General features: G+C 41.9%; 3 protein-coding genes across 6 annotated transcripts; 1 reads left to right on the top strand and 2 right to left on the bottom strand.

The window, feature by feature from the left end:
• Positions 1–27576: 27576 nt before the first annotated feature.
• IL20RA (interleukin 20 receptor subunit alpha) lies at positions 27577–51948 on the top strand. 2 transcript variants are annotated; one of them, XM_086744284.1, is made up of 7 exons: positions 27577–27706; positions 41906–42032; positions 43888–44066; positions 44718–44893; positions 46497–46641; positions 47206–47345; positions 49842–51948. In XM_086744284.1, exons 1-7 carry the CDS (start codon positions 27622–27624, stop codon positions 50778–50780), a joined length of 1791 nt encoding a protein of 596 aa, XP_086600410.1. In that variant the 5' UTR covers positions 27577–27621; the 3' UTR covers positions 50781–51948. The 2 variants fall into 2 exon arrangements, with proteins under 2 accessions (XP_086600410.1, XP_086600409.1); XM_086744283.1 differs by having other exon boundaries at positions 27589–27706; positions 41903–42032.
• A 35030-nt stretch (positions 51949–86978) lies between these two features.
• On the bottom strand, positions 86979–89401 carry SLC35D3 (solute carrier family 35 member D3). The gene is made up of 2 exons (XM_086745532.1): positions 88966–89401; positions 86979–87808 (listed from the first exon to the last, which is right to left on the bottom strand). The coding sequence occupies exons 1-2, from the start codon at positions 89399–89401 to the stop codon at positions 86979–86981; spliced, it is 1266 nt and encodes a 421-aa protein (XP_086601658.1).
• Positions 89402–97049: 7648 nt separating this feature from the next.
• PEX7 (peroxisomal biogenesis factor 7) lies at positions 97050–143299 on the bottom strand. Of its 3 annotated transcripts, XR_015258138.1 has the most exons (11): positions 143109–143299; positions 141665–141722; positions 139656–139806; positions 135381–135458; positions 134961–135069; positions 125156–125262; positions 124642–124755; positions 120917–120972; positions 111032–111131; positions 109023–109340; positions 107777–107830 (listed from the first exon to the last, which is right to left on the bottom strand). XR_015258138.1 is itself a non-coding variant. In XM_086744743.1 (10 exons), exons 1-10 carry the CDS (start codon positions 143233–143235, stop codon positions 97593–97595), a joined length of 969 nt encoding a protein of 322 aa, XP_086600869.1. In that variant the 5' UTR covers positions 143236–143298; the 3' UTR covers positions 97050–97592. The 3 variants fall into 3 exon arrangements, 2 of the variants coding, with proteins under 2 accessions (XP_086600869.1, XP_086600868.1); XM_086744743.1 differs by lacking the exons at positions 107777–107830; positions 109023–109340 and adding an exon at positions 97050–97661 and having other exon boundaries at positions 143109–143298; XM_086744742.1 differs by having other exon boundaries at positions 107814–109340.
• Between the last annotated feature and the right edge of the window lie 880 nt (positions 143300–144179).

Genomic DNA, 144179 nt, shown 5'->3' with positions numbered 1-144179 from the left:
CAAGTTCCGATTTGGATCCTTTCTAGGGGTAACGGTGGAAACCTACAAAGTTTGAACCTGGGCTTCTGCTCTCAGCTTGGTACCCTAACCATAAAAGATTTTCTTTCTTCTGCTTCATAATGCAATGCATAAGGTTGGTCTCTCCTGAGACTTGGCCAGTAGGTCTAGACTAAGGAGGGAGCCGGTTTCTAGGTGATTTTCCTGCCCTTTCCCAGTACTGTAAAAGGCTGGAAGCTCAGGTTAGAGCTGGACTGCTGAACAACCTGCAGAGGTACAGGAGAGATGCAAGCAAATGGCAGAATTTCAGTTAAATTGAATACCATCCAGCTTAAATGCTCACTCCGGTGGTAATTCTCTTTCTCTTCCCAGTTCCAAGAATAGTGGTGGAAGATGCCTCCCATCACAGATCCAGCTGTAAATCAACATCTGTGGTCTATGTCTGGAATACCTACTTGGATCCTTTTTAAATTAACCTTTGCTACATTCAGTGATTTGATTCATCATGATCATTTTATGCTACACAAAGGCCAAACATACTTTGTATGCCCTATATTACAATTCAGTGGTATATATTTGCATTTAGAAAGCAAAAAGCACTTGTGAAAATATCCTTAAGGTTGTGTCTAGGGGTTTTCTATTTTAAGCCCTGGAATTAAAATACAAGTTGTAAAATTGAAGTTTTGGGTATTTTATTTCTTGTACAACAAAGGTTGGAACAGAAGATGTAAAAAGCTTCCTTTCTTTAAAATAAGAACCATATAGTCCAGGAGCATACCCCACACTTAGAATGTCTTCATAATGCCCTGAGCATAGCATTTCTGATAGCGAAACCAGTATGTGATTAGGCAGAAGCTCATTTAAACTGAAACAGAAAAGATGTTTGCTTTCAGTCAGTGACAGATGGTTAAATGGAAAAGACCTCTATTTCAACCATTTCACAGTAAATGATGAATGGATGCTGATCATCACCTATGATTTCTAATGATTTTACTCCTACAAGACTTCCTCTCGTAAGTGAAAATATTTCCCAGGCAAGGTCTGGGCAGATATCCACTAAGCCACCCCAGGATGGAGAGATTAAGTGGCTTTTCCACATCTGCAAGGTCTACAGCTAATGAGAATCTTCATATTTAACTGCATTCTGTTATCACAAATTAAATGAGAGGAGGTAAGAGTGGGTCAGGCACAAGAGGGCACAGAAAGCCCTGGGGAAAATGGAGCTCCCTGCTACTTAATCGCTATCCAACTTTCCCTTAATTCACATACAGAAAGCTGGATTGGTTCAGTTTAAGTAACAGACCTTGAGCTCACTTAAGCCACATCCGAAGCATTTTTCATGGTCTGTCACTCACACCTTACCTGGAGGCAGCACTGCTGAGAGCTGCATCAGGATGCCGCCAGCTGCCGTTTGGGAGGAGGCTGTGCTTCAGTAAGTGAACACTGGTCACTCTCCCCTTCACCAAAATGAAAAAGAGCATTACCTGTTAAATATTTCCACTGTCTGATTCTAACATGTGATATATTTGAATGACTAGATTTGCAGGCATCTAGCTGTGTCCCCATATCTAGTCCATAAAATCTGCTTTCCTTCACCACGCTTCCCTTTTTGCTCTTCTCCCATTCCTTCCAATTGTTTTACCCCACCCATATCACACAGTTTCTTAATTTAGGTAAGTTTCTTTGGGAAATGAGACTTACTAAATCTCTGTATAGTACCTAGCGCCATGACAAGTCTCAGATCCAGCATTGCCCCACCACCCCTCTTGCATTGAGCAGAACCAATAAAACCATTCAGGCAAACTGTTAAGAAATAGCCTGTCTTCTGTTTCAGCAGTGGTGACTTCATCCACTCATGAGTTATGACAGCCTGAAATAGTATCTGCAGTAATTCAAGTTCTTTCTCAAATTTACTTCTTCCCTTAGGTCCACTCATGTTGCCATTATTACACAAAGATAAAGCTTTAGTAAAGTAACATCTGCTAACCCTAGGCAGGGTCCCTATCCAATGATACTGGATACTGTACCTATGTCAGATGCAGAGGACGGAACTGTTCAGGGTTCTCAAATCTTAAAGACATTTAAAAAAAAAAAGAAGCAGCAGAGCCATAGGGGTGCCTGAAGCCTGACCTGGCTAGGAACACAGCAGCTGCCATGCTACAGATCTATGGAAACGTTGGAAACATGAAAGTTTTTCAATTTGATAAAAATCTGCAAAATGTATAGCACTTATACAGGGAAAAACAATAAAAGGTCTGAAGAGGTCTTGCACTGTTATGTTTGCTGACCAGATTTCACTTCCTCAGCCACAACACAGGCTTACAGAAAGCAGTGCAAGAATTGCAGGAACAACCCACTTCCATTCTGGTGGTACCAGGATCTATTACTGTCAACCCCATGATGTTCTGCAAAAGCCAATTTTCTCTTTCTACTTCAAATGAAAATTTCCTTCCAGCTCTACTCCAACATGTCATTTTACTGGAGAAGGGTTTGGTAACATGTCTGGTGCTGTATTGCTTCTCTGACATCAGTGGCAGTGCCATGTTCCCAAGACACGCTCCACTGAGCTCAAAGAATGGGGCTCCTGCAGGGAGAGGTACTTTGCCATAGCATATACCAGCTGGGTGATCTGCACCCACCGCTTCTAGATAGCATTGGTAATGTTGTAGTTTTTAAAAATCACTTTGTTGGTGCCATAGCCTGTACGCTGCTTTGCTGTTTACATCTCCATGAGGCAGGAACAGAGGAAGAGCTCTCCCAGGCTCTAAACTGTGGCTGGGGCTTTCTTGCAGTTTGAAAATACCTGGAAAAGAAAGCTCTGGCCCTCCTTTTCCTTCTTCCTTGTGGACACAAAGAGACCATCTGCTGTGTGCCCACGTCTCCAGAACTGCAAAGGGTGGCAGCTGGCTCCACGGTGGTTAGCACACCACTTAGCGCAGGACACCGTTGCGTTGCCAGCTTGACTCCTTCTGATCATAAGTTTGCCCTTCTCTTGGCTGCTAGTCACTTACAGTGCGTTTTCAAACAACGTGCCAAATGCCAGCTTCTGTTTCAGGAAAGAGAGCATGGCTATGGCATAGGGTGGGCAAGACAAAGCAGTGTCACAGCAGCAGGACTTGCACAAGCTATTCGGTAAGCCCTCGCCTGCAGCGTCACCAGGGGATGTCTGCAGTCACGGGCACAGCCTGTTGCAATGGCCTCATCTGACCAAGTCCCTGTGTCACCAGTGGGGGTTCTGCCAGTGGGAAATAGATGCTACGTCTTTTAGACTTTGCAGATACTGATCTTCGTGTGAAGTGGAGTCCATCCCACAAAGGCCTATCCTTCTTTCTTTCATGCCCACGGCTGAACATTATCTTATCTGTCGGATGAAGTAAGCACTTATGTCCCACTGCAAATGGCTTTAACTTCCCATTCCACCTGCACTCAGAAGAGCAGTATCCAGCTACAAGAAATTCAAGAAAAGAGCTCTGGAAAAGCTGATAGAGCAACAGCAATGGGCCAGATGCTTCAGCCTTATAAATTAGGAGAAGATTATGCATAGCCAGCTGTTCCATATAAATGCCCAGTTTTATACGATGCCATGATCCTTGGTGTTTATCATATGGTCTAGCATCTGGCCAGTCCTGCTCATACCTCCCATATATCTGCTCTAATCAGATGTGGACTTGGGCTTTATTGACTTGCATGACTTGATCTCAGCTAAGAACCACTCTTGTGGCCCACGGGTGGGATGCTCTTGTGAAATTACATTGGCTTTTGCGACAGATTTATGGGATGTTATCAAGTATTCCAAACTGTAGGGAATAAATCGTAAACAGGTAGGTTTTTTCCCATGGATTTTCTATGTTTTCAACATTTGCTACAATGATCAAAGATACCAATCCATAAAATCTATCTGATGAAAAAGAAAAGAAGAAAGAAGAAAATAAAACTCGAACTCCTGAGGGTTAGTTTGCCACAAAGGACACAGGAAGCAAAACAAGGGTACCTCTGCAGAGAAGCAGAGGGAAAGAAATGTCACTAATGTTTATCATCAGGAAAGTTACAGTCTCCTTTGTGACTTGCTTTCAGAATCTTTTATATAGTGCTTCCAAGCAAAGAAAAAAAAAAAAAAACAAACCTTGAAAATTTACTTCCTCAAATGTTGGAATCACTGGCTGTTTTCTTGCAAGTCTTAGGTGTTGAGTCCACTGAAGGCCTAGATTAAGCAGTCATTGCTGCCCGAATTTTGGCTTGAGATGGGAAAAACTGGGAAGGTTGAGCCCTGATGCTTACAACGAAAGTTCAAAAATAGAATTCCTGAAAGGTCTCCATCATCTGGGCTAAATAGACCCACTAACAACTTTAATTTTTTTAAATATTGTGCTCTTTTCTAAGGCAGTGGGGACCTGATGCTGAGTTGCCTAAATACCTTCAATACCGATAAAATGCAGCCCAATAGTATCACACTTTGAGGACCAGGTTCTTCAGAGATGTCCTTACTTTTAAACACAGCAACAGGAAGACGATGAAGAGCCATTGTGCTAATTGCTATACTTACAAAAGAGCAATTGTAAAATTGTCATTAAATTCATTTATTTCAGGTAATGACATTCTGACATAGTTTTTTAAAATTTTTTCTTTTCTTTTTTTTTTTTTTGGGTAAGAAATCATACAAATCATACTGATTTCCAAGAAACAGCCATAAGCTCTTGTTTTTCGTTTTGTAATGACAGACGAGTATTTTTTAACATTGCTTGTTATGGAACACTGGATTTGTTTAATAGATGACAAGCACAGGATTGTTATAGGACTGGGTTAAGCTCTTATTTCTGTGCTAAATTCTCACTATAAATTCTTATATTTGGAAGCATAAAGCTCCTAAAATATATCAGCAAAAAGTAAAACAATTAAGTTGTCTACTTTCAGAGGGCCTGTGAAGTCATTAATCACGCCCTGAGTGAAATTAGAATCAGAGAGACAAACCTGGGGAATAAACTGCTGGAAAAGGTTGATTTAACCTCTGAAGAATTAGAAAGCGTCTGCAGAACAGTAGAGCAACTAATACAAGGAGAGAAGACAAAGTACGCACAGAGAGGGGCCGGGAAGGAAAGAGCCTGCAGCATCGGAACAGAAATGTGTATTTCAAGAAGCTTATGAAACAGGAGCAAAGTGACTTGGCCAGCAGCAGCGTATAGCTGCTGGCACAGACACTAAACAGTTTCTGCCTTGGAAAAGGACTGCTATATTTCTATGGAGCAAAACTATTTTATATGTGTCCATAGCCAAGGAGAAGATATACCTATAAGGACACAACATTTGTATGCTCTGCTCAGAGGGCCCATTTCAGCTGTTTCAGCAGCATTCGTAGAGGACAAACAGTCATTACCAAGAGGATTTCAAAAGCTGGAGAGAGAAATTTATTAGTGGAAGAAGCAGCACCATTACTAGAAAGGCTTAGCCATGGCACCTGTTCAAGAAGCAAGCATAGACAGACAGTGGGACTGAATCACCTCGACATAGGTGCCTCAACATTTAAGCCACCTCTGAGTTTCCAGAACATTTGCACACAGTCAGCAGATACAGCAAGAGATCTGCAGGAGACCCACACCTCCACGAGGTGGGAGCTGAAGCCATGAGGGGACACCCCACAGACATGCACTAGACATCTACGCTTGGGTGGACTGAGGCTCTACCCCAGTTAGTGAAATGCTACTGTAATGCACTAATGGGATACTTACCAGGTATAAGATGGACCCTGAGGTCCTGTGTATATGATTTATAGGGTTGCATTAATAAATCTGAAGAGAAAATCTGGTTATGGGGATGGAACACAGATGAGAAAAATCTTGATGTGTACACTGGAGTTGCAGAGCCACTTGGGTGCCTTAGCCTTTCTAACACCAAAAGCCTTCCCTTTGCTTTTGAATGATGACTTGTGCATTTGAATGATGACTTCTACATTTGAATGATCTTGTGGAAAATGGAGTATGAAGAATGAAACTCTGAAAAGTGAATGCGAAAAGACTGTGGAAATTGAATGTGATTCCAGTTTGGTGCTGCTTTATGGCATATTAGTTCTGAATACCTTCTTGAAAGTTATTTTCTCACCTGCTGAAATATTGCTCCACTTTGATAAATACCATGAAAAATCACGCCAGAAGTACAGAAAATTATTAAATAAGTGAAAGCCTTTCAGCTGCACAACAAGATGTATCATAATGCCATCCCTGAATGTACAAGGCCACCATCACTTACCAAGTTGCTCCTTCATGGTGTTTGCCACAAAAAGACAGATTTCTAGAAATAACAGGAGGCACAATGACATAAAGACTAATGCACTTTGAGTCCTCAAGTTTTGAAACAGAAGGGGCTGGGATCAAGCAGAAGCAATGGGAAGAGGTCAGCAGGACATTCCCAAGACTACTAGGAAGTCCAACTGGGAGACACTGGGAGATCTATTACTGTATGTGTTCCAGGCATGCGTCTCTTTGCTGTGCAAGCTGTGCTACCACCTCTAAAAAGAGGAAAAGAGCCACAAGCAGCAAGAGCTGCTGCAGCTGTGCACTCCTTTAGTGTGTGCACCCGTGATGCATTGGAGTAAAGCTGGCCAAAATGAGTTAGACTGGGAAAGATTTTTTTTTCCCTAATTTTTATACCTGCTGTACATTAAGACAGCTGGAAAGCACCAACTCTTATCACCAGCAGCCATCTAAAGGAACATTATGTTGTTCATTTTACCACAGCTGACCATTAAAGCAAAAACCATCCTGCTACTTCCAGATAAAGTAGGAAAAGGAACATTTTAGAGCCAGGCCATCAACATGATCAAAGGAAAGGGACGTGCATCAGTGAACCCAAGATCTAGTGACCTGTGGCCAGAAACACGACCTCTCAAGGTCCAGTGATAATCAGTCCTGTCATGGCATAAGGTGAGGAAACAAGCCAAACAGCGGAGGGCAAATTGAACAGCAGAGAAGCTTCACTTGATTTTCCATAAGCCCCCACACTATGTGTGAATAGGATCAATGGAAACATTTCCAGACAAATATTTCTAATGAAAAGCTGGAATTTTACTGAAAGGAAAAAAACTCTTATTAAAATATATTTCATAAAATTGTTTTCCAAGTTCAAAACAAAACAAACAAACAAGTTTATTTTCTCTGTGGCTAAAAGCCCGTGTCCCTCATTTTCCAGACTGTAATATTTCCAATGCTATGTCTAAATTTCCTGGAGTAGGACAGGAATGGAAATTTTCCTTGACAGCTCTGATTAATCTTTCTCTAACACATCCAGTCAGAGCTCATACTCCAACCAGTAACTTTTGAGAATTCTTTCAGTGAAGTCCTATTTCTCTGAAAGCAGAATAATTCAATAACCTATCCTGGAATGCAGAATACACCCATGACCCAAGGCAGGAGGTAAGAAAAAGGACGTTGCTCTGCACAGCCTTCAGTCCTGAGAGGAATGCTTACATCAGAAGTTGAGGTTCTGCTTCTTATTAATGACATCCCTGTAATTTCACTAACAGAGACTGACATATTGGCATTACATTGACAAGAAAGCAAAGAATGTCCCCCACCTTGGGTCAGGCCTCTTCCCTCTTCACGAATTACACCTCTCAACACCTCATTTCCTTGCTGCACTGTCTAGAAAAGAAGGAAACATCAGAAACAGCACCCAAGAAACCTCTGCTGTATAAACATGAGGATCCAGCTTACTGAGGCTTACATATAGCAAACCGAGGGTTAGCTCCCTGCTCTGCATTTCATTTTGGCTGCTGAATAGTGCAGAACAGGGTGTACCTCCATAAACAATCAAGATTGGGTTTAATGGACGGACCACTCGGTGGATAAGGAGTTGGCTGGATGGCCGCGCTCAGAGAGTGGTGGTCAACGGCTCGATGTCCAGGTGGAGACCGGTCACGAGTGGCGTCCCTCAGGGGTCCGTGCTGGGCCCGGCCCTGTTCAACATCTTTGTCGGTGACATGGACAGTGGGATAGAGTGCACCCTCAGCAAGTTCGCCCATGACACCAAGTTGTGTGGTGCCGTCAACACGCTGGAAGGGAGGGATGCCATCCAGAGGGACCTTGACAGGCTGGAGAGGTGGGCCTGTGCCAACCTCATGAAGTTCAACCAGGCCAAGTGCAAGGTCCTGCACCTGGGTTGGGGCAATCCCAGGCACAAATACAGGCTGGGCAGGGAATGGATTGAGAGCAGCCCTGAGGAGAAGGACTTGGGAGTGCTGGTGGATGAGAAGCTCAACATGAGCAGGCAATGCGCCCTTGCGGCCCAGAAGGCCAACCACATCCTGGGCTGCATCAAGAGGAGCGTGGCCAGCAGGTCGAGGGAGGTGATTCTCCGCCTCTACTCTGCCCTGGTGAGACCCCACCTGGAGTACTGTGTCCAGTTCTGGAGCCCCCAGCACAAGAAGGACATGGACCAGTTGGAGAAGGTCCAGAGGAGGGCCATGAAGATGATAAAAGGGCTGGAGCACCTCTCTTATGAGGACAGGCTGAGAGAGTTGGGGCTGTTCAGCCTGGAGAAGAGGAGGCTCCGGGGAGACCTGATAGTGGTCTTCCAGTACCTCAAGGGGGCCTACAAGAAAGATGGGGATAGGCTGTTTAGTAGGGCCTGTTGCGATAGGACGAGAGGTAATGGTTTTAAAATAGAGGGGGGTAGATTTAGATTAGAAATTAGGAAAAATTTTTTTACGATGCGGGTTATAGAACACTGGAACAGGTTGCCCAGAAAGGTGGTGGAGGCCCCATCTCTGGAAGCGTTCAAGGCCAGGCTGGATGAGGCTCTGAGCAACCTGACCTAGTCAGGGATGTCCCTGCTCCTTGCAGGGGGGTTGGACTAGATGACCTTTGAAGGTCCCTTCCAACCCTAATCATTCTATGATTCTATGATTCTATGATTGAAACCATCTGTTTCATGTTTACAATCCAAATGCCAGCGATAGTATTTCTAATGAATTCTTAATGACTTAAGCAAGCCGAAGACTGAAGTGTGACCAAGCAGTGGACCAAAAGAAGGGACTGGAAGACGTTACACCCACATTACCCAGCTGGCAACGTGAAGCAAGTACAACAGAGCACAGAAACGAGCTCCTTATAGTAATGAATATGCTACATTAATAGTAATATTTCTTTAGTAGAAACAGATTTTGAGGCACTTAACAAGGCTTGCAGATGATGTCCCTACCAGCCTTGAAGCATTTCGGTTAGCTGGAGAACAACATCGACAAGCTCACTGAGAGATCAGCCAGTTCAGTGGGTGCAAATCCTAAGACATCCTTGGGATATGGAGAACACAGAATTTCTCAGAGGTATTTGCAGTTTCTTAATGGCCAAGTAGGAGAAAAGATTGAGAGGTTCACTATTCCCTCTTGGCCATTTTGCATTGGCTGTCATTACTGAGGGGGCTGCATACTTAACCATCACAAGCAATTTGCTCATGGGGCAAGAACAGCTTCTAGGTAAGGACTGAGCAGGTACTAGTCAGTGGTACTGGGCATAATGGGTGTGGATGACCATAAGTCTGGGGTGGGATCGCAGCTAATGCAGAGGCTGTGAAGCATAAGTAGGGACAGACTCTTCACTTGCTCTAGGCTGTGCCAAAATCTGAACCAGCTTTCTCAATCCGATGGCTAACTTCATACCATGATGCAGGACATCTGAATTCACTTGCTTAGAGACAGCATCTTAGCCATGGTCTGTGTAATAAAAAAATATGAGAATGTTTCACTGCAATAGAAAAATCAGAATTGCTTTGTAGAAAGAATCCCCATTTCAAAAATATAAGGGAAAAAAACATCAAACCAGAGTCATAGGTATAATTTATTTGTATTTGCTAAAGTTATATAGCTTGGCATGAGCCGTGCCCGGAAAAGTACATTTCAGAACTGAGGCTTTAATGAATGTTTGTACTCCCTTTATTTGTTTAAAGAAAAGCATTAAAAACCTAAGAAGGAAACAAATTAAAGTAGGTTTTTTGTTCCTGAAACAGGTCTGCTTTTATTTTCTCAGAAGATGTACATTTTTACTCAGTGCACACAGCTATTTCTCCACAGATGGAAAAAACCAAAGCTGAAAAGAACAACAGCAAAATCCCAAATCCCAAGGCAATATTTTCTAAATAAACCAGGAAATCATGAAGAGAACAGTCTGGCTGAACCATACATGGGATTATACTGACATATTGTGGCAAGACACAAGTAATGCAATGCTGTAATCACTTCTATGACCATAAGCTACTCTGCTACTCTCCTCCCTCTGGTTGAACAGCAGAGAAGTGTGGGTTCTCAGTCCCCAGCTGAGAACAGGGACAAGGACTGAGAAAATATGTAAGCAAAACCTCATGACTTCCAATGCTTCCAACCATGGTATCTGGAACAACTGAGTCTTTTCCACGTCTTACCATAGTGAAAAGTCTCATCCAGTTACAGACAGGCAGAGCAGATTGCCTCCCTGTCTTTGAACCCAGAGCTGAAAACCCTACACCCTACTCAGCTGCAGCTGTGTGTTTGGAGGCCTCCAACCTCTGAGCTTTCAGCCAGCCAGAAAGCTCTTTTTTTTTTTTTCAAAAAAAATATCCCTGAATGACTCAGTTGAATAATCTTTCCCATGTCATTGATTCTTCAGGAAAAAAGTTCAGCCCCAAACTGTGCTCTGAGACACGATGTTTTCAAAGGAAAAAGAACGTGCAGACAAAATAGTTCTCAGAACTGTGGCAATGAATAAGCTCTCTGGACTGAAAGTCACCTTGGCCATCATGAGAGGCAGTCAGGCAAGACCTCCCCAGCCTGCAGAGCTCAGAATCACAGTTATAACAATTTCAGCCTTTTCAATCCACGGAGTCACATGAATCAGACTTACTGCCAGAGAGCTGCCACTCATCCTAAACAGAGAACAGTTGTGGGAGGGTGGTAAAGGGTGATGTGAACCAAGGCTGACCAACCACAGTTGCACCACGCCATCAGTTGCACAAGCTGAAAGACTTCTGCAGAGTTACTTGGTGCACAGCAACAGTTGTAACCTTCTTTCTGGGCTATCAGAAAAGTTTCAAACATGGAGCCTCTTTATACAACCACAGAGACCATAGTAATTTAAATGGCAAGCGGGCTAGCAGAGCTCATATATCCTTGGTAAAAGGAAACATGCTCATATGAAGAACACTATTCAGAGACCATTTACTTCAATGGGAATTACTCACCTAAATATCCCTAGTTTCAGAGTGCCTTAAAACCTCAAATGTATTTACCTTTGCAGTATCCCTGTGAAATAGGGAAGGGCTCTAATCTGGTCTATAAAGATATTCAGAGGTGTTTGTAAAGACATACAGGCACCCAACCACCTTTGAACTGAGGGAATCTGCTAAAATTACACGGAAAGATTACGGGCAGTGCAGGGAACCAGACCTTGTTTTCTCTGCTGTGAGGATCTCAAGTACTAGACTGCTGTGACACTGCTTATCACTCAAAAATAATTATCAAAAAGTAACACGAGTGCCAAATTTGAATGAAAGCCTTCCTTTGCAATAAAGATAATGACGGAGCATATATCACAGTCAACAGACTCAGCAGTTCATTAAAGGTCAGCCTGAGTCATGAGCGCCAAGTCATCTTAAAGGGAAATATCCATTCTGGCATGCTGCCTTTCAAAAGATGCAGAAAGCTACAGAACAGCTGGCTCAGCAGCAGAAATGACGCTCCCTTCTCTGAGTCCACCCTGAATGACTAAAGATGCATCCCTTTTTTTGCTACTTGGAAGAAAACACTAAACAAGCAGCAAAATATTTTCACTGAAGAAAAAAAGTATGTTTTCTGCTTCAGCAGAAAATGCCCACTCATTTACTTCTTAGGTCAGCAAAAACGCAGATTCTCAATCTATAGTTTGAGATGTTTTAAACACTGCTATGTCCTGACTTTCTAGCCTCTGTTGTAAACAAAAACAGATTCCTACCAGTGGCACTATTATGTAGTAAGTGAATTGCATGAAGCAGCAGCAATTTTGACTCTGCTGAACTTTATGTTGAAGCTAACTTAGTTTTGTCACTCACTGTTACCTCGCACAGTACTTGGCTCCTCAGGCACTGGGGAGCATACGGCTACAGAAGAGCTGTGGCTATTTCTGTAAGAAACCTGCAGGCTATAGAAATTAGCAGGCAATGCCTGTGCTGCCTACTGAGGGAATGTTTTCTGGAAGTGAACCACATGTAGTTTTATTACCTATAGTAAAAGGAATAATTTTTCTATGGCTGCTGGCACCTGACAAAGTTTTTTCACATCCCTACCCCTGCCTAGAGCATAATTCTCCTTTCTGTCCTGCCATAAATGTCAATTGTCAGAATAAATACAGGTACCAATACCAAATGGCTTGAAGCTTACTCACAAGAAAAATAAAAAGCATTACCTGTAAAACACTCAAAGTACACCTGAGGTGAGAGGGTTTAAATCCGTATTTCTTTAATATACTTACAACTTCCTTGGTCAGAGATGAAAAAGTGGAAAAAAGCTATTTCACAGCCCAGCACTTCTGCTGCTCCCCTGCACTAGTAATTATTTTGGTATTTTATGTTACTGCAGAGACTAGAGAAAGCCACTCCAGGCAACATACGACTGCCTGGTTAGCACAGCCTAATGTCACCCTCCTGCTCTGTACCAGTCGGTGCCCATGTCCCAGAGAAGTGCACTGAGCTGCTGCATGAGGGAGCTGCCCCCAGCTATGGGGAGCTCAGCAGAGACTGGGGCAGCCCACCCGGCACATGCCGCAGTGCCAGCAGCCTGATTTTGGTGACACCCATCTTTACCTCCCAGGTAGCCGCAGAAGGGTGAGCAGGCAGCAGTGCAGCAGCTCCTCTCAGGCTGTGCTAGAGGTTGTGCCCGCAGGGGAGCAGCAGCATGCCTCCACCATCCATGGACTCCTGGCCCTGCAAACACCAGGGCTGAGAGGAAGGCCCTCCACTGCCACCTTTCCCTTTCCACAGCTTGCTTCGGAGACAGCTTCAGGCTCTGTCCAAGCTCTTCAGCTTGTCAGGGAGGCAAGGGCAGGGCAAGAAAGCAGCAGTCGGGGAGTACCAGTAGGCCAGAATGTAACAAGAGAAAGACACTGAGTTGTTGGAGCATGTCCAGAGAAGGGCAATGAAGCTGGTGAGGGGCTTACAAGTCTTATGAGGAGCGGCTGAGGGAACTGAGGTTGTTTAGTCTGGAGAAGAGGAGGCTGAGGGGAGACGTCGTTGCTTTCTATAGCTACCTGAAAGGAGGTTGTAGGGAGGTGGGTGTTGCTCTCTTCTCCCAAGTAACTAGTGATAGGACATGAGGAAATGGCCTCAAGTTGCGGCAGGGGAGATTTAGATTGGATATTAGGAAAAAATTCTTTACTCAAAGAGTGGTGAGGCACTGGAACAGGGTGCCCAGGGAAGCGGTGGAGTCACCATCCCCGGAGGTGTTCAAAGAACATGTAGATGTAGCACTTCAGGACATGGCTTAGAGGACATGGTGGTGTTGGGTTCATGGCTGGACTTGATCTTTTCCAACCTTAAAGATTCTATGATTCTATAAGAGGCAAGACACAGAACAGTTACAGTGTGGGAGTACGGCAATAACAAAGAGATGGTAACAGCAGTGAGACTTCTCCCATAAGTTAGGCACTTCACCTGAGATTGTGCACTGTGCTAGGCACAATGCCTAGAAATTAAATATTACAATGCTGAATGTTGCAATGTGTGAATTCTATTTGTCTCTCTATCCCATGGAGCCCTGTCAAAAGTGCAGATTTTTTTTTAGATAAAGGCTTATACAAGCCATGTGCTGAATAGTGACCCTCTGCAGGAAGCAGACAGGAGGAGGCTAGGTGTACCCAGAGCAGACAACCCACCTCACTGCAGCTCCAAAGCAGACCACGTAAGAGCACCTTGCAATTTGCAATGTGGATACACAGAAGTGTTAGCTCGAAAAACATGTCACTGGAATGCTTTAAAATGAGAACCTGCTTTGAACACTCTAAGAGCATTTCAAATCTGGCTATTAGATACAGTAGGAACGAGGCAGAAAGCCTCACTTTCCCCTTGAACTTCAGCATCGGTTCAGAAGCGGGAGCGCAGCAGCCACCCCCACTGCCCAGCCGACTGCAGCCCTCGGGCAGCGACAGTGGGACAGTCATCGGGTTTCCTGCCACTCACACCTTCTCCATGTGAGGAAGTTTCAGTGGGTAGCTTGTGAATTTTAAACCTGAGAAGTTGCCCCATATAGCTAAGTCTACACTCTTTTTTTTTTCATTTTTATTTATGGGACGAACTTTGGTCCTCGACTCCTCCCCAGCTGCACTGACATTAACAGTCTGCAGAGCGGATGGAGAAGCCGAAAGTCTGATTTCCCAAGGGAAATCCTTTTAAAATATGAGTGCGCATGCCAGTGACAGAAGCTAACTGGTAGAAACTCAGATGCTTATGATGCTCATGGCCTTTTAAACGATTTGGTTTTACACTTAGTAAAAGTGATAACAGCTTTTTCACAGCAGCACCAGACCAGTAAGGACACGGCTTGAATGTAGTACAGAAATAGTTGCTATCACTGAAGGTTTCTTGAGGTGAGATTTGTCAGGCAACAGGCAAGTGGCTGTATATCTGCTGTTTGATGATAACAAAGCTCAGGGGACCACATAAAGAAACACTGGCAGGGCAAGGTCAGACATGAATAAGCCAATTTTTAAAAGAGAAACATCTATCTCATGTATGCTCGCAGGTTTTTTTTTACAGAGTTTTGTGAGCAAGCATGCAATCCAGGCAGCCAAGCAGCTGACTGGATACTTGATCACCTCTAAAGTAGGCAGTCTCGGCAGCCCAGCTTTGGTCCTTCTGTGAATTCCCCACTTTGCTGCAAGGAGGTGCCAGTCCAGCTGGAAAGAAGTTTATGTCTGTCCTCAGTTCCTTTAAAGTCAGCCTGTTGCTCCTGTCTCTTGTGCTATTGCTGCTTGTTGGTAACGCACAGTGAGAAAGGAGGAAGTACGAAACATCGCAATGGTGGGATTTCCATGAGATTGTGAATATGAGGTGTAAGTCAGCTCAGACTGACACACTCGCTACCTTTATCGTCATTTGAGAAAACATCACACCATCAACCAAGCAGAAAAGTCCTCAGGTATTTTCTTATGTTTTAGCGTGGTCCCTACTGTGTAATGCCATGGGTCTGTAAGGCAGATTGCAAGTACTACTGTACTGTAGGCAGATGGCAAGATGACACAGAAAGCATTGTAATGATCAGCGTGGGGTGTTGCTAAGACAGGAATTAAAGCTCCTGGACCATAAAGTTTAGCGTTTTATAGCGACGAACCACATTACAGACACGTGCTTTCAGTGTGGGCTCATCAAAATTACCAGAAATTAAGATCATGCTCAGCTAGTGGGTACTTTTGGGGTTGGTCTGATTATGTGTCATCCATCCAGCTTTGCCTACATCGAGCTGTTTTCTCTCACGGGAAGCCCTATCAAGTTGAGTCCTTTGACATATGTTTTCAAGTGCTGAAACACAACTTGTGAAGTAAGTTCAAATCAAACAGAATTGAAGTTGTACCTCTGAGTAGCCTATTTCAGACCAAACATCACACAGGAAACTAGAAGTTTCATTTAATTCCAACTTTAATAGGAATCCACTGAAAATATACATCCAGGGCAGGATGTAGTTACCTAAATCAGGGCAGCAAGTACATTTTAGGTGCTGAGGGTATCCTACCTGGCCTCCAGCAGCCACTGCAAAATAGACTTTATGTCTCCCTATAACAAGGGTCATATCTACCTATACCTGCATACTCAAGGGCATGGTAACCTGAGTATCTAATATGAACAGCTACCAGAGAGCTGCATATTAATACCTCTGTCCTCTTAGGTGGTGATGTATTTTTCTCATGCAAGTTCTTGATGGAGGTACAGCGAATTGCACATCTGAAGCCTGTATCCTTGTTTAAACCAACTAAAGCCTGCAGTCAACACCACAGTCAAAATGAGTGCAGGTTCTGCTTCAGTGTTTAGGCGCCCACTCTCAAGATACTCAAACTAGCTATTTTGGATGCTGTCAGCAGAGTAGTCATAAAAATGACAAAACAAGCTAACAATCCGAGTATTGCAGCCCATACAGAGCTGCATATTCCCATAGGCACATTGCTATTGGTATCTCAGACACCTCGGATACAGGTCTAGATGCCACCATGGGATAGCATAATTCTGGCCACAGTGAGTGTTTAGCTCTGGTCATGCAGTGTGGAGCAAGCCACTGTACCAAGAATGTACACATGTCCTGTCCCTGTCTATGTTGCTGAGGCCTGCGTACGTTATTACTGCCGTCTCACTGAGGCTGCAGTGCCTCTTGGCTTCACAGACAGCCCGTTCTCATGACTGTGGTCCAGGAAATGTTTCCCCATCCCTGCTATGCGTGGAGATTTTTGCTTACTTGAAGCAGCCATGGTAGGCCAGTGCAGAAGCCAAGATACCAGACTTAAAAGGTTAATGATCTATCCTTTATGCTAAATCCTGCGCAGCAGCACTAATTCTTCCTATTCAATCATCCTTTTCCCAAGAGCTCAGGACAATACAGGAGACATGGAAAGACAGCTGATTTATTGCTTTCATGCAAAAGTTCAGACGAAGGAAGACCAGCCACTGGAGTCTGTTGCCCTATAAACTTGTTATCTGACTAGCCACGGGTTAGCTTGTCTTCAAAATATCCTTTGACACAGAGAAGTTACTCTAAAAATAACACTCGGAGACTTCTGGTAACTTGTATTTCACTTATCCATTATTTTTTTTTCCCCAAAGCAAATGAGAAAACAGGTTTTATTACCTTCCAGCGTCACATATTCACTCTGAAATGAAAGTGAAGACTTTCTGATTTACCCTATCAGCCACACCTATATCACATCTTCATGTGGGGCGAATTGATGAAAGCTATCACAGAAGATAACCCTACGGTAAGATAGTAGCCAAAATTCCTGTTACTGAGTCAGAACACTCAGTGTGAACAGAAATACATAGTAAACATTTTTGCTTTGAAATTACCAGGCATATCTCTCACTTTTCATCTCAAAACTACAATTTAGGACTATTGAGAACACATATATCACTATACACACACCAGTACAAAAATGGTACCAGTATGCATATGGTATATTTGTCTGTGTATATACAAACATACATGCATGTAGCAAAGATACATATTTATTATATGTGAGCATATATATTCTCTGCAAGCTGAGAGACACAAAAGACCCGAAGCCACCACTCTCTGTAGGGGAGTTACCTTCTGACAGCAAGATAAATGAAGGGGCAGCTGTGTTCATTCTCTAGCGCTCATGCTTGTTTAGTATCCTGATTAATGATGAGTGCTATACTTAGTCTAATTTATCTCTCGCAAGCTTTTATACGCTGTTCAGAACCCAATGTAAAGTTTATGTGCAGATGCACCCACACAATAAAATGATTCCATATTGAAAATGACTTTAGCTTAATTTCAAAGTGAGTCCCTGAGGACCTCATTGCTAGGGATGTGGTATCTCAGTCTGCCTTGACTTAAGCTCACATTACAAGTTCGTTGGCAGACCACAAGAGTTACAACATTGCAGTAAAAAGGCACAGTACATATTGTGAGAAAACAGTGACATCCAGTTGCTACTTAGATAAATTTTTTAGACATTTCGGAAAGAGAGGGAAAGAAGACAGGGTACTGATAGAGAAAAAGCTTTGTATACTAGAAGCCCATCCTGAGAAGACGTATCTATTTGAGGAAGGTGGAAGACTCTGACCTTTACTCTAAGAATCCTTCTGGCTGAGAAAGCGATTCCATCCAAGAAAAAAGTACATGTGGAGGAAACGTCATGGCATGAGCCTTCTAAATAAAAAGCAAATGATGGAGTCCTGCTGTGTCCTTATAAAAGATTTTTAACTACATTTCCACTTTCAGCTGAATAAATATTTTATGGAATGAAAGTAATTGATAAAACGGCATAACGGGGGATCATCAGGAGGAGTACCAACACCTCTTCATGGAAGGGTTTACTGCAAACCTTTGCACTGAGAAAGAGCCATGTGAGTTTGTGCTCTACATGAACTGAGCACCAAACAGCTGCAGAAGCTTAGAAATAGTCTGTGGTGGCAGAGTGGGTAACAGGAGAAAACCACTTTGTTATAAAGTCAAAGGCACATGGTTAGGCAGATATGATTTCAACAACAGTTGCTGGCTTTCAGCAAGTCCAGCAGAAATCAGGAATAACCCTCAAATTGGCATGTAAGCTCTAAAGAGTAAGAGGTTTATTTATTACAAACAAAAGGATGCTCTTCTATGTGGAAAGGTAAAAATGAAAAGCAAATGAAAGGATAGTTCTTTACATCATAACAGCAAAGAAGAGAAGCCAGCTTAAACCACAGATCCATGCTCTACATTTAAATAGTTCTTGCTTTTCGATGAGATGAATGTTGCCATCTATTTCCCAGTACACTACTGAGGCCTGCAAAGGGCTTGCACATCCTCATCGATTGGCTAATTGGACATTATTTTTGAGACTAATCTTACTCAGTTACAACTTCAGCTTTGACTATGTATTTCCTCATTGCTTAGTATTTCATTTTAAATGTAAGCTGATGCTTTTTGAGTACAACTTCTCTAAATAACACTGCTCAAGGGCAATGAATACAGATATTCTTCTATTCATTTTTTTAATTAGAGCTGGTATAGTAAGCAAACATAAATAAAATTTATTTTTAAATGCTGATATTTTTGTAGCAAACATGAATTTAGCACTTATTTTTCTAAAGCTAAGATACTCCAATGTGTTTTATATGACATTGATGTTGATAAATGTAACGCAGAAGTTGCAGTTTCCTGCAGAGTGAATTGTCGACATTTTAAAAAAACAGATTTAACAGAATTTACAATAACTCAAGTATTCATGCTATCAAGCATTTAAGTATTCATGCTGTCAAGCATTTTTGTGGTCATATTGATTTCTTCACCATTGCACAGAAATCAAGTATCAATAATTTTTGTTTTCTTCAGAAGTTAACAGTCCGAGTTACAGCTAATGCTTTCAAAATTAAACCACTGTGGCTTCTTCATAGGCTATTTGTTTCTTCTTTCAGTTTCCTACAGCAACAAAACACTTAAGAAAACTTGATTTCAAGGGTTAACATTCTGAAACCGGAGTTAAGGAGAGAAGGTAAAGTCAACAGAAACTCTGTTCAGAAGCTATGGGATTTGCTTATTTTCTGAACAACTATAATGGAAGCAAAATTTCTGTTTAGGTTATTGCTGTTACTACTATTAGTGCAAACTCATCCTCCAGCCTCTGATAAACAAGGCTGTGATTCGTATGGCTAATGTCTAACCAGCAGTCTCATTAAACTTTCGCAGGGTTAAACTTCTCCATATGCATACATCCACTGTGTTGCTGCTTCTGTGAGCTTTAAAGTCACACTCCACTTCCATGGGTTTCAAGGGACTTGCTTGCATCATAGTAAACATTATTGCATGCAGTTTCAGTAGAATACAGACTATTAATTCATCTATTAATTTATTCTAATTCCCTTGTTTGTCCACAGTAAGACGCCTATGATCGTTGCCAGTACCTTTGCAAATTAGCAGCTGTCTTCAAGAAGTAGTGTGTCACGTCCTGTTCCGAAGAAACATGGTCATGGGTGTGACTGTCCTGAGACATCCAGCTGCAGGCTTCATGAGGGATTTCAACAGATGAAAGATGGCAAATCACCTTCTTAAACTGGATCCAAAGCATTACTGGAATATTGGAGGCAAAACCTTATTCGAGTTGGGTAGTTTGATGGTGAAGAAAAATAGTCACAGAAGAAAAATCCAAGAGAATATTTAATTAAAACTCTAGGCCAATTAACACTCCTCTGTTTATTTGAAACGTGTCAGAAAAACAAGTCAGCCTGACTTGTACAGGACGACAAGATATCTGAAGCTGTCCAGTTGTATCCCTGCCTTTTCTGACAGGTGATGCTCAAGGACACATTTCTTACCCAAGATTATCAGGAATGTGTGCTCAGGAGGAGCCCAGGCAGCAAAATATGTTCAAACCATGTCAAACGTGGGAGGCTGGACCATGGCAAAGCAGCAGGTTGGATTACACAGTTTAGTGGTGGACTTGATAGTGTTAGGTCAACAGTTGGACTTAATGATCTTAAGGGTCTTTTCCAACCTAAATGATCCTATGATTCTATGATCTAACTCTTTCAACCAACATTTCTGATTCTGTGTCACTCTATGCTGAGTTCAATTAAACATGGAAATGCTGGCAATAACCGTCTTTACCACCTAACCCTGGAAGGACTGAATCCACTTAAGACATGGGGGACTTAAATTCTTTTACTGAGGAAGGAATGTCTGTGCAGGTATCAAAGGCTCTCAGCAGGCTGTGTATGTTTCAATGGTCAATGTTTTATTGACCATTATCCTGGAGGGTCTGGCCTCACTGTACTTGCAGAGTGGAGATGTACAGCTCATCCCTAACCCTGACAGAGGTGAGATTCGTGGTGCAGAGGCCTCAGCACCTGTGGCAAACTCATCAGCCCATCTTCTAGCGCCCTCTCCAGCTGCTGTGAAGCACTTCAGGTGCTCACAAAGCTGCTACTCACTTGAGGGGATGAAGTCCACTCTCCTGAACTGCTCTCTGTAGTATGGCAGCCCTCAACATTACAGTACCAAGGTCTTCTGCCTCTACTGAGTCTTGGGCACCCTCAAACCTTTCCCACAAACCTCCAAACCCTACTGGCTCAAGTACGGTGCTGTGCAGCAGCTAGCCATGGTACATCCTATTATCAAATAGGATCCAACTGCCCATTAACACCAACAGCCACCTTTGAGGTGCATGCAGCAGCTGATGGGAAGTACCATGTCATATCAGCCGTGTGTGTTCCTGCTCCACTTGTAACCACTCTTCCCCACCTTTAGGACAAAACCCTGCCTTCAGGCATCTCTCCAGTGTTCTCCTTCCTTAACGAAACTGCTACAGTGTCACCACTCCCTCTGACATACTTGCCATCTCTTTCAGGAGTTCAATACAAGAGAAGCCATTCATTATTCATTCAGAACTAAGCCTTCTCCACTCATTTGAATGACTGTTTCAACCGTCTCTTATGATTTATTAAGCATTTGCAATGTTTTTCTTTTTCTATGTTATATTATCATAACATATCTGTATCACTTTGAATGGGATGGTTTCCACTCTGTTTCCAAGGGGATGTAACAGAGCAATAGAACATCTGCGTTGATTACGCTGTGGCAAAACCTTTAAATGCATGGCTTCTTTATTCATGGTTTCTTGAGTATCCCCATATTTTTGCACTTGTAATTCCTAGATGGCAGTGCTGCCTGGACTAACCAGGCCAAGTTAGGCCATGCTCTGAAAGGTGCTCCCCACAGCAAGCACACTTTAAGTACCATTCTGGATGTGCCATGCCTACCGGTGTGATGGCCATTCAATCCACACATACACAGTGAATCCTGCCCTGAGAGTGGTGGCTCCAGTCTTATTGCACGTGTGATGGAAAGCCCTGACAATATAAGTTGTCCAGATTCTTAAGACATGTCTGGCTCTGGGCACCTACATTAACAATTATATGTGGCTTTCTAGCCGCCTAAGCAAGGGCACTAATCACAACTAGATCTTTCAAAATGAATTGAAGGCCTTCATTTTAGGAAGACATCTAAAGTAGGTGTTGTCAAAATACAAACACTTGAACAGGTGACTGAAAATTATGCATTTTAAAGCTCAGGCCTGTTAGCCATCTAAATATGGTAGCACCCCAACCAACCAGCTTTAAAAAAACTGCAGCAGCTCAAAAAACATTTGTGAACATAGAGTAAGGCCACAAATACAGAAGTCTGACCTAAACTCAGCTGAGATTGCATCATTCTTCTACTTCTCAGGCTAGGAATGATACATATAGCAGCAGGGGACATAGCTGAGACACCTGCCCGCAGTTTCAAGGCCAGGTGCCATAGTATGAAAGGCAGGTTATACGCTGAGGACTCAGGCAAGAATATGTTTCCCTCCTGTTTCTGGTGGTTCCTAGAGTAATTTCTGCTCTAAAAGGCTGTATCTTAAGGTTATAAATGATTCTGACAAACAAGTTAAGAAGTCTGGTTTGCAGGACAGGCATATTTTTTAGTGTACCATGATCTTGGTTTTCTGAAGGTTCATGAGAGACCTCCTGGGAGTCATGCTAGATACTACTACTTTGCAAAGAAGGATTTATCTTGCTAGGTCTCACTGTACTGCTTAATTATCCAATAAATTAATAAGGAGAAAGGAATTAAAGAAATAAAATGGCTTGACCAGCTCAAATGAGACCTATGCATACAAATGACTTACTGAATCATTATTTTTCTCTACTAACCCCTTCTCAAGAGACAGCAGAATGATATGCAATTCATGGTCAATCCATTCAGCCTGCTCTTGATCCCACTTAAATCCTTGGATGCAACCTTCTGATATTCTGGAGGTTGTTTTCTGAGGACAGGATACATTAAGTCTCTTCAGGAAGGAGTCAGTTGTTTTCCTCTTGAAGGAGGCATTAACTGATTTCCACCAGCAGAGGATCTTAACTCAGAGGTATACTTCATACTGCACACTGTTGGGCTCAAACACTTCTCAGAGCTCTTTGTGCTTCAGTGAGTGTCCTGGGTCAAGCTTAGCTGGGGGTAGTTCTGTTATGATTATTACTTCTCTGTCTAGGTCAGATTTTTCCATCGCGGTGAGCTCACCTTGGATTTGGTTTTACAAAACAGGAGGAGTGCTCTTGGCTGCGGTCGGTGCTTGGGCCTGCTGCCTGGCCTATGCAAATCAGGATTTGTATGTACACCATCCAAAATAGCTCTGCAGCTGTGACTTTGGAGGGTGGAAGAATGATTTTTCACTTCCCTTATTGCAATGGTTTAATTTTACGGGTTTTGGTAATATCAGTAGATGGAGTCAAATCAAGATCACATGCCATATCCTCCTACACAGAACACCTGATGTAATATGATGGTGAATCATAACCAGTCATCTTAGTTGAATTAGAGACGGGGAACAACTCTGGTAAAGGTATTAACACGTGCAGCTACTGGACGGCTTACCATGCTTTCCTCGTCTGTTAGCCCTTACAATAAGCAATTAATTATTATAGGGATTATTAACAGCACAGTAGTTTCAGTAGTCTGAGAGATTTTGCTGGCAGATCTTTTACCTTGGGATTTCCTGGTCGATAAAATCCAGAACAGAGTGTATGTTTAGCTCTCTGCGCTGACCTGGAATAGTCAAGAGAGTCTTCTGGGGAAGGCTCATTTGAATTCAGCCACGAGATGCGGGAGGTGGGGGTCAGCTGCAGATGGGAGCATCTCATCTGGCACAGATAATACTGCCACTCTGTCTGCTGAGGAAGGGGACAGGGGTGGACCAGGAGGCGTATCTCCATTCCCACCCTTTTCACTGAATAGAGCCTATATGCAAAGCATCTGCACACACACTGGATCTTGGATATCAGAACTTTTTCCTTGGTCAAGTTTGCATTTTTTTAGAAACAGCTTGTGAGAGGCAAGAGGCAAAGTATTTGCGGAAGACCCACAGTTTAATAGTTTCCAGGGTTTGGAATGTGTACTCATCTCATTCTCCCACGCTTGTGCTTTAGGGAGTGCTCTGTAAAGGGGTATTTCTAATTACAGCTGTGTATAAGAACGATTTCTGATTGATGTTGGTTTGTTTTACTTATGAGCTTAAGAATACTTGTTTTGTTCAGTCAATTAATCTACTAATAGCAAAGGAAGATACAACAACTCATTTTTAAGGTGTTTCAGTCCACTGTGAGCAATAGCAGGACTTTCTGAGATGTTTCTCTTTCCAAAGTCCTGGAGAACACTTTTAAAATGAGATCTGTTGATCTCTTACGCAAGTTCTTAGTGAAATACAAACATCTGGTCCTTTTCTTAAGCCTGTGACTGAAAATAACTGCTATTTTGTGTATCTTGGAAATCAGGAACTTGTATATAATCTTTTATAGTAAATGACAAAAATACGTTAGGAAACATGATGAAGAATCTTTTTCACAAGAGGTACTTTATGGGGGAAGATGAATAACTATTGTTACACTGAAACTAGTATCATGAGGAATAACCTATAAACTCTGTCTGGAGGAACATGAGTCATCACTCAAAACTCTCTTCACTAACACTCAGAACAATTTTATTCTGCCCTCCTCAGCTTTCTCTCTGAAAGCTCTGATAGATTCACATATCAGGGAAGGAAAAAATGCTTTTTAACTTATTGGTGCCTAAGTATGTATTCCTTTTATTGTCAAAATGTGACTGAATTTCATAATCAAAAGGAAGAATCACAAATGAATGAGTTTTGTTTGCATTTTTTTTCGGATACTTTCTTGTTACAATTTTTTAAATAACAGAATGGAGGGTAGCAAAGCTAGCAGTTGAGCCTGCGTCTGAGTTTTAACCTGGCTGGCAGCATAAAGATTTACAGCAGAGTACTGATGAGTACACAAAGGAGGTTGCAAACGTGAAAGACGTAAACCTGTGCATTATCAGGACAAAAGGATCCCAATTTAACCTTGAACCAATTGGTTAAACAAAAAAAAACCTACTCACAACTGTAAGGTGGCCGGTGTTCAGGATATACAAGGCACAAAGGTCTGTTCCTATAGCAAGCACAAAACACAATGCCTTTCTCAGTTCTACATCTGGATTTCAAAACATAAGTCTGATAGCATATTTTAATATTATTTTCAGTTCCACTGCAGAATACTAAGCTGCAACCGTTCTATCAAATTAATGCGAAAGCAAAAATTTATTCAAATGTTCTCTGAGTGTAAGCTTTTTTTCCTGTGGTTTTTTTTTTTTTCTGAGTGTAAGTTTGTCTTTTCCATCTGTAATTTAAAAATTGGCCAGGGCAGCCTCCCTGCATGCTTAATTATAACCATTTAAATATTTCCATACAAAGATCAGTTTTGCAAGGCTAGATTGGATCGTGGCCACATCTCTGAACTTTCCAGTTTCTTCTTAATGCTCATGTTGTTCTTTATTAATACACTCGGCAATGTCTGACGCTATCTGCATTGAAACAAGTCTTTTATTTACACTCATGAGTTAAACTATTTCCAGAGTAAAGCATAGGCGCTCATTTTCTGAGGCAATCTCTTTATTTGCTGGTTGGAGGAAAAGTCCCAGAAAAGTTTTTGTCTTTACTGATAGCAGGCAGAGATTCAGGGTGGATGCGTCAGCAGCCTGATGTTCTAAACTAAAATAGAATTCTATTTTGTCCAAACAGGGTTTTTATTGCTTGCAGACAATAAACATGATCAGTACCAAGACCTACCTCACTTTTAATCCATTGACACACCCAATAATAGTCACCGCCCAAGCGTAGTCAATATATCACCATTGTCTGGTGAAAACACAAGGCCAGACGCTGCATGCCTCACTCAGCCAAATTTCCAATGGAAGCCACAGCAACTCAGACTGGGAAAGGAGCGTAGGATTACAGATAGTGTTGAAGCCAAAAGCTGTGTGTATTCACGTACACACACACGTGCGTGCATTGTTCCATAAAATAAACATATTTCTTGGAAACATGAGCAGTACTCAGAATGAGAGGGAGATTGCTGAAAAGCACAACTGTGACTTGATTTCAATTGCATCTCTCATGACCAGGGAAAGTGGGGGGAAAAAAAAACCAAAAGGCCCTTGCAGTCCCAGACTGATGCATTCAAGGTGGTAAACACCCTCAACCTTGTCATGTTCAGCATCTCCTCCCTCCTGCTCCTTCTTGGGCTAAGGAGGTCAGGTGGAGAAGGAGAGAAACACCCCAAGCCTGCCTGCAAGCTCCTTGGAGAAACAAGCTGCTCCTGAACACCTGTCACACAGCATTTTATCAGCAAAGATTAGCATCTCTTTCCCACGTTTGTTTGACAAAGGCAGGAGCTACTCCCAACACCGTCCCATAGCCCCAGTTAGATTCTTCTACCACTGATTTGTTACATATGTCCTTTATTTCAGAAAAAAAAAAATGGAGTCAGAGAAGAAAAAGATCAAACTAAAATGGAAGCAAAGCTTCACTGTCATGAGTGGTAGAGGCAGTCAGAGGTGGCAGCAGAGTGTATGGGCAATGCCAGACTCTGGCAGGAAGCAAAGATACACACATGTACCTTTGTTTACATACACAAATGTTTTTCTTCAAGAAAAAAAAAAAAAAAGGAAAAGGAGACACTGAAACTGAGGGGCTAGTTTCACTCTTTGTAACACTGACAGACTTTAACCACTCGTGACAAGGTTTCCAGTCTAGAAGACAGGCTGAAGTCTTCCTCAGGCTTGAAGCCAAGTCAGCTGGGACATTTCCAAGAAGAAGGGTAGGGGAATAAAAAAGCACCAGAAGGCCTCCTCCTCCCACTTCTCCTTAAAATGCCAACAATGTTTACTCACAAGAGTTCAAGGAGTTTCAACTGAATGTGGAAAAATTTCTAGTTAGAAAAAGCAGTGAATCTTTTGTCAAAGCACCTTTTTGGTACCCATGCTGACCCATCACTTCAACGTGGATTGATAGGCAGCAGCCAGGTATCAGCTCTTGCTTGCAGAAAAGCCGTCGGGAAATGGCAGGCAGGCAACCGGCCATGAAAAGAGTGAGAAACTGAAAACTGGCAAATGGGTGCCAGGATGGGGGCAGGGGGTAAAATGGAAGGGAACGAAACAACCAGGAGGACAGCAAATAGGTCAGTTGGCAGGAAAGGAGCTGGCAGAGGTCCCTCTGAGGGAAGAAGGGTCCATGTCACAGCACTTTCAGCTGCTAGAGCCTCCCCAAGCACTCGGTCTACAGCAGCCGACGAGCACAGCCAGCAGGCTCCCTTTCAGGTTCCCTCGCCTGCTTCTGCTCTCACTGACAGTCGCACTGCGCAGCTCCACACAAACTCAGCGAGAGCTCTGTTCCCAACAAAAACATCCAATTTCTCATAATACCACAGTCGCTGAGGTGGGAATGCACCTCTGCGGACACTCTAGTCCAACCAGGGTCAGGTGAGGCAGGGTGCTCAGCTCCGTGACCAGATGGGTGTCGAGCGTCTCCAAGGATGGAGACTCCATAGCCCCTTCCCATGGTCGAACGGACTATTTAATGCAAAGTAACGGGAAAAATCAGATCTCCTAACACCCACAGGCGTAGCACGTCGGCCTTCAGCTTCCTCTGCCAAACAAAAAGTAAAAGGGAGGAGGGAGGTCTAACAGCATCCCGCCTTGGAGGGGGAGTTACTCATCAGTGGAAGCACCGAGGGCTGCAGAAGCTATCCCTCGCCTCGGACCCGGCCCCGTGGCGTGAAGACGGGGCCGGCGGCAGCTCCACCCGCCCGGGCGAGACCCGCAAGCCCCCGCATGACCCCGCAGCCTCCCGCCAGCCTCCACGGACCCCCGTGGGAGCGCACACACACACTCCTCCCCCTCCACCACCGTGGGAGCAACCCGCCCCCGGGGCCCCGGCTCCTCCTCCGCTCCCCTGCGCGCCCCGCCCGCCGCCTCCTTCCACCTGCGCGGCGGCGGCGGTGGCGGTGGCGGGGGGGCGCTGGGGAACCGGGCTGCCCACGGGCCGGGAGATGTGAGCCCCCATGGCCGCCGGCCGGCCGCGGCGGGGGGCGGCCTGGCTGCTGCTGCTGCTGGTGCTGCTCCCGCCGCCCCCCGCGGCGCACGCAGGTAGGTGGCGGCCCCCCGGGTCCGGCCCCGCGCGGGATGCGCGTCCTTCCCCGGGATGGGGGTGGGAGCCAGGCCCCCCGCCCCGCGAGTCCCCAGGGTGGGCTCCGCGCTCGGTCACCCTGGCAGGCAGAGCTGGACCGGCCCCGCGGGCTCATCCTTCGTCCCGTCCCGTCGCGTCCCGTCCCGTCGCGTCCCGCCCCGTCCTGCCGTGTTCCCTCCGGCTGCCGCGGCCCGTGTTGCGCCGTTCACGTTGGAGGGCAGTGCCTTTCTTTAACCTTCGTGTTTCTGGCCTCCGGCACTGACCTGTCGGAAAAGGACTGGGTATTTCTGGGATGTCGCTTCGTCTTTTTCTTTTCTCCGTAGTTAGACTGGAATAGGGTTTGACAACCTGTGTGTCAGTTCACTTCCAGCAGTTTCAGTTCCAGTCGCCAAACCCGGCAGCCCTGCCACAGCGTGCGGGGGACAGATTAAAACAAAAGGCGGGATGGGGTTTTGGCAGAGATGCTCGGCTCTTGTGCCGGTGTCCCGGGTGGCTCTGGTTCCCTTCTCTCCCACCTGCAGAGTAGAGCTCTCCTCCGGGGATAGCCCCCTTATCCCAGCACGTGGAGACGGAGGAAGCAGGAAAGGGGGCAGCTGGGGTGCGGGGGTCTGTGGGGGCAGCTCCCATAGCAAACCGCCTTGGGCATCCACATTGGTGTTACCGAGTGGGAGAGCGCTTGCAGACCGTGGCTGTTGAATGTGTGTGCCTGATGGTTGCCCTGCTGCTGTTAAAAGCATCACACGTGGATTTTTTTTTTTTTGGTTCTGTTTTATATCCCTCGAATATAAAACTGGGCAAGGCATGGCAGGGATCAGCAGATCATCTGAGAAGCCTGCTCTGTCTTCATGCTCTTGTTCCGTGCTGTGAACATTGCCTCCAAAACTAAATACATAAGGACAGGGTCTGCTCCCATTTAAATCCGTAGCAAAACTTCCAGATCCTGTGAGAGCTGGATAGTAAGAAGGCCTGCTCTTCTAATCCTGGGTGCTCTTGAGTGGCACTCAGTACTGTGTCTCAGGTAACTCTTCTGATGAACTATTCCGTTACATTATGTATCAGTGATTTTGAGTGGCTTTCAGAGGTGCCAACGCCAGGGTTTTTTTTCAGTAACTGACCACTTCATTTTCATCTTATGTAAGTCCGCTGATCAGTGCAAGTGTTTTGGAAAATCTGTATAACTGGCATTCAGTTGCCCTTTAAAAAAATTAAAATTTGATTAATACTGGTTTTGCTTCCGAAGAAGGTTTAGAAAAATATCAAAGGAGTTACGCTGTTTTTGTCTAATGGTTGTTTAAGAGAGAAGGGAATCTCTTTGCACGTTTCTGGATGTAATTTCAGGTTTTTGTTGACAGCAATACCAGCATGGAAGGGAGAGCTATGCCTTTCACTAAAGGCTCAGAGCTTACATTTTCACCTCTTTAGCGTGAGAGAGTAAAAGTTGTTTTAATTCAGCCTGTCAGTATTTTGCTAATCATGGAAAAAAAATTATATGAGGTGCAGAACTGCCATAGCAGTGCACCTGCTCTTTCTCCAAAGTGAAGTGATAGGTAGAGGAGTCTTTTCTGGGTACTTTCTTTCAACAGAAGCAGCCTGCATTGCCTGTTGCAAGCAGATGCAGTCCTGAAAATACTGCAGGTGTCCGGAGGGCTTGATCTGGTGCCGGCATAGAAACAGACTGTACAGGAATCCGAGTACCATGGAAAGCAATTTTACAGCAGGTCTTCACAGACTTGAGCTCCTGCATCCTTGTGCCTGTCCCTTTGGGTTCTTTTGTTGAATTCCATTCTGAACTCTATGGCAGCAGCATTTAGATACTGACTTGTAGCTGGACCTTTGCAAAACACCTTTCATTTTCTCTGTGGTGTCTCAGTGGGTACAATCTTACTCTTACAGGCTGTCTGAACATTACCTGGTTTCACATAGGACAAAAATTTTACTTGCCGCTGCACTCCAGTGGGATTTTTCTAAATTGGTGTTTCATTCACTGTTTAAAAATCTGCACTCTATAACAAATGCAAAAAGCACAAAAAAAATGCAAAATGGAAAACCAAATAGGAAGAAATGGAAAATTCATTGTTTAATCAACAGGTTCAAGAAATGTAGCATGTTCTTCTTTACCACATGAGAGAATTTAGCAGTTTTTGCACACAACTCATAAGGATAGGAAGGAGCATCCCGAATTTTGGAAGTAGTAGAATCTTAACCTAATGATTTACCAAGCTCCATCTTAACTCTTTCCCCATGCTCCTAGTGGAGATTTCCCTAATCTCATTATTCTGAAATTAGGGGAACCTTTACATTTCTAGCCCGTAGAGTCCAGTCTCTGTCTTGTAGATCTACACTGAAAAAAAGAATGCAACAGATACTACAATATATACTTATTCTGAGGAAATGGAAATTAGCCTGAATGCTGTACTGCAAAAATAGAAGCTTTTTGATATATTTGAGGCGTGCTTACTCTTTTTGTTCAGGTAAGGCGTGTGATTTTGAAGCAAATCTCTCAATCATTTCACTTACTGTGCTTCTGTCTGTATTGTGATGCAGTAGCTAGTCCAATGTTAAAAAGAAAAAACCTGAAATGTGTATAGTGTAGGCATGATTTTCTCAATGCCAACACTTTCATGTAATAAACTGGCTGATATTGGGTTGCATTACTCAGTAGCATAGACATAGCCTTAGATCCCACTGGAGTTGGTACGTGGCTATACCAACTACATTTCTTATGATGAGAGCTTCCCCCTTTTAATGTTTTCTAATAGTGCATAAGCTGCTTGGCCTGCATTGACACACCTGATTTAATTTACTTGTCTTTCATCTTCCACTTTATCATATTTTTACTAATAAATAGATCTACATTTTAAGAAGCAGCTTCAGGCCTCCCTTTAAGCAAATTTCAGTATATTTTCTGTGACAGTTACTAGTGTGCTGAAATGTGCAAAGCATCCCTTTTGATCAAGATGTTGCTCTGGGCAATACTGAATAAGAAGATAAAAGGGGTCACGGTATGGGCTTTGCAGTTAAGCCATTGAGCTGGAGTTCAGGGACCACACTGATGCTCAGACGTATTTTATTATGTTAAAACCATCCAGAAGGCAAGCAGTATTTCAGTGCTAATAATCCACGTCCTTCTCGCATAGCCACAGTGAGTTCTTGAGAAGGCTTTCTGATGTGAGCATACACACAGTGCTTTAAAAACTTAAAAGTCCCTGTGTGGATGCTGCTCCTGGATTTGAGAGGAGGGGAGAGACTGCTGTTTGCAATTCACTCCCCCGAAAACTGGGACAGCAGAAGCAATGTGCTCAGCTTATTTTAATAAAAACAAAGCCTGAACAACCACTTTTTATTCCTGCATGAATACACGGTCTTTGAGCACCAGGCGTAATCTGTGAAGGACAGAAGTGAAATGCTTGGCTCCCATGCTGAACAGTGCTGAGATGTTTAGATTGACATAAGGTGATTTGAGATACCTATTGGATCTGAGAAGAGGGTGATCTGTTGCGTTGACGCAGCCAGTATGTATTAGCTAAAGTATTAAATAGCATACTGAAACATCAGATTATTTTATATAAAAGGCATGCAGTGTGCATGTAATAAATAGGCCAATTGCCCTGTGGGTATACTCTGTGGTGTCTGTGTCCTGGGAAGTTTATAGATTGCAGTTGAAGTGATGGCTGTGTTACCCAAATGCGGTAAGAACTCACAGAAGATTATCTTCTTTGGTTAGTTAAATGATTGAAAGAACAAAAAAATATTTTCATACAACAGTAGAGATGAGAAAAGCAGTGGGCAGAAATATTGTAAAATATAATAATTTTTGAACCCTCAGAAAACTTGATAATTTTGTGCATGCAGTATTTTGTATTATCTAGTATGTGTCTATACACTCAGCAGGATTGAACTGCATTTGTGGTGGTGATAATCTGGCTGTTTACTGGAGAGGGCATTGAGCTTCCGTAATAAGAGTGGACATATATGGGATGGCTGAGCTTGTGTTTTTATGTGAATATTTCCTGACTCTCAGCCAGCGTGAAGGAGAGAGGAATAAATGCAGTATAGTAATAAATAAAAAGGGATATTGACATAAGGAGAACTACAATATACGAAGCAGGGGTGTCACATTCATATACTTGAAAGGCTTGTCCTTTTCTTCTCATCTCCAGTTTCCAACATCGTGCCAGGCTGTTTCAGACGGTGCTGCGATCTGTGCTCTAGTTCTTGACTTTGCTTATGCTTTCTACAACTTGACAAATTCTTACTGGCTGTTAATTAGGAATGGAAATTGTCAAAGAAGGTAGTTCATTCTATAGAGAGAACGCCATTTGGATTTGTGATTGAAGTCCAAAACATAGATGTGTGTTGCGGTTCCCATGCTAACATTCAGGCTCATCATTCTAGCTGATAACTTTACCCTTCCGTGGTTGTTGTTCTCTAGTGGCTTTTATAGTCTTAATTCCAAGAGAAGCAAGTGGTTAGCATTACTCAAGTCATTTATGCGTGTGTGGTTCCAGTTTATGTTTGTTGTAGTTGTGGCTTCTACAGATTGATTTTTGCTGATTGATTTCTCTCTAAGAAGTGGTGTTGATCATCCACAACTACAGGGTTAATTGCTATGAGAGAGAGAAATCACCCTTTATGAGCCAAACGAGAGCTCCCACATTTTAAGAAGCTTAGCTTTCTAAGAGCCTGAATTCTGGAAGCCAGGCCCATCTCTAGACAAAAATGAGGTTTTATTAGAAAGCTGTGTTTAAAAGATGTACAGATCTGTTTGTTCTTTATACTTGGTGTACCAGCAACCTGCAAGTTTTTATCCACTGCTCATCCTGTCTTGAAAAAAAAGTACAGTAAAACAGAAAGAAATGGAAACAAGTTGTAGGACTGGAGCGATGGGATAGTTTACATGTGAATAGATTAAATAAACTCTATCTCTTTCTTATGTAAAACAGATTACTTCTCCTATCTGCCTGGCTACCGCAAGCGTATTTTACAGTCAGTAAAGGGACAGGAGGAAAACTATAGTTCCTTCTTCCCTTCTTTACACCCCAGCACCTTGAATTAATTCTCACCTGACAGCTTGGCTATTTTTCAGCCTTCCGTTTTCTGCTTCCATTTCTGTGATGGGAACAGGAATGTGTCCAAAGAGAAGAAGAACATTGCTTCAGGAAATGCTTCAGGATCTTACATGCTGTTACCAAGATCTATGTGTTTGAGCTTAATCACACTCTGTGCATAAAAACACATACAAGTGGGTATTGCAGCTCTTAGATGAAAGGAGTTAATTTATTTCCTGCTGGTTTCTTAAAGGCTGCAGGGAGCATTTGAGCTGGTATTTATTATTGTGTCTACTTTGCACAAGACTTGGCTTTCCTTGGTTTTTCCAAAAGTACATCAATAGCCTGCGCTTAGCAGGTATTATAGTCAAAATAGTGAAGTACAGGATGTGGCTCAGAAACAGTGAAATCTGACGGAGGCATGTGTAATTGCTGACAGGGCTTTTTCCAACTGTAAGAAGGTAGCAGACAGACACAGAGATAGACTTGCTCCGCTCTCTGAGTCCATATCAACTTCCAGTAGCTCAAACATGACTGAGAACTGGCTTCTCTGTCAGCCCAAGTGATGGTCGGGCTCCTGAGCTCGTCAACGTCTGTTGGTTGTTCCTTTGAACATCAGCGACACTGCGCTGTCCCTTGAATCCAGCTGTGCACGTTACTGCCTTTAACGCCATTTCTGAGGCAATCTGTCATAACTTAGGTGTAAAAGACATAGATGATCATGCTGAATAACTTCCTCTGTACAGCAAAATCCCTTTAAATCAAAGGCGGGTAAATGGGTCTAAGAATCGTGACGTGGTTTTAACAAAAAATGCCTGTTGAGTACAGGAAAGATACTAAAAATACTACTATGCTTGTAATTAGATACTGACTTGTTCACTTCTGAAATTACTGTGGGACGCTCTGAACAGTCATACAATGCCTCAAAACACACCTGCCCGCACCTGACAGGAGAGCAACAGAAACGGGTGGGAACCCCAGGAAACCTTTATTTCTTGTGAGTTCTCCACAGGCAGTTGCTTCCCCAAGGTACTTATGCCCTTGATCATCTGTAGGGTGAAAAGCATGAATGTGGGCGGCAAGAGGGGAAAAATAATTCTGTGAGTGCTTCAAGTAGCAGAGATGCTACTTGCTGTTTGCAAGCATGGCTGGAGACTGGAAATCTTGACCGTTTATGGTCTTTCAGACAGGGGTGGCTGTGTGACCCCATCAGCCCGATTGCCTGCGAGAGGTGAGGCATCAAAAGCTTCCTAGGAATGTTCGTCCTTCCTCTCAGATCTTGGATGCGAAAGGTGGTGTTTGACTTGCATTTTTGAGGATTGCCTTTCCCTCAGAAATAAGAGCAAGTGCTCATCCTCCGATGACACTACAATAATAATATAGTGGTCTGTTGTTGCCTAATAGATATTAGCAAGCACTGAATGATGAAAGCCAAAACTAATTTTTGCTCAGTTTATGTGTAAAAAATAGATATTGTATGTAAGGATGGATTAGGAGTGTTCAAGATGTGATGTATCTGGATTTGGCACACAGCATAATTTTTAAAATATTTCAAGCAGAAAGCTTACTTAACCCTTGAATGTTTTGAAAAACAAATGTAAGCTGCCAGAGATAAAGCTAATTAAACTTTCTTTTTCTTGGCTGTTGAGTTGTGGTTGATCTAAGTAGTAAGAAACTGGTAATGCTAAACATGTTCTAGGGAGAAAAGAAAATCCTTGAAATTAAATGCTGGACAGGTGGGCTATTTTTAATGTTTTATATAACTTCAAAAACATCTGTTTTAAAAAGTAGCTATTGTGTCATGAAATTGTGTCAAGTGGGTTTTAAAAATTAATGTAGTCCTTTTTGACAAAAAATGTTTTTGCATTCCAAACTTAACAAAAACTTATTCAATTTGATAATTTAAAAAAAAAAAACACCAACAAACACAAAACACCTCTGATGGATTATGACTCTGAAAGCCTTGAAGGAGCTGTAAGTAATTTTAGACAAGCACGCCTTGAATTTAATTCACCTTCTTTCAGGCCAGTATTGATTACTCAGAATTAATAGAAAACACACCTACGGTAGCTGTCTCCTGTCAGAGCGCATCAAGGAGAGGTTTTTGCAGCAGGGCATGGTTAGGTAGTGTGAGCTCTGCTCTTGCGCTTGCACACCTTCAGCATAGGAAAGAAAATTCAGTTAATTTTATTTCTGTCATACAAGTTAGCAAAAAGGAATGGATTTTGGCTGCCATGGCCTTCTCCAGCTGTCTCCTAGCAAGCCCTCAACAAACCGGGAAGACTTTGTCCTCCTTTCTGAAGTTGGGTCTTTCTGGGCTGAGTCTGAAATGTTCTTTGACCGATATTCTCTGTAGGGGTGTTTTTGTAAGTTAGGACACGGTCTGGATAAATACAGGCAATGCTTCACACGGAGGAGGAGAGCATGTCAGGGCAAGCCGTGGCTTCAGTCCCCCTTCTGCACCTCTCCCATACTTCAGGCTGTATTTCCACTCACACTCTTTCCCCAGGTGATCTCCCGGGGTTCACCTGTTTCCAGTGGCAGCCTGCCTATTTCTTCAAAAAACAAACCCCATGTGCCCCGATCTGGTCCTTCTCTCAGGTTTCCCCACTTCTTCTCTCATGCTTTTCTGTCTGCTCCACTACCAACTTGACATTTAGTCTTACGACTCCGTTCCTGTCCCAGTCTTTCCCCTCTCCCCTGTGCCCTTTCTGAGCAGGGCGTGACAGGCTCGTGTTCTGGAAGGGCAAGAGTGTGCTTTGTGGTTAGCTCTCGAGCGCTGTTATGACTCGCACAGGAAATCACCTCCCTGCTCCTCCCCGCATTCCCACCAGCAAAGCGTTTTGCTTCGCCCGGCTTCATACCCGACAGTTCCAGAGCTCCAGCAACCCACCAAGAGAAAGGCAGCTGAGCTGTAATGCTGACTCCTTGTCCTCCTCATTATCCAGCCTGTTGAGTTTGAGTCTAAAAGAATCAGCACAGAGAAGAACTTTGAAGCCCACTTAATTTTAAAAAAGTTAACTTATTTGTTTAAATGGTTGCTAAGATGAGTAATAGCAGGTAATGGCATTTGCTAACATGTATTCCTGGCTTTGCTGGGTTTCCCTTCCTCTCTGTAACTTCTGATCTCCAATTTTGGCTCGATTCCTCTGTTTACCACTTGGTGTACTCCCTCGCATTCCTGCATGGCCAGTGCCAGCTTGCTTGAGGCTGCAGATGTGCCAGAAAAGACAGCCCCAACCCTCTGCCAGCGAATGCCACCGACCACAATGCTAAATGGGCATTTGTTCTGACCCAGTATGACCGTTTTTATGTTATGCTTGGGCATGTGTTTGAGGGCATGTTTTTCACAGAGAACAGTGTAACCATTGAAACAGATGAGCTAGAGGAAGCAAAGAGAGAAAAAAATCCTTAAAAAATGAAGAGCAGCAGCATAGAAGGAGCAAGCAAGATGTCACAGGAGTTTGGTGGAAATCACCCGAAGCTGAACAGAAAGATAAAGAAAGGGCAGCAGCTTACAGCATTGCCAGAAGCGAGGTTTTGGTGTCCTAGATTGTGCCTAAATTGCTTAATGCTTCACAGGTGAGTGTAAGTTCCCAGCGGGAAAAGGTGAATTGGGGACTCAGCCAGTTTGAAAGGCTGCCCTCTCTTTGGGGTGTGTAAGCATGGATTAGGTCTGTGGCCTCGAACTGGCACCTGCAAATGGTGAGGCACAGGGAGTGCCTGCAGCATTGCCAGTAAACTTGGTGCCCAGCACAAAGGAGCTGCTTCTGTCAGAGGTGCTCCCAAGGGCCGCTTTCATCTAAGAAAATACAACAGCAGTTGAAGCCCAAGTCTCTGTCATTGTCGGAAAAGGAGTTCCTCTTTTAAATTCTGAGACGACTGTAGGGGAGGAGTCCCTGGGTTTTATTGCTATTGGGAAAAGCTGCACTGCAGCAAGACTTGCCTTTCTGCCTTAATGCTTTCCACAACACTTACTGTCTTAAATTATATCTTACAGTTGCCTAGAGAAGCCCCATGACCTTCTTTGTAATTTTATTTCATTGAGTAATTTGATGTTTGCATCTTTGTAGCCATGCCCCAGTAAAATAGAGCAGAGAATCGCTCTGCTTGAGAGCGGTACAGCCAACAACAGCGCTGACATAGGAGGCATTTCTGTGCCAACAGATCAGCTGTCAGTGGGTCCTCTGCCTTCTCCCCACCCCAGAACTTTACCCAGTGTACAGGAGAAATATCTGCATTTTTATGTATTTGTGTATTTTGATGCTTCACAGCTGCTACGTTACCCAACTCAAGTGAGAACTTAACAAATCTGTTTATAGCGAGAGGGCACAGGTAGTTGCAGCCATACTTGTCCTGCAGCATTGGCATGAAACACGGCTGTTTGTCACCGAGACAGGCAGCAGTGCCTCTCAGTAGATAAAAAGCAGCTACACGGAACGGATAATGGCTGTAACATGGAAATTACTTGTGTTTATATTTGTATTTGTGTATATATGTGTGTGTGTGTGTATGCATGTGTGGGTAGATAGATGGATATGGCTGTAACCAAAAGCGAGCTTTGAACAGTACCAACTTGAGCAAAGCGCATGAGGGAGGGAGCTCAGCACGATGAAAACTGACCAGGTTTTTAAACCCAGCAGACACTTTCATAAAGAAAAGATGAGGCACCTGCCATGCAGTCTTTTACTCATGTGAATAATCTTGTTGACGTCAGTGGGTTTTTTAGCTCATACGTGAAGGTGTTTTCAGCCTAAATCATGTCTGTTTTGGAGAGTCTGTCTTAGTGTAAGAACAGAACTTGTCTCTTCATTGTGGTGGTGAAGTTTGCAAGGCTATATTATTACTTTCTTTCCCATCCAGACGTGCAGAGTCATGAAGATGTAAAGAATGATATTACTCAAGGTCTGATTTACAGTGTTTCCAGAGACAGAAATAAGTGCTCCAGGTTTTTCCATGCAAGAAGTAAATAAAGTGACTTTGTTATACTGGGAAGTGATGACAGCCGTTGCAGACTAAACCTAGCAGAGCAACATATATGACTGATTTCTGCTGTCACATAGGCCAGTACAAACTGAAAATAGTCCATGTGACACCCATGCCATTAATCCCAGTTAAAGGAAATAAAATCAGAATATAGCTGGATATATTGTGTTTAAAGACAAGATACTGAAATAAGTAGCTGATGTATGTACTTGAGTCCTTTCCTGACTGATAACCATGGAACATACGAGCTCTATGTCTGATTCATTTTCTACGTATGCCCCCTGATACTATTGGGCATCTAATAGACATGAAGGAGTTTATTCTTAACTCTTCCTGGAGAAATAGAGGATTATGGTAGTTTTATTCTTGTTTTACAGATGTAGAATTGAGAAATAAAAAAAACTTGCATGATTTCTTGTAAGGATAAACAAAAATCTTTACTAAAGGGACAAGACCAGAAATAGAAACCAAATCTCTGCTTTTGCAGCAAATGGAAAGTTAACGGTCTCGGTCCCTCTGCCTTCCAAATCACGCTGAGCTGGGGGCAGGTGAGCGCACGCCGGCAGTGTTGTAATGCTTTAGATCTTGTAAAGATACGGTCTGTGGGTTCTGCCTGCTGAGAGTGGCTCATCTGCTGTAGTCAGTATTTCTGTTTTGAAACTGCATTTACCACAGCAGAAACCACACTAGGAGGGAAATTTAAAAAAAAAACAAAAAAAAACCCCACCTTTACATGTTACAAGTTTAAAAATATTTTAATATTAGAGACTCTTGCTACTTTAAAATGTACTCGAGGAATATGAATGTTTTTATACAAGGATGGACAAATGTCGAAAGGTACAGGCAAACAGAAACTATTCAGAAAACCAATGGAAGTAATTTCTCTTGTCTGTGATGAGCTGGCTGCCTGCAGCCAGTTCAGTTTGGTGACTATGGATTAGTCTGATAAGCAGTACACATTTTAAAAACTTTTAATGAAAAAAAAGGTGTGAAAAGTGAGCTGTTAGGGACGTTTTCAGCTGCCCTGTACCTGATTCAGCAGTACCCCTGCCAAATTTATTACTACAGAGTGCGAAGCCAGATTTATCACATAGTATAAGAAGATCTATCAAAATGGGGCTGGCAATGACCTTTAAGAGATCACCCAGTCCATCCCACTATCCCTAAGCAGAATCAGCTAAATTAGTGTCATCTCTGCAGATGTTTCTCTAATCTGCCCTGTGAAACACCCAGCAGCCCTCCCAGGTCACCCATCCTCACGTATTGCTCCCCTTCCCACAGTAGGAAAGTAACCCATTGGAGGTTACTTCCAATGCCCCCTTTCTTGTTGAAACTGAACTCCATTCCTTTTCCTCCTTGTTGTGATCGGCATAGGGGATAGATTACCCTTCTCATGTAAAGACTTACAGTGTTCCCTGCAGCTCCTCCCCGGACAAGGTACATCTCTGATAACTTTAACTGCCAAGGAAGCAGAGATCAAGACTGATGGGCTTGGCCGCCATCTCCAGTGGAGGGAGAGATGCACCTAGGCTGGTCCATCCTAGTTAGAGAGATGAACCACCCTATGGATGAGCTGATCTTCCTCTGCTTTTCACGACCACGGCAAAGTAGATGCCTCGCTCAGAGCCCAAGTTACCAGAGGCAAATCTCCTGCTCATCTGCTGCTGTTTAAGGGCTAGAATTTTTTTAATCCTACATCCAGTGGTTTTGGGGTTGTGCAGTATATACTGTATTCTCCTCTAGACTCTGTTTTATTCTTAAATCTCTCCTTGTGGGGCTTTTTAGTTTTTCTTCATTGTTTTTTTTTTTTAAGGAGAAGCCTTTCACAGCTTTAATTCCCAGCAATCTAAGAAAATACCTATGTTGTATTTCCTCCTACTTGGGAATTGCAGCAGAAAGTTTGTTTGTGTTTCAGTCCCTCCCTCCCTTTGAAGATGGATTGCCTGTTTGCCTTTTTCAGGGCTTGAGCAATCACACTTCTGTTTTGTTTTTTTTTTTTTAAATATCTTATTCCCAGTTGTTGATTATGCAGTTGATGGGTTTCCTGAAGTCTCATACACTTTAGTGCTGAGATGTGGTACAAAGAATTAAACCTGGTGCATGGATGATTTCTCATGGTCCATATAATGCTGGTTTTGGCTTGCTGTTCTTAGTAGCATGCACATTAGTGGTTTTAGGAGCTTCTCTGTTTTACTGAACAGATGTTGCAAATTTTAGGCTGTTTTCTTCATTCTCTTGGCCAGCTTCATCTTTACATTTGGATTAGTTTTACCTAAAGCAGTTGCAGAGGACTTTTTTTTTTTTTGGGGAGAAATCAAAACTTTTTATTTTCTAGGTTCTGTATCTCCCACTTGGAAGTAAATATTAGAGTAAGGCAGATTTCTGGTGATCTCTTTCTGCTGCTTTCACATCCCCTCACATCCTGAAACTTTTTTTATTTCATTATAACCGAGTCTGTAGTTGGAACTCTTGCAAGATGATTGTCACTGGGCATTTCTGTGTCCAATTGTTCAAAGAAATGGGACTTTCTACGTACTTTTTGTAAATAAATAAGCTTTCCCTAAGGGCTATACCTGATGAAACTTGTTCTCTGACTAGGAAAAAAGTTTGAAAGCCACTGAACACTAGCTAAGTGCTAGAGGTAAAAGACAGCAACATTAGAAATACCCTCCTTAAACAGCTTTATGATCTGAAGATACAGATGCAGGCATATACCAGAGTTTGCTTTGAACATTAGCAAACAGCTAGAGACTTGGAAAACCCAGAGTTTCCACCGAGACAGTTTAAAGTAATCGGTCTCTACAGAATTGCAAGGAGGTTGTTTTAATAAATGTATTGAAGAGAAAAGCTTTTACTGTTTGTCTCAAAGACAGCTGGAAGTCAGCAAGTTAATCAGGAAAATGGTGGTGACTTACTTAAAAAAGCAACTGTATGTTACATATACAAGAGAAAGAACACTTACTAGAGTAATTCTAGTAATAGTGAAATGTACTACAAAAACCCCTTACGGTCAGCTTAAAGAAGTAATAAAGGTCAAGGACTGTTAATTCGGACAGGTTCCCACTGTTTCTGTTAATACGCTTTATTTCCCTCTTTCTTTGTCTCTTTTGGTAATCTTATGAACTAGAATTGCATCTCTGGAGGAAGAGATTAAAGGGGTTTGAAAAGTCATGGAGAACCACAGATTCACTTTTTCTCTTCCCCATTATGCTCTCTCTCATGGCCACTCGCAACGAGAAGCTCTCTCCCAGCAGCTGCAGCTTCAGGGCCTGGACTCGGGGTTGCTCCCATAGGCAGGAGGTGCTGGGGATTGAGTCACAGCTTGGCGCTTGGGATTCTGCCCCTGAGCCCACGGGCCTCTGTTTTGCAAGTAATTTAGGAATGTGAGCATCTGCATTAAATTTATTAGAGTATGAGCATGTATTAGGAAGATGTGAAACTGGGTTCTTAAGCGCCCAAGACTTGCTTGTTTATTTATTTCAAAAGGTTGTGCAATGAATAGCAATTTAGATGAGTGACCTAACAGTAGGTGTTCACTTTGGACTTTCTGGAGAATCAACATGGATGCTGGGACTATTGCCGTCATCCAGTCTGATTCTCCAGTGTGAAGTCATACTTTGTTGTAATGCTGTGTTTGCAGTGGACTACTTAAATTATACTTAAATATACCTGGTTTGATTTTTAAAGGCCCACTCAGCTACTACAAGAATTCTTCTGAAGCGTCAAGGATGTTTTTACAATTTCTAGTGTTAAATTGTTCTGATATTCAAATACCTTTACAATCTAAAAAATGCGTGTCTCTTCTAGGCCGAACTTTTCTCGCTTTAGCTTCCAGTCTCTGGATATTTCTGTGCCAATGTCTGTCATAAATGGCAAAGCCATTTTTGCTAGAGAAAAAACATGCTCATACTAATGGAATTTGGGACCTCAGTAGCTAGGGACACTTTAAAAAAAAAAAAAAGAATTTCCATGGCAAACAACTTTGTGCTTTTAATGACAAGACAGGCAGTATGTATAATTTTCGGGCTTACTTAAAAACAAGTATCTGTTTTGGTTAACTTGGAAGCATATGTATTTGCAGATTCTTAGTTTATGTTGTTCCTTTCTTATTTTCTTTCTCAGGAGACTTGTATTGTTCTCTGCCCAACCCTAGAAATGTCCATTTCGAGTCTATAAACATGAAGAACGTCCTTCACTGGTTAGCACCAGAAGGCACGGGAGATGGAGTACTCTACAAGGTGAAGTATTCAGTGTAAGTTGGCTTTTTTAATTTATCCTCTACTGACTTTTATTTTAGCATTTTAAATAGTAATTTAAAAAATCTTTATGCAAGATAGGGCTGCTAGAAAGTAAAGAAAGGAGAACTAAAATGTGGGTGAGACTTAAGTAATATGGTTTTTAACTTTTACTTCCGGTACTACTTACTTCAGATCCAGTTAAAAAAAAAATATAAGGGGACTTTCTCCCTATTAAAGAAATGTAGGATGCAACATAGAAGTTTTCAGGGGCATTCCCAAGAAATGAGACAGAAGGACAAAGGACTGTGCTGTGGATTGGCTTCTGTACACATTTAAACAGATCTGGAGATGCAGTATTTAATAGACTATTAACAGCACCCAGTGTTTCCTTGGTCTTTTCTAACAGACCCCACTTCCACAGACTTCTTGTGATCCTGCAAGTCTCTCTAATCTAGGAGAAAATCCACTGAAGTTATCAAGTATTGTAGAAAACCAAATAATGTGATTGGAATCAGGCCCTTCTATTTTCAAAGCTTGCAGCTTTGTAGGGTATCAAGGAATTTGAGTGAGGACCAGAATCCATTTCCTTTATTTGCCCCGAGAGAGCACTGGGACATTCTGCAGGACAGTCCTAGAGGTTTAGCTTATAAACGCATGTAACACTGTAGTCATGGATGATGTAACACTCCCAGTCTTTACCTCTAATATGAACACTTCCCTTGGCCTAGTAATTTTTCATGACACTAAAACAAATTTAGATCTCCAGAGGTTTCCTATAATTTGTACTGGCTCCTAAAAAAAGCAAGGAGTTGCTTCTACAGTCAGAGACAGCAAACTTTTTGCCCAGATCTTGCTCACTGTGCTAACAGAGGAGCGACGTAGCCTACCTCCTAGAAAAGGAAAGCGTGCTCAGTAATTACAGAATGAACGATAATTGTGTAGAAGGTAAAATGCTCAAAAAGCACTAGCTATGCTGACTCTGTGGGGTCAACTGGTCCACAGAAGAGTCTGTAGTCATTGGTACAGCCATCTCTCACATTGAAGACAAAAATATTCATATGTCCTTCTACCTGCCTAGGAGAGCAAGGCCTTGAGCTAGGTGGAAAATGCTGGTGAGTGATAACTGTCCTGCAGTCATGTGGAAGCTTCCACACACCCTTACTATTTAGCAGTCAAAGGGGAATTCTTTTCAGCATAATGTGAATTTGAGGAGCAGAGCTTCTGAGCAAATCCAGGGAGGAATTTTCTAAGGAAATCTTGATTTCTAGCATATAAAAGTTGGTCAGTACTGAGGCGTTGTTGGTGGCATGTATATGCCACTTTTTCAACTGGAAGGGTTTTGAAGTTTGTTGTATTCCAATGGAGTCTTTCTTTTGAACAAGAAAAAGAAATAACAATGATGAGTAGTCTCCTGTCCACTCATCTTGGAGACCCTGAGCATTATCTGTCTTCCGTACACCAGGATGAGCCACTGACCATTCTGACAGACCTCTTTGTTGCTATAGAAATACTTATCCTGACTCTACTGTCCTATATTTGGAGTTTAAACTAAAGCTATGGAGACTGAAGTTGAGAGATCTCTGGTCTATGTAAGCAAAACTGGACTTAGATTGGTATCAGTAGCATCCCAGTCTGTTCCATATGGCCTCTTCTGGATAGGGCCTACTCTGATTTATTTTTCATTAAAAACTTGAGGAAATCTTGTGTATCATCTCAGCTGAAGTTGGGAATTCCTTGAAATTGCAGGTTTCTACAAAACAAGCAAACTGTTTTGTCAGATGTGGTACCAGTTTCAGTGCTATACTATCAGGTGACTAATACGTCAATAGCTTTTGTAGAGCTCCTTTTTCTTTCTTTTTTTCAATATAGATACGGTGTTGGCAAATGGATTAGAAAGTCAGAATGTAGGAATATTAACAGAACGTGGTGTGACCTCTCCAGTGAGACCTCTGACTACGAAGAGCAGTATTACGGGAGTGTTAAAGCCTTTCTAAATGGGATGTGCTCTAACTGGATGGAGACCACACGATTCAACCCTCTTACAGACAGTAAGGAGAGCTAATCACACAGCCAGATGTTCAGTGGCCTTCATTAATACTGTGTGCTCAGACTGCACGTGCCTTCATAGCATATGGTATTTTAACATGAGGTTAGATTTTTTTTTTTTGTAGTTGTTTCTGATTTATGTTTTTGGCAAAAGTAATTGAAATAATCCTATTAGAATTTGGATATATATGTGTTATATAGACTGTCTTATATATACTGAATACTCTTTTATGCCATGGTACAGGCAAATAAAATCTGTAGAACTTCCACGGTATGAAGAACTCTGATTTTGAAAAGGGTCTATTAAACCAAGCAGTAATCATACTCTAGAGCACAATATCTCTTATCTATGCCAGGTAATCTGAAAATATACTGGTGAGTTAGTTTGTTTTAGCAAATTGACTTTCAAGGTTGTTTATCCTGCAAAGTCACAGAAATTCCTAGGCAAAATTCCAAGTCAGTGTTCTCCTTCTCACTGTAAAGATCCTCTTAGTTATCTGATAAAATAATTTTCTACCAATATAAATGAATTGTTCAAATTCCTGCTTAGGTTCCTCAAGACATTACACAAATTTAATGTCATCCACTTAAAGAAACTGCATGGCATGCCTCTGCTGCATTTGACTGCTTTTTATACCTGTTCCTTTCTCCAGCTAAAATTGATCCACCCATGGTAAGTGTATCTTCTACGGAGAAATCTATTTCAATTGTTCTGACTGCTCCTGAGAAGTGGAAGACAAATCCTGAGGAAGAATCCGTATCTCTACTTCAAGTGTATCCTGGCCTGCGATACAACGTGTCTGTCCTCAACAAAAAAACAAAGAAGCGGGTAAGCTGTGACAAGGCTGTAGAACTGCACTGGTTAAATCTGTGCTCTGTGCTTACTGAAATGTCCTTTGCCCATTGCAGCAAGGATCGCAATAGGATTCCTAGCCTTATAGGAATTGTAGCATCATTCAAGTTGGAAGGGAGCTCAGGAGGTCTGTAGTCCAAAGGCCTATTCAAAGCAGGATCAGCTGTGAGCTCAGACCAGGTCGCTCAGGGTTTGTCCAGTTGCATCCTGAAAACCTCCAAGGACAGAGAGTGCACAATCTGTTTCACTGCTTGACTTTCCTCTTAGGGAAAAAGTGTTTCTTTATATTCAATCTGAACCTCTCTTTTTGAACGTATGTCCATTGTCTCTCATCCTCCCACCATTCAGCACTGTGAAGAGTCTGACTCCATCTTCCTGATTACTTCCCTGGGTCATCCTGGGGGCTGCTGTTAGGTACCCCTGAAGCCATCCCTTCTTCTCCAAGTGGAACAAACTCCAGCCCCTCAGCCTCCCCTCACAGGATAAGTGCTCCAGCCCCAGCCATCTTGGTGATTCTCTAATAAACCCACTCCATTTTGTCAGTCTTTTCTGTATTGGGGGGAACAAAATTGGTCACAGTATTCTAGATGTGGTCCGATGAGTGCTGAGTGCAGGGGGATAATCCCTCCCCTCAATCTGCTCCCTGTTCTCCTGTCAACACAGCCCAGGATGCTGTTGGCTCCCTTTGCTGAGAGGGATTCAGCTTGCTGCCTGTCCCCAGTCTTCTTCAGCAGAGCTGCTCCCAAGCCAGTCAGTCTACTGTCAGTAGTCGCAATGCATCGTGACAAAGGGTGTCCTTTGTCACCGCATCTGAACATTTTCATTTGTCTGTCTCTGCAGGTTATCAGGTAGTAGTTCCTAGCATGAACACAGTAGATGAGTAGATGAGTAGTTCAGTGATCAGTTAAAAAAACATTAATTCTTCTGTTCCCGTCCTCCAGACACAATCTCTGGCAAATTTCTGCGTTTCCTGAAAAGAGGCAGAAACTTTACACCAAAAAGGTCCCCTTTTGTCAAAGGGAATATTAAAATGACAAGATTAGCAATTAGAGGTACACAAAAGGTTTTTTTTTTTGTTTGGGTGGTTTTGGTTTTTTTTGTTCCTTAATAAAGATGCCTTACATAGAACAATTACTTTACCTTGGATTCCAAGGTCTACATAGCACCCATTATTCTAAGGCTCCTATCTTTACCAGAACATCCCAATTTGAAAGATTTTGTGGAACTGTACCTCATGCCTTTTATTGGCATAGGCGGCAGGACAGGGCTGGAGTGATGGTTTAGCTCTATTGCAACATCAGCCTGAGAATGTGGGCTAGTGGTAGTACACGGTTCTACTTCATGTGAAAACTTAAATTGTTCAGTAGTGGTAGAAGAATGATTGGATGGAAGATAAAATTCAGAGGGGATGTGACCTAATTGTATTTGGGGTAAAAAAGGATTCGGCTGGCAGTTCTTACAGTATCATTATTCTTTCCAGAGAAATTGTGTGCTTGTGACGCATTTTGTACATAAGATCTTTACCTTTCTGTGAGTGAGGAGTTAAAGGACCAAAAATATCCTTATTTCTGTCTTCCAGTGGTGGTTCTCCATCAGCAACAACACCTTAGTTGTTCCCTGGTTAGAACCTGGAACAGCTTATTGTGTCAGTGCACAGATATATGTCACCACACCACTTTTGCACAGTGGATTCTCCAAAGAATATTGCATTGCTACTTTGAAAGGTATGTGTAAGCTGGCAAATTACAAAAAGAAGATGCAAGTTAGAAAAACACATGATGATTGAGTTTGTAAGGTTGTTTTTTTTTTTTATGCATCCATTCTCAAAGTTAAAAGCTAGCATTGTTTCTGCCCTCTCTGTGCATTTGTACCAATGAAGAAAAATCTTTGCCTTTAATAAAAGCTAAGGTCTACTGATTGGAAGGCACAACAGTACCTCTGAAGAAAATAATCTACATTCTTTGAGTCCTAGCGAATGGAGAATACTTTTTCTCCTCAAGTGAGGTGTGGGAGTAGCAGAGCTAGGTCAGTCTCAGGGGGCAGAAGTTAGCAACAGGAGAACCTGAGGGAGGGATTGTTACTTCTTTTTAGGATGTAATGTATAGTCCAGATAATAATAAAAAATTGTTCTGTATTTCAAATGTAATTTTAAAAAATTTCCTGCAAATTCCTTCTTTATCTAAAACATTTGCATCCCATGTCCAAAAAGCAATGTGGTGAATGCACATTACTATCTGAATACATTTAAAAGTTGCTCAGTATAATTAAAACTTTTGTTTTCCTAACAGATAGAACAGCAGATGAGACTGCAACAATCGTGTTTGGATATATTCTGCCTATCATGTTGGCTGTCCTTTTTATTTCAATGACATGCTATTGTGTGCACAGGTACACTCGCGTCAGCAAACAGAAACACCCAACAAACCTGGTAAGTGTTCTGTGTTACAGGAGGTCGCTGCCAACCTCGGCACTCACAGGAGAGCAGTGCATTTTCCAGGGCTCCAAGTCAGCTGGGAGGAAACCATGGCTAGCTGCAAATAGAAGCTCTGCTTACCACTCAGAAAAGAACACCACATTGAGGGTTATTAAATGCAAGAAAAAGAGAGTAAGAACTCAAGGCAACAACTGTGTCTAAAAAGCTGCCCGATCTGAAAAGATGACCAGAGCTAACGAGGAATAGACCAGAGTTGTTAGTTTGGGAAGAGTCATTGCCATAACTAAGACCTGAGGTGCACTGAGGCAAGTTCTGTTAGGAAGTCAGCGCTCCCTAAATTGATCTGGGGAAAAAACATGGTAGAGATTCATGGAACAAAAGTTACTAAATGGTTGAAATCAGAAACAAGAGAAGATAATTAAGCAGTGCAGAACCCCCATGATGTTTTCTTGGACTATTACTGGGTATTACCACATTTTACCATTTAATTGTGATTATGAAGGATTTAGCATGTGTGCATCATATAGATAATTTAATCTGGATTTCAATAATACTTTCAAATACTACATCATTTCCTAGCTCCCCAAAATGTACCGACAAACACATTCTGTTATTTACACAACCCAAATACACTTTTTATGTAAAAATACTTGCAAGTTTCTTAGAGCTCCAAAATTTTCTGATTTTTAGAAAGAACACATAAAGTCTAAGAAACGCTATTGCTTTCCAGTTCATGAGCCCTGCAGAGCTTTGTCACAGTTATCTCTAAACAAGTTGCTCAACCATAAACATGCAATTGCAATAATGAATGAACACCTTGATGATAATCTAATCTACATGACACCGTGGGATGGGAGGCATAAGGGAGCTGGTTTCAACATGCTGATCTTTCCGAAGAAATCTAGAACAGCACAGAAGTGATAGGAGAAAAGTTCAGAGAGGGAGTGTGGGTTCAGAAGGAGCAGAGCAGTGTGTTCAGATGTGCACAGAGACACCTCCTGCACCTGACCAGGCACCAGCTTTATCACAGAATCGTGGATGGAACCTTCAAAGATCATCTAGTCCAACCCCCCTGCCCTGGGCAGGGACATCTGTCAGTAGACCAGGTTGCTCAAAGTCCCATCCAACCTGACTTTGAACACTTGCAAGGATGAGGCTTCCACAGCTTCTCTGGGCAACCTGCTCCAGTGCCTCACCACTCTCACACTAAAGAATTTCTTCCTTATATCTAATCTAAATCTTACCTCTTTCAGTTTAAAACTGTTGCCTGTTGCCGCTATGGGCCCTGGTAAAAAGCCTTTCTCCATCTTATTCTTTATTCTTTATCCTGGGATGCAGGGCATGGTAGGGGGAGATAGCTTGGTCTCCTTTGGAGAGTTAGCAGGACAGAGCTCTTTACAGTCCAAGAATGTAAAGGGATACTTAGTGAAAAATTCCCACTCAATAGCAGACTAAACTCCAACTCCAGGAGATTTTTCTCTAATAAATGTACAATTTGTATGTTGGATTTTTTTTTTTAATGTCCACTGCACTTTTTTATGACCATCTTGAAGCTTCAATTTTATTTCTCCACCTCTGGATTTGGTTGATGTTAAGGTAGCAAATTAATATAAATCTGATATTTTAATGATGCGCTCTGGCTTTCCCAACCTACAGGCTATTCCACATGGGCACCCCATGTGGTCAGGGAAAGGTGGAATAAGCAGTTTGTTTTAGTCCAGCGTTTCTGACCTGGGGGAGCTTTCAGGTTACCTGGTACATTGATTAGTGGCCTTAGTCTTCCATTCAAGCTTGAAAGCACTGAAGTGCAGCTTCTGGTTGTTGGTTTTGTGTTGCACTTGCCTTTAGTGTCTGCTCATACAGTATTTATTCCTGTTAGAAATATTACTAATTTCAGAAAGATTCCTTTTGTTTAACTAGATGATTTATCACAGAGTCACAAAAGCAGCCTGTGACAGGCTGCACAATGCAAGCTCCATACACTGCACTTCAACCTTCTGTATATCTTCCTCTCTGAAAGGAAACCTGATAATTATTTAATTCTCTGTAAGGTACACCTTAACAAAACGTAACTGACTCTGTGCTTGTGGGATGTGGTTTTGACTCTACTTTTTCTTCACTGGTTAAAAATAGTGGAATAGATTCTGTAATCTGTTACCCAAGGACAACTTTGATGTTTTCTCCAAAGTGGTGGTGGAAACAAAACTAGAATTTGACAAAATTGTTCTAACAATTATTTTGACATGAGGAAGATGAGAAAATGGATATTAAGCTGGTCATAATATAGTTTTGCTTCAGATAGAATTTAATAAGTGGAGCATATTAACACCCCTGGAGGTTTATATGATGAAATTCCTTCCCAAAATGGAAATAACCTCCTAATAAGGTCTAGCCTAGCCTTATATTTTAAAAATATGTGACAGTATAAGAAGAAGCAAGATGGTATTTTTATTATACTTCACTCAAGTAAAAATATTTTCTGCTTTCCAGGTATGGCACTACACTGACAAATGCAAGGAAATGGTTTTCATACCATGTGAAAAAATAGTGGTCAACCTTATCACTGTTAATGTGGATGACTACAAACCATCTCAGGAATCCAGTCATCGATCAGAAAGGAAGAGTCCCCGTTATTACACTGTTTACAATGGCGCCGAAGGGAAGGAGTCACCTTCAAGCAAAGTGCTGGAAACAACACACTTGCTTGATATTTCACGTGAAGAGATTTCACATGAAGTGGATATTTTAGCAGAAGGGAGCCAAACTGAGAACTGGCCATCTTATGGCCAGCCTGGAACAAAGGATACTTTGCAACAGAAAAATGCAGAGACCGTAGAGTATGAACATGATGTAAGGGCTGAAGACTTCAGTCCTGGTCAGAAATTAGAAGACCTCAGTTTAAAAGATAAGACCTTTGCCCCCAGGGAACTACTAGGTGAGCCAGAGATTGCTTTGGGGGACTTGATTAATATGAAAACAGGACAGCCGTATTGCCCCCAGGCAGAGGTGAGGGCAACAGACTCTTGTTTGGGACAGAAAATAGAGGAACTTAATTTGAAGATTGTTGACACAGCAGATGAATTGCCAAGTGAGACCCATATCAACTTGGTGGACTTGGATACTGAAAAATCTGGGCAGACGTCCTATCCTCAGCTGGAAAAAATAGCACAGGGTCTCACGGAGAAAGAGGGTGGACAGACCATATTAGTGGATTGGGATCCTCACACTGGAAGGCTGTATATTCCTACCTTGTCCAGTGTCGAAAATCAGGTGTGTGAAGGAGTATTTAAGAGTGATCATCCTGACAAAGAGGGAATTTTGTCCAGACTGTATGAGAAAGAGGTATCGGATGAATCATCAGAGGACCAAGAAATGTATCTCCTGCAATTCAAGGAACAATGGGGACTGCATGTAGAAATGGAAGACTGAACAGTAATTTTCTAAAATACAAAATCTTCTTTCCTTTGCCAAAGAGAGCGATGAACTCAGAGGAGCAAACACATCTTAATGTATGTAAGTTTTCAGAACCATCACAGTTGAACAACTTATTCATGATATGTTATTTATAAAAATTTCCAGATGTGATATAAGTGATTTCAACTCCCACCATAAACTCCTCAGGTAAAATATGATGGTTATGTAATTATATACTTTTAAAATATATATATTTTTTAAGAGGATGCTGTTAGGATTTTCACATTGTAATTTCTACCAAAACAAATAAAAAGCAACAATATCACATTTTGCTGGGCAGTTTCATGTATCTTGACACAATGCAGTCTTTTCTAGGTCTCACTCCTTCTACAGGTAATGGTTTGAGCTGACTTTTGTGGAAGTTAAGGACATTCCAGTATATATCCTGTTTGTGTTTTATAAACATTCTTCTACTTCATAAGTTCTTACGTATTTCTCTTGAAAGACTTGTGTGAGGTGCGGAGTCCCGTCCATACTGTGCTGTGCAGATATGCAGCCACCAACAGTTCTCTTAGCAAGTGTGCCTACAGGCTCAACAGACGTAAGGAAGAAGCAAGCAAGCATTAGTAAAATATTAAACTGGGGGAAAATATGGCACAGGGGATTCAGTGAAATGCCTGTAATCTTAATGGATGGACCATGTCTCACTCAGCCTTAGACACTCACAGTACAGCATCTGTATGACTCATGTCCTCCCATGTCAGTCCTCCCATGACTTTAATGGCAGGCTGGCGTGAGTAGCTCAGACAGAGAAGTCTGCCCCAGACACACTGCTGTTCTTCTGACTTGCTGTGGCAGACCCAGAAGGTCTACATGTGGGCTTTCTTTTATTATCTGATGTCCTGACCAGGACTTTCAATACAAGTTCACTTTTCCTCCACATCATGTGATACTTATTTAGGATAGTAAAATTACAGGATATTCTAGAAATTACTTACTAGGGCAGATGATATATTTTCAAAGCTAGTCTGTCACTTTTCTACTTAATGGACCTTTTTTTTTTTTTTTTTTTTTGAATACCAAAAAAAAATCCAACCCCAACCAGTAATCATAGAATCATAGAATCATTACAGCTGGAAAGGACTTCTAAGATCATCAAGGCCAACCATCAACCTAATACAACCGTGCCACATCTACACATTTTTTGAACACCTCCAGGGATGCTGACTCCACCATTTCCCTGAGCAGGCTGTTCCAGTGCCTGACCACTCTTTCAGTAAATAAATTTTTCCTAATATCCAATCTAAACCTCCCCTGACACAACTTGAGGCCATTTCCTCCCATCCTGATTTGTTTGGTTTTGAAGAGAAGCAAAAAAAAAAAAAGAGAAAAAAAGCTTTTCTGTGGTGTTTAAAACTGTACCCTCCAAACTACGTACATGGTTATGTGTATTTTTGAAGGAGGACCTTTACCAATATCTTTTCTCTCAGATAATGTTTTTGTTACATGACCTTGGCATATTCTGTGGCTATTCATCCTCTGAAATATTTCAATTTTAATTATAGACTTTAAAACCAGAAATGCCAGTAAAATACTTCATACAGGTGACTCCTTATCTGATGTAAAAAAATGTCCTCAACTGCTTTTATAATAAAGATATAGATCATGTAGCAATGTTATACCTAAATACTTAACACATTTGTATATCAGGAGGTTCAAAGAGGAAGGTTATAGTGCAGTGTGAAAGAAGAAAATAGTTGGAGATGTGAAAAGGTCAATTTTTTTACTACTAGTCTTACTTAAGCCATCCAAAGTCTTTCCCAATATTTCCTAAAGATTTTTCTTAACTAAACTCTTTGTGCATAATCTCATAGTTGCCTTTGGCAATGTGGAGGCTCTAACTCATAGATGGGAAACAATGACTTACTTTTTTCTGTAGTTCGTTGAATTTCATCCAGTTACTGCTGCCCTAAGACGAACCACTTGTGTTTAGTGTATATCTTCCATATGGAAGGATGAGGATGTGCCAGTTCCCTCAACAGTTTGGTGCAGCTGCCAACCAACCATCCTTGGAGTGGAAGGTATCTCTTACTTTTTGTTTGCATTTCCCCTGGCCTTACTTGGCAGCTGCTGGTGTCTGCAGCTTCTTCTTCTGTTAGATAAACGAGCCTTGCCCCAACGGTTACTACGTGTAAGGACAGTTAACATACTGTAGTCAAGTCATTGCAGATTAAAATTTAAAAACTTGCTAACTAAACCATAGAATCTCACGTCATTCAGTTATTTGGTCATGGTAATTTTTTTCTCTGCGTCTTATCCTTTTTTTTTTTTTTTTTTACCTTTTCAGTTACAATTAACTTGTATAGCATTTATTTCTTCTCTTGTACTTGAAAAGGCATTGCCTTCCTAGTTAACATTACTTGTGATCAGGGCATGAGATACTGAGATTCTTGCAATCACAGATGCATTTTCATTGTACATTTATTATAGTAGTTAATTTTTGGACCAAAATATTTGTAATAGAAGTTTGCAGCACTTTCAGTGTTGTTTCCTTTTGGTCTGAATTTGCATTAAATTCAGAACTGATTCTAGATTATGCAAACAGTCCTTCATATTTATAAGATACACTTTCAAAGTATTCTCAGGATAATCACAGCAAAAAAAAAGCTGGAGAAAAATGTAAATTAAGCTAAGGACTTTCTTTTATATGCAAAAGAATTTCTTTGGGTTAGCTAGTCAAGTTATGGAATTGATAAGGCAGAAAAAATGGTGCCTATTTCCATCATTATAATACCAGTAAATTGTTGATGGCGTTTTTAATATCCTCAAAGTTACTCATATTTTGCTTTAAAGTCTTCTAATTATATTAAACAAATGAAACTAATTAGATATGGTACCTTCAGCAAGCCAAACAGTCAGCAAGGAGCAAAATACTTCCATGTAAAACTGTAATTCTACTTACAAGATTTCAGACAAAAGGCAACTATTAATTACATGGAAAATCCAAGCAATAAGAGAACTGACATATTCCTAGTCTTCATTACACATTATTAAACTTTGGTTAGCCATATTTAATAGACTTAGTGCAACCAAAAGCAAGGTCAAACAAGAAGCAAAGACTGCAGACTATACTCAAACATAAGGCTACTTGTAGCCTTGAAATCAATGCTTTTGAAAATGATGTGGGAGATTAATAGAACTAAGTAATGGTATATTGAGGACAAAAGGATGTATATTTTTTTTACTACAATGGCAATGAAAATAGAATTCCACCAGTGTCTGCAGGGCTGATATGACCACTCCTGGAAAAATAGCATCCAGTTTACAAAATAAGCCAAGCCATGAAGACAGAAGGCAAATACTACTGTAAAAGGCTAAGGCAATGCTCTTTCGAGCTTGAAAAACAGGAAGCCTAGCTATCAAAATGAGATCTAATGGTGATGAAACTGATAGCTAGGTGTGGGCACACACAGTTTTGGAAAAGGAACTATAATTTGTAAGTGTGGTTTTGCTGCCTACAACTTGGAGAGAGTGACAGGGTTCTTGAAGGAGAGACTGAAACAGGCAGCTGAGCGCAGGATCGCGGTGGTCTGACTTACGGCAGCCCTGGAAAAACTACTGCACAGTGTGAAAGAGGAGATGGAAAAGTCCAAATACGGCAAGCAAAAATGCAGTATGAGCTGTGTGCCTGGCACAGTAAGGACTGCAGCCAGAGTGCCCGCCCAGTGCGTGAAGGTGAGGAGTGCATGTTGACTGCCTAACACATGACCTGTGACATGAAGCATAGGGAAATGGTCAAATTGTTAGAAGGAAAACCAAATCACACAGCTATTGGATGCAAGCAGCTGGGTTGCCTGCACTTCATGGAGCTCTCTGATCACCTCACCAGAGGATCACTGGAGGAGCATGGGTGGCTGGACAAGGCTGAGATGAGGATGTTCTCTGCAAAAGTGGGATCAGAAAGAGTTCTTGGAGTGGCCCACTGTGGATAGAGGGTAAGCGGGTGCATTTTGGAGATGCCAGCAGTGCCTTAGCATCTGTGATGGTCCAGTAATTCGCAACATACTGGTAGTGCAGCGATTAGGAGGAGAGGTGGGCTCTGGGAAGAGTAGCTAACGCTCTTAATCAGATAGCACAGATTTTCCTATGGATGTGAAGATAAGTCCACCAAGAGCTTTGAAAAACATTCTCAGGGTCTAGAAATGCACAATATGAAAACATTCTAAGCAAGGAAATACTTCAGACTACATTATTAATAAATGACAGCAAGCACAGAAACATACTCAATTTCTACTGATTTCAAATTAAATTTTAAGCTAAGCTTATGCTTCAGCATTTCTCTAAAGAGGAGTAAATTCCTGCATTTGGGAGTGACAGAATCTATCAAAGTTTATCAGAAGATTGTTACGTCATGACTTCCATAAGGTCTAACCTGCAAATACAGTCTTAACCAGATGAAATGATTGGAATGTGAAGCAAGCAAAACTTAAAATAGAATGGGAGCATGGTTCAAACATTTTAAAACAAGGACAACTGACTATTTACCAAGAGCTGTGAAAATTCTCCAATGCCCGTAGGTCTTTCAAACCAGCGTGTCCTTCTTCAACAATAACGCTAACAGATGGGTGACATTTCTTGCCTGGAATATGCTGAATGGTATAATGATGCTTGTATGCTGTTAAGTCTTAAAATGGATTAATCCTTTTTTTTCCCTTTAAATAAGAAATGTTGGCTCATCTAGACAGTGGAGTTAAAAAAACAGTTATTCCAAGCACCATATTTTTGAACAATTGCAGCTTCTATGTCTGATGTAATTCATTCTTGCAAAGTCAAAGCTTTAAACTTGTTCAGCTGTCTCCCATTGTCCATTCACAATACCAATGTTCTCCATAAAAGGAAGACACAATGACAAGTAAAGATTTTTCTGCTTTGGTTTTGCATATATGTTTCAAGCATCATCAGCCCAGGATCACATAGCAGTAAGTGTAGGAAGTAATTTTCATGTTTAGTGTCACCTAGAAACTGTAAAGATTTTTGGTAATTTGTACCGGCAATAACACTAAGCTGATCTCCTTAATTTCTCACCGTCTTTTCACTTTCTGGTGAAAAAAAAAAAAAAAAAGCACAAAAAGTACAGACTTCCGTTTTTTAAAACCTCAGAATCAGTTTAGCTGAGACAGATTTTCCTGGACTCAGTCAGGTTTTAAGAAGAGGACTTGCTCCTTAGCAACACATAGCTGTGAAAACCCTTGAGAGAAGACCCACCTTCCAGTAGCGCTTCTTTAGCGCTCAGCTTTTGCATCCATTCTGCTGGGACATTGCATTACAGCAATGTTTTTCATTCACACTGTTCCTGCTCTGAATGCGTGTTGCTTGCCACTGCCTTTGCAACACTGTGAGGTCTCTGCAGGCTGAGAAACCTGCAGAAAGGGAACAGTCTTAATTCTCTATCACTTGCAAGATAGCCTCCTAGATCGCACTCTGCCTTACTTATTACCTTGTCAAAATTAGGAGTTATTTATCCAAGTAGAAAGTTCCTTGTCTCTGACAGCAGAGTCAGCAGATGCTGTCTGCTAGCATCTGAAATTGCTGCAGTGACTCCCATAGTGCCAGAAACCATTCTCATTTCACAGCAACTCACCCAGGTACCAGCTTTAGCAGTAGCAGCCTGTGCTGTAAGCATGTATCATCAGCTCTGCCTTCCAAAAACTGGCATTAAGAAACAACGTCTTCCAGCTCTCCAAAGTAAGTCGGCATGCTGACAGCAGCGTGGCCCATCATGAGGACAGAAAATTGCTTTGTGCTTCCAAATTCTCAATGATCACAACACTGAGAACTGGGAGTGGAGGAAAATGTTCAGCAGGACCCCTGACTAAAATCAGCAGGGAACTCTAAAAAAAATACCTGAACTCTTTCAGGGTGACAGAAAGATGAAAAGATTTAAGCATTTTTTACTGTTATGGATTAGGAAAGTTAGCACTTCAATACATCATTTGTGTATTTTAATTTGTCCTTGATTTTAATTTTTGTTCATATTTCAGACCCTCCAAGCATTTTGCAGTCATTAAATACAAAGAAAGAGGAGTTGCTATTTCAGTGTTACAGACAGGGAAACTGATACATGGAAAGGCTAAAATGGCTTGAAAACTATCATACAGTACGTGTGGGGTGCAGGGCAGAAGAGGACAAAACACAAATCCCCCTTCCCCAGTGCCATGCATTAATCGCTAAGGTCACAGTTCCCCTTACCAGTATGCCACCATAATGCAGGTTACTCTGAGTTGTTGGATGTATGAGACTATATACATACACAGTTCGGCTTGAATTTAAAAAGTGAAATTTTAAGGGGAGAATTTAGTATGTGAACCAGCTGCAGAGTTCGGGGATGACCAACAAGAAGACCGGAGGTCTGGCAAAGCAGACCCCCAGCGCAAAGACAGCCAAACTGATCTACTCTCTAGGGAAGACAAGGTAACAAGTGATGCCATGCAGCCATCTCAACATGGCATTAATCTCTGCTGTGCTGAGTGGGGTGAGTTCCCCATTGACGCCAGTGCAGGGCCATTCTGTCCAACCACCTCATTAATGCTGACATTAACGGTGTTTTGCTGGATGTGGTCTGTTTGCTTGTTTGTTTCGTAGCATTGCTTTCTTCCAAGAGGACAGTAGAGCAGTGGAGTAGATGGCTTGGGAAGAGTAGACAGTCTTTAAGAATTAAAAAAAAAAAAAACAAAAAACAAGAGAAACATCAGTCAGGAGTGGTTTAGATACAGTTGATCTTGCCAGGCAGCAGGGTAAGAATCAAATGAACTACTTCTGTTTTATATCAGTGAGCGTTGCCAGCCAATGCAACGCCCTATAGTAAGCTGCATCAACCCAAATAGCAAAGAAATATCCCACTACGTCATCAAGCTATTGACGGGAGAGATGCTTCTACACTCCCCTTCACTCTTGGCCTCAGGTGAGGCATGGGTTGAGGGAAGTGGTACTCTTTATGCAAATCCTCTGTCTGAGCTGAGACAGGGCCCTCTCCACCGGCGTTCAGTTTTCTCAGTTATGCCCTTCACTACCTGCGCCAGCTTCCAGGTTTCTGGTCTTTTAAGCCCTGAATAACTTTTTCACACTTAGCCCAGTGCTCCTCATCTTGTCTTTGGGAAATGATTACCCCTAGCTCCTTGAAATGTAAGCACCATTGCATCTACAAAAAGATCACAGGGACTCAGCTTGTGCATTGTAATTTAGAGACTGTTTACTCTCCTTCCATTGGACTTAAAAACGAGATGTGCTGCATTTGTCTCCTGACTTGCACAAACACCCCAAAATTATTCTCCTTCTAAACTGAATGTGCTTATGTTTTCCTGTGTGGTCACAGATATATTTTACTCTTTAAGCAGTTACCACAGATTATATGCATTCTAATAGAAAATGAAACTCTATTTTTATGATTAAATAGTTTTTAAAGAGAGATCTTTAAAAATCTTGTGGTGAACTTTTCCCTAGTGTGTGAAATTGAACTTGCAGAGCTCACAGACTGATGGAATCAGATGATTATCACTTACCCAGCTCCATAAAGACATAATACACATTTTAGTAAACTTCACAGAGCTTTCATTGTCAATCAGAAATTTTAACACATCCCCCTGCCCTATATTTTAGCTGTGGAAAAACATGGGTAACAGTCTGTTTTCCCAGGCCTCACATTTTTAAGCTGTAGCCAAGAAGCAGCCTGAGAGTAAGGCAGGAGTTATCGGTTGGAAAGGGATAGTCAGCAATTGTTCAGGGATAACCAGCAAAATTAATGTCAGGCAGTGCAGTTGGTTGCAATAAAGATGGTGTGCCTTGCCAAAGACCAAAGGAAAATAGTAAAAGCTGTTTAAGGGTTGGTTTATGTGCTACTGAAACAGGAATTTAATCATGCTAGAGATGAGCAGAGAAGCCCTGCACCTGCCCCGGGGTAATGGCAGGAGCTCTCTACCCTCTTCTCTTTGGCAGGAACTTGTTGCCACTTGGAAATGGGAGTGCCTATGCCCCTGTGCTGACCTACTGGGATTCTCAGTATGCAGTAATTAAAGCATTTGGCAAAGGGCTCAAAATTAATTATAGCTTCAAGTTTAGCCTCTGCCCCAAGCTGGCACACAAACAGTTTCTGTAAGGATTACAAGCAAAGATACTTCCCGGGAACAATAGGAGTAGTGATGGGAAATCTGGCTTTTTCTCCTTTCTCTCAGTCTCCAGATCCCTAAGGGACATTATCGCAGCTGCTGAGAAAGGGCATGAAGCAATGTCACCTGCAGCAATGTCACCTGCAGCAATGTCACCTGCTCTGCTGAGCCTGTGGAACTAGAAGTGAGCTGATCTGTAAGCTCTTCTCCTACTAAGGAAGCAGAGCCTTGTCAGCAAACTGATTCCATGGCTTTTAAAACATGAATATGAGCATGAATCTAAAAAAAACCCTCCAAATCATCTACTGTATTCATCTATTGAAGAACAGTAGTCAATAGTATACCTTTGATGTAGCTTATACCACCAGTTAAACATTTATTTACTTCCATTTTTGTCCTTCCTGTACTTTCAACATCCTTAATTTCTCATTGCCATCGCAAATATTTCATCATGATCTTCTGGGACAATTCTACTTCTAGTTTATCAAAAGCACAGGTGTTAGAATTCCCCAACCTTGCAGCCCTTGTCAAAACAGGCCCAGATCTCTGTAAACACATTCCAGTCCAACACACCGTGGTGTGGCAAGACTATCACCTCTTACCCAATTAGTAAACACAATTGATTTGTGTGGCAAAGAGAAATGATCCTTACTTCCATTAACTAAGAATAAATAAAACTGATAAATTTCTCATAAACAGATCTCTCAGGAGAGACGAGTTCTACCCCAGTTCCACTATTACATTTAGTAGAAAGCTTTCCATAATCAACACAAGTTCAATCTAAGCGTGCTTCTCAAAACCTTTTATTTTTCAAAATCCAAAATATACTTATGGAGTAAGAAATACTCCCATTTTCCAAGATTGTATCAATACCATTAACAAAAATAATCTGACACAAGACTGCGTGACACATAGCAGCCAGCCCACAACCTCCCTCTAGAGCAGAATGGCTGTGTGACATTAAGTTGCAGTGGGCCTTGGATCTGAATACTATGTGCGCTATTTTTCTCATTCTCCTGGCAGTGCTACACTATTATAGCAGTACATATTTTACCCTGTTGCTTGTGCCATGCTGTACTTCCTCAGTTCTGTTAAGGTTCATACCAGTTTTCTTCTCCTAGTTAACCTCAAAGGAAATCTCAGCAAAATCTTCACATTTTAGTGCTTCTCTCAGATCCAGTGTGCACCCTGGCCAACTGAGCAAGCAGGAGATTGAGAAGCAATAGCCAAATTGCCAGCTTCCTTCTCAACACCACATGAAAACAGAGAGAGATTGAGATCCACCACTTCTTCCAGGGTGGTCAGCACCCGAAATCCTCAGTGACTGAACTGAGCACTGGACACTCCTGCCAGGGATTGGAATATTTGGAAGAGAAACTCCACCTTCTCCCATGAAAGGGGGCTCAGTCCTACGTTTGGTGGAAGATGCAATGAAGATAGACAATGGGAACTGAAGATTTTATTCTGAATGCCTGGAGCACTCTCTAACACCAGATAATTTCCTGTGGCATTCAGCAATGCAGAATCTCGTATTACTAGTGTCTTCTTAACACCTGTGATTTTTTTGAAGTTTACTCTGTGAAAGCAAAACCATCCCACCTATCAACTGTAGTTTGTGCGGTGATCAGGTCATGTTACTACTGGCTCCCTTAAAAATTTGCATTTTAAGTGCCTGACAGAGATGAAGCATGCATCTTCAAGGCTCCTGACTGATCCAAAGCCAAATATTCCAGTAAATGGTAATAATCAAAATCCATTAAGTGGGTAGACCAGTTGTGGCTTGTTTTCCCTAGCTTTTTACTGTTATGTTTTTCATTAGTAAGAAGGCAGATCTGTTGCTTATAACTTCATTAACATTTATCAGAAAGCCTATCTGCTGTAGTGAGGCCATCAGAGTTCCCAGGAAATAGATATAAAGACCAAAACAAGTAACCTCATTGAGACTAGGTTTGTAAATTTGCTTATCATCTAACTTCTGGTCACCATGACACAGGGCAGATGGCTAGATTTCTTTCATTCTGATTTGATTACTACTTGTTTTTGTGTCTTCGGCAAGAGAGCACATGAGACTTCACACTGAGTTATCTGGCAAGGGCCTCATCCTAACAGTCTCACCAGGGTAATCGTGTTACTCCATCATCCAGTGCCCTTTCCAGTGCTCCTAGTAGTAAAGAAACATCAAAAGCCACTGCAGTCAGTTGTAATTCAGAGAAACAAAGCACCTGAAGTAGGTAGTCTGAATTTTACCTATTAAAAATAGAAATCTCATAGCAACAAGCACAGTAGAAATACCAACATGGACAAGTAGCTTCAGTTGAGGATGGAAAACTGTCAGCAGTTCACATCCAGGACAGGGATTTAGCATTTAATCCTCAGGCTTGCAACAGACATCATTAGGACTTCAGGCAACCAAATTATTTCTTCCTGTTTTCTATTTCTGCCTCTATTATTCTGTATTTATTATTTAGAAAGCTTCCCAAACCTCTCTCAACTTTCATCTGTCTAGCACAAAACATGCAGAGACTCAGTTTCTGCCTCAGGCAGTTTTCATTCAGCTAGAGCAGAACTGAAGGAAACAGGAGCGTTTTTGTCTGCCAAGAGACATTGCAACTTCTTATAACGATCACCAGGAGCTGCAGGGGAAATCCTTTGATTCATTCTCTAAACCACGAAAGCTGCTTGGCAGAAATGTGTCACGCGGCTGAGTGGGGAGGCCAGGGCAGCGCCTAAGAGCCTGGCTCCAGGTCCATGAACACCCCGAGACGAGGAGACATCCCCACCTTTCCAAAGCCCTTGCTTTCTCAGAGGGAGGGAGGATGTCCAAGTGCTTTGTACGAAATGAAGAATGCTTGAGTCTTTCCACATGACAGCTGCTGAGCAGTGCCAGCACACCTAGGGAAGCTGCTCACTGAATTAAAAGCTTTTCACAAACAGAATAGGAAGTTAAAATCACAAAATGGATGGACTACATGGATGGACCCAACCTGCTGCAGCTTTTTGATGTTTTAAAGCTGTTGCCAGCAGTGCATGAGGAAGTTGAGAGCCAGACACTCGTCAGTCACAGAGTTTCAAGGAGAGTGGATAACTGAGCAGGTTCGGGATCATCTGAGGAACCTGAAGGAGCACAAGTCCATGGGTCCTGATGAGATCCATCCGCGGGTCCTGAGGGAACTGGCGGATGAAGTTGCCAAGCCACTGGCTATCGTATTTGAGAAGTCGTGGCGGTCTGGTGAGGTCCCCGATGACTGGAAGAGAGGGAACATAACCCCAATTTTTAAAAGGGGGAACAAGGAAGACCCAGGCAACTACAGGGCGGTCAGCCTCACCTCTGTGCCTGGCAAGGTCATGGAGCAGATTCTCCTGGAAACCATGCTAAGGCACATGGAGAGCAAGGAGGTGGTTGGTGACAGCCAACATGGCTTCACCAAGGGCAGATTGTGCCTGACCAATTTGGTGGCCTTCTATGACGGGGTGACAGCATCGGTGGACAAGGGACGAGCAACTGACATCATCTACCTGGACTTGTGCAAAGCTTTTGACACTGTCCCGCACGACATCCTTCTCTCTAAACTAGAGAGACATGGGTTTGATGGACGGACCACTCGGTGGATAAGGAGTTGGCTGGATGGCCGCACTCAGAGAGTGGCGGTCAACGGCTCAATGTCCATGTGGAGACTGGTCACGAGTGGCGTCCCTCAGGGGTCCGTGCTGGGCCCGGCCCTGTTCAACATCTTTGTCGGCCACATGGACTGTGGGATAGAGTGCACCCTCAGCAAGTTCGCCCATGACACCAAGTTGTGGGGTGCCGCAGACACGCTGGAAGGGAGGGATGCCATCCAGAGGGACCTTGACAGGTTGGAGAGGTGGGCCTGTGCCAACCTCATGAAGTTCAACCAGGCCAAGTGCAAGGTCCTGCACATGGCTCAGGGCTATCCCAGGCACAAATACAGGCTGGGCGGGGAATGGATTGAGAGCAGCCCTGAGGAGAAGGACTTGGGAGTGCTGGTGGACAAGAAGCTCAACATGAGCAGGCAATGCACCCTTGCAGCCCAGAAGGCCAACCGCATCCTGGGCTGCATCAAGAGAAGCGTGGCCAGCAGGTCGAGGGAGGTGATTCTCCCCCTCTACTCTGCCCTGGTGAGACCCCACCTGGAGTACTGTGTCCAGTTCTGGAGCCCCCAACACAAGAAGGACAGGGACCTGTTGAAGAAGGTCCAGAGGAGGACCACGAAGATGATAAAAGGGCTGGAGCACCTCTCTTATGAGGACAGGCTGAGAGAGTTGGGGCTGTTCAGCCTGGAGAAGAGGAGGCTTCGGGGAGACCTGATAGTGGTCTTCCAGTACCTCAAGGGGGCCTACAAGAAAGATGGGGAAAGGCTGTTCAGTAGGGCCTGTTGCGATAGGACAAGAGGTAATGGTTTTAAAATAGTGGGGGGTAGATTTAGATTAGAAATTAGGAAAAAATTTTTTACGATGAGAGTTGCAGAACACTGGAACAGGTTGCCCAGAAAGGTGGTGGATGCCCCATCCCTGGAAACGTTCAAGGCCAGGCTGGATGAGGCTCTGAGCAACCTGATCTAGTCAGGGATGTCCCTGCTCCTTGCAGGGGGGTTGGACTAGATGACCTTTGAAGGTCCCTTCCAACCCTAACCATTCTATGATTCTATGATTCTATGAACTGAGAATTTGGTCACACTGACCTACGCTGAACCCCCACTGTTCACTCCCTTTTTTTCTCAGCTTCTCCATTTCTGTGTTATTTGTCCAGGTTGTAAGAGCTTCAGAGCACAGTTTAGACCCACCTCATCTCCTCTGCATCTTTTCAGGAATATAAAAAGGACAAAAATGGCAGAGTAGCAGATTCAACATGAACCTTCGGGTGTGTAATGAGCACATCTACAGAGCCAAAAACTTGCAGTGGGTGAAATCTAGGTACTATTTTGATATCTAAAAATGTAAATCAAGTGGATGTCTCCCAGATGAATACATTACAATATACAGTAATGTTAGAAGCCTAAACCAGACAGGATGCTCTGAAGGAGCATGAGGGTGATACGTAACTGAGGCTACTGCATAAACCTGGAGCAGCTTGGCTCTGTAACTAACTGCAAATGAGCGCACACCCTGTTCGGACTCACCTTCATCCATACGTTTGTATTCTTTTCCAAATTCTTTTCCTCTTTGTGAAGGCTGTCTCATAATTTTGCATCTAATCTCAAGGATTGCTTCTAATCTTCTCTGATTTCCTGTTGTCAAAATTAGTGTCTCTAGCTAAATAGCTTTAGCTGGTTCAACTAGCTGGTTAGTTTTATTTATGAGGCATCCAACATTGCTAGGAATTTTCCTGTACAGGAAACATCCCATCAGCACAGCTGAGGCAAACCTCAGACATGCTCATCCACCTGTACATCTAGAAGCTCATCCATCCGCAAGCGGGCCAGCAGAAACTGAAGACAGACATTCATATTCAGTGAGGAGAGTCATCTTTTGGCAGGACAGTGGGAAGAGAAGTGTACGACCTTGGCTGCAGCACTGAGCCGGAGGCCTCTAGTCACACTGCCGCATGCAGAACAAGGTCAGGCTTGGATCTCAGGGGAGGTGAGGAAAGATTTGTTTCTCAACTGCTCCATGTTTCAGTATTTCAAAAGAGAAAGTAGAGCAGCCAAGACCTGCTCTGTGTCATATTCCTAAATCTATTTGTTTCTGTGTGTTTTTTCTTTTCCTTTTTGTTTTTTAATCTGTGCTGTCTGAGGTTTTGTGTTTGTCAGACCTTGTTGTGTGTTAACCCCAGCCAGCAGCTCAGTCCCACCTAGCCGCATGCTCAGCACCCCCCCAGTGGGATGGGGGTGGAGGATCAGAAGGGTAAAAGTGAGAAAAGTTGTGAGCCAAGATAAAGACAGTTTAATAGGGAAAGTAAAGCTGTGCACACAAGCAAAGCACAAAAAGGAATTCACTCGCTACTTCCTATCAGCAGGCGTGTGTTCAGCCATCTTCAGGAAAGCACCGCTCCGTCACATGTAACGGTTACTTGGGAAGACAAACACCATAACCATGAACCCTTCCTCCTTCTTTCTAGTTGGTTTTTTTTTCCGCTTTTATTGCTGAGCATGCTGTTATATGGTATGGGATATTCCTTTGGTCAGCTGGAGTCAGCTATCCCACCCGTGTCCCCTCCCAATCTCTTGTGCACCCCAAGTCTACTTCCTGGGGTGGTAGTGTGAAACAGAGAAGGCCTTTACACTGTTCAGCAAGAACTAAAATATCCCTGTGTTATTAACACTATTTTGGTCACAAATCCAGAACACAGCACCATCCCAGCTGCTATGAAGAAAATTAACCCCATCCCAGCCAAAACCAGTACAGACCTGCTAGAAACTCTTCCAGGAACAAACACCAGACAACACAGCTCAAAGCACGGTTGCAGACCCGGGATAGACAGCTCACTTGCCCTACCTACACCCTTTCTGCAAGGCTGGCTAGCCCAGCATCTTGCTACAACAATACTTTTAACGGTCCAAGTAGCCAAACAGTCATGTCTTTGGCATGGGTATCTCTGATATGGATTTTGCTTTGTAACTTATGGATTCGGAGCTGGCAGGCCTATTTCTGCACTTGCAGAATAGGTAACACCAAGGGACTGAAAGACAGGCTTCTCTGCACACGAGGTTTTGTGCTTTTCCCTCTGCTGCTTGTCAATGTAATAAGACACCACATCAGATACAAACCTTTCCCATGGTGAAAAGGCAAATCACATCAGTCAGGACTTCTTGAAGAGATCTTTTTATGAGGAAGCCTGCTAAGTGTGACACAGCCCATGGAGAGGTGCATATCGAGGGTTCTGGAAAGTTTCAGGGAAGTTCTAAACCAGTTAATTGACAGCTGGACTTGCCTGTCTAAACCCACAAGTAAATAAACTGCCAGGCTGTTAACACGCTTTTAGGTGGAGCTTTTTCCATTGCAGGACTCCGGGAGTGCCAGTTATTTTGGAATAGGTCAGCACACTGAAACCCATTGGGCTCCTGGGGCCTGTGGTCCCTTCTGTACTTCAGCGGTGAGGCTCTTCCGGGTGATCCCGAGAGGGATCCCCTTATAATCCCGAGATGCCGCTCATCGCCGTGCGGTGCCCCCAGCCCGTCCTGGCGTTCCCCCCCACCCAGTCCCCCGCCCCCTCCCACCCCCACCTTCGCCCCCGAGGCCGCGCCACGGGCCTGGCGGGGCCTGGCGCCACCTGGCGGCCACGGCGGGTGGCGATGGGGCCGGGGTCGGTACCTGCCCCTCTGCAGGGCACGTCGTGAAGTGCGGGGAAAAAAAAACCACAAACACATTTTCTCCCCCCCGCCCCCCCCCCCCCCCCCCCCCCCCAATTCCTCATGTTTCTGTTTCTTGTGTATTTTTTAACGCTTCAGCACTTTAAAAGTTCTTAACGCCAGGCGGTAACGACATGCACCGGCAGCGTGCGAGTGCGTGCGCCCTGCCTGGTAGCAGGGGTTGCCCAACCCTTCACTCTCTTTACTCTCACGAAGTTCTGTCAGCCTCACTATCCCCAGCTGTATCCCGTGAGGACTTCAGAGGAACGATTTCACGCAGTGCAAACACGGCTGAATTTGAGGTGAAACGCAGCCATCGCCACACACCTATGCTTCGCTCACTCGAGAAAGGCAGCTACTAGGTCAGGATGGAACTGCAGCCATTTTAGCAGGCAGGTTCTAGCAATTACCTGACCCCGTTTGGGGCTAATCCTCTGAGCTTAAGATTCCTTAAATTCTGGAACTATCTCTAAGGACTATCTGTGGTTAGGACTTCCACTTTACACCACCTTAGAGAAACACCTAGGTCTCCCTAGGTGAAAGACCACAGCACTCCCCTTAAACTGGTGCAAGCAGCTCCAGAAAGTATACAGCTCAATCCAGCTCTGCTGTGTATCCTCCAAGTGAAATAAAGTATAGTCTCCCCTTGGCAGGTGTTCTAATTGCATGAGCGTGCCTAGGTTTGAAATAGCCTTGGGAGGGTTATTTTTTCTTTTTGTCCTTCTCAGAGAGAGGAATATGTGACAAATGTCTGCACATTGGCAGGATTTTGGCAAGGGAAGTAGATTAAATGCAGCTCCTATACCAGCCACCATCTCTGCCCTAGATCACACACACCCCAACACGCTGGCTGAAGAACATGTGGAAAGGCAGGAGAAGCCCACGAGGTGCATGTCCATAGGTTAAGAAGAGCAGTTTCTGGAAGGAAACACATTTGTCCATCTAGACCCCCCTCACCAGGTTCCTCTCCATTTTGAGGGTTGTCACTGGCTTCCTCTTTCCAGATAGCAGAGATGTGGCCTGAGATTTTTAATAATTCCAAATGCAGTGGGTTGTCACTATTTTTTCATTATTTCTGAGAACCGTGTTTCTCCATTTCCTAAGAAACAGTGAGAGCAAAATGAAATCCAATAAAGATCTTAAGTGCAGGCATCCACCCCAGAGTGGACTCCAAACTCTGACTTGGTGCCCCAAGTTGCTCTTTAAGGAGCAGGGACAGTCAGGTGTCTCACAGGATGCCAGAGCAATCAGTGCTCAAGGCAGAGAGCCCATCTGAAGTCACCAAGACAAGTCATCAAACAGGAATGCATGAGGGGAAATCTCATGCCTTTCTGAGATGTCAGCACCTTGTGCTAGGTGTAGAGAAAGGAAGCTTCTACACCTGGTATCCTGAGCCCTGAAATACCTTCTGAAAATAGGTATTCAAAGCAAGAAGGGCTCAGTCTTCTCTTAAGCAAGATCACTGGGTGGTAATGATATACTGGAAAGGTTGGATCATTCTCCCAGGAAGTGGGTCACAGAATTTCAGCTCTTCCTCTGCCCAAGGAGGGATCCAATACAATGGATCCTTCACACACCAGGAACTTTTGGGGATTTACATCTCTCTTGAAGAACACAAGAGAAAGCAATTGTGTAATTTCTTGTTAGTAACAGGAAATCATCTATTCTTGTCTCTGCTTTCAGTACTGGCTACCTATTTTATTTCTAAATGCAAATGCTACCTACAAAGGAAAGAATGGCAACTCTTCTGGATGTCCTGTAGGAGAACACAGCAGCTAGCCCACAATTTGTGAGGAGATCAGATTTGTCAGTGTGTATGAGTCATTCTCAAAACAGACAAATTGATAGAGCCCATAGGAAGATTTAGGGGAAAAAAAAATATTTCTGGATCCCAATTAGGCTGAGACATAATTGAAGTACATCTGCTGCCAAGACTCAGATGTTGCCAAATCTGAACGTATCTTTTTTCTGATCTGATTAGAGATAGATTCAAATCTGAATCTATCTTTTTCACCATTTGAATACCCCGGTTCCACACACATCATACCTCCAGCTGTTGAAGAAATATTTTCAACAAAGTATTTTTTTCTTTCAACGAAGAATAGGAATTGTAGAAGACAGATGTTCCACAGTAAAAGTTGTCTCAGGCAAGCAGGATTCATCGCAACCATGTAAGAAAAAATCCCATACTAGTACAGTTTGAGAGAGTAGAAGGACTTGAAGAAACAGGCATAAACTCAGGGATAATTCAAGGATGGTGGCAATTTTTTTCTTCAGCTCTTGCTAATGAAGATTATGTAGCACATGACAAGTAGGAGGATATAGCCAAAATGGCTGAGGGAGATGGATATGCTAAACTGTAAATTGTGGTCCATGATCTGGAAAGAGAGCGTGCAATCACATAGAGAAAAAAAATAGGCTAGAAATGAGAACAAAGTTTCTCACTATTGGAGAGTTAAAGCTCTGGAATGGCCTTTCCATAGTAGCAAAGGGCCCAAACCAGGCCATTTTTAGGAGCTTCATAAATCAATGAAGTGCTTTATATTAAAGACTGGAGAGTTGTAGAACACTGGAACAGGTTGCCCAGAGAGGTGGTGGATTCCCCACCCCTGGAAACATTCAAGGCCAGGTTGGATGCGGCTCTGAGCAACCTGATCTAGTCGGGCATGTCCCTGCTCCCTGCAAGGGGGTGGACTAGATGACCTTTGAAGGTCCCTTCCAACCCTAATCATTCTATGATTCTATGATTCTAAATGACCCTAAGTATCCTTGGAAGTTATAGGTTCATGTTTATAAACCAGGGAACCGAGGCTCAACAAAGTCCCTGAGAGGCTAATTGTAATCACCCTTCTGCAGGATCAAAAACACTGTTAGAATAGAACAACATTTCAGTCAGATCAAATAATTGTGCAGACAAAGCCAAGTTTTGCTTCCAGTTCTTTCCCATTATGTATGGGTGAAGTTCCCATTCTTGGTTGTGGTCTACAATTAATATGTTTTAGGCAAATTTTGAACCATGTCCTTATATCATGCATGGTTGGTCTAATACAGGCACAAGTCCTCGGAATGAACAGGAGCATTTTGTCTCCATCACACTGAAAAAATGGATGCAGTCCTCCACATCCTGCCAGCCTTACAATGAGGAGAGCGTAGTGTGAGACCATGAGGCTGTGAAGCCAGGGAAGTGTCAACGTCTCACATACAGTGATGGGTAGGATACGTCTTCTACAAAAGTGTTTCCCCCTTCCGCTAGAGCAATGCCAGAAAAGTGTGTTTGAGGCCCAGAAACAGCGTTCACCTTGTATTAGCACTTGGCCATGTAGCCACAATACTGTCCTCTTAGTTTCTGTGCTGGTGCATCAAAAAGACCAAATTACAGTGCTTGCATCTTTTTCCTCATGGAGCTGCTAGAAAATGGGGGCTCTGTTCCTGGAAGAACAAGCTACAAACAAGTGCCCTGGAAGACAAAGCTGATACTGCCCAGGCTCCCTGGAACAATTTCAGGTCACTGTAAAGAGCCTGATCTTACTTTGAATCAATGGCTCAAGAATCACAATTTTTCAGAAGGTATGAGCACGATAGGCAGGTTGAGGATGTGGACCTGGTAGCAATTCTGCAGAGACAATAATACCAGTAGTTTGCATTTTGCTTTGAGTTTCCTTTCTTTTTAAAATTTATTTGTATAAAAGCAATGCCTTTTTCAGAGAAACCCAAATAACCAAGAGATCTGTCAAGACTTCTCAGTTGGTTTTCCCTTTGAAGATAAATAGCATGCTTTTATGTTCATACACAGAATCTTCCTCTACGTAACTTCAGCCCATCAGAGATACTGACAGTCTCTGAAAAACAACCGAAGGGGCAGTAAGTCAGCTTTAATCATTTGTAGCTGATACACTGTGCCACGCAGAGAGACCGAGGAGCTTAATTCTACATAGGAAGTCAAAAGTACTGTATTGCTTACAATTACCCGTCTTCAAAAGAAAGAAAGGCTTTGGTTGTATGAAAAAAAATAATAGTGGTGCTGTAGTTATGCCATATTTGCTGCATCCTGTGTGAATTAGTTTCATTCAAGTATGAACTGTGTTGGTGGCTTTCTAATTTACATTATGCCTCTAAATGGTTGTCTGTAGTGCCTTTTGAGAAGAACTTGGGGTTTTAGGCAAATTGAATATTGTTCTCTCTTTCATGTAGATCATCTGGATCCAGTCAACAACTCAGTTTTTTATAGCTCTTTTAAAATTTCATGTTATTTTTAGAGAGGAGAACTTTTTTTTTATTATTATTTGTTGGAGTCTATTCTCCTGCAGAGACACATTGTTTGAGAAATCACAAGTGCTCTGTGGCTTCATATAAACACTCAGGAAGGATCAGAGACTGGAAAAGCTGTAGAGGCCATAGGAAAATCTGAGGCTGGAGCGCAGCACTGTAATGCAATGCAATGTATTACGGCAAATATCAGGTTAATTGGAAGACCTACTTGCTATTCAGCATACTTCAAGCCTTTGCCACGCTTGTTACCTTGGGAAGGGGTGGGGTGAGCTGGGAGCTGCATTTGCTGCATGACGTGGCAGCAGCAGCGTGATCGAGAGAAAAGAATTTGCTGTGCTTGACTGTGACAGAGCAATGCTGCTTCTTTCCCGGGCACAGAGCAACCATCTGCTGCCCCTCATGAAGTGCAAGTCCTCCTGTGAGAGCTCCAGCTCAAAACATCAGATTCCCAAACCTCCTTGCTCTAAGGACAAGGAGGTAATAGCCTGAAGCCTGACCCCACTGGGTGTTTTTTGCTCTCTCATGGGCAGATCCAAACTGAGGACAGCATAGAGAGTCTCTCTGGAAGACACACTTGGTTTTCCCCATTCTTTTGCAACTTTCTGATGGTCACTACCCCATCGCTCTCCATCTACAGCATATAGTGCTCACATCCATTTTCACTTGCTTCTGGAGGCTGTGTTGTTCCCACTGTAGAAACAGTTGTCTGTGACAATGCAGGTACACTGTCACAGACATCTCGGTATCTCCTGCTTATAGCATGATCTCTGTTATCAGGAATAGTAGATAGCCTGGTTTAGGAAAAAAAAAAAAGACTGAAACGTTATGGAGGCACAGAAAGCTGCCTTGCCAGGGCTGTCAGGGCCAGGCGTGTGTGTGAGTTGGGAAGCTCTGTTCACATCGTGCTACACCCATGTAAATCACTCCACGTAATCCCATGCTGTCACACAGAGCTACCTCAGATGTCTCTGCACCTGAGGCAATCCATACTTGAGATAACCTTCCCAGCAACAGTAAGGAGTTATTGAGAGTAACTCATGCACTAATCCCCGGACCAGACCAACCCAAGAGTGTCACAACACATTTTACGGAGGAGGAACAAGAACTTAGAAGGCTTTGGGAACAGCAGTGCCCAGTTTTGAGGCTCCCTGTTGCCTGCTCCTCTGCCCCCGAGGAGGGACGCAGGCTTGCAGGTGGGTCGGGGCAGGGAGGGGTGCCAAAGCGTGGGAGCCAGAGACCCATGCTGCCAGCTGGGACCTGCTAACATAGGAAATGCTAAACAGGGCAGCACATTTAAAGATCACAGCTGACAGGGTATTTCAGTTCTTTTGTTCGCTTGGCCCCTATGGTAATTTACCATAAGTAGAAGGTTGCCATTTGTTAATTTTCGCATAGCTAACTAACCTGTGTCCTCTACATCCTGTAACTGCTCGTTCCTTGTTCTGTTACCACAGAAATATGATCTCTGAAAAAGTTAGTAGAGAGCCTCCAAAACACAAAGGATTCATAGTACAGAAGTAGAGCATAGACTAAGACTCACTAGTGAAACACATTAAACGTCTTTCGTCACAGTATGAAATTCAGCAGGAATTTTTCAAACGGCCACCCATTCTTGGTCTGTTTGGTTCCATTGGCGTCATCTGTGAAACTCTCGTTAACCAAACAAGAAGAATATAAGAAAAGCTCTTTACCAGTCACACTCCATTTATCTTCTAAAGTAAATGATGCTTATACATGCCCAAGTTGATGTGATCAGTAACTCAACAGGCAAGAGTATTTCTCTGAAGCAAGCAATAGTTTTAAAAAAAAACCTCACACTTTACTCTGTCTTACTTGGGTTTACAGTCAGAGGCAGAGTTTTTTTTCTTCTACCTAAGAGTGAAAAGTGTTGTCAGAGGTAGTAGCAACATTTTCCATCTCTGCTATATATGCTGAGCTCACTGCTACAGAAGGCCAGGCAGTGTGATCCCCAGTGACAGCTCGGCTGAGCCTTTCACACAAACAATACACGGCTGGCTCAGAGGACTTTTCTGTAAAGAGAAAAAGAGCATCTGGGCAGCTGCTCTACAGTAGGACTCACTGCACCTTCTTTATCTCACTTCTACACCTGTGAGCTCTCTTCATTTGTTCATTTTCCTCTCTTCAGACACAAGCTACTATGAATTGTTAAGGAATATTGCAAAATGTATTCTACTAATAAGAGGTTACCCACAGATGGAAACCCATATTAATAGATAAGGCAATACTATCTATCTGCCCTGACAGGTTTGTGAACTGCGAGCAATTTTATTATGCACTTGATGCAGTTTTATCTTCTAGCAGCACATACAATTGCAGAGAATCACTCAGCATTTTATGTTGAGTCTTTGGGCAGAGACCATCTCTTGTAGAAGCAGAGCCCAACACAACAGAGACCTGATTTTGCCTGTGTCCTCCAGATACTTCTGGGATGCAAATTCTAAATATTATCAGCCCACAAGATTGAATTATTCCTGAGTCCTTCCACTGCATAAAGTTGGTATAGTCCACTTGATGTTGTGTCATTTCCTTTACAGAATTAAACCTTTGTGCATTTACTGCAAAAGTGCACATTTGTGCAAAAGCACAAAAGCTACATGCCCAAGGAGAAACACTCCTGGACACACATGTCCAGGTGTTTACAAAAATACTTCTCAGCTGCTGCCTGTCTCTGAAGTACATAGTCATTGAATCTTTTGCCACTGGCCAAACACAAAACCACTTCAGTCAGGCCGCCAACAACCTACAGCACTTCAGTCCTACTACCAGTTTCCACCTTAACATCCAACCGTTGTCAGTAAGACCCAGACCAGGTTCCCCACCTCACCTCGCGCTTTGGTGAGCACTGCAGTAGTGTATGCCATTTGGGCAGACACAGAGAGATGAGGAGCTGAACCAGCTGAGATCCTTGGCTCTAGGAAAAGGACTAGAACAAAGAGTTCCCAGTGGGAACAGGTACCTAGCTGAAACAACCTGCAGTCCTGCACCAAAGGAACATGTATGAGAATGTTCTTGGGTGGGCTCTGGTCTTCTTGCTGCAGTAGCTGGAAAATTACCATGGTGACTGTGTTTCAGCTCTCTCCAAGGCTCAGGAGACAACTGTTGAGATCTGAGCTGGCTGGCACAGATGGAGGGTGCAGGGTTCAACTCCCAAGATCAAGCCTAAGATGCAACATGTGACTGCCCCCATCCTGCTTTTTGCAGCCCTATTGGTGACACATAGCTCAGGAAAGCCTGCATCTCACTTGCTCAGCATACATACATACCTTTGGCCTCTGGGAGGGGCTGGGCACCTTAACATAGGGGAAGAGCTCCACACAGGGGAAGAGCAATTAAAATCAGATTTTGCCATCCATGGCCACATTTCTTTGTATTGCTGTTTGTTCTGTGCCTTTGGAAAGTTCAGCCCTGCGTGTGTTCAGCTTTTAGTGCTTTAACGGGTCTTCCAGCCATGTGAATCAAATTGTCATTGAAGTCAGCCATCTCAAATCAGATCAAGTGTTAGTCTTCAAATTAAAACATTAAATATAGAAATCAATGGAAGCATTTTGCTATTCCACTCTTGGGATTGTTTTGAGAGATGCAGTTACAGATTTCAGTCAGCTGTGGTTGACTGCAGAGCCCAGGAGTATCTTTCAGTCTAGAGCCATGACTTCGCTTGCCTTCTGCACACACACACGACCGGTGTTCATCTGGATGACATATTTCTGGGCTGAGCACACACAGCATAAATTTGGTGCCTGAACATTCATCTGTAGCCCATGGCACGTACACGTTTTCTGCTACTGGGTCAGCAAGCAGGCCTCACCAGCTGGGAAATTTCTGAAAACAAAGTACTTGTAGATTGGTACTGGGCTGTGTGTGTCTTACCGGAGACCAAACAGTCCTTGAGTCATGAAGTGTAGGCTTATCACTTCGGAAAACCAGAGCACAAGGACAATGAAGGAAGTTTTGGTTTAGTACAGCCTTAAGCCTGGCTAGACCAAAGTTCTCTGTTGACTTTAGTCCTTCAAAAGTCTGGCCATCAGGACTTAGAGTACTGGAGGCATCTGGCTCTGGGCTATACTGTCATTCAAAGCCCATATATGTAAAATTTGCTATAGGATTTTGCTGTTTTAAAACTGTCCTCTGCTGCCACACGTAAGATCCAGGTAGATCCATCATCCAGATCATGATTTTGAGCAACTTTTGAGTATCCTTTGTGTCACAAAGTACCCTGGTGCCCTAGCACATCTCTTCCATCCTGCAATGCAAAGAGCTGGTGCTTGCAAAGGATGTGGGAGCAGAAAACAAACAGTAGGTACAGCAAAGAGGAAGCATGTAAGACCATTACCTCCTACAGCTGCAAGCCGTTGCTCAGTGTTGCACAGCCAGTCACCAGTCCAATGCCAGTTAAGTGTTTTGTAGACATGATGGGTGGAAGTAGTAAAATGGAGGTTTTGATGACTATCTATTGACACAGCTCCCTGTTGTTCTTGTAAATTGGGGATTGTCTAGTAGCTCCTTGAGAGGGTTGGAGCAGGTACATATTTCACTTACAGGGTATTCTCTTAGGAACATGGTGTAAGTGGTCACTGCCCATCATAATTATAAATACTATATGTCTGTTTGTGATTACCATGGTGTTTAATAGCTGAGGAGGTGGGGGATTCCAGCAAGGCATATACTCGAAAGCAGTGGTGAACTTTTTCACTAGAACTCAATGGCCTTTGCAAGGATCTTTCTTTTCTTCTGACTATGCTGAGTCACTGTTTTGGCACAGCAGAGGATAAAAACCAAGCCAGAGAGTGCAACAAAGAAATTAAGAGCAGGTAAGCACAGTTCTTAAAGTAAGGGCTGGGGGCAGAAGGGAGAAAGTACATTGCTGAAGGACAGATTTTCTAAGACCTTTGAAGACGCAGCATATCTTGAGGAAACCTTGACAGATTTTCTTCCTAAACAAGGCATTAGAGAAAACATACAAATGAACATACTAGATCAAACCAAAGGTCTCTTCCCTGGTTTCCTGTCCTCAGCAGCACCGTAAGCAGTGCCCAGGATGAGAACAGGAGGCTGTGCGTGGTACATCCACATATTTCCATCTCAAAGGACTTCATGATCTATGTGCTGTTTTCCATATTTATTAACCCTCTGTGGAGTTCTTTTCCATGTACCTATGTCGTAAACTTCTGGCTTCCACTACACCCTTTGGCAGCAAGTGCCACCAGTCTACTGCCTCCTGTGTGAAGGGCATTTCTATTTGTTTTGAACCCAGAGCTACAGCACAGTCCTCACATTATATCAGCTAATTCTACCTGAAAGAAAGCCACAATGAAAATCATAATTATACCTGAGGGCAATGAGACCCAAAGAAAGTTCAGGGCCAAATGTGGACAAGGCCAGTCTGCCCTTGGTGGCACTGAATAGTCATATAACATGGATGCAATCACGCTGCACTGCTTGCAGTGCAGATATGGCCAGAAGGGCCAACGGTGCAAGACAGGCCCAAGATTTGACAGCGCGAAATGCAGCAGAACAGTGAAGAATAGAAGAATGTAACTTTTAGCTAAACTAAAGATTAACCATTTCAGATCTTCAGATGCTCCTACTTAAAGCCAATTAATTCAAATTAACACCAATATTAATGCTTTGCTTCAGTCTGTTAACTTTCCCATGTCCTATTCTTCACTTTGAAGGTACCAAAACCACCAAGTCAAAATTAAATCAACCAATGAACTGTTCTGTACCACTGGACTTTCTTAGCAGGTATCAGGCAAGTAAAATAAGCAGCCCTTAAAGTTAGCCCATGGATTGCATTATTTTGTGGTTTTAGCCCCTTACTGTTTCAGACAGAGTTAACAGCCACATGTGGTTACCCAAAGGACCATTTAGGCAACTGAAGCAAATGCTATTGTACAAAACTACATTGCCCATGGTTTGCTGAGCTTGCTGGTTGCTAGTGCAGAACAGCTTTACTGATACAAGGTCTAATGGGAATTGTAGATTTATGTAATTTCTATAAACACACACATTTCTAGAATTACAGAAACACAGTCATCATCTTCCTCCTGCCAATGCAGGGAAACTCCTTTCTGCATCCTTTTACCCATGTGTGTTTTATTTGTGGTTGATCACCAGGCAGGAATAGTAACAGACAGAACAGTTAAACGTGTAGCTAGACGGTGTGTCAGGTAGGACGGAAAGCTGAGCAGTTCAGGGTTGGTTGCAGCTCAGGGTCTAATGCTCACGTTGCTCCTAACACTATCTGGGAATTCACAGAGTGTATCTAGCATGCTAGAGATATATCAGGATGTCTAGGCATAGCTACAGTACAAATAGAGAAGTTAATTTTAGTGCTTAAGCAATTGCTCCTTTTAGTAAATATTTAATAAAAAAATAAATGAAAACTTAAGAAATGGGGGAGGGGGTTTAAGTTACAATTTTTCTCTCTTGACCATACAGTGAAGGTTTCGGTCTCCCACCCCCATACACTGTTTATTCAGGACCTGCTACAAAGAAGCCTGCAGTTGAGATGGGGAGTCTGTCAATGGGCAGCTGGCAGGAGGAGAAGGGCAGTTACCCCTTCAAGTGGATCTGCCATTGATGGAGGAACTTTTTAGCCCACTCTGAGTTCATCCACTCCCCATTTTCTGCATCAGACATTCCTCCCCCTGATTTTTGCCAAGTAGCAGATTCACAACTTGTAGACTACATCTGAACTTGAGGCAGGTATCTCCCAGCATAGACTTTGTGGTGGGACACAGGGAGTAGGGTGAAAACGTTAACTAATGAAAAAATGACAGCAAAGTGTGTAACACCAAGAGAAAAGACAGTCAGTAAAAGGTCTCCATTCAACATCCCTAATTGCAGACACCAATTCTCACGGGAATCTGCTCCACAACAGAGGAAATTGTAACAAGGCAAAAATCCTGAGCAGTACCTCAGCAGCCCCTCTGACAGGTACACCAAATCACGCTCTCCTCACAGGAGCTTTTTTACGCCCCTCTCTGCTGCCACAGCAAAGAACTCGGCAGCTTTACGTGCATCGTTTCCTGACCGGGAGAGACGCTTACAGCTCATAGGGGATCTATTTGTCCTGAAACAACTTCTTCCTAATCAATTTCATTGGCGTTATGGGACCGTGCCAGTGTAGCAGAACAGGCTCTCTACTTCTTTTGAAGCGCATTGATCTCACCAAATCTACAGAATTAGCCCACAGCACAAATCAATGGATGAAAGCCCCGAATACTCAAGCCTCCTCTTGCAAAAGCAAATGACAGCACCATTTCAGAGGGAGTGCAATTTCATTTACAGTTGAAAAGAGCCCAGCAAGGAAAGACCTGGCTGTAGTCCAAGTCTAATGGACTTTATTTAAACGTACACACCAGCCCTGGAATACAGCAACTCTTGTCACAACTGGTGTAACAAAAATGCCAGCCTTGGTGGATCATCTCATCTTTATCTCACATATCGGACAGAACAAAAGGAAATAGAGTTGTTCACCCAAACACTCTCCAGTCTTTAAGAAGCAAGTTGGCGGAAGCAAAGATGACTAAGTTAGCCTGAGGGTTGTGGTCCAAAAAAAAATATCAACACTTCTGGCTTTTTTTTTTTCTATCAACACTGCCAGTTTAGGCATTGTCACAAAAGAAAAAAAAAATGTGTGGATGGGGAGAGTTTTGCCCCTGAAGGAAAGAGGGCAGCAAACAGGACCACCAACCTGAAATGGTTGTGACGTTTTAAATTTTGGCTGGATACAGGTAGGCATCCTCAGACAGAAAGAGGCAGCAGATGTATTTATTTCCAGCCTTCCAGGCCGCTGCCTGCCATGGATGAGAGCTGCCCCAGCCAGCTGTAGGCTCCTAAAAGTGCTGTGGTGTGCTGGGATGCGGATGGCTCAGACCCAGGTAGCTCCTGCTGAAGCACCTCATGGGCTGCACCTACATTTGGATCAGATAGTGATGCTGGATTTAAAATAATCCAAATCATCTATGTCCATCTCACTAGTACTTAAATGTTTATTCATTATTCTAACTGAAAAATACAGACCATCAGCATTGTAAATCTTTAGAAATGAGTCCGTAGGGCTCTACTTTTTTGCTTCCCTTGGCTTTCCTTCTTTCTTGATAGCTTGCAATACTCTTATATTACTACTCAAGCTTAACATTTTAGTTAAAATGAGAGCAGTTTTCTGTGTGAATCTGCAAAATTGATCTTGTGTATCTCTACTGGCAGTCACCCACAGTTGGACTTCATGTGTCCTGATGCTGGAAATGCACTTACTTAAATTAGATATCCCGTCGCAGCAGAGTGCACCGATGGCAGGGGCATATCAGTGCCGCCTGCGCCCTGGGAATCAGCTGGCTACTCCTTATCTTGCGGGAGATTGAATTTATGCCATTTTTTATTCTAAGGCTCGACTGTAAAGATGCCAGATTTGTTTGTCAAGTCAGCTCAAGAATAATGCTAAATCCCTGGCTTTCTCAAATGGGTTTGAAGGTTCGCTGTAGCAAAGCCGCCTTACAGAGCTCATTTTTTATTACAGTCCTTACCTTTACATCTTCGTTTTCCCAGCCACTTTGAAGGCAATTAAAATAAGGCAGCCACCAACATAATCCATTCTGTACATTGAATTATTTTGCAAGCTCAGCTAGCACTGTATTGCCTGCAGAAACTTGCTTCTTAAATAAATCCTTTCTTCTAAAAAAACTATTAGTGGATTTGCATTTTTCCTTTCAAAAATATAGAAGGAGCTGTGGCTGAGGGAAAAAAAAAAAAGTAATAAAGGAACCATTTCTGCTCTGGTAATAGCCTGCTGGATTGCACAGGTAAAATTTGTACCATTCCTCTCCCTTGCCGCGATGCCGTGGAACACCTGATCTGACCTGTCACCCTGCACAGGGAGGGGGTCGAGCGAGCTGCCACATGCCAGCTCCCTCTGAGGCACTTTGGGAAAGGGGCAAAGCCTGACCCCAGAGGAGAACGCTCACCCATGCAGCATTAGTGGTGAGAGCTGCTCTCAGAAGCCTCTGCAGTTCCAGCTGTGCTTGTTCGAGGGTGACAGTGCAGCCCCAGTGGCTGGTGGCCCTTCCCCGGTGGCACGGCTGTCCCACCCAACCCAATGGCACAAGCTGAGCCTGTAAAAACTCCATTCTCCTGCAGCAGGTGCATTTTCTATGGGTTGTCCTGCCACAGCAATGTGGGTAAATAGATTTGGGGCTGAGCGGGTGTTTCTTTGTCTTTACATTTCTGGAATTGTAAGCGTTAGCTCCTCAAGCACAGACCTCTGCTCGGTGGGATGGAGAAGTAATCCCAAACCCACTTCTAACCTTCTCCTCAGGCTGGGAAGGTGAAACACCAGCCACTACTGAGCCCCTAATGTAGCAAAATGCTTTCCTTTAGGTTCATGTCCTACTGAATGAACGTACGCTTAAATGTCAAATGTACGCTTAAATGTTTTGGTACATAGGTGAGGACTACTGAACCAGAGCATTCATCATGGCAACCAGGAAGGTGTTGCAGCGACTGCTCTATATTGCCACCTAGGAATCCACATTCACACAGCAGCCCAAATTTTCAAAGTTCACCAATTTACATGCCAGCACATTGGATCTATACAATGCACCAAGAGGTGCCCCACCAAGAAATAATCTCTGGTTCCAACCCATGCTTTAAATGTGGGGGTGCAGTGGAGCCTCCTTGGCTGTGTGCTTGTTCATGACGAGTATAAATCAGGGTAAATCAGTAATGAAGCTCAATCACAGAACAGTGTGTCCTTGTCTTTGTCCGGGAGCACGGGATCCTATGCTTTTTGTCTGCTGGATGCTGTTTTGGTTTTCCTTGCAGGGTGTGTGCTAGGCCCAGGACTGTGTTGGGCCCTACTTGACCAGCCCCAGGTGGACAAGCAGAGGTAAAGTTTGTAGAAAGAGAGTAAAAAAAAAAATGATGCCAAATCAACACCAAAGGTCAGTCAAGACCAAATTTTGCAAGTTTTGAGGAAAGGCACTGAAGTAGATAAAGCTGGGGAAAGTCTAAAGCTTCGATAGCAAATAACCCAGACTCCTCTTGCAAAATCTTCTGCCGGAAAGCCAGTTCTGGCTGTCATTTTCATCTTCCGCATCTTAAAGGAAAACATGATAAATTAGAGGGAACAAATTTCATGTAATACATACACATGAAGCCAAGACTGCTCTTCGGTAGCTAGCTATTGCTTAGTATTTTTCCTGAACTGCAATGTTGAATACTTGGAGCAGCTGATTTTATAAAAGACCTTTGTAAGTACACAAGTATACTTAATCACTGTTAAGTAGAGCCTCCAAATGGAAAAGGAAACTGTGCTGGCATGATTAGCCCTGGTTTGGTCAAGCCGCTGCAACGGCTCTGAAAGGTTCAGAGGAGTTCTGCACCCAGAAGGCACCCCAGGACATGACCAGATATTACAGACCATTCTGCTTATGCTTAACTGTTATTAATTAAAAAAAAAACACAAACCACAAAACAATTGAGTAATTTTAAAAGTTCAACCCTGCCTCAGGAATCCTTGAAATGTGCTGCTGGCTTGGCAGTGATGATTATTTGGAGAGGAGCTCTTCACGGATACCTGCACCTCGACTTTCCTAAGTTAAGCAGTTTCTTCTGTGATGCCAGGTAAATGAATCCCAGTTTCTTTTGTTCTAGAAAATATTGTGTATCCCAGGGCCAAAATTGTGTGACTGTGCACTGTGTTGTGTGTGCACCAGCCTTCTGGTATTCAACAAATATTCAGACCCAGTGGCCTGTCATTATGCCACTGTGCTTGAGGAAATGCAATTTCTTTCCTGTAAAATTGTGATAAGGGCATATTTTCCTGTGTCTGTAATAACGTATGTTCTTGGACCTTTTCTGTCCCACTGAATGTTCACTCACTCAAGACGGCACATTGACAGAGGGAACCTCTGCCCTTCAGAGTCCAGGCTGGCCAGTGGCGTAATAATCAGAAGGGAAAAATCCGTGTTTTACATTTTAACCAAGCATGCACATTTTGGAGTTGGACAGACCATAGGGACAGGTTTGCAGAGACACTTTGAAGACCAAAAATTCACTTAAGAGAAATAAGCCAATTCAAGGCGCAAGGAGTTAATGGTGATATGTGCAGTATCCTGTAGCTGTTTTTATCTATTAATAATACTCAATATTTACAGCAGCCAATAAACCTGACTAGTTTACTGTCATGACCAGTTCCAGCTCATTATTCTCTCTCATTTGACCCCCTCCCATGTCAGGTAAGAAACAGTCTGTGACCTTAGCAGTTATCACTCTTTTTCAGAGAAATCCTGAATTCTGTTAAAGAATTGTTGAAATCTATCTTGTTTTACCAGGAACAAAATAAATAGCACCTAATTAAAAAAAAAAAAAGGTGTAATTTTGAGAACAGAACCGACATTGCTTTTATTTGATAAAGGACAAACCTATCAAGAAAACTAATTTGTCCAAAGCAGAATTTCTTATATCTGTTCAGTAAGAAAAAATCACAGAATCACAAAGAGCAGATCCACCCATCTGCCCCCCAGTCAGGTCATTCACTCTGCCTCTCTCCTTCATGGGTATCACTCTTCTAGGGCCCCAAATTCAAACATTTGCACTGCAGATTTACTGCGCTGTTTGGCCCTGGGTGTCTGATGCTCTCACTATTTCTTTGTGTGTGAGAACAGTGACAAACTAAAATTTGGTGAAGGGGCTGGCTTCCAGCTTCCCAAGGATGTAGGTGTAGGAGAGGTGTATGAACTGAAACATTTTGCTTTTCTGCGAGCTCTCAGATTTTCTCCATCCATCCTAATTTGTAACTCATATTTTCGCCATCCATCCAAATCCCAGTTCCACGTACCTCTTCGAGCAGTGTTTTTATGCTCTCTACCCAGGCTTTCATTTCAGGCACAGACTCTCCCTTATTCCAACAAATGTCTAGCATTAAAGTGTGACTGTCTTTCTTATTCTCCACCTATGATAAAAATGACCCTGGCTCAACAGCAATAGTGATGGCAGCCCCTTTCCAGGTTTATAGCTTTATTAATCAAAATTCTTTCTGGTTTTACACGTATAATAAATACCCACACTGGTGTGCACGGTCGGGAGGTTTCAGCACTGGCTGGCAGAGCGGGAGCCCTCACTCCTGCATCTATCCTGCGCACAGCCCAGCTCTGCAGGATGCTGGTATGCAGCCCTGGCCCCGCTCCACAAGAAGCTGGTCCGCAGCCATGGCTGAGCTATACAGGGAGCTGGTAAGCAGGGAGCTGGTGGGCAGAAACATGCACAAAGCTAGCAAGAAGCAATCTGGACATACAAGATCCGGCTGGTCCATGCCCTCCCTGCCCTTCTAGAAGAAAAAGAAAAATAATAATAAGATGGCAAAAGCCTCTGTGGCAAGTCCTCCACGAGTGGCAGGGGTTTTCAGGCTGGACATTGGAAATAAAATGTGGATAATACAGCAGGAACAAGGGAAGAGAAAGGAGGGCATGTGCACGCTCATCAGTTCCCAACAGGCGTGAGGTTGGAGCAAAAAGCTTCCTGATGACCTCCAGCAAGCTATCGAAGCGTGAATATAGCAGCTAATCGAGAGGCAGAGCTGATTGCTGGCACCATGCTTAGAGGCTTCAGGTTAAAAAAAACACAGATGAAACCTCAAAGCACTATGTGAATTTACAGGGGACACAGGCAGAGAGGGCAAGGAGACGGGAATCTGTGGTGTCAAACGTTAACCACGACAAGCAGCAAAATGCCCAGCTGCTAACTGAGAGCCTGGAGCTGAAGGGCTTGCACCCTTCTGCCAAGCGAAGCCTTTGCCTGCAACAAACAGACCTAATCAAATTATGGGAGGCTGTTAAGTGCTGGCAATAAACTTTCCCTGGACATAGGCAGGGCTGTGGAGTGTTGCTTAATAAACTGTAAAATTTTGTTCACTCTCACCTGCTTTTTTTGTAGTTTGCTGTTCATTTTCCTTCTGGAAGCGATGGTAAATGCAGGATCAGTTTGTCAGCAATGCATGCAAATTTTTTACTTATCCTTAGAAATTTTAACTGTCCCTGCCTCCAAATATCCTGGCCTTTCTTTAATTTCTTTGAGAAAATAACATATTTTAGAAAAGATAACCAGCCTGGCTTTCGTTTTCCTGTTGCATGTGCATTTGCGTGCGTGCGAGTGCCTGTGCGTGCGTGTACAGCAGTGCTAGAGCAGGTGTCACTCGATGATGTCCTGACACTGCAATTAATATTTACTCTCAAAGCAGTCATTGTGCATCAGGTTCATTCATTATCCTGGAACAAGGACAGTTTCTTTCTCTAAACTGTCCTGCGGGCACATCTGTGTGGAGCTTTAAGATGAATTCTGCAATAATCACCAGCTCCAGTGTCTGGCACAGCCCAGTTTCAGCCACAGGCGCACTACGTGCCTTTCATTCGAAGCAAACAGATAAAAATTAATGATTAAGTCATCTAGGGTTGCCATGTGACATAGCTGACAATACAAATACTTAATGTTGTACAATAAAATCAATATTAAGTCCTTTAATAATGTGATGATTTTATAACTAATAATAATGAGTATAATCTTATTTTTATTTATTCTAAGGTTACAGCAGTTACACTAATGACACTAAATCACCTTAAATACGAAACCAAAGAACCACAGCAACTTCAAGCTGTACAGAGGACTCAGCCACTTTCCTTTGTCTGTCCTCAGTCCCTCTGTCCATGACAGTATTTATAGTGTGCGGTCACATGCTGAGGAAACTTGGACGGTGTAAAGGCACAAGAATAACTATAAATGAACCAAAAATGAGCACGCCGGAGTAGCAACAATAAGAAAACCAGAAGGCTTTTGGAAAGCAGTGCATTTTATTCCCACATCTCATTCTGCAGTCTTCCGCTGATGCCACTAAAATACCTCAGCACGAGGCAGTATTTTTCTTTTATTGTGCGACAGTCTCTGTTACTGAAAAAAGTGGATTGCATTTGCCAAATACCCATTTTAATTTAGGGAATTTACAGGTATAAACAGAATACAATATAATCACATTTCGACTATACATGCAAATGTACAACATCGTGACAGCAGCTTTATTAACAGTCAAAACTGTTCGAATTTCTGCAAGTTTCTACTAATACTTCAACAACAGTAAGCAGCAAAACACTGAACTCGCCCAGGAAAAAGTCCTGCAATAAGAGTCCAGGGAGAGAGCTTTCTACAGCACGTACCAAACATGGAGTGTACGCTACGGGATCTAAGACCGGCATCCAGCTGGTAAAAAGATCCACGTTTCTTGTGGACAGAAAACAGTGAGCACAGTGAGGACAGATCAGAAATGTGAGTTTTTCCTCAGCCCTCTGTATGATTACAACACAGTTCAGTATCGCCATGAGTTCAGTAATGCAGCAACCATAAGCCATAGGCACGAACATCTTCAGTCTAGGATGCATTTGAAAAACTAACAAAAACCCTATTACATTAGCCTACAAACAATAAATAGTGTTCTTATTACAAAAGATGCCGTATGGAGCTTGAGCAAAGTAAACATCGTATTTTGGAATAGAGTCAGTATCTCTGGGTACTCACAGGCTATACATAACGTGTGATGTACAGATCTCCACACCTCGGCCCCGGCCCAGCAGCTACAGACTTTTAGCCTGAATGTCTTTACAGCTGTCTCTTTCCAAATTCATGGGTGATGCCAGGTCACCCAGCTCCACACTCACTCAGAAAGCATACTGTCGCACCTGATGTTTCTGCCTCCATTTATCGACAAGAATCTAAAGCTCCCCCAGAGATCAGTTTTGCAAATATTCCCTGCTGGGCGAATTGCTCGTTTCGGGTTTCAGCGCTGAACCCACTGTGAGGGTAATGCTGCCTGCTTGGCTAGAGAAGGCATTGGGCTAGGCACTGATTAGTGATGGCTATGGGAATAATTGATTTTCAGTTCAGTGGCTTAATAAATAATAATAACAATAATAACAACAACAAAAACAAACTTGGTTCATTGTTTCAGGAGATGATAACAACTTCTCAGCCTGTGGTCACGATGGCCTGAGGGTTGGGGCACCCTTTAGGAATGGGAAAGACTCAGAGTCAAATCTCTGCCTGGTTCTGGGCAAAGGCTTGACGCAAGGACTCCCGCCTCCCAAAAGGGTATTCCCAGGCTAAGAAATATTCACATGCTTGCTTCCCCAGTCTTTCCCATTAAATGCCTGTGGTACAAAATATCAGCCTGTTCAGTAGAGGCCCCAGTGGAGCACCTGCACAAGAGAGCAGCTTCCACCAAAGCCACAGATACCTTGGTGCAGAGCGTGTCAAGCATCCTGGCCCGTGAGTGCTCGGCCATGCGATCTGCTGGAGCACACCGCAGCTCCTGCCTGCCTGCGCCTCCTTCCATGCCCCGGCGCAGGGGACAGTGAGGGCTGACACACACCAAGCCATGTCCCAGCATGCAGCCAGGACACAGCAAAACTGTCCTGGCAGCGGCGGTGTCCCTAGTTTGTCCATCAGCCTGTACTTCTGAGAGAGGGAGGCAGAGAGGACACTGAGGATCCAGGCTAGGCACTGATTCATCCGACTTTAGGGTACAAGCAGGGGATAGCACAAGGCACGCACTGTCTCACATTTTTTTTAGCCCTCGCAAATCAAGTCAATACAGTCCAACATTTCCAATCCCTTCTGTTTGGGTCAAACTAATACTCCCAATGCTACATGTAGTTAAAGCTCACAGACAAACATCCTTCTTTTGATGACCACAGCTTCTCAAAAGTTCAGATCTGGTTCTGCTTTCATGTACACCACCACAAGACAGAAGTATTTCTTCTGGAGACACAGACACAGACACAGTGTAAACCAGGTCCACAACCCAGCCCGGCCACAGAATCAGGGAGAGTTTTCAGCTAAGAGGGTGATTTTACACCAATATAACTGAAGTGGCACAGCCTCGAGCTCTGTTGCAATTGTGTTGACACAGAGGAGCACATAAAAGTACAGTTAATAGGAGCTTACATATTGCAGGAATATATTTATATTGAGCACCTATAATTGGATGGATACAGATACAGAAGCACATCAACAGAGCCTCCGAATGATGTTAAAATCAAAAGGCTATTGAAAAATCACAAGCTAAGCTACAGGCCACCACTGTGTCACTGGCATTGCCACCTAACCTAATGGCACTAGTGTTCCCCATGGCCCAGGCTGCCCGTGACTTGCTGTGACCCAACTCTCTCTGTATCCACAGCAGAGGACTCAGCGCCTTTAGCTGCGGTGGGTCTAAACTAATGTACTGAAAGCAGCTGAAAGCAAGCCTAAAGCATGAGCAAACTCTGACCTTTTGCTTTTTGACAATGAGGTAAAGTAATCCTACATGATTTGGATTTGTCAGCCTTGATGTGGAAATGTATGCTCTGCCTTTTCCCCTGTACAGAGAAACAGGTGTCCATCCTCAAGAAACAGGTTTTCAAACCTGCTTTTTATGGGTTGGGTAGCTCTTCATTTTCTATCAAGTAATCCTTCTTTATATAATTAGCACCCCTCACCAACCTCCATACTCCAAGGTAAGCATCCTTCAGCGAGCTTCTGTTCACTTCTTGCGTGCCATTGGCTTTTCCCTGGGCCAACGGTCCCTTGGCAGGTTTCTCAGTGCCATCCTTCTCTTCCTTTCCACTCTGGCTGTCCCCCGTGGCTGATCCTTCCACTGCTGCTTCCTCAGCCCCCTTCTCCTGGGAAATCGCTTCCATCGCAAACACCGCTTGGTCCCCAGTCTGCCTTTTTCCTTCCTCTTCTCTAGCTTCTTTCTCCAGGTCCTCGTAGTTGCCCTGACGTCTGGTCTCAATGTACTTGGCCACGCAGTAAATTATAGACCCCAACGTGTTCACTACAACACCAGCTATAAATAACTTCGTGGGCTCCACATCGTTGAATGCCACCATGCCCACTGTGATGGTTGCTATGCTCTTCACCACCCCTACGAAGCTGGTGGTGACAGCTGAGTTAATGTAAGTGCAGTGAAGGGTGGTAAAGTTCATGGCACAGCTAATCACGACGCAAGCGATAAAGATGCATACCATGGCAGGGTCCTTCCACCCCGGGAACGACCAGACGTTGATGGAATCCATGCTGGCAAAGGAGCAGATGATGAGAAAAGGGGTGGCCGAAACGGCGATGGCGTACTGAGCTGTCAGGGGTCCATACTCACTATCGACGCTGGTCTTCTGAATGAGCACCAGGTAGGCAGCGTGTATCAGCACGGCCAGCACGCCTGTCACATAGCCCATAGCGTCCCCAGTCAAGTCACCAGCTCCTGTCAGAAGAGTCACAGAAAGAAACAAGCATGGTTTTTGCATGTCAGACAGACAGGGAGCACCGCTTTGGGGTGCGGGGATATTTAGGAAATGGGCACCGGTGCCCTTTCCATAACTCCTGAGATTTGTTGTGGTTTTCCCAAGAATGGACACACTTACCTCCCATCAGATACATCTTCTGCGTGTATGCTGCAAGTCTATTGATTGTCACCTGTTCTCCCCCTAAACCCTGCAGCCAAAATCAGACTGCATTCTCCCTTCTGTGAAGACACTACGGGATGTTTGCAGCTGAAATCGTACATACGCACAGCAACACTGAGCATCCTTTTGCCAGCACGGGCATGCATCAGCTTCAGCTGGCCCAGGCTGCCTGCCCTCCAGCCCCTCACCCTCATTCTGCCCTCCTGTTCCCCCAAGCAAGGCCAAGCTGTGTGGGGCCAGAGCCTCCCTGCTGAGCCCCCAGCCAGGCTTCTTTGCAGACTGAGCTACTGGCCGTGTGTGCTCTGCTCCCTGGGGCAGCCCCCAACCCCGGAGCATTGCCGGGCCACACAGAGCCAGTTTTGCCTCCCACTCCACCCACTCCTCGGCTGGGAATCAATGCAGGCAGGGCCCCTGGCCTCACAGGGTGGCATCTGGCTCCACAGGTTGCACCTACCCCTGTCAGACTGCACTTACCCCAGCAGGGCTGCAATTGCCCCCATGGGGTTGCAGTTGCCCCCAAAAGATTGCACTCCCCACCTGCTGTAAGACCACATCTCCCCTCTACAGGATTGCACCTTCCCTAACGGAGTTGCAATAAGGTTGCACCTAGTCCCACAGGTTTACACCGCCCCCCCTCAAGGATGCACCCATCTATGTAAGGTTGTCCTGAGCCCTCTAAGATTGTACCTGTCACGGTGGGCCGTGCGTGTCCACCTCCGCGAGGTCGCACCTGCCTCTGTAAGGCTGCGCCTGCCACAGCGGGGTGGCAGCTGCCCCCCACTCCCTTTCATGGGGGTCGCACGCCCCTCGCATCTTTCCCCCTCTTCGGGGCTGCCGCTGCCCACCCCGTCCCTCCCCGCGCTCTGCCGCGGCCAGTGCAGAGGCGGCGCTGCGGTCGGGGCGCTCCGTCCCGTCCCGTCCCGCGGGGTCCCGTCCCGAGACGGGTGGCACTCACCGGCCAGCGCGGCGCCGCAGGTGGTGATGAGGACGGCGACGAGGACGCCGGGGGAGGGCATGCCGTCGCGGAGCACCAGGGCGCCAGTGAGGAGGGTGACGAGGGGCAGGCAGCGCTTGAAGACGACGTACATGGGGAGGCTGAGGCCGCGCAGCGACCAGAGGGTGAGGGTGGACTGCAGGGTGGCCAGGGCGGCCACGGCGGCGAAGGGGCGCGCCAGGCGGGGCCCGAAGGGCGGCAGCGCAGCCAGCCCCCGCCGCCGCAGCGCCTCCAGCCCCAGCGCCGCCGCCGCGCTGCTGAGGCACTGCAGCAGCGTCAGGAAAGCGAAGTGGTAGCGGGCGAGCAGGAACTTCAGCAGGATGTTCAGCGAGCCCGAGCACAGCCCGTGGGCCACCGCCACCGCGACGCCCCGCGCCCGGCCCCGCCACCGGACCATCCTCCCCGCGCACCGCCCCGCCGCCGCGGCCCACTCCACCGCCGCCCGCCCGCCCGGCCACCCGCCGCGGCGGCGGCAGTGGGGGGGGACGGGCGGAGGCGGGGGGCGGGCGGAGGCAGGACGGGCTCCCACCGCCCCCGACGTGTGTCCCCCGCGCCGCCCCCGGCGTGTCTCCCTCCTCCCCGCGCCCCCGCCCCTCCCCGCCACCGCCCGCGGTGTATCCCCTCTCCATCCCCAATGTGTCTTCGTCTTCGGTGTCCCCCGTCATCCCGCCGCCGTCGTATCCTGGAGCAAGTCCCAGCGCAGCAGGAGTACCCCCACCACCTCCCGCAGACCCTCCCAAACCCGTCCGGGCGCAGGAGGGGCGGGCGGTGGCAGCGCCCACCGCGGTGATTCCAGCCGAGGGAGGGGGGAGAAACGCGCGCCGCCCGCAAGCGCGACCGGCCCGAAAATAGCGCGGGACACCCGTAGCAAACCCCACGTCTGCCCAAGCAAGGAGGTCAGTGAAAGCCGCCGTCCACTAACCGCCCCCCCCACGGCCCCCCACACCCCCCACGCGTGCACAAGCAGGGACGCTTTTCTCTCCCCAAAAGCGTACGGCTTCCCAGGAAAAGCATCCATCGAGCCTACCGGCTGCATCCCGCCTACAGCTCCCCCCTCCCCGCGCTTCCTCGCGTCGGGGTCCCGGCCGCCCCCGGCTCGCCCTCCCAAGGGAGCCCTGTCCCGGCGGGGAACGGCAGAGAGACGGGAACCGCTGCTAAGAGAGGAAGGAAAATCCGTTTCTAGCAGGGCGACTTTCCTTGAAAAGTCACTGAAAATAGGTAACCGCACGGAGTCTTCGAAAGTGATGTTAAGTGAAAGTGTTAAAGCCAGGTATAGTTTAGCCCCAGACAAGGTAAGGAAGGAAAAACTGTACTTGAGGCTGGCTGACAATCTTCATCCTTCTTTTAACGACATACATGTCGGCTCTTCTCATAAGCAGTAAAACTGCCTTTCACCCATCAATTTGAGATTTGTAAAGTTATTCTTTACTTTGAACAAAACCAGCCTCCCCCCTCTCCACGGGTACAGTATTAGAAAGAACCTGCTTGGGGGGAAACAGTGTGCTTAACACCCAAAACTTGTTTTTGGAAGATTTAGCATAAAAAGAGCGGACCAGATCCTGACGAGGATTGCCGGTTCTGGTGAGCTTGTACAGAATTAAGTAGGAGCACTGCGTGTGTTTCAGCAGTATCAAAAAGGCACAGCTGCTTTCTGTGAGACTGCTGCAGAAACGTGTCACATTTCCCTCTCAGTTCAGTTTGTAGACCTTGCAGCTTCCAAAGCCGGCTACACTCCATCCCAGTCATTACACTGGAAACTCGTACAGCCCAGCGTTCAGGTCAGACCTGTAGCCATCACAGGAAAGGGGTGCCGATGCTGACAGCTCTCAACAAGTGCAGAGCAGGTGCTGGGACTGCCAGCCAAGCAAGCATCCACGAAATGACCACATCGGTGTGGAGGAGTGGCAGGAAAACCACACTGGACCCACAGCGCTGGGCTCTTCATCCGAACCGAGGGAAGCCGTGCATGCCCAGGACTATTGCTGGGTGCAGTAAGGGGCTCTCAGTGGTCGCAGGGATCAGTCACACCAAAGGGGATGTGTTACAAATTTCCTGGGTTACAACGAGCAGCAGAGCTGGTACAGGCTGGGAAAGGAGGCAGGGCAAGGTGCGTAAAATGAAACAACAGAGGTATGCGTTAAGGTATGAGTGTTTGAAGATAAAAATTGGTGATGAGGGAAAGGAAACCATGGGTACTGTTGAAATTAAACAACAGAGGTAGACCCCACAAGAGAAATACTATTCTCTAAGCGAAAAGTAAAGTAACTTCTTTTTTTTTTCAGACTTGGGGGTAAATGTGGATGGAAACAGAAGCAATGTTTGGAGATCTAACCCGCAGTCTGCTTCCAGGAGCCGAGCACAAGTCCACCTTGCACCTCAGTGCCATCAGCCATGCTTGCGCAGGGGGCCAGCAGCCACTGTGCTTCCTTCTGCTTTTCGACATGTGTTCCTGGATAAATATTCTTCCTCACCAGAGGCTGTCTCCAGCTTGCCTGCCTTTTATTTTTCAATCTTCAATGTATTTATTTTTTATCAAGCTGCTGTTCTCACTCCCTCTTTCTTGCCTGGCATTTTCTCACCTTCCTTCCTTCCTTTCCTCATTCCCATTCCAGAGTCTGACATTAATGCAAGAACCAGGCTGACTTTGCAAGGACTACTGTAATACTCACCTGACTCAAAACCACAGCCTCTCTTTCCCTCCTTCACCTCTTCTCTTCTTCATCTTTACAGAATCTATGGGAAGATCCTCCCGATATCTATCATTTTAAATTGGCTTTTTCCCTTTTAAGTGTTCCCTAGTTATTTTCCACAAGACTTTATTTTCCATTTTATTCTCTCTCTGGTTCTTACCAAGGTGGTATTTTCGTCTTCTTTTATACATGCAAGTCTTTAATTTAATAATATTTGAGTACTTACATTTCTATTGATTAAAAACTCCACTGACTGAAATATTAAAATCCTGAGAAAAAAAAAACCAAAAAAAAAAACCAGGACTCTGTGTATGTCTCCTTTTAAAAGGTGAGAGTAATACCTATCTGAATTTCTCAGGCTACCTGAGTCACAAAAGCCATGGATACAATCAGGATATTTGGACGCTTAATTTTGCTGACTCTGGTTGGGAAGAAAGCACACCCTGAAACCTAGAAATTTTCAGGCAAGATGACACATTGGTTGTGGTCACCTCCCTGGTGTCATGGGGTGCTCCACCTTGATGGCCTCCACCCACTCCAGCAGCTGCACCGCTGCATAAAATGTAAACCCACAGTTAAGTGGTCTGAAATATTAAGGAATATGAAGGTTGAAAATCTCATTTAAACTTAGTGGATACCAAGTCTGGCTTCAAAATCTGTGGAAGAACAGTGCCAATGCCTTTACACCAGCTTCCATTTGGACTCATCCCAAGCCCTCACACAGCACAATTTGAAGGAACGTGTGGATCACTGTGACAGCACTTGCACAAAGGACTAACGAAAATCCTTCTGCCAAATTAAGTGCAGATGGAAAAAAATCTAATCGTGCTCTCTGGAAATACTGTAGTAATTGGGACTCCACTTAAGCGTAACCTCTGGAAGAAACAATTTTGTCCCCTCACCTGTGAAATTATCGGTAGAGAAATGAATCTTTTGACTTTGCAGAGGATCAGGCTGCAAGTCTGCATTGGGGGCTGAATATTTCCCTGACTGAAACAAACACAAGTGTATCTGAAGGATAAACATTTGAGTAGGATAGAATAGTTCAGTTAGCAGGGACCTGCAGTGATCGTCTAGTCCAACTGCCTGACCACTGCAGGGCTGACCAAAAGTTGAACCATGTTACTAAGGGCATTGTCCAAATGCCTCTTTGTCCTGGTTTCAGCTGGGATAGAGCTAATTTTCCTCTCAGTAGCCAAAATGGTTTGGATTTCATATGTGACGAATGTTGACAAACACACTCATCTTATGAGTTGTTGCTAAAGAGACCAAGGTCCCTGTCCGGCTTTCCAGGTTTTGCTAGTGTACAGGAAACTGGGAGGGATAGAGCCAGTGCAGTTGACCAGGACTGGCCAAAGAGCGTATTCCATGCCACAAGCTCAGTATGCAAGTGGAGGTGGGTCAGTGAGCTGGTTCTCTTTTTCTCTCAGTGTTTGGAATAATTCTGGGATTTTTTATAGGTTTTTTTTTGTTCTGTGATTGCTGCTCGGGACAGGCTGTATCGGTCATCGGATGATGAGAAATTGTGCATCATTCAGTTTTTTAAAAATTATTATTATTCCTATTGTTTTTCCTTTTATTATTATTACCATTATTCATATATATAAAAATTATATTTTCCTTTGCTGTCCTATTAAATTGACTTTATCTCAACCCACTAGTTTTTTGTTTGTTCATTTTTCTCCCTGATTCTCCCCCCCATCCCCCGGGGCGGGGGGGTGGGAGAGTGACTGAGCAGCTGTGTGGTACTCGATTGCTGACTGTAGCTAAACCATGACACTCTTAAACCTTGACAGGCTTGCAGCATTGATCACCATAGGCTCTCTAGGAAGTCTATTCCAGCATTTGACCACCCTCTCGGCAAAGAAATGCTTCCTAATGTCCAGTCTGAAACTCTCCAGTGCAGCTTTGAACCATTCCCACACATCCCGGCACTGGATCCCAGGGAGAAGAGATCAGCACCTCCTTCTCCACTTCCTCTCCTCAGGAAGCTGTGGAGAGCAATGAGGTCACCCCCCCAGCCACCTTCTCTCCCAACTAGGCAAGCTCAAAGTCCTTAGCTGCTCCTCAGAGGCCATGCCTTCCAGCCCTTTCACCAGCTTTGTTGTCCTCTTCTGGACACATTCAAGGACTTCCATATCCTTCTTGAATTGCAGGGCCCAGAACTGCACACAATATTCAAGGTGAGGCCACACTAACACTAAATTTGGGCACTCAGGCATCTGTGTCCCAAGTACCATATCCTATCTCTTGGGACTCACCTGTGTTGCAAGGTCAGCTTCTTTCGCAACATCACTCATGCTGCTCCTAATTTTAGTCTTGTCTATGCACAGCAAGGGAGGGTGGAGGGGAAGGTGCTGTCCCTTGCCGAACCACCCCTTTCTCAACATGGTTTCAGGCCAGGCCCAGTCCTAGTCTCCCACTGCCTCTCCACCACTCCACACTCAGACAAATTCTCCAGCACTTCACTGGGAAGGAACTGGATAAAGCAACAGAGAGACGTCACTTGAGGTAGCTCTGCAGGGAAGGTACTTCCCTCACATTAGCTGTTCTTGTGTCTAGAGACAGCAGTGGGTGCTCAGCTCGTAAGCTGACTCTGTTGCAAGATTTTGATCTACCAGTGAGGCACAGATCATACTAAGGAATAGCTCTGTGGTACCTTACAGTAATTACATGATTATGATGCCCTAACTGTAATCCTTTAATGCAGATTATGCTCAGCTCTGCATTTCACCTAGGTACAATGACACGGGTGAGAGAAAAAGCCACAACCGCGGAGCAAACTGGTGTCAAATTCCTAAGGGCATAATTTTTTTTTTAAAATGGTTTCTTGGATGAAAATGGTAAAGATCTATATAAAATGTATAATGGACAGTTTGCTTTAATTAGACTCTAATGCAACCACGAGGCATATAGGGGAAGCGTTGTGCAGAGTTGTATCCACTCCCCATCACATGACCTGTAGCACATTCAAAACCGAGCAGTACTACTGAAAGGCTTTAGTACACCCATGCCTATGCAGCAAAATCTGAGGCCAGCACTGTACTTGGCCAGAAGAAAGAGATCACTTCATCACTGACATGTAGCCTCCACAAGCAGACAAAAAGAATGATTTAAAATAGCTTCCATTTATCACAATGCAGACCTGATGGGACATACAGCTAGGCAAAGTTGCACAAAGTATGGTCTCTAGAAGGACAGTGGAAAAACGCAATTGTCACCCAGTACTCATACAAGACATAAACCATGATTACGACACTCTTTACTTATACTTTCAGTATCTATCACTGCATTTATTTTTTGATCATGTTTCTTAACTGGGGAAGTTAATACATGAGTGTAGCCAAAGATATTGTGTGCAATTAATTTAATAGCATTGTAGATCAGCAAACTCACTCCTTCAGAAACACGATTAATCAGTATGTTTCTTGGACTGAGGAGAAACCTAAGGGCTTCCATAAAGCAAAATCTTCCACAGGAGCAAGTTTAAAAGTAGAACACATTAAATATTTAAAATTGTTGTCATTAAAGGTCTGTTTCAGTAAACAAAAGAGATCAGAAGCTAGTATTATGGTCATAAAATAAAAAGTATTTCTTTAAAACAATTATAGCAAACATTCCCTGAGAATTAAGGCTTAAGAACAACTATTGCCAGATTGGTTTTTCTGTTACAGTGCATTAATGTTACAGCACATTCTCCCCATTCAAAGATCATGCAGGAAGATTAAAGGCCACAGTTTGTATTTACTATGTGCACTTTCTAGATGCACTCATTTTTCAAGAGAATTAAATCTGGATGCAGGAACCCTCAGCACTGAAGCTCACCAGGACATGAGGGGAGAGAAGACAGTTAAGAAAAGGTTTAATCCACGTGCTGAGTGTGCGTGTTCAGAATTTCTTTTTTTTTTCCCCCCTTCCATGCTACGTTTTCTAAATTTGCCCTTCTAATGGATAGGCTACGGCAGCATTCTGGAATATCTCCCTCCCCCCAGAAACACACATATAAAATACATATCCACCACCAAAATTTTCCACTTACTCAGACAAGTAACTTGCAGAAAAGGGAGATAAAGCAGAAGAGTGGAGAACTATTAAAGTTGAAATAATCAATTTTAATGCCTAAAATTCGATTTTATGGCCCATGGTATTGCTGGAAGCTGGCAGCACAGCTTTATCATTGCATCATTCCTCAGCACACAGAATTAAAGTGCAGTAAACATCTGCAATTTGGTGCAACACACTGTCACAAAAAAAAAAAAATAAAATCTACTTTTTGTTATTAATTCAGCTGGAGAAGATGGCATTCTGGAGTCAGTTTGCACTGACCCAGAAAAATGTAAGATCCTATCAGGATCCAAATTCTCATGTTGTAGAAGGGAGTTTCTTTCCATTTCACCCTAACACTAAATCAATATGTATGTATCTCCCTGCGGCTACCTGCTAGCTCCCTGGTTTGTTCTCCAAGGTAGCAGTCATTCTTTCCTTGCAACTTGCAGGTCTTAGTTTTGTTGAATTCCTTCTTTCATTTCTTAAAGCATCCAGCAGACCTGGCAGTGTCTGCTATTGCTTGATATATGAGTGGTGCAACCCAGAAGTGTACCGCATTCATTAACAGCGGAGCATGAAAATCCAACCAAAGATCTGGAAAGACTTGACCTGCAAAGAGTCCTTTGATAGTAAGGGTTGTTGATATGGGGTAAGAGCATAAGGGAGACAGCTTTAGTAAGATTTTTTTTTAAAAACCCAATAGGCTAGCAGGAAACCAGGAGAGAAGCCTAACATATACCAATGAGTATTCAAGGGAGACTGAAGAAGTGTAAAAACTGAACATCTCTACTTGCCCCAGAAAAACTCAGAAGAAAATAACAGCATGTGGGCTGAGGAGTGAAAGTGGGCATGAAACGTACTCAACATACCTGTAACATGTTGGGCATATTCTTATTAAGTATAATAGCTTGGCCACACTGGATCTATGCTTACGTCATGCAGTTAATCTGCGTGTACGCAGGTTCAAATGGTCTGCACATCAGCTCTCACTTTGGCCAAGCTGTCAGAGCTCCAAAACCTCTCAATATAGGGCCACATTTCTCTTCTATCTCTTGGAAAAACTTTCTAAGTGAAAATAGAAGACAAGTCTTATAGAAGAGATGGTTGTCCTATCTCTAAATCTTGAGGATTGTGATCCAATTAATGTTGTATATATTTCATTTTTCCTAAGCGTTTTCTCTGTCATCAGAGTATCTTTCTGCATGACTTCATCAACTGTTTTACTCAAGGAGATCTAACGGAAAAATGCATGAAAATAATCTTTACCATCTTTGTGAAGAGGCAATCAAAAAGGTCAAACAAATCAGCTGGCTATAAACTATGACATTTACTGTCTATCAAGAGTATTTGTCATATTGCACAAGAAAATAATGCAACGTGAGTCAGAGCAAGATATATAAATATAAATACATCTGAATTATACAAACCTCAGTTGACATTACAGTACTTCACAGTGAAAAGCTACTTTCTTCTTTTATTTTCTACAGTGACATTATCTCAAAATACACTCCCAGTTACTTTTATTCTTTATAAGGATCAAGAAGATTCAGGCCTCTGCTCTCATCATTAGCCAGACAGATGACCAGATTGTGTTGGTGATTCTACTCTAAAGACACCAGCTCATGTCTGCTATGGCCACTCTTTGGCCATTCAGTAGCTGTTGAACGTTTTCCTGGCTCAAGTACTACCTGTACAGTAAACCAAGCCCTAAAATCTCCACATAGTTAAGTGCACAACACTCCATTCAAGCATAGTTTTACTTAAAAAAAGATTAATGACGCAGTTGACACTTTCTGGTTGTGCAGGAAGAGAGAAAGGTTCCTGGTGTGTCAGGTCTTCTTCACTTTTTCTCTAGACAGGAACCACCAGACACGATGGAGTATAGATCTTGACTAGTTCATCCCAAGCACAGTCCACCACCTACAAAGCAAACGAAATCTATTTAGATCATTCATAAGTGTCATTTTTACAAAAAACAGAAGAAACTTAGAAGAAATTAATGCACATTGTGGAGTTAATACTGGTTGGTACTCCGATTTACAATGCTTCAGAATTATGTAATAACACAGTTGGGTTTGTTTCGGTTTTTTAAAACTTTGTCTTAGCTTTCCCAAGATGCGTGAAAATTAACAATCTCTTATTTTTCATACTGCTCACGAGGAAAGTGGAGAAACCTTTGGGTTTCAACTGATTGTTCCAAATAGGCTAAAAAACATAACTGAGGATGAAAGGAAGGACACACGGAAGTCCAGACCAGTGGTGTTTCCTCTCTTTACAGGGTCTCAGGACCCTTTTAGCATGATACCTAAATGCTTCCTGATCAAATCTGAACTTTCTTACACTTGCAGGTATGGAAAATTGTTATAGATATTTTCTTAATGAAGAGCTGAGGAATGGAAAAACAAAGATGTTAAAATGACGCAGGAAGTTTCTTGAAGAATTATGCCACAATATCAGTCTCACACTGATAAGCTATGAGATCACTGTATTGTCCTTTGTTGAGAAGAGAGATGTCTATTTGCTCAGCACTGAGAATTGGGGTGGTAGTGTTGCTTCAAGCACTACCTAAACCCCACCGGTCTGATGAGAAGTGATGCCACTTGTGCAACGGCATCTTACAAATACAGTGACTCATTCCAATCTAACTGAAACTGATTCTGAATTGCAAGTCCCAAGTTCTATTCTAGATGCAAGCTTGAACCTAGAATCACAAAACCAGAAGGTTAACCTAATTCTATAGCATTAAAAAATTTTAATAAATAACAAGATTCCACAGAAGAAGACTATAGAATGCTTTAGGTTTGAAAATGATTTAATAATGCACTTTAGAGTCTGTAACAAAGTGAAAGGGTTAACCACACTGACAATTACTCAAGTAGATGATCTATAATACATATTCACAAAATACTGGGGGAGACAACAACTAAAGCAAAGGAAAGAAGAAAGAGTAGAGCTAAAGAGAAAAAGCTGATGAGCCCCACAATTATGTGCCAGTTAATCTGGCTGAATCTATCTTCCATTGTCTTTATAATGTCCTTTCCAGTTGGGACCACAAAGGATACAGTATTGGATCCTTTACACAACAAGCTTCCTTCTGCTGCAGACTGCAGTTCTTGTTCTCTTCTACAGCCAGAATGAACAGCTGCACACTAAAAAATTTGGAAATCCAACTTCAATATTTGATTTCAGACTATAATTAGCCCATTTTGTGTTTACTATATGGCACTATTATTCATTTTTATTGCTTCCTTAGCTGGTTCTACTTAGTTATTTGAAATGCCTTCCATATACATCTACATGAATCCAAAAAAACTCTTGACAATGTGTCTGTCTACTCATATGACATAATAGAGCTTTGTGTAATATAACGTTCTGCTGCCCTGCAGTCCCCCAAATCACACCAAAAAGAAAATTTGAGTTCTCCACTAAATGCCATGTAAAAACTGGCAATCACATAAAACACAGGTTTTTTAAATATTATGCACAGCTCTGGATCAATATCTATATTTCTATAGGCAGCACTTTGTTTTAATAAAGAAACAAGAAACAGAGATAACATTTGGAAAAAATCCCATGGGAATTCCCACCTGTTATCAATTTAACTAGCATCCTTGAAGTAGCCTCTGAACAAATATAGTTACAGAACCATTTAATCTAGCACTACTAAAAATAAACAGGGGATATTAAAAGAGAGTTTGAAAAGGATCACTTGTGGTAATTTGCCCAACTCATTGACTTAATGATAGCATATGAAAGACGAAAACATAACCATCAAACAAAAGGAAAATAAAAGCTACAGCAAATAACAGTGTATCAAGTTCTCCTGTGCAGCAAGGAGTCTATAATGGAATAATAGACACTACAGCATAGAACAGCATTACAAAATGCAGTAGCGTTTCCATTTCTCCATAATACTTTATCCAAAATACAGCCAAGACTGCAGGAGAAAGGGAACAATTGTAAGCTAACAGTGCAGCAGCCAGCATTAATTAACTGATGGACAGCTGCTACATGCCTCTTTGCAGTATCTCATAGATCATCACTGCCTCAAATACAAATGACTAAAATGAACCCTGGGATAAAGAGAAGTGCCTGTCCATGCAGCTACTGAATCAGTTTAGAAAATGTCTTCTCCTTTCATTTTGCCATTTTTCTTATGACCTGTCTTATACAATGGTCTTATGACCAGAATATGCCTTTCCCCAGAAGAGGGGAACATAGGCTATTGAATACAAGTGCTTTACAAGTATTTAGAAACGTCAGTTCTCATGTCACATATAAGCATTTTTAATACAGTTTTTAAAACACTTCAGCCATTTTTAATAATAAACTAAATGCTAATTAATTTAAGTATTAAAATAGCAGCAGGAATTCTATTGGGATGAAGGCTGATCTAGCACACCACAGTAAATAAATACGGCATTAAAAAAGCCGCAAGTTCTTAAAGCTGATATTTTGATCAATGAGATGATGTTACTGACAGGCGGAGAAGAACCTCCTGTGGTAGGATGAAGAACAAATTAAAACTGAAAAGGCACTTACATATTATTTGCATACCTGATAAAAGTCCTCACCATTAGGAACACAAAGGTATGGAGGTTTGTCTTTCTGTGAAAATGTCCATTGTCCTGAAGACAAATTTTACTTTCAGATTGAAATAAATGTCACTGATTTTAGTATTTAGAGGGTATGTGATTCACTTTTTTTTTTTTTAAGCTGACAGGCAAACAAAGTAGAAGACAGTTTATTTCAGTTGCAAAGACCTGTATAAGTGATAATATCCTTATACTATTTTAGACACCTGTATACCATGCAATTTTCATTATCATTTATGAATACTAAATTGCTCTTGTAACTATAGAATAGATTTCTACTACAGCAACTTTTAACTATCAGAAATTGCAGGGAAGAGGAGAATAACTAGAGCTTAGTTGTAAAACAAGAATATTGTACCTTACACTGACTACTAAATTACATCAAGAAATAATGCAAACAGAAAAAGTATTCTAAACCTGGTAATTTTAATTACAACTAACGATATATAGGACAAAGGCAGTCTAAAAAAATAACATTTACTACTTGTCTCTAATGCTCTGACTTCAGTAGTAAAATTGCAGTAGTAGTATATATACTAGGGGTACTGTACTGTTATTACTGCAGAATACACATCATGCCAATTTATCTGCCAGTAGTGATTTAAGCAAGTCTATTTGAAGGACATAAAATGGGGATCACTGTATTTGCCTTCAAGTAAAGCCAAAAAGCAAGCAAACAAACAAAAAACTGCAGTCATCACAGGAAGCTGATTGCCTGACTAGAAAAATCATAGTTTAACTCAAATGAAACAGCTATCCTGTATTTTATTGAAGTGTTTATCCTTGTCCCAGAGTATAACAATGTTTCCCACCAATTTATTTAGTACTGACATCCATTCATTTATCAAAGCCATTTCCATTGACTCACTAATTGATTTACTCCTCTGACAGGCCCCCTGTTTCCTATTCATCACAATCATCTTGCTTTGCAATAGACTTAGACCTTTTGTAGCACCGGAGGGCAATCCATTCAGTCTAGTGCAATTACCTGCACGACATTCTGCCTCTTTACTCTTTGGAAGCAGCAAGAAAACTGGAGAAATCTCCCAAGTTAGCAGCTAACTTTTTTTTTTAAATATTTGAAGGTGTAATAAACCCCCAAGACCTAACCAAGATAAAATAAATTCAAACGAACAACTAAAAACTTTGAGTTCAGTAACCCCTTTATGAAGCGGTTTAATCAAAAGAAAGTACACCTCTCTCTAGGTTAGTATTTCTGGAAGTATCTTGGTGCCACTCAGCTTCCAGAGTGCTCATAATAAACCATAGGATAATGTGCAAATGTGTCTGAGAGTGACTCATTTCTCTTCGCAGCTTTTCTCCATTCCAGTCCGTCTTCAAATAAAACTAATAAGTCCTGGTTTTTTTTTTCTGTAGAAGAGACAGCGGAAAAATATTCAGTTCTCTGCTTCCATTAGTGTTGTGTTTCCCTTCATCTTTTAGTGTCTTATCTTCTGTGTCTTTTCATACTGAATTTAATGGTCTATTTATATCATTATTACGTACTTTCCAGGGGTCTTGAGCATCCTCTGTAAGCATGTAGGATGGAGACTAAGTGGAGATAAAGCAAGTTATCAGGTTTGCTACTGATCAAATTACTTTCACAGGTGACCATTAAAACTGGTTGGTTAAGTGCATAATGGATTATGCATGGGTTTAAATGCATTCAATACCTACTTTGCACTAGAAAATCCAAACCACCCGTGTGGCCTTTTGTTTGGTCAACAATTGCTGGGGTGAATCACACACGGTAACAACCTTTACATGAGCCTGAAAGTGATGGGAGTTTGAAAATAAAACCTTTTTATTTTCAGTGGGCAGCACCAATAATTTTTTAACTTAGTTTTGAAAGAACACATATTGATTTAATTATTTTTTTCAGTAAAGACAGAATAAAATAAATGCTGGACTAGAAGTTCTTATAAAGATCTAGGTTCAAACTACAGTTATCAGAAACAGATGTTCCAAATACTGCTTAAGAAATCAATTTCTTTCTTAGGGAGAGAAAAGATAAAAGACTTGAGGGGTATTTTTTTCAGATTATAAAGACAATGTCACAAAGAACTGACCTAAAAAACAGGGAGCTGTCTCAACATTTGTTTCATTGCTCTGACACGAGCAACAGGGACTTGGTAGTTGTGCTACACATTTCCAAATGCAAGTCTTCTGAGTTTGTATTTGATCAGTAAGATGCAAAGGAAATTGAGATGTGAGTGGCAGGTTAGAAAGAAATCCTTGGAATCTTCACAGAATATGTAGCAATCCCCCTGTACTCTACAGATAGGAGGAAAGACATCACCGTAGTCCTTCAAGTATTCTTTTTACATCGGTAAAGTCAATCATAAGTTCTGTAGAAGATACACTGGAGCTGCAAAATGCCTTTCTGTGCTTATACTAACCTTGGTGACCCCAAATGCAGTCAATTTACATGTAATGAAACTGTGTTTTCTAATGACCTTATCCAGTCTTCAACCTCATCCTTCAGCTCAGAGTTAAGCTAAGTTCCTTCCTTTTGGGATATAATCACAGATAATCATAAGCCAAACAATGTTTTCTGTAACAGCTGCAAAATGGTTTTGTCCTTCATTGAGTTTCACTAGAGCAATTCGCTGGGACTTCTCAAACAGGTCTACTGATCATGCAGAAAAGAAACAAAATCCACTACATTGACTAAAAGATGAGGCTCACAGAAGTAGCAAGTATTTGTAAGCCACTGAAACAAATACAACACACAAGCAACATACTTAGTAAGAAACTGCTGCCTTCCACCTCTTCTCAGTACTTCAGAATCAAATTTTAAGTGCATTTTCCTCTCCGTACACTTGCAGCTTTTACAGAATTGTGATGCCTGACAGGAACCTTTCCAAACACCTTAGGATGAGAGTTCTGCTGATAATGGCAAAGAGTGACCATTACTCATGAACGGCTCGCTTTGACTTACACACTCAAAGTTTAATTTTAACAGTTTGGGAAAAACATACAATAAGCAGCAGTAAGAAATGTCACCTCCCTTTCCCCCCTCCAATTCTGTAGAGGAGTTCAAATTGGTTTAACATTTGCAGCTGGTTAAATTTGATCTTTCCATACAAAAATCCACTCTGAAATTAAGTAAAAGGACAGATGCTGTAGGATCTTTTTATCTCAAAGGATCACTAACTGCATAACTTTAGTAGCATCCTGGAGAAGGACCATAAGGAGAGATTAGAATGAAGTACATATAGTGATATAATTATAGCAATGTGAGAGCCACAACAGCTGGGTGGAAGCTATCAGTTCCTTGGCAATTAAGTGTAAAAGATAAGAGCAAGTGATCAAAATAAAAAAGCAGAGAAAGTCTCTGTTTTCCTGTACGTTTCCACAAGACATAACTCCACTTTTACATGAAACAGTCAACGTTTCTGAGCCTGTTGAGGGTGCACAATTTAAATGAATAGCGAGATACATAGCAAAACAGCTTCACTAAAGACATCATCTGCATTTATATTTGGCTATACTCGTTATGCTAACTTCAGCAGCCCCTCTCCCATCCGTTCCCCTGCTTTCTATATTGGCATAGCCAATGTGGCACATTGCACAAGCTGCGCACAGAAAAAACGTAGCAGAACAAACCTGTACACTGAAACTTGACAGAACCAAAAATTTCTCCATAAAGGTGGAGGAATTTAGAACTAGATTTCAGTTACCTTCAGAGGATGCAGCTCAAATGTATAGTTTGGCTGTGACCTCCTTCCAACTAGTAAGGAATTACAGCTTTTAAAATTTTAGTGATATTGATACCATAAGAAAAGTCATGATACCATCAGTATAGCAACATTTCACAGGATCAACAGTCCGATGCTGCAAAGCAGGCACCTCTGTTCAGCTCTAACTGCCTCTGGACAGATGGAAGGAAGGAGCAGACTGTGGTACAGCACAACATGCTGGTCACATCCCACAGCTTTAGGAAGAAAAAAGTGGAGGTTCAGGGAAGCTGTATCACAAGGACAGTGTAACACAGAACACAAGACTAGTGTCATGGGTACTGCCCTGGTATTATCAATGTCTCCATATTATTAATGTGTGTGTATTGCTGTATCATCCATTTACCATCTCCAAATGCAATACAGAAGAATTATAGCCAGGCCCTTTCTTGCATTGATACATCCCAGAGCTCCAGGTGCTTTGAAGAAATAAGAGAAACCAGTTTTATGTGAACTAATCTGCTCTGGGGGGAATATTTACACAAGGAGGTGCAGCCACACAGAGGGCTAGAGAAAACAAGTTTGCCTCCCAAACCATGTTGACACAAACAGCTATTTAGACAGCTTGCTGCCCATTTGTAGTATAATTACCATCCAAACTCACACAATCACAGTAAAAGAAAATAATAAAGGATTGCTATTTGTGTTGTACATAACACAGACTTTACACATAACCTAGACTTTAACATGCATTCAGATAACAGATGACCTTTAAAGGTCCCTTCTTCGATTCTATTATTGTATTCTATGATTCTGGACTAGAGAACTGACATTTGACTTATCCTCATTTGCTGCAGAACAATTTTAATTTCCAAAGGGAGCACCTCAGTGTTGTGCACCATTGAAGCCCTGTTCTGATTTGGCATGTCACAAATGTATAATGTGCTCTTCACATATCAAGCATTCTAAGCCACTACACCACTTGCCATCACTTCCGTTGAAAAACAGATATCCTTGCAATTTAGGAATGTCATTGTTCATAGTATAAAAGTACAGAGAAATTGAAAGATTCATCTGCTGTTCCCATTAAATACTTAATCCCGTTCTCAGCAGCAAGACAGAAAGCCCGGCTCAATGGAAAGCATTAATTTGTACTTTCCACTGGCTACTTTACAGAGTTCAGAACAAATGTGAGGTGTAGGCCAAGAAAGGTTTTCAGACAAAATTCAGAGCTTCAGTTTTCCTTACATTTGTGGTAAGCAAAATACAGCTTTAGTACTACAACAGAAAGGGTTGGGTATTTTTTGTCCCTAATTTAAATTTCTGCTACATATGTATTTTCTATTCGTTATATACTTATTGAAATCATTTCAGAATCAAGATAAGAAGTGAATGTTCACAGTATCTGTACTTTTTATCTGTGTCATTGATGGATTGCCTAGAAGATGATTAAAATTAATTCATGGCTGCCATATCACATTCAACCTACAACAGAAGAAAAAGGCTGCTTTTAAATAAAGCTGAACAAATAATACCAAAAGAAGTTAGGTTCATGCTTACATGCTGTAGGTAAACACAGCACAGTCTCAGTAAGAGCTGGGCTTAAAGGCGCATTACATTTCAATTCAACAGAACATTCACAGATCACATACAGGGGAAGTAAAGATCACGAGAGGCATATGAAATCTAATGAGCTACAGACTACTATTCCAATAATTGGTCTAACATCATCAGCCCCCAGCGAGGAATAGTATATAGCTGATTACCCTTTCATATTCTCTCTATGCATCCTATGCCCATCCAGTGTATATAGAGAGGAGCAAGTTTTAATTGTTTTTCTTATCCCCAAACTTTGGAACGAACTATCATGTCTGGTTTAAAAAACTTCATACTCTTAATACTGCTGACAAGGCAAATGGATTTGTTCAGTTCTTAATACTGTACATAATTACAAATTTAAAAGATTTTTGGTGCTTAAGGTCTTGTCGCTGTTCCTGTGCATGCCAAATCTACTTTGTCTGAAAGCTGGAGTTGAGATTATTTTCTCCTAAAGTGCTCTTACTTCAGCACTTGCTGTTTAACAGAGAAATACCCTGAATACCATGAGGACCATTTCTGTTTATGCTTTGCACTGTAAAATGCATATTTTTCTATGCACCTGAAAGTTTGTTTGTTAGTTGTCTGAAATTGCTATGAACCTGACACCAACACTACGGTGGAAAAAATTCCCAAACCAAATCACAGCTGATTTTACTAAAACGCAAAGCTTTCAACAAAGGCTTACTTCACATAGAAGCAGATACCCCAAAACAGGTATCTGACTCTTAATTAAGCACAAAGGAGTTTTCTGCTTCATCTAGCTAATACTTACCTTCACAATCTGGGACCCATTCCTTGTGACCAGATCTCTCTCTCTCACATTGCCTCCCCCTTGCAGGATACTGTACAAGAACCAGCTTGCCTGCATGTACCTACTCTCTGTCTGTGGATTCTGTTCAAAGCTCAATCCGTTCCACAGGAATGTTTTGTAGTTCCTAAATAAGGTACTTAATCACAGTATCTATTTTGAACACTTTTTCACAAGTATAGATTTTTTTTTTTCTTGATATGTAAAAGATACTTCAAAAATACTGTTGGCACAGCCAAAGAAAATATCATCTGGCTAGACAACAAAAATATCATTAAGTACAAAAGAAAAGGTTAATGACCAGCATGGTACTTAATTTGACTACAGATTAATAGCTTGTCCATTATGAATAAAATACCCTGGATGCATGGAGGAGAGAAGTGATTCAAATCTCAGGTCGTAACTCCTCATGAAGCATACAGTGAAAATCACAAATCAGAAAAATGCATGAAGAACAACCATCAGTGGAGCTCATTATCAGGTCTTGATAAAGAGCAGATATGAAGGCAAGCTACATATTGGAAACAGCAGCATGAAATTTAAGCAAATAACCTTTGTTGGTTCAATGCAGAAGCCAGGGAAAGGCTGCAAATGCTCACACTGGAAGCCACTATTCAGTAAGCATTCATTCTTTATCTTGTAGCTACAGTTTAATTCTATCACAGGTTTTAAAATTTCTTTTAAAATACCAATGTTTACATTTTGCATTGCTGTGCTATGCAACCCTCAGAATACATTAAATCAACTCAATAGAAAAAACAGAGGAATATTAAAGCTGTTGCAGATGCCAAACTTCTGCCTGGAAGGCACTTTGGCATACAGTGTATACAGATACGTATCCCAGATTTACAGATTTTGTGCATTAAGTCCAACATTAGACTTGAATAATTTCTGCGTGGAAAAAAAATACCTGGATGCATGAATGCCCTAATGTAGATCATAAAATGGTTTGGGTTGGAAGGGACCTGAAACATCATCTAGTTCCAACCCTAATCTAAACCTACCCTCTTCCAGTTTAAAGCCATTATCCCTTGTCCTGTCACTACATGCCCTTGTCAAAAGTTTCTTCCTGTCTTTCCAGTAGGCCCCCTTTAGGCACAGGAAGGCTGCTGTAAGGTCTCCCCCGAGCCTTCTCATCTCCAGGCTGAACAGCCCCAACTCTCTCAGCCTGTCCTCATAGGAGAGGTGGTCCAGCCCTCTGATCATCTTCGTGGCCCTCCTCTGGACTTGCTCCAACAGGTCCATGTCCTTCTTATGTTGGGGGCTCCAGAACTGGACGCAGTACTCCAGATGGGGTCTCACCAGGGCAGAGTAAGGGGGGAGAATCACCTCCCTTGACCTTCTTGCCACGCTCCTCTTGATGCAGCCCAGGATGCGGTTGACTTTCTGGTCTACAAGCACACATTGCTGGCCCACGTTGAGCTTCTCATCAACCAACACCCTCAAGTCCTTCTCCTCAGGGCTGCTCTCGATCCATTCTCCACCCAGCCTGTATCTGTGCCTGGGATTGCCTCGACCTACGTGCAAGACCTTGCACTTGGCCTTTTTGAACTTCACGAGGTTTGCACAAGCCCACCTCTCAAGCCTGTCAAGGTCCCTCTGGATGGCATTCCTTCCCTCTAGCATGTTGGCTGCACCACACAGCTTGGTATCGTCAGCAAACCTGCTGAGGGTGCACTCAATCCCACTGTCCAGGTCACCAGCAAAGATGCTAAACAGGGCCGGGCCCAATACCAAACCCTGAGATATGCCACTCATCACCAGTCTCCACTTGGACATTGAGCTGTTGACTGCAACTCTTGGAGTGTGACCATCCAGCCAATTCCTTATCCATCAGTCAAATCCATGTCTCTGCAGTTTAGAGACAAGGATGTCGCATGGGACAGTGTCAAATGCTTCGTACAAGTCCAGGCAGATGACATCAGTTGCTCCTCCCTTATCCACCAATGCTGTAACTCTCTGGTAGAAGGTCACCAAATTTGTCAGGCACGATTTGTCCTTAGTGAAGCTGTGTTGGCTATCACCAGCCATCTCCTTACTTTCCATGTGCCTTAGCATAGTTTCCAGGAGGATCTGCTAGGCACAGAGGTGAGACTGGCTGGCCTAGAGTTCCCTAGGTCTTCCCTTTTTGAAATGGGGGTTATGTTTCCCCTTTTCCAGTCAGTGGGAGCCTCACTGGACTGCCACAACTTCTCAAATATGATGGATAATGGCTTAGCAACTTCATCTGCCAGTTCCCTCATGACCAGCAGATCCATCTCATCAGGTCCCATTGACTTGTGCACCTTCAGGTTCCTTAGATAGTCTGAAACCTGATCTTCTCCTACAGCAGGTGGTTCTTCATTCTCTCAGTCCCTGCCTTTACCTTCTCTAACTTGGGTGGTGTGGCTAGAGCATTTGCCAGCGAAGACTGAAACAAGTTGTTGTGCACCTCAGCCTCCTCCATGTCACAGGTAACCAAGTCTCCTGTTTCCTTCCAGAGAGAGCCCACATTTTCCCTGCTCTTCCTTTTATCTCCAACGTACCTATAGAAGCTTTTCTCGTTGCCCTTAACATCCCTGGCCAGATTTAATTCTACCAGGGCTTTAGCCTTCCTTACCTGATCCTCTGCTGCTCAGATAACTTCTCTGTATTCCTTCAAGACTACCTGTCCTTGCTCCCACCCTCTGTAGGCATCCTTTTTGTGTATGAGTTTGTCCAGAAGCTCCTTGTTCATCCATGCAGGCCTCCCAGTGTTTTTGCTTGACTTCGTCTTTGTTGGGACGCATCAATCCTGAGCTTAGAGGAGGCGATCCTTGAAAATTAACCAGCTTTCTTGGGCCCCTCTTCCCTCCAGGCCTTTATCCCTGGGTCCTCTGCCAAGCAGATCCCTGAAGAGGCCAAAGTCTGCTCTCCTGAACTCCAGAGTAGTGAACTCCTGAGGACCAGGGTAGATGGGTATGCATGCTATCAATTTCCTTTTTCCGCACACCGTAACTTTCCTCTTTCCAACAAACAAGTGTATGTGCAGCTGTTTGTTTTCAATTAATTATCTGTCATCAATGAGCATTTATTTGGCCTTGTTCTAAGAAGGCTATTCCATATGTCGCAGTTACAAAAGAAAGAATATCCATGTAGCAGCAATTGCAAGTTTGACAGATAAATCATACATAAAGAAGTCATATCTAGCCAGACAGTCAGAAACACCATCCACTGAGACCCATTCTGTAACACAGAGGGCTCTTTGCAACTGGCTTATAATTAAGATGTAATCACATCTTCAATACAAAACAAAGAAAAATCTTCTCACCTCATTCAGACACATGGCAAAACTCACACCAACTTCATGGAAAGCTGAAGTGGGCTCAGAGCGTGCAGTGCTGTAACACCGTAAAGCCCTAATGTACCACACTACGCTTGCTGCTCCCTCTGGACCCAATTCAGCCAGAATCACACCTATGCACTCACTTGGGATGAAGTTTTAATTCCCAGCAACTGGTCTTTAAGCTATTCTTGCCCTGCCTTGATGAAAAATAACCTGAAACTTGAGAATTTTTTTTCAGCCTTACAAATTCCCCTATGTGGTTCACAGCATGGTCTCAAGAACAGACAGTTACTGCAGCACCTCTGAGGCAACAGAATTAAGGGAACAAGCAACCAGGCAGGAAATTTTTCAAACTAGCATTTGGCTAGAATGGTTCCACATGCATTAAGCTAAGTATTTTGACAAACTTACAGGTTTGTCCCATGTCCTTTTATCAGTACCAGAAATTACAATAGTTTTATTTGCTTTGTCTAATCAGAATTCCAATGTAGATGTTACAAGTCACTCTTATCTGGGGTAAAAAATTAATTTCACTGTGAATTAAAAAGGAATCTAGATGCAAATGATATCTGTGGCACATTAAATAGTGTATTAGTTACAGTTATCTCAGTGACAGTAATTTCTGTGTGAAAACTATAGGCTTTCTCGTTTTAAAGCAAATAATTCACTTTAGTCTTTCTGCCTTTCTTGCCTGAAAAAAAAAAACCAGTTCATACTACAAATAACAATCCTTTGTTTACAGAACAAAATCAATTGTAGCAACAGAAGCAGAGGAGAATCCTACCAAAACCAATACACACGTAAGTGTCCCTGATAAAATGGGTTCCACTCGTTCAATGTCAATAGCTGAGGATTTTAGAATTCTAACTATGTATTAAGCCTCTTCTAATACTCCAAATACTATGACAAACCAGGTCTAGGTATCGACACTACCGATGTTTAACTTGACATTCTAAGCAGATGGAAGAAAGCTCTCTATCTCAGCTTGGCATTCTACGCCCTTCTCTATTAGTCTTTCTTCTGAAACAAAACTACCTAATTTTCCCTGAGCTCACTGTGGCTTTCAGCTATCTGATTTTGCAATTCTGTCAGTCCATCCCTTCTCTCCTGCCCAACACAAGCAACTGCTTTATAAATAAAAATGGACCTGAAGTGAGGTTTATTTAATAAGCATTAAGCCAGACTCACTTCCAGAAGCTTTCTGCAATCTGGTGGCTCTTATTCAGGATCTGAGTCCTGCAGTCCAGCCATAACCACAATGGCTATAACAGGCAAGTGAAAAGTAAATTCACGTCAGCTCCTACCTGACCACAGTTGTGAAGGCTTAAATCCAGTCCACATGTAAATTCAGTATGATGCTCAACTGTTTCCAGCAAAGGGTTAGGTTTGGCAAAGTCCCAGAATCTAGAGAGGGAGTGGGGGAGGGAGAAATAGAGAGGGGGGGAAAAAAAAAAAAAAATCAACCAACCAAACAAATCACAATTAAAGTAATTGAAAGGGCATTTAAAAAAATATAATGCAAGATATTGACAAATCTGTTGCTGCCAGGGTATTTAAAAAAGCAAACTCATCCACTTCGGAAACATAACAAATTATATTCCTGCAAAGCCATCTGCTGATTTGCATAAATTAAACCCCACTGGGCAAAACCATCTTTGTCTCCTGTTGCAGAAACCGAGATCAAAGTTGGCACCAAAGAGAAGTCATTGGGACACTATTAAAACAGAACAAAATGTAGCCTAGAATACTCTTGTTATGTTTTTTGACGGCTGGGGAATTTTATCCCTGAAAGGCATTAGCACAATTTATGATTTTTCTCTGTTTTTGGTATTATTCACTACAGGGTCTCTATTCACTGAAAATTACACATTCGTTTAGAGATATTTGTCATTCCCAGTCTCAAATTTGAGATTGTGTTCCTGTAAAACAGAACTTAATATTATAATTTAATAATAAATTTGTACTACAAAGATCAGTTGCATTATACAGTTATTCCATTGATTCACATTTCAAAAATAATATTTTCTTTCCAGGCTTGGTTGATATAAATGCTTAGGAAAACAGATTTCTGAAGTGCTCTACTTCTCCAGCTACTCCCCTATTAGATGCAATGTCCATCAATGTAGTGAACAGCAAGGATAAGAGAGGTATAAGAGAAGATGGGATGAAAGTACAGGTTAAAAAAAAATCTCAGCTGCGAAAAAGGATTCAGGAATAGAACTTTCAGATAACAACACACTGACAGGACAGCATACGAAGGGACAAAAGAAAAGATTTGGTTTTCTTTTTTAGGTTCTATATACTGCTTAGAAAAGTCCATAGGCTGCAAGCACAGCACATTTTGTGGGCTGGCAGCTGTAATCAAATTTTCTACAGCTCAAATTTTCTCACAGTGGTCAATCATACACTTTACTACTTCTGTAACAGCTGCAGAGGGAAAAATACTTAATAAGAATAGTTCTTTATCAGACAAACTACACTGGAAGCACCGTATGTTCAAACCGATTCAGGTAAAATAGCAAACACTGAAGGCAGCAGGGTCAGTTTGTTTAACATGTAGATGTTATTTCCTTTATAAACGAGCAGAGCAGTATCAGCACAATGGCTATGCCATAGCAACAACCCTCTTAACTTTTTCCTAGTACCCGATATCTAAGATAAACAACTTATTTAGCGGGAGAGAGGAGCAAAAGACCATTGCAGCATTTTCGTCCTCCCACCTTTGTTCATAAGAAGGTAAGGAAACAAATCTTGTTTCTAAGTAATAGTGGTAGCCTTCCTTACCATATTAGCTCTCTACTAACTCTTGAAAAACAGATATCCATAACTGAAAACTAAGATTAAAGGAGACAACTTCAGATCTACATGATCAAAAACTTAGAAGAGACTTACTGATAAATTTTTTAAATTGTAGGACAATTTGGTCTTTGCTGTATGGAGTCATGTTTGCAAAAAGTCAGAAGCCATATAGAGTTTAAGAGTATGGCAACTCAGTTCAAGTTCCACAGACTGTCCAGGACCTTTGGGTTTTTTTTTTTAATATTAAAATAATTACTAGTGAAAGTCCAAAAAACGTAGTTTCAGGACTGGGAACCATTGATGATAAGTTAATAATGGCTCTCATAGCAATTTCGCAGTCCAAAGTGAAAAAGACTATCCACAGCTCAGCTTCGAAGACTAGCATGGTGACAATATTTTGCTCAGAGTGAACTTCCATCATGCTCTGAAGACTGAAAGCACAATGAAGGTTTTTCTAAGACAGTGTTTACCCCAGCAAGATAGCCATACAGCAAAATGAAGATGCACTCACAGCACAAACAGGTGTGCTTGATTACTTTAACTGTAGGTGTATCTACGTGGTTGGCAGCACGAACTTCAACAGCAGAACAGACAACCTATTACAGGTCTGTACAGCCACTTAGACAGAACTGCCATCTTTACCCATGTTATGTACACTAAAACTAACACTCACAACTACAGTCACATCTGCACTGACCATAAATACCCTGCAACCTATAAGAGTGCATTTGCTTAAACTTTTTTTCCACTGGAACTGGTGAAAGTATACCTTTTCCCTCATTTCTTGGTAGGTTCTTATTTGTTTTATATATACTTCACATGCAATTCATAAGCTGCACATACATTACAAGTGGACTGCTTATTCTAAACAAGCCATTATGCGAAGAAAAAAAGCCTGTCATCCTATGAATTTTGTACTTTGTACCACCCACAGCAATATCACAGAGACCTATCTTGCTACGTACATCTCCTGTGCTCCCCTATCAAAACACCTTTACCAGCCCCTCAATATAGTTTCTCCTGCCATGTCCTCCTCCCCACTCTACCCTTGCCTCCTGCACCTGGGCCTTCATCACTGGCTGGGAAAAAAAACGCAGCTAGTATTATTTCAGGCTGCAGTCTCTGTACAGGGTACTACAATGCATGTGTCGTGGCAGCCTGTTCCTGCACACTGAGGAGCTAGCAGATTAGCAAGCAGATTAGACAGGTGGTGAATTCATGCTACATCTTTTGCTTTCCTTAAGGCAATACTTTGGACTTCCCTCTCTTGTATGCTCGTGGGTTTCCATTAAATTTGTACAAGCTGAGTAAATTTAGACTACAACTTTCCCGTCAAACTTAATTAAGTTTTCAATAGGTTCAAAAGTTACTTCAGGAGATGATTAAGGGAAAATACACAAATGGAAATACGAAGAACACAACTCCTCAAGTGCATTTCCTTCTGGGGAACAACAACAAAAAATATTTATGATAAATATTTATGCATGAAAGCTTTACTAATGCTCTTAGGCTTCAAACAGAAGCTGTCTTCATACATTGCATTTTTAGGTGGCTGTGAATCGGCTATTTAGAGGCTGCTTTCCATAAAAGCCCATTCAACATTGCATATGCAATCACATCAGGCAGAGGTCACAGTAGCATATGGATATATATAACCAAGAAGTTTTCAAGAGCAACCCAGAACTCAATGTTAGTTTACTACATGTGTATCACACAATTCACTCTCCTGCTCCCATTCTCTAATCCCTGTACAAAGATAGCTACCTGTAAAAGTTATTCCTGCAAACTAGAAAAACTTCTGGCTGAGCAGAAGTTAGCATCGTGCTACTTTCAGGTATACAGGCCAATCAGGGCAACGTTGTTACTTCAGGCATTAACTGGGAACATTTAACTATTTCCACAGTTATAACCCTACTCTAATACGGTTACCTAATACACACCGCTCTTTTTTCTTATTACACATGTGAGCTGCTGTCCTCACAATGAAATCCCATACAAATATTTTTCCTGTAAGGTCAAATGGCAGAGTGCAAATTATGTTTGTTTCAATTCTTCTGCTGTAGTACAACAATAACTTTCAAGAACAACTCGCGACTAGCCTTCATAATATCCCTTCTGCTTCAGAAAATCTTCAAATTTGCAGAACTTAGAAGTAACTTTAATATTTTCTTCCAAGCAATGATTTGAGAATAACTCTCATCATCATCATGGGCTTAAAGCCAACCTGAGAACATATTTGTATCATCATTCTATTGATGTATCAGCCAAAGATCCTAAACCAGAAACAGAGTGTCCTGAAAAATACGGTATACTCACAAAATGAACATCTTTCTTGTCACTAAAAAGTTTAATCTGTTTAAGAAACGCAAGTGAGAAACTCTATTTAGACAAGCACGTGCTTTCTCTAGTACTTTTAGCTTAAATCAACTCATGGTGCAGCCCAAGATGCAGCATCATGTGGTACTCTGATCTCGAAGGATGAAGACATGAGCCTATACGTGCTGGCCGGCGTGCAAGATAATATCTTAATTGCTGCTGATACACAGTAATTTAAGTGTAGTTACGAGAGTGATGTTGTCCAGCTTACTCTTTGCTTCCTGATTTCTCCCCAAAACACAAATTAACTAGAAGGGGATGCAAATCCCTAACTTAGGGACACATGGGACATATATGGTCTCATCAGAGTGTCTAGATATTCCTTTAGTATCATAATTCCAGACTGGTGCTTCAGTTCACTTTGACTCATGCCCCTCTCTCTTCTTCAAGTGCTGGGACAAGTTGGTTGGCTAAAAATGGGTAAGTTAGATGCCCGAGAAATACAGAAGTAGTTGCTGTTAACATATAGATAATATTGTAGGTACGTGTGGTCTTTCTCAATACTTCTGTTTCCTCATCTGTACACAAAAAAAAACACCCCTAACTTTGCCTTTCAGACAGACAAGATACATTTTGTAGAGAAAGATTTAAATGCATTTGTATGACAAACAGAGAAATAATAGATAGCTTTACAATCAAAAGGTGAAAAGGGGTGATTTAGAAGAAAAAAAGATACACTTTCCATAAGAAAAAATATTCAGATGCTGCCATAGTTAAATATTCAAGTATAAATACTTGAAAGTTTTAATTATAAATATTTAACACTTAAACAGACCTGTTTATTAAAAGAAATTAAAAAGAAAAAAATATCCCTTTGCTGTATTCTTCAACAACATTATAGTGCACCATTCATAGCACCAGAAAATTTGTTTTCATAGATAAAGGACATCAATCTATTTATGAGATTGAATCACTTGATGAGTAGCTCCTGCAGCCAACACCTTCCTAGTTTTAAGAGAAATTCCACCTCGTAATACTTATTTCAAAGAAAATTAGCACGTGCAGCTAGGAAAATGATAGTGAATTTTAAAAATACAAGAACCTGGGCATTCATTTATATGTCAAAATATTTACCATGAAATTGTAATTCTTGTTTTAATCCAAAGAGGAAACATGTCAGAGAACAGATATGCTTTACACTGGTGTATGAGTGATTTTGACTAACACTATAGTGCAACAAACAGTTAAATTGTATTTGAAAAGTACCATCAGTTTTGAATTTTGTTAGTTTCATCAGATGTAATGCCCAAAGCTCTGGCTACCACTAGCAACTCTGCTATCAAGGAGACTTTTTATAATGATGCAGGAGCTATCATCAACTGAGACATTAAAATTAACAGGTTCTTCTGCTGTAGAGTTTTCAGTTTAGTGCTGGAAACCACCAGTGACAAGCATTTTGATCAGCAGGAAGACATTCTCCATTTGGAAAAAAAGAAAAAAAAAAAAAAGGAAAAGAAAGCAAATTAGCAAACACTCATCTTCTCACCTTGAAGGAAAAAAAAAAAGAAACAAAAAAGACAACAAAGATAGTTAACTGTAGTGAAAATCGGTTTGTTTTATGAACAGCATTATTCCAGAATTTCTCAAGACTTGTGATCCAAGTTACTGAACTTATACATAGTGATGGAGAGCTGGAAACAGTGGTTTACCTTAAAGCGTCTTGCAGAGATGGTGTCCAGTAGAGCACAACTTTCAACAAAAATTGCCCTTTTGGCTCAGAGGCAAGATTCTGTGAATCTTGAAAGATCTAGCCTGATAGCAGCTTAATGAAGTTCTGTAATTTGTCAGATCTTCTGTTTAGATTTTGGTGAGCACTGTCTGTGCCTAATGCACCAAGATTTTTTTTTTTTTTTATATATATACTGAAGAGAGTCCAAAAATATAAAACAGTGATTCCAGTAAGAGATGACACTGATGTTCCTTCAAACTTAATTTTTAGAGAGATAAGCTTTAAGAACATGCATGCAGACCTAAGTAAGTCCTGGAAATATTACAGCACTTTGTGCATTTCCTGGCAATTTATTCATTTGTGTTAAAACTGCTCTTTAATTAACCTACATTTTTCCTGAACTCTTCCCAAGAGTAAGGAAATGGTATAGAAAAAATCTGTCTCAAAGAGGCACTTACTAGATAGGGGTTAAATCCAAATCATTATACCCAAGTATGCAAAAACTCAAGTTCAGATCTACAACCTCTTTTTCTTATCCTTCAGTATGAAGTTGCGATATGAACTAGCTTTCTTTTCAGCAGCTTAACTATAATGTACACATGCAATCATTATACTATTTGCAAAGGATGAAGCTAAGCGTTGCTAACTTTGCTTTCAACCTACTGGTTTTTGCTTTTTGATAGTCAGTTGTGATTATATGCCAAACTAGCTGTTCTACCTGAAACAAACAAAAACCCTGCCTCTTACATGGCAGTTTGGTCATATTATCTAAGATTTGCATTTGTTCGGTTAAACTATAAACATTCCTAAGTGAACTCTACTTCTTACTGTGAGCTACATTCCTTCCTGTAAATGACAGTACAGGATATGTAGAGATCCGTCGTAGAGCTACCACTTAGTCATAATGTTATATTCTTTAACAGAGATGTTTCCAAAGTGTTGTGGTAACAAGTTTCCCCCATTATACAGCATATTTTGCTTGTATCACCTTTTCCAAAGACTTTCACCTGGCCTTCTCTGTTGTTTGTTCACTTATACCAAACCCAGCAACTAATAGTTTTAGAAAATTGCTAAAAATCTGTATTTCATCTCTTCAACCCTGCCCTGGTCACAACAAGTAATTGTTTGGACAGAAAAATAACGTCTAGAGTGGCATTTTGTGAAAAGGTCCCCAAGCTCTGCATTTACAGACACCTTGGTATACGAGCTAGGAGCTCTCCTCATTTTTACTGACAGTTTCCACATATTAAAATGTTAGAGCTGAAATTGCACTAGATTTCGGTACTGCATGAAGCACATTAGTGTAAAATCTGAAGGATATATAGTCGGTGTCAAAAATGGGAAGAGCATGACAACACAATCAAGTCACTTCAATGCATCAGTATGCTGATTATTAGTCCTATTGCTCAGACAAGGCCACTGGAAGAAACCAATTACCACTTTTCAGTTTAGACCTAGAAGCCTTTTGAGAAATGATACCCTGCAAACCAGCTGGCACTGCATCCGTAAAGGATGTTAAGTAAGATTCCATAAATAACTTTCCACAGACCACGGTGCAGTATTCTATGAGAAGTGCATTTTAAACATAAATAAAATTAAGCACTTTATATAAGACAGAATGCTGGTACAGCAGTCTAGAAAGTTAAATACATATGGACATCATAGCACTTACACTGTCAGGCTCCTGGCACCAACGGGTATCACTGACAAGGCACTACCCCTTATCATAGCAAGCAAAAGAATAACAGTTAACATGAACTTAGGAAAGGCTCTCAAGCACTTAAGTCCTTTACTGAAATAATGACATGCCTATGGGGGACAGGAGTATTATATAAGCTCACCATCCAGTTCTAATCTACAGGTGAAAGGCACAATTTTTGAAAGGAACAAGCCCATATAGGGATTGAAAATTTAAGGGAGTGACTGGACTGCTAAACTCACAGATTTACCATCATCACCACCTCACCTTCCTAGCCTCTCTTTCCTGAGGAGTCTTTATCCATTGCAGCACTCCAGTCTTCTGAGCAGTCCCGCCATCTCTCTGTAATCCCCAAGAGGCCACAGCTCTGCTGCTGCACATGGACTTTAAATTCCCCGTTTGTCTCCTCTGCTGTACACAGGTGTCAGACTACTTTCACATGTGAAGTGCAAAAACCTCTGGCATTATGCTATTCCACACACTCTTCTCTGATCCTCATGCCTTCACATCTCTTCAAGTTATGGTCACTCTGCCCTGACATCTGTAGTTCAAAACACTCCTCACTGGGTTAGCAAGCCTGTTGGCAAAGATGCTCTTGCCCTACTTTGTCAAATGGATCATTATGCCTGCCGCAATCACTTAAAAGAGGACCCTGTGGTTGTAAAAGACAAAGCTCTGCATGTGACACTAGCTATGTAGCCAAGTGTTGACTTGCTGGAGATGTCTTCTCCTACCTGAACCTTTCTCCTTCACTGTCAGGATCAAGGAAAACATCACCTGGGCCCCCAGAGTCATGTAGCCACTCTTGATATATTCATGGTCACCTCTTTCAGTAACATGAGAACCCCACACAGGTCAAAAGGCAGTGTTCTGAACCTGGACAAACCCTAGCAGTCTCTTCACAACCCCCTTGACCTCAACCCAAGGGAGGCAACAAAATATGCCAAATATCAAGTTGGGTTGGCAGACAGATACTTCAAGAGTGAATGCAACAGAAGGCAGTTTCCAGTGATTATGAACACTTTTCTTTTTGGTGAAGACACCTGATTCAAGCTCAGCTGACTCTGAGTTCCTTCTTGCTCACCCATTCCAGGGCAATAAGTCCATTCTCTAGCTCCAACTTGTGTTGCCAGAAGTCACAAGTTTCCAGCCTCCTCCATCATGAGAATCTTTATCCTTGTCCTCTACTGCTTGAAGTACAGTCTCTAACTGTCCCTCCTTCCTTGCACTGTGAGATTTTGGCTCTCACCTCTGAAGGATAACTGTGAAGACCCTGTCAATCTTGCATTCACTGTTCTTGATGGTACACAGTCTGCTCATCTCCTCCTGCAGCTCCTTCACCTCAGTACCTCAAAGAGAACACTTGTCCCACAGGTGAGGCCACCACCACCCCCAGCCCCAGAAAGAGGCACTAGGCACTCCCTGCAAGAGTAGAAGGCAGCATCCTCTCTAGTGCTAACAAGGTTGAGAACTCGCATGTGTCAAGGACAACTGCTCCAGCAACTGTCTCCCTGTGGAATGTCACCATTGTCACTGCACAGTCTTAAGCAGTCCCATACCATGTATAGCAGAGCTTCAGAGCCCCTTTGCACCCCTGCATGTTTCTGTTAACTGTGTTCTGGGAGCTACAACCAAGAGCTTCGATGAAATTAGTATTCTAGCTGTACCACTCTTCCAGTAAGATTTTTGAAAATACACAAAATTCCTACAATGCTTAACACACTAACTTGATGATGCAACTTTATATGTTGTTATGGCACAGGACTATATAGATTTGTGATTTAGAAACAGGTACAGGCACTGAGAATTAGCAAGGTTTCCCTTAGGAAACAGAACCTTTCTGTGTCTGATGTCAGACCACTCAGGATCTAACGAGAAGTGACACTAATTGGGATGATTTGGGCTAGTGGGAGAACTTTGCAGTTAGTTGTGGAAGCAAGAGAGCTTCTCCCATTTGTAAATGTACTGCCTGCTATATTCAGTCCATGTTACAAAATTAAAATGTAGATCAAAGAATGCGATTGAAATATTCAGGAATGTACTTTATAGTGTATTGACTTATGATACTGTGTATCTTAGAGAAGTGCTAATATGAAATCAAACTTCTTTAGGACTTCTAATCAGCTTTAAATCAGCTGTACTATAAAATCCTCAACAGTATCAGATGTACTGGGCAGCCAGGAGAACTTGCAGAAGTACTGTCTAAAGAGCTTCAGCATACACACTGCTGCAGAACAATGCTAAAGCTTCTTCAGATACTCTTAGGACAAAAACTTTGTTCATAAAAAGCTTAAATAAAAATATGTCACAGAAACATACAAAGTCACCCACCTACATTTATTTAAGAGGTATTACCTTCTGATTAGACACTACCATAGCTAGACACAACTACGTTCTGCAGAATGATGTCAAAATGATTATAGAAAATATCTGTCAGAGAAGATATTCACAAGAATGACTGAGCTAGCCTTTAAGTGAAGAACTCGCGCATTTTCAGCATAGCTTCATAGCTTATGAAGATAGAAAACATCCAATAGCAACATCAACTGCACTTCAGTATGTCCACTCTAGAACTGTTTTCTATTGCAAGCCACATGAAAATAAAGTATCTTTCCATTTTTATCCAATTAAAAAAAAATACTGTACCTCACAGTAAAATCATAGGAGCAAGATGCCAATAAGGTTGCATGGAATGGTGAAAACTGCAAGAAAACAAAACAGAACAAGTTTTAAAGTAAAAACATTGTGAACTTATACTTAATAAAAGTAGGAAGTTACCAAAAGTTTAACTATTTAAACTGTCTTGGTAGGTACCAAGGTATCACACCAACAAATTTCCCCACCATGCCTCCAATTACAAGAAACGCTCTATGGGATCCTGGTTTGGTTTCATTACAGCAGAGTCAGAAAACCCTGCTGTAAAGTTAAGAAGTTTTAGGACAATCATATAAACAGTCATTACATTCTGCTTTTGGCTGACAACTTGAGTATCACCTCATTATACAGAGGAAAAAGAAATAAAGCCATGTAACCACTTTATTATTTTCAGAGAGAGAAAATTCGTGTCATACTGCAGAGAATGTAAAGATATATTACTCTCATTGATTCCACGTCCTAATATTTTGAAATTATTTACAAAAGTGGGAAAATTGAAGGCAAGTTGAAAAACTGAAGGCAGTATAATGTCACTTCATAATTTCCCCCTTTACTGAAGGACATTTTACGGGACACACAAAGATGCAGTTAGGTCAAAACTGTTCACCTCAGCTCCAGCTTTTTCACAACCCTCAGTTTCCAACTACTTTAAGGTCTGTGTTTCTCAACAGGAAATACATAAGTCATTGACATAACTTCACTTTGAAATGCAGGTCCCCCACATCATGATTCACAGGTAAGATTCTTCCTGCAAGACTTCCAATATTATTCACAACTACTACAAAGTCAAAAGTCAAAGACAGGAGAGACCAATATATCATCCTCCAATATTTCACAGATCATTCATCCAAATATCTTTTTAGGTAAACTCAAAAACCATAACTACATTTCAGTATAAGAGACTGAAGCGAGCTAATAATATGAGACAGTCAAATGCACCAACGTCAGAATCTCCTGCAAAGGGCTCCAGACAACCGCAGTGTGCTGATAATGCCCTGTACTGCAGTGAAAGACCAAAAGAAACCTGCAGGAATCCTGACAGTATCGTGTTGGGTAGAATTCCTTGCCAACCTCAGATCTGACAGTCAACACAACCCTGAACAAGTGAACAGAATACAAAAGACAGACAACTGAAGAGTGTGATTTCATGGTTGGTTTAAGCTAATTTAAGAGTGCACTGCTGCCAAGACTTGTGGCCTTCCCTTTCCTTTACACTTCAGGCTGTGTGTTCCTGCCCTCCGCCTTTGTATCAGGGCTTGCCATTGTGCAGTTGGGCGACAAATTGAGACAAGTTAGATCCAGACAGAAACCAGTGACTTTTAGGGACAGGATTTTCAGTCAGAGCAACCAGTGAGCCAGCTTGCTGCACAGCTTTATAATTGCTAGTGTTAGCACAATGTAGGAGAAGGGACATCGGGAGGGCCAGCTGCCTCTATTTAGATAGCATCCTGAACTCTCTCTCTCCATTTAGTGTGATTGGTGAGTTACACCGGACAAGTGTAGATATGCTGCACCACCTCGAAGTGCTGGCCCACATTCTCATATCTTATGTCTGCAGGGACCGTGTCCATCTTGAAATGGAAGCTATAAAAGCCTGCTAAGATGGAACAGAAGTCATGCACTCTCACATACCTCTCCTTCGCACATAGGCAGATACACAGCCTTCCCACCATCTCCTTAAAGCCACTTAATGAACTGATCTCAGAGGCTGGTGCAAAGAAAGTTCTACTGCTGGCGAACTCCTAATAATCCTTTCAAGGCATTTTAAGAAAACAGGGAGCATGATGGGCCACAAAATGGAAACTCAGATGAGACAGTATAAGAATATAAAAGATACTCTACCTGGTCAGGCCAAAAGTCTTTGAGCCCAGTGCTCTCTGTTTACATGGCATCTTCTGTATTTCAGTTTGTACCAATCGCCTCTGGTTTTCTCACTAGATACCACTTAGAAGAGTCAGGCTTTGTCTTCTCTATTTTCCTCAATCATTCACACACAGTGACAAGATCGTCCCTAAGTCTTCTCTTCTCCACTAAACAAATCCCATCTCTCTCAGCCTCTCCTGGTTAGAAGCTTCAGTCTCTTAATCTTCTTTGTGGCCCTTTGCTAGATTTACTCCACTGTGTCCACATCTCCCTTGTATCGGGAAGGTCAGAACTGGACCCAGCACTCCACATACGGTCTCACTCATGCAGCAAATAGCAGGGAAGGATCACTTCCCTCAACCTGCTGGCAACACTCTTCCTAATGCAGCCCAGGATGATAGAGCGTAGAGAAATCAGAGGTGCTAACTCTGTCTAACTCCTCCAGTATCTGTTTATCGACCAGCTGCTATCCATGAACCTTACAACACTGCCAGCCTATGCAACCTGTTGTGCAGACGGCTACCATCTGATGTGTAAAACAAGCACTTCCATCTGTTTGTACACCCATTCTACTAGTTTCATCAAGTGTCCTTTAGTTCTGTTATCACAGGTTATGTTGAATAACAATTCTGCATTCACTTTCTCCATCTTATCATGAAGACAATGTGCTATAAACCCCTTAGTGGCAGAGCTGTTTTAAGATCCCACTAACTGTCAGAGAGTAAGAATATGACAGTCTGTTATTGATTGACACTGTATTGATTCATCTGCCTTAATGTCTGTCAAATTGGAGTTGCAAAATGATCTTCTCTAAAAAAAAACAAGAAAAAAAAAACCGAAAAAAACTCGAACACCACTGCTAAATATTCTTCTCCTATGAAGAACATTTCACAGAGCCAGACTACAGCATGGTCATGCAGGCATTAAATTAGAAAAAGAAAGACTGGACAGCCACCACCAGTGGGGACAGCAGGCAAAGGTAGCTGGGATAAGGAGGAGCAGGAGCTTCTGAGGCTGTCTGGCCACAAACAGGATTTATGATATATAACCACTCCCTAAGTCACAGCCTTTTCTGACAAATTACCTCTGTGCAGTAACTTTTAAAGTTGTTAGAAACACGTCAAAATTCCAAGGGTGTGCAAAGCAAAATACTGAGCCAGGATAACTTTTTCTGCCAGTTCAGACTTCCTAGAAAATATTAATAAACATACCTGCTCCTGAAAGGCTTTAAAAGGATCAAGTATTATCTGACTAATATAAAAAAAAATAAGCACTGACTATTGGGAAAAATATGTCATCATGCATCTAGAACAAATTCCTGTCGGTGGGTGATCTAGTAGTACACAGATCCTGTATAGTCATCTGTAGCCTTTCATGCATAAAGTATAAAAATCTCTTTGAACATATTAATATTTTCTTTGTATACACAAAAATACATATTCACAACGAGTTCTATACCTTGCCATATGTGAATATTGACCCTTTGTATGGAAAGAAAAAGGCAGAGCACCATTTAAAAAATGAATAAGGGAAGGTATTTTTTCTATCTCAAATTTCCTATACCACTTAGCCGAAGTAAACCTTCCAATCCTCTCCCAAACGCTTGAACACTTCTCATAGAAATAGATTGACTTTGAAGATGTCATTTACTTTGAAATCCCAGCAATCTGCTAAACATCTGAATGTTTACAGTGCTAAATTGAAGGTTTCCAAGAATAGCCACTGTAGCATCTAAAATCTTCAACACCACTTGTTTTTTCCCCAATTGTTAGATAACACAAAATATTACTGCTTTCCAGAAAAAATTGTGTAACAATTCAGTAGTAGTCAACGAGGAATAAAAAGCAACTTACTTTTACTCTTCTGATAGCATAGGTATGACCAAGCAAGACAAACACCGGTTGCCGGATGTTCCGCAAATCCCAGCCTTTCAAGCTACAGTCAACTGCACCAGTTACCAGTAAGTTCTGATAATTTGATAAAATAAAGGTATATTAGGATAATTTAATTATTAAATTATAGTGATACATATGTTGGCTACAAAAGTTAGATAAATCAACAAATACAGATGAATAAATCATAAATGATGTCTCCAGTGTGTAAATGAAAGAGAAAGAGAAATATAAACTGTTTCTCCCCAGTGGACTATTCTGTCCACTAGACAAAGAATAAGCAAAACCTCTGATGTACTTGGGCCATCTATCCGTTTGAACAATGCCCTTCTGAAGATGTAGTAGTGAATGAGGGCAACAAAGCAACTAAACATGTTTTTATAAAGAGAAGATGCATTAATGTTGCAGTAAAAAATACCTGCTATTTAATGAGAGTGGTTCAATTAGGAAAACAGTTGGATGAACAGCTTTATACCTCATCATACTTGCACCAGTCACAGCTCAAGATCTCAGCTTGGTGGGCTGGTATCACAAGTTTGACTCTTGGGGCTTTCACATCCCAGACTCTTAAAGTTTGGTCACCTGAAACAAAGAGAAATTGATTAAACATTGTTGAATCAGTTATGGGATACAGTTAATCCACTAGTACTTAGTAGACAATTGTTTATTAGCTGTATGAAATACAAACTATTCTATGGGGACACTAATGCCAAATAAAGTAAGCACATTATAGACACAGAGATCAGAACAATGCACAAAAGGAATCAGAACTTACTATTGCTCTTGCCTTGGGGAAACAAACAATCTTCATTTTATTACTAACATTTCCATTATTTTTTAAACTCTGATTTGATTAAAAGGAGATGGTGTAAAATATTTAAACAACATTTAATTAAAGTAGGAGTTTAAAGTCCATTTAGAAGAGGACTTAGAAGACCAGAATAATGAAAAAGCTTTCTCTGCAAACCAGCTGAGAAAAAAGTAACTAGACATATGCTTTTGGCATTTAGAAAAGTGAACAGTATTTAAAATGCAACTTATCTCCAGATTCTTTCAATGAGAGGAAAATTTAAGATGCATTACCTGTATTCACCATGTGCAAAACCTGCACACTCTCATTTATTGAAATATTGGAAGATAGTCATTCTGCTGTAAGTGCTACACGTATTAAAAGCAAAGTCTGCTTTAACCTCAGAGCACATACATACACCTGCACACGTGCATGCGCACACACACACAGAGGTCTTCAGAGAGCAATGAAGGGCACCCAGCTTAACTTAAGAGCTGTGAATCATCTGAGCCTCTCTCTTTATCTCCAGTCATAAATTGTCTTCTGCCTCTAAAGATCTTTAGCATTTGTGTATACTTGTCTTACAAATTCAGTTCCTAATGGCTTACAAAGACATGGAAAACTACATCAGCTGACAATATAACCACACTTTTCAATTTTTTTAATTGTGATTCTCTCATTAACCCTGAATATTTCAGCAAAAATGGATTGTCCATCTCATTTCTTTACAGAAAGAAAAAATTAGAAATCATGATTACGCTCGTGTTTGTTTAAGAGACAAATGAAATCACTAGAAGCTGTATTCAAACACCTATGATTTTTACAGAAAGCATGTATCAATACTACCTAAATTAAAAAAAAAACCTCACTGTCTTATCTTGCTACTGAAGAAATTACTGATGTTTCTTTACCAGAAACACTTCTGGAAATCCTCAAATTGGTTATAATCAATAATTACAATTTTTATGCTGTTTAGATACAAGCATTTTGATGGTTTTAGTGCCCAGTTGGTCACTGACCTTAAAATATACAGCTGGGCACAGAAAATCATAGCTCTTTTCAAAAAACTGGCTACAGTTCAAACAAAACCATCCCTAGAGCCACAACAATATTCCTATTGCATGAGCTTCCAGGCTCTGTAGACTTTGCAAAATGACATTAAAAGTTTGGAGATTTGGAATACAAAAATGAAGCTAGGGAGAGCTTGGTTCCACTCCATGACACAGGACTGGCCTTATGACTGAGGCACTACACAGATCATGAGCATCTTTGCTCTGATGGTTGGTTGGCTTTTCCCCAGACTCCACAATTGTGACAAATACTGTACTCTTAGTGGTTAAATTCCCTACCTGTAAAGTGGGAACACCACATGATTTCTCACGGTTTTCACTCCCTTTGCCTATTTCAACACTGCCAAGAGTGAAACTGCTGCTCAGTATATGTATAGCACTCCTGACGACACCTGCAGTCAGCTGAAGACCCACATCACTACAGTGCTTATAAAAACAGGGCAACATATGGAGAGGCAGAAACATGACCAGCAGGGTCTTGGCAAGAAAAAAAAAAAAAGGTAGTATACTCATCCACCCACCATTAAGTCTTGCTTATCTGCTTGCCTGGAAGAGGACAGATTTCAGTTTGAGTCTTAAGTCTTTCAAAGATATTATAATGGACTTCTTAAAAAGCTTTTCTTTTAATTTCATCAGATAACAGAGATTTGAAGGGGAAACACATTTTTCACTACAGATAGGATCATTTTTCCCAAGCAAATAAATATATAAATCCAGGTGGACTAGAAAGAACTGCTACAGAGATGCACCACAGTAGCATTATGAGGGCCAAAAACATTTGGAAAAGGAAGTTACTCAGCCAATAATAATTTTGACACTAAATATACAATTGCCCCAATTATTTCTTTTTTAACAGAAAATGCTGATGCATGAGAAAAAGAGTAATTTTCCCTTTTTTTTTTTTTCCACTTCTTTGAAAATGCTAGACTTAGCTGTTATTAATTCTGGCTGGCACTACTTGTGAAATGTTTCTAATGGAGTAACAGAACATGCAAGTGAACCTTTCCGTGAATAGAAGAGATTGAATTAAAGCCAAAGGCTATCAAATTTTTCCATTTAGGCTGTAACTGGAAGAATCAGATTAATTAAAAAAAAAAAAAAAGCTGAAAAACAGTGTATTCCTGACACATTACACATTTCAACAAACTTTTTTTAAACCTCAAACGTCTTTCCATGACCTCACAATATATATATTTTTTTACATTCCATTTCAACAAAACTGCTGTTAAAAATTTGAATTTCACATTTCCATGACTCCTTCAAATCTGCATATAAAGGATGCATTTCTTCCTTTTGGTAAAGAAGGAGGATAATAATAACAGAAAGTACAAGTAAAGCACACCTGAACAATCATATTCACTAACAGCCACTTTCAGTTGGCATCCCAAAGCAAGCAACCACAAAAGCAGCCAACATTTCCCCCACAAAATATTTCTATTTTTGCAAGAAGCAATTTCTCTATGGCAACAGATTTCTGCTGGTCTGTTAGATAATTACGATTCCAGATTTGTTTTTATATTGTACTTGCTTTCTTTCATTTTAATGAATATTTGTGAAATCTTGGACGAATCAATAGAACTACACAATATATACTCATCTATTCAAAATTTTTGAAAGAGATGCTAATCTACAAGTACATCATCCCCATACATGGGATATAGACTGCTAATGTGAATGACAAAGTATGATAGTGAAAAGACACCATTTAAGATTTAAATTTCACGTAGGTTTTATACTGGCTTTTTACTCACAGATGTATTTTACCCAAATCCATAAATCATAGTCTCCTAAATCCTGTAACAACAGCCAGCTAAGCAATCATTGCCAGACAGTACAGAGGTACAACACTAACTATAAAACATAGCTAGGTATTTGGGAGATTAATAAAAACATAAGAAACCTTAAAAGTGAAGGCAAGAAGGATTCTAACCAGGATAGGTAATTTTTTTTTGTATTGTTAGCTTAAAGTTTTAGTTAAAAAAAAAAAACCTGCTTTTTTTAAAGTTCTAAAGCAAGAAGTCTGATCTTCTGACACTGTACCCTCATCAAGAGAAAAAAAAACAAACCTCAAATAATATATCTTTAACTTACTATAGGAAAAGAATTCCGCACAAAAGACACAAGTATTGGCATATACGGTGTAACATCAAAGAAATCTCAATTAAAGTACTTTGCAGTGACATCGACAAGTTAACATTGCTTGCTTACTTGTATGTATTTTTTAAATATTAATCCAGATTAAAGTTTGCAGCCAGAATCAAATAGAAAATCTGTGCAAGAATAAAGTGCAGAACCTAAATCTCATTACTCTCAAAAACAATCTTTTTAGGCATGTTAAAATTATCATGCTGCCTGTTTCTATCATAGATGGTGTAAGAGAACCTAGATCAGGATTAATAAAGCTCATGAGATCCACACAAACAGACAGAAATAGTGACACAAATAACGGCTTTATTTAAATTATCCAACAGGACTCTACTGAATGCACAAAATCTATTTCCATGTAGCACAATCTAGATATTAGGTAAACATAATTACCAGTGGAAACATACTTTCCAACTGGTAATTTTTTGATCTGATACAAAATGCTGTAAAGCAAAAAATCAAAAGAGCTTTAAGTTATTCGCTGAACTAAATTAAAAAAAAAAAAAAAACAAACAGAACAGTGAAAACTTTTATTTCAGTGTTTTCCAAGATGATTAAATGTAAATCTTGGGACAATTTTTTTTTTTCAATTTCAAAACTGACATAACTTACAACTTATTATTAAATCACCCTTCAACAAGTGGCAATATTGCCTGGTTACCTAACTCTAACCTAACTGACCCAAAATATTAATTCACTGCAAAAAAAAAAAAAAAAAAAAATCTGTTACTGCATTTTTCTTCTCAAACTAAACCACCGTTTTACAATACGACATTCTAACATAAAATACTATATCCTAGAAGTGCTTTATATTCTAGTATTTGCTGCATACAATACTTTACTATAGTTAACATGGACCTCGCTTCATTACATAGATTTGACACAACAAAGTAAGCATGTAAATTATATTTTAATAGCTTCTAGCATAAACAGCAATTTAGTTGAACTGCAACAAAATACAGTAACTCTATAGTCAGTTTGCTCCCTAGATGCTCGATTTGTACAAGATGCCATGCAGTAAATTGAAGCTTCTTATTCTTTTATCCCTTGAGGATTTGGATTCCAAAAATGACCAAGTTTTGCAAAGCCTTGAACCTTGTTCATGATAGCATTTCTTCTAGCACATTCAACAAGCAAATAACCAGGAAAGAACTCATAAGAAGCAAAGAGTGGTCTCCCATCACACACAAACGAATGGAATATTAACCTCTGGTAAAGTGTTTTGGAACTCATGACAAACCACTGTCATAGCAAAACAGAAGATTATTTCCTTCTGGTTTTTTTAGGAACCTGAACACACACAAACCTCTTTGGAATTACTTGTCTGCAAGCTCCACTCAACAGCTCCTTGTTTTGCCCTGTGCTACTTCTGAAGCAGGAACGTAAACTGAAGCTTCAGAAAGCTGAAGTCAAAGACCTGACAAACCCACATTTGGTCCGGGAACTCACACATGCAAAACACCTCTTTACAAAGGAGCTGCACTAAAGGCTATTCTTTTCCAACTAATTCAGTAACCATCCTCGTAGTAGATGTACACCTTTCCCAGCTCATTATTTAATGCAAAATAATTTGTTCATTTCTAGTTTTCTTTCACAAGCATTTGGATCCCAAACACAGAAAGGTGTGCCAAGGCTACATGCCAGTGTGATTTCTGAAACTACAGCTTGACAAGTCCTTAACTACACACATTTGTCACTAAGAGAGCAGTAGGCAAAAAACCAAACTTTTTAAAAGGCAACTCACTATGTAAGGGCTGGCAATAAAACAGAGTATGAGATAAACAATGTTTTTTAATTTTAACCTTAAAAACTAGCACTGAATGTAAGGGCTTACAAAGAGTGGAAGCTGTATTTGCAGGTTCATTTGTAAACCAGCAAATCTGCAGTTCCCCAACACTTTTGTCAACATAATAAAAATGTATCAGAAATGATCACACCTTGTTGTAGCATGAGAAAATTTTTCACCCTGAGCTTTCAGTCTGAAAAATAATTATTTGAGCCACAAACACAATTAATTAATCTAAATAATGATGAATACAGACATTATCTTGCAGATTTAAGAAAGGCTTCTTTCCCTTATTCATGATTTGTTTAAGACATTATAAAAACTATGTATCTGTCCTGATCAGTAAACTTAAGAAGTGTAGTAATGATTTAAAAATGAAAGCAGCATTAAAACTGAGGTTCCAGTAGCTAAGATAAAAGCTGGTAGTCATTCTAAATCCAGGTTTTGTCGAATCCAAAACATTCATATTTTCATTTGCCAGTGTCGTATCTGTATCGAAGAATACTACAGTTAGGCAGATAAGGGTAAAGTGGTACTCATTAATTACTTTCCACTGTTAAATTTAAAGGGCAATAAAAGCAGTGGATACTGTAAAAGATGCTTTCTTTATAAGCCACAGGACAGAGCAAGACCTATTGCTCTGCAGTTATGGAGAATCATTTAGTAGAACTGATTTACATTTGACTATATACTAATGTTGTGTGCATTTGGCACTTTCTTTATGTCCTTCTCATCAATTCGCCCAGAGACCACCTGGGCAAATGACACAATGACTCATTAAACCCTTTTAGCCAGAAAGATGCTGTTAAACATTTGTGTCACTTCTTTAATGACATTTTCCACATCACTGTTTTTTCAGTGTAAGGCAGAGATTTATCAGGGCTCTGTCTGGGTGCCACACGTACACCTGAACATTCTGCTTATCTTATCAGCTCAGAAATTGTTACTGACATCACAACAGGAGTTATTTACACATACAGAATTAACAGTTTGTTCTGTTACTATTAACTCCCAATTTCAAACAAAAAAAAAAGATAAGCTATTTACTTAATTGTTTTTTGAGAGTACAAATGATTGTACATGAAGACAACAGCATTGTAAAGTACCTCACACATCTCTGTAAATATTAAATGGAAGTGTATTAGATGTTGAATAAAAGCCAATTGAACTGACGCATCACATGGATTTATCTTCTGTAATTCAACTGCATTTTATTGTCCACTGCAAACAAATATAGTTTTCTTGTACGTATTGAGATTGGAGACTTAATTAAGAAAAATAACCACACTTAATATCAAACTCTTTTTCAACTGTTTTATATTGCAGTCTTAGGTTTTTCATTTTCTTCACTCTTATTCTTTTTGTAGTCACATAATAGTTTGAGGAAGCCATGTTCCAAAAGCAAGGATTTAACCTTATTAGCCTCAGGCAAAAGTTGTCTAGGGACATAATGGTCACTCTGAGTGGCTATTTTGCTGTGGCTTCAGTTGTCTTTGGTTTTCTGTTTTCAGTGTTCACGAACTAATTAGCTAAGTGGAAATTAAACTTCCACTGGCATCTATACAGATTCAAATAAAGGCAGACAAAGGGTAGGGTTGATGCATGCAAAAGGTTCCTAAATCTCCTTCTCTTTTGTTTATTTCATTTAAAAAAAAAAAAAAAAGTGTGTTACATTTAGTTAAATTGGAAGTATTCCAAGATAAACTTTTTTTTCCAATCTCATTTTACTAACACATGCAAAACTGAAAATGCTGCAACATGAAACAGTTCTTTTCTGGTCTAAAGTGCTAAGACTTTATACTATTAAGATATGGGTAAGTACATGCTTGTGAGTAGGTATGTGTGAGGTGGGATAAAAGAAAGGGGACAGAATGGGCGAGAGAGAGAAAAAACACACACACACTACAATCCTAAAGCAGCGCAGCCTCCTTCAAAAAGGGAATGTTTCAATACTCTTCAACAATACCCTTCAAAGAGTATACTGTTTTAAAAAAGAAAACAAGGGAGATAAAACTAAGTACAAAGTTTCCCTCCAGACACATTTTCAGTTATTAAGTTTCAAGACAACATAAAGTTGCAAAAGAAGAGACCATAAAACTTCAGGTCAACCCTCCCAGCAAGTATATCAAAAAAGGGAACACCTGTAAATTCTACACAGTACTGTCACGTTGAGATCGCACTTTTTCTCCAGCTCCAACTTTACCTCAAGAGAAGTTCAGTCATCGGTGAAATTAAGCTTTCTGTCATCCTTATAAAGTGTGTGGATCACAGCAAGTTTCAAATGAGGAGGTCCAGCCTCCTGAACAGTTCCACTTGACTTTCATCACATATCTAGACTGACAGAGTAGAATGTCTTTAAACACTAAACAGTGAAGCAAACTCTCTGAATATAAACTGTCTGATATGCCTTTCTCACAATAAGGAAATGGCATTTATATCCAGAGCTAGAGGGTCACGAGAACTTCTACTACAGCCCTGCTGACCAAATTAAAAACTCCTTGTAAGTATTTTCTGTGGTGAAATAATCTAATCAAACTACAGGAAAATTCCAATGTAAACTAAAACCAAAAGCAAACAAAGAAGCCTTTTCCACATTGGTAGATCATGATTTCTATGCAAGATCTTTGGTCTGAAGTTATTTCGTTTAGAAGCACACCAGATGTTTTATTTCAGAAACATAAGGACGTTCACTATCATTTTGTCTTACCTAATGATTTTACACCTAGCATTACACTACAAGATGTGGATCTCACATCTGAGTAGTACTTACAGAAGAAAAATATTGTCTCTTTTGTGCGTGTTGTTTTTCCTATAAAATACTACGGAGTCATCAATCCATGAAAACCGAATGCGACCAACTTCAGGCCCCAGCAGTGTATGTCAGTTCATTTCAAGAGTCAAAGTAAAATTCACAAAAGAACAGGAACTCTTTAGTGTTTTAGTCAAAACTTCGAACAGCTGCACCCACTGAGTCACTCAAAGAATTGTATGTTGGTGTACCCAATTTCAGTACCATCACATAAAGCACCTAACAATCAATGTTTCCCAAAATTGTTCAAGTGGCAATGTATTAGAAGAGAGTTTGGCTTCACAGCCTAGAGAATCAAATTTGAAATAACTAGCTGGATCAGTAAAGCCCTTTCGTTCATCTAGAATGTCAGAAATTTCGTATGAGTATCATGGAGGGGGAGGCTTCTGAGCAGGCCTTTAAAGAGACTGTAACATTCCCTAGAATTTGCAAAAAACATTAAGTGCTGTTTTCTCCACTTACTTTTGACCAAATGGTACTTAGCTAGTATTTTGTACTATATAACTGCATTTCAGTAGAACTGTTTGTACAGCATACAGGGCTCAACCCTTTAAGTTTCTGCACATCTGATTACATAGGTACCTCACTAAGTGTTACCTCAATGAATCTTCAAGTAAGTTGGAAATACCTGTGCACCAGCATCTGGCTTCCAAGCACTACCTACATCAGAACAAATATATGTAGTTTGTTAGTTATTTTAGTTCAACTCTGCAAACAGAGCCAGATGGAAATAGCCAGACTGAAATTTTATGAAAGCCATGTGCACTTTTTCATCAAACTTCCAACGGAACAGGGAAGGACCACTATCTGGGTGTACTCACTGTCTCTCTTTAACTTCAGTAACAAGAAAACATACTTAAACTTGTTTACCCTTTTGATATAAGAGCTAAACAATTTCTACTTAAATCGGTACAGAAGCCCCACAGACTTAAAATCAGAGAAAAATAAGCCACTGGAGTTAATCTACCAATATTTGAATTAAGGCAGTGTCTTACTGCCTCTCTATTTCCCAACCAAACTCCGTGGCTCACAGCACTCCTTGCCCAGTTAGTCAGCAGTTAGGGTTCAGGTCTCATTCCAGAGCTCTCCTTGTGCCTCTGGAGTAGGAGCAGTGCTCGGAAAATACTGCCTCCTCACCATACAGTCTCTTTGCCTCTAGGAACACACAATTCAATTATAACTATATTGAGCAGCAAGATTCATAGCACTGGCCAAAGCAGAAAACTAAAATTGATAATTACTTTTCATAAAGAACAAGACACAGAGAGTAGTATTTAAACAGGAATTGACTATGCACACAGAGCTAACAGCCTACTGACACTTGAGACAATTTAAAAACACGTAAGCCAGAGCACAAAATAAAGCATGTAACAGGATTTTAGTGGTCAATAACAAGAGTGAGGTGAATGGAAGACAGCTACATAACATAAGAGAAAAAATTGCCACAAGGTCACTGAAATAACTGCTAGAAAACTGCTGATCCCTGTTTAAATGGCCAAGAGGATGATTTACAGATTGTAACAGGACCTACAAATCCAGCTGCAGCAGTAGGTTTATCTTGCCTTCTTCCATTTTTACATATGGCACACACCACCATCTGCTGGTCAAAGTGCTGAACTAATCCAATAACATACAAGGTTTTTTTTTTTGTTGTGAGAATCCCTTCACCATCATGTTTACCTGAGGCAGATGCAAAACAACCTGGGATGTGTGGTGACCATATAGTGCTGTAAATGACCCCTTCATGGCCTTTAAAAGTGCACAATGACTTCCCCACAGCTGGATCCCACTGAATAAAGCAAAAAAAGAAAACAGATGAGGTACACATTCAATAAGAAAGGAGTTTCATACACAAAAAAAACTTTATACATACAGAAAGAACTAAATTAACTTTTTTTTTTTTTACCATGTATCATGAAAAGCACTTGTATGTTTAAACTGATATCAACTGAGGGAAAAAGCAACATCTCAGTTAAAACAGAATTTCAGCCTTTGTGTAAAAACAAAGAGGAAAAGTGAATTAATACTGCTTCTTAACACAAAGAACTATCAGATCCCAAACAAATCACATTTTTCACCTTCAGCAGAAAACCAACATACCAGCTTGGCTGTTCGATCCCATGAACCAGACACCACTAGCTGCTCTCCTCTAGTTTGGCTCCAGTCAACACTATATGCCTATAAATGATATAACAGCCTGCTTTAGAAAGAGCACAAGAACACAAGTTTGAGACTCTAGTTAGCCGAAGTTTCATAAAATAGACTTGGATTTGCAGATTATGTCATAATCAGCTAAAAAACCACACCAGTCAAGCACCACAAAGCTGCCAACAATGCCACTTACCTGTGAAAAAAAATAAATTTAACATCTCAGTCTCGTATTAAAGGTACATATAGGCTCAGAAAAGTATCCAAAGAAGTAAAGATGGACTAAAATAGAGTGGAAAAAAGTTGTAACAAAATCCACATAGACTCACCATCACTAGAAGTTTTTAACACTGTAAAAAGCCATAATTCAGATGGATTTCTTATCTCTAATCCAATTTAATTAAAATAGCTACAGTTTCTAATTGCTAGCAACATAAATGCCATCTCTCTTCAGAGCTGACTTTGAGGTTTTAGCTGGCTAACAACAAATGCTTTTTTACAATATCTAATTCCCATAAGAAACACATGTCATAAGACTCCTGATTTTCATCTTTCACAGGTTCTATGACACTTTTTTTTTACCATTCATATCCTCAAATCCAAAATAGAATTGAAAACCCACCTTCCCTCACGACTAATTATTTCAGCTATTAAGAAACTGGTTTTCACTGTGTAGTTGAAATAAGTTCCTTCTTCCCTGATAGTTTATTCTAATATTGATCCCCATCTTGACAGAGGATACCTTAACTCCATCCTTCACTGCTGATTTTTCAGTTCTGCTGCCTCAGAAAAAAAATAAAAATGCTCTAAGGCAGTTCTTCAAATTACTTCAAATCTGAAATTTTCAACAACATGTACAACTTCCACTTCAAATGCACTGTATCTTTATCTACATGTTGGAAAGCACATTCTATTCTGTCTAGTTTTACCTCACACCAAAATGCTCAATAAGCTGCAGTGGGACATGAACCATTTCAGGGTTAAGGGGGATAAATATTAGCTGAAACGGTTTATTTGCTTCACCTCCTGACCCAATCAGACCTCCCACGATATTTCTCAGGGCACTACCTACTAGTAGTAGATGGAACTGCTCTATGGAAAGTTTCCTGTATAAGAAAGAAAATCAAGGTATCATTTAGCTACTTCTGAGCGTTTTCCTTCCTAAGAAATATTTCAAACTATGCTAGATCCAGCTTAAATTAACTGTTTTTCATCTACTTGCTTATTTCTCCTAAGTGGAAAACAAACACTGCCCACAGAAAAACAAAGTGCATTATCTGCAACTTTCATTTTTTATTTTACAATGTACTGCTTCCCATATACTGAAAGGCATATTGCTCTGGCTCCATTTTGTGTCAGCTCCCTTCCTTAAAGAGCTTATAATCAAAAGGTACAAGACAATCAGAAAGTACTTGACAAAAGCCAAATAATAAACTGAGAGGTAACTCTTTTCTTTGTTTTTCCAAACCATGCCTTTACCTCTAGGTTCTTCTACTTTTGTCAGCTAACTACCAATACTACAGCTCATTAAAACACCCTCCCTTTCAACCTGACCCTCCTATTAAAATAGTAGCAAAGGAGATACACAAGTACCTGTTCACGTTTTAAGAATGGAAGACACCAAGGCTCTTCAAAGTGGCTTTTGAGCTCCCCGCAACCATTAGCCTCTCTCCTTGCCCCTGCATCTGTGTCATGGTCTGTGTTCAACTCCTAAGCTGTTGCTGTTTAGAAATGCCCCTAAAAGTATCACTACATAGTATGCCTCTTTCACACAACAACCCTATGAAGTCAGCTTAGTTGAAGTGTTGGGCTCTCATATTCATGTCCATGACTTTCCATAAAGAAATACATCTCCAAGAAATACGCACCTGTGTCACACAATCTACCTAGCCCCACATATTTGGGATGTATCAGATCTACTGCATAGATAAGGCAAAGCGCACATACAGCTTAGAGCTCACTCGCAAGCTATCAGCACACAGATGTTCTGATGTGTGTTGTGACAAGGATCCGTGTACCTATGGCAGACACAGTTGGGACTGCCCAGCACTCTGCAGCCGCACTGGAGGCAATGGGACCCAGACAAACTCTCCTTCGGGCAACAACTACAAACAGAACAGACAACACGCTCAGAAAAAGCAAGAGCTATCTTCCATTTGGCAGGTGACAAGTTCAGGTAATAGGAGAACAAAAAGAAGGAGTGGAGAGCTAAGTTAAGGTTCACTTTTATGCTTCTTTCCTTTTTATGCTATAATCCAACATAAATTTACAGACACTTCAATAGAAGTTGTGTTGAGCAACTGGGAAAGACTAATAACACCGCATAAACCTTAGTTGTTAATCTTCTAGTGCTTTATCTTCAATCATAAAATATATTACGACTAGTTTATGCCTGAATAGCAGCAAAAAATGCCTCAGGCAAGAAAGAAGATAAAAAAAATATGTAAAAACACAAAGAACAGGTCTTAACAAATGTTTAGGCTCACTTTACAAGACAAATTTAATTCAAGCATTCTATTGTCTCACATTCCAGTGAGACTTCATAAAAACCAAAGTAAATCAGACTAATTTATTCATGAGATTCAGCAGTTGGTTAGTGCTGAAATAAAACTCATTGTTCTTTGATAATGAAGGCACACTTTTAAATTAACAATGCACATTCTTTTGCAGAAGGAACAATTATCTCATTTAGAAAATAAGAAACAGATCCCTGTCAATCTTGCATTAGAAATATTATAAAACACAGTGACAAAATTGTCATCAGAAACGTCAGGCAGGGATTAAGGATTAGGAAGGTAGTCAATCATTTTAAAGAGCACTGTCTGCCAGTGTTCACCACAAACTATTCAGTATATTCCCTCCGAGATCTATCTTCTTAATGTGTGCTTATAAAGATTCAATACAAACCTTTCATATCTCACCATAAACACTCAGCCCATGTGTCCTATACCGTCTTTCTAACTCATGGTTGAATACATCCACCTCCCCAAGCTACCTGCTAAACTGAGACTTGGACACAGCAATGTTTACTTCACAAACAACAGATGGTGTAGCAGAACCAAAATAAACTTACGGACAGAATTTCAATGAGTGAATGACAGAGACAAAAAAAAACCAACCCAGGTATTATGCTTTGCCTACATTTTTCTATTACTACCATCAGCCTTTGAACACTATCACAAAATCCTGATCACAACTACAAACTCATTTCTCGAAATTCTTTATTTACATAGCATATGTATTAAACCAAAGTAGCAAAATTACAAAGAAATAAGGTACAGAAGACAGAGTGTCATGTAACTGCAGTCACTCCAGCTTTTAACTTTGTTCCTTCACATCTGAAAAAATCTTGAGGTCTTTGAGAATACAAAACTGGATTCTCTGCATCAGTTTCTATTGACTACATATCTACTAGGTTGTTTTATTCAGATAAAGCATCAGTAATCCAAGCTAAAACTGACTTCATCTAAACTTCAAACACTTTACAGAAATGAGTGGAGAGTTAGAAGGAAAGCAGGAAAGAAAGAAAAACAAACAAAAAAAAAGGGGTAGAAGACAAATATATACTAAGGCATAAACGTCCTTAAAATATGCAAATACATTTATGAACAAGAATATAACATTTTTCTTTACCCACATTGCATCGCATAAAAAACCTGAGATTTTAAGAAAATAAAATTCAATTATATCAAATCAAGGCTAAAAAAAAAAAAATACATGGTGTTCCAATATTTTACTACTGTTACTTGAGTAGGTTCTCACAGATGCTAGGATGGAAAAGGATAAGCAGTTCCTGGGTACAGCAGAAACCCTATATGCATAATGTTTATCACTATATCCTCAAGGATAATACTTTATACATACTTCAGGTGTTTGATTTAGACCTATCCAATCACGCCCTCTAAAAATCACAGAATAACTGCTGTACTTTCATAGAACATAATGATTACTTAGCCTATACAGAATCACAAATGCTATTTCTGAATACATTAGACTTATGTAATTAAGCGGTACCTACTACAGCATATGAATCCACATACAAATACGTACAATAGGTAATTCATTTTATATTCAACATAATGTTAAATTATAAATTCAAACCCCAGACCCAAACAAATTTTAAAAATAGACAACAAAACCCACTTTTGATTATAAGTCCAGAAATAATTTTTTTAATCATTCAAGCATTAGTTAGTCCATTAAATTTTTCAAGTTTGCCTGGTTTACCTCCTGAGTGTGCTCTTTATAGACTTGCAGTGGACCTTTGGTTTTAGCTGTATCCCAGATTTGCAGAGATCCATCTCCACTAGAAGTGACCAACACATGCTCATTATTCTCACTCCAGGTCACGTCAAACAGGCCATCATTCCAGTCAAAACTAAACCAGAAAAATAAGGATACTGTCCGTGAGAAAGTGTGACATAAAAGTCTGGACTAGTTACATGCAAAGACAGTATTTCTTTAAATCATCCTCTTTACCATTCTAAACAGCATTTTTACATATTTGAGTTTCCAGTAAATCTCCTTTCAAGTAATTTACCTGTTATAATGTCAACTTTTACAACTGTATGTCAGAATAGGTTGATTAACCTGAAGCATAAATGAGCTAAGGACCTTCCACACACAGAGGATGAAGTCTGGTTTCAGTCTTAAACTTGCAAAGCAAACAGAGATAGAGGTACCACATGTCTCAGCCTGATCTACCATTTCTCCAGGATGTTGCTACAGAGGCAGAAGCCCTTTGTATGTAACAACTGTGGTAAAAAAAAAAGAAATAAAACCATCAGTGTTAGGAAACCTCTATGTAATTCATAACACCATTAGGAAGCTGACTCTCAATGAAAAAACAACAGAAAGATAGTCTTGAACACATTAACAATCTCTACGCTCCCTAAAAAGGGCTTTCAACACACCAACAATTAATCATATGGAATCTGATACCATATATTAGTTGCTCTGCAAGAACTACCCATGACCCTGCTGTTATCTGATGGTAAATACAAATTTATTTACCCCCTTTTCACTAAGGGTGCAGCTAAGCTTCATGGCAGTTAAACTTCATGGAAGTTTACTTCATGCTAACTTCATGGAAGTTAAACTTCATGGCACTCTGCAGTAATGATGAGGGAAAGGCACACACACAGAAAGTTTTGATAGAGAAAATGACACATCTTATGGCTCAGGAAGTTACAGGACTTTCCACTACAAAATAAAAGCAGTCACAGGAAATACAGAAATGAACAGCACTAAGCCAGAGCACTTCACAGAGCTAAGAGTGCTGAACAGCTTCTATGAGTGTTGCTTTATAATTATGAATCAAAAACAGTGTCTCTGAACATGAGTGACTGTTTGTTAAGCATTTTTATTTCAGCCCTCTTAATCCAAACAACTGCTGTTTCGAAACTTTCTTTAAAAGAATTTAAGGTGAATCATGGTCAAGTATTAAACTCTCTTCTCCCTAACCTTTCTCCTCTTCCCATCCAGAACACAAACCAAACTCCTCTCAAACTCTTAGAATATTAGACTTCCTAGGAAGGACCTCCACAACTTTTCACGCCTTCCTACACTATTTTCAATACAAGTCAGTCATAAGGTCATAAATTTAGGAGGCAATGCACTGTTCCTAAAAAGCTAACACTTCAATTCAGGCCAGGGCAGAGAGGATGCTTTTAATTTACATTATCAGTTTTCTATAAAATGTTTTGCACTATGGAAAGGGTGCAATACAGATTACTTCCTACAACAAAATCTATGCAATGTAAACCTGATTTGTACATAAATACTGTCGTAGTTCAGCCCCGATCGGACCAGACTATGCAGTCTCTCTCTCACTCCCCCCACCTTCCAAGAAAACAGGGAGAGAAAATATAAGGAAAAACGGCTCAAGGTTTGAGATAAGGACAGGGAGAAATCCTTAAAGTTACTGTCACAGGCAAAACAGACTCGACTTGGGGAAAACTATTCATTTATTACTACAAACAGCAGTGGGTCCGCCCTAGGCCTGGCCAAGTCCACTGAACAAAGGGGAGCGACTTCTAGCGGTTTCCTACAGAAGCTACCACCTTAGGCCCCCCCTCACTAAACAAAACCACGACAAATACAAAGACATGTGTTCAGTAGGTACTATAGTCTGGATATAATACTTTTTACTGCTAACAATATCCCAAAATATTTGGGTTGTGTCTTGTACATAGTAAGTTTCTCTCTTGCAAAAATAAAACACAAATCTGTGTTACCTCCTGAGCAGAACAATCCCAGCTTCATTTTGTTCCAGCACTGCTAGAGTTCCACAACCTAAACCAGAGAAATAAAACAAAATATCACAACCAGTTCCCTCATGCCAAAGGAAACTACTGTGTTTCTGAGGTAGCTACAGTGTGCAAATACTAAGGGCAACTGAACTTTAAGAGGCCAAACAATTAGTTGCATAAAGAAACATCTTGTTGTCTCATGTTCTTTAAAGCAGTAATCGATTTATATCAGCTTCATAGAACCATAGAATGGTTAGAGTTGGAAGGGACCTTCAAAGGTCCAACCCCCCTGCAAGAAGCAGGGACATCCCTGACTAGATCAGGTTGCTCAGAGCCTCATCCAACCCGGCCTTGTAAAAAATTTCTTCCTAATATCTAATCTAAATCTATCTCCCTCTATTTTGAAACCGTTACCCCTTGTCCTGTCACAACAGCCCCTACTGAACAGCCTCTCCCCATCTTTCCTGTAGGCCCCCTTGAGGTACTGGAAAAACAGGGAGAGACTCTTCAGTAGTTTTAGCTTAGTTTTTTGTTTTGTTTTGTTGGGGGTTTTTTGTTTGGTTGTTTTTTGTTTTTTTTTACTCCAGTACACCTGTAGGTGAGGTTGGAAAAGATACAAATCGCTTATAAAGCATAGAAGTGCATTTTCCCCACAAGCCTCATGTTACAGACATACCAGCATAGGATTCCTTTTTATCCTTTCGATAACACAGCAGATATGACACTTCCTCCACCCTCCACCCTGAATCTGGTAATACAAACACAGCTTACCAGAAATGAAACAAGTAATTCAGTTCTGAGAAAACACACACAGGGGTATTGCTCTGTCATTAGGGCTGGGACATTATCAAAGTAATTCCACATTTAGAAGCTCTATTTAAAATGAATGTTTTCAGGAGCAATAGTCCCACTGGAAATGAAAAGGGTGGCAATGCTGAGGAAATGCCTCTTTGTCGGGACGCCGGAATGGCCATGGCCTGCCCGGGCACTCCATGACTGAGACCAGGACAGTGAACATTTTAAGGAAAAACCTATTTTCAGACAATTCACTCACACTGTGTGTGCCTCTACTACAATATTTATTCTCGACCCTATAAAATCAGCACTGCTCTGAGAGGGTCTTGTGAAAAACAACACCAAAACAGCGGGCGGGTATTTTGGTAAGCGGCAGCACCCGGCCGGCTGGGGCACCTCAGCGGCTCGGATACCAACCCCCGCCCGCTTACAGAGACCCCACACGCTGCACCCAAGCAAAGCAAAACCGGCAGAAAGGGGAAACGCCCAGACGCTTTTACAGACACCGACCGACGCTGCGGACACCCAGAATTCCGGCGAGGAGCCGCCCCCGGGAACGTCCATTAACGGTTACCCTCTCCCCCCCTCCCCGCCGCCGCTGCCGCCGCCGCCGCCGCGGAGGCCCCTCCCGCACCTGCGATGCCGTAGTACTGCGCGGCGGCGCAGGCCACACGCCCGGGCCAGTACGGCGAGAACTCCGCCGCGTAACCGTGCAGCCCCGGCAGCCGCAGGGTCCCACCACCACAGCCCACCGTACCCATCACCCCCGCCCGGGCCTCGGCCGAGGCGCGGAGAAGCCTCAACGCGCCCGGCCCCGCCGGAAGCGCGTCCCCGCCGGGCGGTGCTGAAGCTACGGCGACGCCGCCATCTTTAGCGATGGCAGAGGGCGGCCCGGGACGCAGTCAGCGTGGCAGGCCGCGGTAGCCCCCTCTGTGAGGTCTGCACCGGCGGGCCTGGCTGGAGAGGGCACAGCTGCCGCCCCCGAGGACCCCCCCCTTGGGCTCCAGGGGAAGTGCTGCTGGCCCTGGGTGTCCTGGGCAGCTGCCCCCCACCCCACTCTGGCTGGCAATGTAGACTTGGTAGCTGCAGAGTTTGGCCTCTGTGGCTTATGTTCCGGTGCGGCCTTGTCCTCTAAGCTCTTCAGAGGAAAGCTGTAATCTTAGGAGGTCCTACTGAGAAATTTGTCACCTGATACTGTTAGCCTTTCATACGTACCCCAGTGTGATTTGTAATTAAAGGTCATCTGGCTCAGACCAGGCCTCCGACCACTGGCTGCCCGTTTCTCATGATAAACAATTCTGTAAAATCACCTTCCAGTGAGATCACTTCCAAACTTCAAAGACATAAAAGACATAGATCAGCTTATTGTGTGCACATCAGCTTCAATATAGAAGATGTTTCAACTCACAGCATTGTAATCCAAATAAGACTTACTCGTTGCCCGGTATGCAACGAGCCAATAATGAGGAGAGACATTGGTCATTTATTTCAGGTTTGCACAAGCCCGGGTGTTTGGTGATCTCCCACAAATCGAGTACACCAAGCGGGACCCTCCACAGTATACTTACACACAAAACTCTTACATATTCAACTTTCTAGTACATATGCATTAATATTCTGTTAAATGATTGGTTAGAGTCTCCTTGTCTAGCACGTAAATTAGCACGAATGCTCAGTCCTTGTACTCTGCCTATTTGAATCGGTG

This window comes from Chlamydotis macqueenii, chromosome 3, assembly GCF_036417535.1.
Source record: "Chlamydotis macqueenii isolate bChlMac1 chromosome 3, bChlMac1.mat, whole genome shotgun sequence".
Classification (NCBI taxonomy): Eukaryota; Metazoa; Chordata; class Aves; order Otidiformes; family Otididae; genus Chlamydotis; species Chlamydotis macqueenii.
The sequence above is the reverse complement of the archived record's forward strand: the minus strand, read 5'-3'. Positions and strand labels throughout refer to the sequence as shown.

Bases quoted from the DNA above. Each gene is read 5' to 3' on its own strand.
- IL20RA (XM_086744283.1), top strand. From the start codon at position 27,622: ATGGCCGCCGGCCGGCCGCGGCGGGGGGCGGCCTGGCTGCTGCTGCTG. The intron at 44,067-44,717 runs GTAAGGAGAGCT...TCCTTTCTCCAG, and splicing joins ATTCAACCCTCTTACAGACA to CTAAAATTGATCCACCCATG. The intron at 44,894-46,496 runs GTAAGCTGTGAC...TCTGTCTTCCAG, and splicing joins ACAAAAAAACAAAGAAGCGG to TGGTGGTTCTCCATCAGCAA.
- SLC35D3 (XM_086745532.1), bottom strand. From the start codon at position 89,401: ATGGTCCGGTGGCGGGGCCGGGCGCGGGGCGTCGCGGTGGCGGTGGCC. The intron at 87,809-88,965 runs GTGAGTGCCACC...CTCTTCTGACAG, and splicing joins CTGCGGCGCCGCGCTGGCCG to GAGCTGGTGACTTGACTGGG.
- PEX7 (XM_086744742.1), bottom strand. From the start codon at position 143,235: ATGGGTACGGTGGGCTGTGGTGGTGGGACCCTGCGGCTGCCGGGGCTG. The intron at 141,723-143,108 runs GTGCGGGAGGGG...TCTCTGGTTTAG, and splicing joins GCAGTACTACGGCATCGCAG to GTTGTGGAACTCTAGCAGTG. The intron at 135,070-135,380 runs GTATGTTGGTTT...TGCTTTATTCAG, and splicing joins GGGATCGAACAGCCAAGCTG to TGGGATCCAGCTGTGGGGAA.